We start from the raw sequence: 144,179 nt of genomic DNA, 5'->3' as shown, positions 1-144,179 counted from the left end.
ACCTGTATACACCTCTGTCACTTAAATGTTTTACATTGTTCTGTGATTATTACAGTAGATGTGATCTGTCACTTTAGTTTTGAAGTGTCGGAGTTACCTTTCGCTGCTCCAGCTAGGTAGCGACCGACCGTTTTGGTTCTATGCAGGAATTTGATGGAAATAGATAACAAATAGACTCAGACCAAAATATAACAATTGAAACATACTAGCTCCCCATGATAATTGTTCCAAGGTTATAATGATTAAGACCTATGTTCAGTGTTTAAAAATACCACAAGCGTGTTTTTCTTTCACACACCAGGTTGTGTGTTAATATGCACTGGTCCTGATTTAAACTGCAGCAGGACAAATTAACACCCTATTTAAATGATAAAAAGGACACCCACTGTTTTGGTTAACCCTATTGCTGGTGTAACAGTATTCGCTCCACCCAGTGAAAGTGTTAATCAACAACGTAACTTCTCCGGAATTCCCTCAAAGATAACAAGGTTCATTTTGGAGAAGAAAAAAAAAAAAAAAACCCAACCAAAATCGGCAACTTGGCACAGCTAGGCTATAACCCTGTGCTCCCTCGACTGCATGACACCCTGCACACCACGTGGTTGAGCTTTTAGAGGTGAGCCACTCTGGGACCCCTTGATACCATTTAGTGATTAGTACTGAGTTTTAAAACTATTTTACAACCTAATTTTTATTTTGCTCCTTTTACAAACCAAATGTTACACTTTTTAAATATAATTGTGTTTCCTTTAATTAAGTGTTTTTTTTAAAGCACAGAGTGTATTTAGGAAGTTGAAGATCAACTCATCTTGTTAGGAATTATTTTGTCAAGCTCATTCATATTAACATTTATTAGGTACATTTCTAGATTTACTTTTTCCTTATTTTTAAACATTTACATATACACTTTAGGCTCATTTAACCAAATAAAACTATTTTACAACAAAGATAGGAATCAACATTCACCAACATTTTTGTTTTGGTTGTAATGCATAATATATATTTATTATTTAAGTTTGTTATGGAGACATGATGACATTAAAATAATACGTAGTGCATAGTAAGACCATGTTTTCACATCCATTATCTTACCTCACGCAGTTCAACTTCTGCACATGTAAAAACCAGGGCCAGCCTCTGTCTTGTCTACCCTTTAACAGAGAAAGGATTAAATAAAAGGTTGCACCTGCTGCACAGCCACAAGCTGTCAGTGGTAGAGAAGCAGAAACAGCTGTTAGGAGAGCATGGTGCTACCTGCACCTCCCTTAGGCTCCACACTCCCCAGGATTTCCTCCTTAGTTCTCTTGGGTCACTTTTACTCTTTCACTCCTTTCTCCTTTGTGAAAGTGTGGAATTTTTTTCCTGTCATAATGGCAACTCCAGAGCAGCAGGGAGAGAGTACCATGCAATATATTTACATTAGGCCGGCATGCAATACAAACAGTCCTTTACAGCAGAGGAACGTTTTGAGCATTACCCTGTCGGTTGGTTCCAGCTAAATGCTCAGATAGCATGACTCCAGGCAGCAAAAATGTCTATAGCTCCAATCAGCTAAGAGTGACATAGCCAACTTGGACCGGAGGCAGCTAATAACTATGAAATGATGCAGCTTACCAGAATGAGGCTCCCTGTTACATCACTGGGTACAGAATAAGATTTGCAATGCAATACTGTCTGGTAACATAGTAAACAGAAACAAACCAAGCAGTAAAAAAATGAATCTGTTATTTTAATAACTTTCTTAGAACTTGTAGAATTGAATTTTCAGAAAATCCCTTAACTACTGTCTTCAAATTTCTAGAGTGTGCTTCAAGATGGGATACTGATGCCAGTGACAATCAACCCCTGCCAAGGCTGGTAAGTCAAATTTAGAGCCATCAGTAACATGAAAAAGTAATGCTTGGACCAGGTCTTGATGTGTTCTGATTTGTACTGTACAATAGGGGGAGTTAGTTATACTTCACGATGTGTTATAAGAACTTTGCAACATGCAAGATAATTCTAATGAAAGAGGATTGATGGGAACAGATGAAATGGGTTTTTCTTGTCTGTTTAGGATTCTTACGCTACAAACAGCACTATTAGGTTTTAGAATGGTGTTTGCATCTTTTTGAAGATGTTAAGAGCTATGCTCAATTATGCTCATTTGCAATTTATTAACACCTATTTAATTGGGTTTTCTGGTGAAATTTGGCTGCAACGTTAAGTTAACAAGTTAAAGGGTACATTAATTTTATTTTATTGTATTACATGTTCCCATTTGTTGCTACAACTGTTTACGTAAGGTGTGTGTATTGTTTTAATTTTTTTTTTTTTACATTTTGACCACTTTTTAAAAACTTTTAAATTGCATTCCCTGCCTCAAGATGGCTTCACATGTACCTGCATGGACCTCTCAGAACTACATTTCCCATCATCCTACTGCTCACATATGTAACTCAGATGGATTTAACAGTGAGCAGGAGGATGATGGGAAATGTAGTTCTGAGAGGTCCATGCAGGTACATGTGAAACCATCTTGAGGCAGGAAATGCAATTTAAAAGTTTAAAAAAGTGGTCAAAATAAAAAGAGGTCCTTATGTACCCTTTAAGTCTAGCACCAGCAAGACACAGATGTTATTTAATTTTAAAATGATGAGCTCAATTTTTATCACAGCGCAAGACAATAAGGCTAAAGCAATGGTTGGGTACAATCAGAATATGCATTGTGAAGTGATTTTGGTACCAGGTTTTGTGTTCTTCCATACTAGCACTAGATGTTCAAGTTATAAATGCTAACTACTGAACATGCAATAAAATATATCGTTTTATACTTTAAACTAATAAGCTAAAAATGAACTTAAGTTAAAACTATTTATTGTTCTTAAATTAAAAAATATTTGTAAATTGTATGGTGAAAAAAAGTTTTCCACCTTTTATAGCTGAATGTAGTGCGTGTATGTGTAAAATAATAACACTATGTAACACAACTTTTGTTCCTGGGTAGTAAGTGTTATTTCCTAATTGCTTATGCCTCAAAAGTATAGAAAATGGCTATTATTCCCTACAAACTTTGCTTTTGTCACCAGGACAGTGATATTTCAAAATATCACTATTTCCAATGGGAAAACGGGCAAATTTGTGTCTTTTCGTTCACATAAAGTCAGAAAAAAACAACATATGAATCCAAATTAACATGTATTTATACTAAAGTAATACAAAAATGACTACAAAAGATGTAGAAGTGAATAGTTTTTCGAGATTTACAATTATACTGTAAATTTGCAAAGTTTGTGGGGAATAATAGCCATTTTCTATACTTTTGAGGCATAAGCAATTAGGAAAAGACTTACTACCCAGGAAAAAAAAAAAAAAAAAAAAAATATTGTTACACGGTATAATATAACATTTCACTGCAATATCGTTCTTCAAAGATTTACAGTACAGCAGTACAGTATTCAGTTTATATTGCTTTCAAGAGGTGTTAGGCACACGGCAATACACAAAGTAAACCAAGCCATCAGGAAAATTAATTTTAAAAAAGGGAGCTAACAGTTAAAGTGATTACTCACAGGCGCCCCTTGTAGGGGCTTACCAATAAATGACATGGTAATATTAAGTAGGACATGAAGATTCTGTACTTCACAATGTAGGCTTCCATGGTGGAGATGTTTACTGTAATGGAAATATTGAATGCTTGGTATATTATTATTAATATGTCAATGTCTATATAATGTATTGTAACAGTAGTAGTGCTATCACCCTGTGGCAAAGTGCCCTGCTCCTGTGTGTATTTTGTGTTGTATGTTGTGTGTTCAGTGAGTGGATAACGGGATTGGAGACAGAGGTTATAATAACAAAAATATCAGCTAACCGTGTTTGTCTGTATAGTCCGTTTTGTTTGTCTCTTTAATTTGGCGAAAGTGCCGTGTCCAGTGTTTTTTGTTTGTTACAACCTTTTTATTTACTGTTCTTTTCATTCAACTGAGTTAAACCAATCGCTCAGCTCCACCTCTCTGATGTTTATTTCCTAGTTCCTGTTTCTGGTCTGACGTCACCCACTACAGCCGTCTTTGTGACACGTGGTGGAAGCGGTGGGACTACCAACGTCTCCTAGACGCAGACCAGAGCAGGAACCACAGTTTCTTGTTTAAAAAAAAAAAAAAAAAAAAAAAACAACAACAAAAAAAAAACTGTCAGAAGACGCCGTCAGGCTGAGGGACTGGATCCAGGACAATGCTGGAGGCCCAGTCCATGCCCATAGCCACCCAGGTCCTGTGGCTGATGGACAGAGAGCAATGGGAGGAGTATGAGAGGGAACACACCCCAAACTCCCTGGAGGAAGGTGTGGAGTTGATCCCCTGCTACATGGAGGCAGCTATAAACAGAACAGCAGCCCAGGTAGCAGGGTCTCCAGCGCCCAGGCGGGGGGACCGCGAGAGTCCAGCGCCCAGACAGGGGGACCACGAGAGACCAGCGCCCAGACGGGGGGACCCCGGGAATCCAAAGCCAGAGAGGGAGCTGTTCCCACTTCCAACAGCAGAGGAAGAATGCCTGCTGACCCCATCTCCACCAGCAGAGGGTGAGTGCCTGCTGGTATCACTTTCCCCACCGTCACCACTTGGAGGAGAGGAGCAAGTGCTGCCTCTGCCTCTATCATCTTCCCCTGCCAGTGAGGGAGAGCCGCACCAGTCCCCTGCCAGTGAGGGAGAGCCGCACCAGTCCCCTGTAATAAGGGGATTTTCCCATCTGATGTTTCCCCACCTCCGCCGCCAGGAGACTACATGCCCAAGGATGCCTGCCTGGCATGGCCTGGGGTTGCCTGTTGCTCCGCATCGCCTGGGGCTGTCTGTTGCTCCGCATCACCTGGGGTCGCTGGAACTGCTTTGCCAGGGGTCAGCCTCAGCTCTGCTTGCTTGCAGGGGTCAGCGTGGCCACAGCCCCACCAGAGGGAGCTGCCAGCTATGAAAAAGAGGGGAGAGGTCAGGAGACCACCTTTCCCGCAGCAATTTCGCTGCAGGAGTTCTGGGGGCTGAAGTCCCCCCAGAGGGAGCTGCCGGCTATGAAGGGGGGAGAGGTCAGGAGACCCCCCCCCCCAGCAGTTTCGCTGCCGGAGATTTTGGAGGAGGTCTGGAGACCACCAACCCCAGCAGCTTTTCTGCACATCTGCTGACAGCCACACCATTGGCAGAATTTCCACTGCCAGTGGTACAGCGGGAGGAGACAGCATGGCCAGTAGCAGCCTGGCTGCTGGCAACATTGCCGTCCATCAACCCCTTAAAGTCCCTGTTCTTGGCCAAGGACTTTGAACGAGACTTTTGGGATTTTAAGGGGGGAGGTGGCCATTGAGGCCATGTGTATTTTGCACAAGGGGGGTATATGTGGCAAAGTGCCCTGCCCCTGTGTGTATTTTGTGTTGTATGTTGTGTGTTCGGTGAGTGGAGAACGCGACTGGAGACAGTTAATAATAATAATAATAATAATAATAATAATAATAATAATAATAATAGTCAATAGTTAAAATATCAGCTCACCGTGTTTGTCTGTGTAGATCGTTTTGTTTGTATCTTTAACTTGGCGAAAGTGCCGTGTCCTGTGTTTTTTGTTTGTTACAACCTTTTTATTTACTGTTCTGTTCATTCATTAAATGCTGAGCGAAACCAATTGCTCAGCTCTACCCAACTCCACCTCTCTGTTGTTTATTTCCTGGTTCCTGTTTCTGGTCTGACGTCACCCACTACAGCCGTCTTTGTGACACACCCCCATTTTTTCGCCAGTTTTGTCTGGGCTGTGATAGTCATTCCTCCTGAGCACCCGAGGCAACACGACAGCATTATCAGTATAATGTATAGTTATATTATTTTTCCTTAAAAATGTCCTTAAAAATCACAGAAAATGCATGCAAGCTAAGAAATTCAAACAGTTTCTGTACTTCTCAATATAAGATTCCATGGTAGGATTTTTACTGTACTGGAAGTAATAAATGCTTATAATATTATAAGTGAATGAATGTCAGTATATAGTGTATATTTATATTTGTTCTGCCCATGGGAGTGATGGCATGATGCCATGCAAGCACTCTTGAGTTTGAGTATTGCATTATATTTTTTTATGGGGTACTGTGATAGAAATATAATGAACCTTGGTTGCAAATCTCCCTCTCGACCTGTACTAAGCGAGGACATAGTTTTTTTGATAGGCTAGCTTGACAATTCTTTCCCCGGGTCGAGAAGTATGTCAGTCTGGAAAAAGGCGATACTCCGGTGCAAGAACATATTGACCTGGAAGGGAAACAATGTAGCAGCCGCAGATTGTAAAGGCAGCTGCATTCGTTTACCAAGGGGTCATGTGTGACAGCATATAAGGGGATGGAGAATTGTAATCTGTTCCTTCACATTTGGTTTGTAGTCAATAAAAGCCTGGAGGACAGTAAAAGTGTATTGTTGCTAGAAATCGAGAGTGTTGTGTTTTTGTTTGTTTGTAATTGTTTCATCTTGTACGTTACCAGACAGTTAACACAGTTCCGGAGCTGTCACCAGGGGCCAGCACGAAACCAGACAACACTGCACCTCTGTCACAAATAAAACTGTATTTGCACCACTAGCACTAATTCATGCACTAACAGACTTGTGAATGTGTTTTGGGTTTTGTGTGGGTGTATAATAGCAGGATTATTATTTGCGGGGTAACAGAGGGATTACAAATTAAGTAATACATATGTATTACTTACCGTCATTATTATTTACTGTTTGTTTTGCCTCCAGGCACTGGATTTTTTCACCTGGATTACAATTGTCTGTCTGTTCATAGGTTTTCTTGTATGGACATTGAGATATTATATATATATATATATATATATATATATATATATATATATATATATATATATATATATATATACTAGCTTATATATACTCTTCTTTATATGGCTTTGAATAAATCTGGAGATTTGTATATAGCATTTTTATTGGTGGGGAAAAATCTGAAACTGTAGCAGGTTTTTATAACAACACACCCACTAGTTGTTAATTTGGTGTATCCAGACACAAAAAATGTAGATTTTAGTAGTGCACGTACTATACAACACATTCAAAAATTATCTGGTGAGAAAGATTAGATTTTAACCTCAAAGACAATGACTTATAGTGGGAAAGTCCTTCTCAGCGTTCCAAAAATTTGGAATATGTTAGTGGAAATATGTGTTTATGTCCAGTGACCTACTTATTGTTTTAATTTAGAATCACCTTTCACAAAGGCCATTAGATATTGATATCTGAGATAAAAGTATTGTGTTTATAAATATGTACTGTGAAAAAGTATTTTGGTGCATTGGAGCAATAAAACTTGGTATGCAGCAACAGCAGGCCATTCTTGCAGAGCCAGCAAGATAACACATTTGGAGGTTCTCTGTTCATAAACGATTTGCACTGAGTCATAGTTTTCCATGGAGGCATGGGTTTAAATCCTACTTCTGTTCTAACAAGCACTATTTTATTCTTAAACTATTCTTTATACAAACAAGTACATATTAACATACTTATAAATCCTCTGAATGATTATTCAGTCGCGTTGCTCTGTTCACCAAAATTCTAATATATAATGTGTGTTTTATGTTTAGTTTGCAAGGTAATTTTAATCTTTTCCAGTTGTCTTTTAAAATGTTTTGTTTGTGCAGTAGACAAAGGGGACATGCTGCCTCATCAAGGCTATGCTTACTCTCAAAAAAAGATTCTTACCCTTGGGCAGGTGAAGAGGCAGCCAATACCCAGGTCGGCACTTGCAGGGTTAAGGAGGATCGCGTGATGTTTCCAAGGCAGGATGGTCTAGTGCAAGATGACTGTTTTGCCTTTCATAGACTGCTTTGCTTGTCATATATTGTTTTGTTTTTGTTACTGTTATGTTATTGCTCAAAATGTTCTAGTGCGGGTGACAATGAGTTCAAAGCTGCTGTATTTGTGTGAGAGAGTTAAACTGTTTTCCTGAGCTTTGAGCGAAAACAACTCCTTATAGGGAGGACTTTGAGACTGTTCCATGATATTGTTGACGTATTAATCTGCTTAATATTGCTATGCTAAACATCTACAAGTACTGAGCCACCTCGTCTTAAAACTAAGAGAGAGCGTGTTCGTGTTCTGCTTCTCTTCCCTTGCGCGCATTGTAACTTATTGAACTGCTGCCGCTCGGAGTCATCAGTCATCATCATTTCATACAACAGGATAGATTTCCCCCTACTACAGAGGAAATCGTTAACATACACCTGTGGTACTCGACTCGTACGCCCTGGCCATTGCGGTATATCTTTCAGTCAGGTTCTAAATTAGTGAATTGACCACTTAAAATAATCAAAGGTCTTAAATGTGCAGTTTTGAGAAAACTCATGTTATAGCACACATATTTTCATTTTAAAACATGATATCTGGTACTACTTAAAGTTAAAGGAAGCTCTCAGTTTATAAATCTTATTCTTTGGTTATGTTTGCACACTCACTTCCTGGGTCAAAGCATTACTAACTGAATGCATGTAAGTCAGTAAGGGAAGAAACTGATCTGATTGGTTATTGATAGGAAAAAAAAGTCAGTGAAATTGCACATTAGAAATATATATATATATATATATATATATATATATATATATATATATATATATATATATATATATATATTTCTAATAGATGTAGGGAACTTGTTCGTAAGCTAGTTAGTTTCAGGTTTAGTTTACAAAACATAATATAGGTAAAATTACACAATTAAACAATAAAGCACAACAGAGTAAAACAAACCAAAAAAAAAAAAAAAATTATACAGCCAATTTATGTTGCGTGCTACTGAAACGTTGAAAACATTAATTGCCTGAATTTTAGGCCGGTGATCAACTATCTCTCCTGTTGTGGTGCAATGATTCGGTGGTTGATTAATTCAGCCTGTCTTTTCTTTGCTCTGTACTCGATTGATTGCTGGTTTCCTTTTCCTCGCCACACCGGGTTGCAGAAACAGCGCAGATATGGCTCTTCACGTACCTAAGGCACCGGGCTTTGCCCAAATGTTAAAGGATGGCGCTAAGGTAAGAACTAGAATTATGTTTTTGCAATGATAAACTGGTACTCGACACCTGAGAAGATTCTGATTTAGCTTGAAAGAAACACCAAATTATTACCAAGACGCTGTGTCATGTGGGAAGCTTCTAGAATAAAGCCGGCTGATACAGGCCACAAATCAGAATTAACTCAGTCGTGATCATTTACTTCGTAACTCACTTCATAGTTGAGTACGCTTGTTATCTGCAACTGGAATCACAGTTTCGTATCCAGTAAAGCCAAGGTCATATAGGTGTATATTTTCACTTTGCCCTTATTGCGGTAATACCCATGTGCTGTCAATTGTTGATTCATTTTAACCGTTGCTTTCCATATATGGGGATATTAGACCATGTGTTATATGTATATATGTAAAATTTTGGCAATCGGGAATATACGCAAGTCTTCTCTAGTAAAAAATACATTTATACTGATTGTGATTATGAAATTTAAGATGGAACAGTATTTATTGTAGGTTTTTTTTAACCTTGTGAAAACACCAAAATGAACAAAATATCAGTGTGTAATTTTCACCTTTTCTTATAAAACTCAGATTCATTGCATTAGTATGTTTTTGTTCTCTTAGTGCCCAGGATACTGTGTGTAGTGAAGGTGTAATGTTTACAGCCACAGGGCGGGGATTCTTGCGGTCAGTTTGATCACTGAAACGGAGGTTGTCCGCCAGGCATGGACTTGTATATGCACCTATGATTATATTAATATGTCAATTAAGTAATAAAGTATTCTCATACTATTAACTGTTCTGCATTGATTCATTAAAATGCATAATTGCTGCAGATTCCAGCAAGTATTTTAAAATGCTTTAAATACTTTTTTCTTTTTTAATTTTTTGACTAGATGCCTAAATACAAGCATAAGGGTTGCATTCCCTTTTTTATTTTTCTGATTTGTCGAAAATGTGCTTAGTTGGCAGCACAAAACCATTATGACAGTTACATAAACAAATAAATCTACAGATCTAGGTAGGATTTATGCTTGAAGGCTATGGCTGTCACTGAGCTGGTCTAATGCTGTAGCCGTTGCACTTGTGATGGTAAAGGGGTCAGCTGTATCTAAAGATCAAGATTAATTCACGTAACGTTTCAGTTAGTGCATGCTCAGAATGGATTTAACATTTTTGTTCTTGGCTCCAAGTAAATTTACAAAATACTGTATAGCTAATGGTAAAGTCATATGTACATAGAATATTTAGAATGAGAAGAGATGATGTTCTGATTTAAATTGCTTTGCTTTATGACATCCACCTGACACAACATTTTACTCTAGTGCTTATATACGGGAAGGGAATGTGTATCTGGATTAATACAAGTATGGTGATTCAGTTTCAGTGACTGTCATGTTTTTTAATTCTGTTTTTCACTTTTATTCTAGCATTACTCTGGACTTGAAGAGGCAGTCTTCAGAAATATCCAAGCCTGTAAAGAACTTGCCCAGACCACACGCACAGCCTATGGTCCAAATGGTATGTGTGTTTTTTAGATCAGTGATTATTTAAAAAGCTAAAAGCTCCATAAAGTAAAATATTTTGTTATATTGCAAAGCAATGATTCCAGATAAATGATTCTAGATGATTACAATGATTATGATAAAAAAATGTGCTTCTCGTTTTGGTGAGTTTATTCACTATTCTGTTAAATAATTGTGTGTGTGTCTTGAATATAGCTTCTGTACTATGTATTCGTAATTATAGAGCTGCAGTTGCATTTTGTAACGTGTGGAGGGGTACTGTGTTAATTTAGTTTGACAGTTGTTTGCCACGTGTTTCATAATTTAGGGTAAGCAAGTTCAGCTGGTTTTTTTTTTATATGACAAGTTGTTTGCAGGTAAAGCGAACGTTTAATCAGTATTTTTAAATGCTAAAAATATTCTTTCAGAAATTGAGATTTCACAGAGAATTGGAGATTATTACACGGCACTGCTATTAGTTCATGGAAGTCGTGAAGTCCGTGCTCGCCATGAAAAAATACAGCATACAACAGCACAAATAAGCAATGCCTGTGAAGGGAAATGTACTCTTTCCATTTCATATGTTGATGCACAATGTCATGACTAGTAATTAATAAATATTCATTTATTGATTGATTCACATTGTCTTTCGCCAAGTCTTAGGGAACACTGCTTGCTTCCTGAGGGTTGTTCCCTTGGCTTGTAGTCCTACATGTTAAACGAAAGTGGTCACTCAAAATGTGGTCTGATTTTATGTTCTGAAGGACTCCATTGTTTGTGCTAAAGGGATTTATGATCTTATTTGTTTTTTCAGGTATGAATAAAATGGTCATCAACCACTTGGAAAAACTCTTTGTCACAAATGATGCAGCCACTATTCTGCGAGAATTGGAGGTGAGATATGTTTTAAGTTTAACACAGAGATTTAAAACCATTACACTGGTGTAGCACTACGGATTTCCTGTGAAGTGTCTTAAATCTTAAACCAAAAGTAAATCAATGTTTTATATACAAATAATTCTGTTATAAAATGGCTGTTTGTAAAAATAATTCTAACTACATTAACTTACTGTGTACAGTGCCTCCTCAAATGCGTACACTACACATGATTAATCTACAGTTGCAGGCAAAAGTATTGGTACCCTGCATTTATTATTCCTGAATTCAAGGTAACAGATTAAGGACAAGCATTTAGTAAACATTTTACCACTTTAATGAAACAAAAAGTGAAATACACCTTCTTGGAATTGAACAAATAATCTTTATCAAGAAAAAGATTTATTATTTAGTGTCTCCTCCTTTTGCTTTTATTACATCTTTGACTTTATGATAATTCTTAACCAGTATGTTGAATCCTGTTGGTGAAATATGGTCCAATTCTGTCATGCATATTTCCGTCCGCTCAGACTGATTGGCTACACAATACTTGTCTACAGCTTTTCCAGATCAGTGTAAAGCACTTCTATTGGATTGTGAGCTGGTGATGTCGAAACCCATTCCAGAACTTTTATCTGGGTTTTCTTCCAAGAATTTCAGAGTTGACTTTGCTGTATGCTTTTGGTCGTTGTCGTGTTGGAAGATACATTTTGTTGAATGCTTCAGATTCCTGTTCATGCTTCTTGAAAAATTTTAGATGGTTTGTTTTATGAATTTTCTTAGTGGTTTGCATACAGCTCTTCTGTGTACAGGTGACTTTGTACAGTTCTTTTGTGCTCTATTAAGCCTCATGCTTCTAAATCCTTGGCTGTTAGTCCTTTCTTTCTTTTTTCCTGCTCGGATGTTTCTTCTGCCTGCTGTACCCATAATTTTCTTTGGATGTCAACTTTTTTTAAGCGTTTCAGTGGAATATGTTTTGTGGTACTTATTGATCTGATTGGAGCTTTTCATATTCCACATTCCTTTTGATGCTGTTCTGTAACCATTTCCCTTGTAATTTGCTACAAGTGCTTTGTCTTGACCATCATCTGCTGTATTGCTAAAACATTCTTCAACAGATGTTATAAATAATGGCTGCTTTATAATTAGGACTTTTTTTTTGGTTTTTATTAATTTCATTTTTTGGTGCTTATTTTTTTAGCTTTTTCTATACTGTTTGAAATTATTGTTTTTGGTTACTTTCCAAAGTTTGTAAGCATTTTTATTTTTTCTGTGACAATATTAACTTGACAGTAATTGCACACTTAAATTGTACTTTCTTTACTTTGCTATCTTCCACAACAAAGTCCTTATGGTCACGGGCATATTATTCTGGGTTTTCTGTGTGTGTAGGCATTTTTTTACATTTCACCACAATTTGCAATACTGTTTTAAACGCCAGAAGTGTGTAAATACTATTGAACTGTAATATAGTTTTAAATCTCGCGAGCAAGCACCGCCCCTGCTTCAAGTAATTGTAATCTCGTTTTAAATCTCGCACGCGTGTTGCAGTCCTCCAGTAGAAATGTAGGAATGTGCTGCCACTCAGTAGTTGGGGGTGTGTTTAAAGTATTCAGAACGAATCAATGTGAAATACAAGTCAGGAAGGAGGGACGTTGCTGCTACTGCACTGGGAAATTATTCTTTTTTTTTGTAGGTTACTGTATTTTATTAATTTTTTCCAATCAATTGGTATATTTAACTTGTTTTATTACATTTTTGCAGACTTTTAATGTAAGGGTGCCAACACGTGTCATGAACAAATTTGAAATTGCTTAAGTGCTTTTGTTTTTTTACAAAGATTGTTTGTTAAACTATCAGTAGTTGTGTATTTTAATCTGTCAAATGAATTAGTGGCTATTGTTCACTAAATGCTTGTATTTAACTTGTTTTCTTGAATTATCTTAAGTGTAGAGTGCCAGTACATTGTGTCTGCGACTGTAGTACAGTGTTGCCCATAGAAATCGCTGACTGCTCACTGTTTTAGCCACATGCACTAATTTTAGTAGAAAATGCATCCCTTACACTTAGATAATATAGGTAAATGTACACTGTTTAAAAAAAATATATATGTGTGTTATATATATATATATATATATATATATATATATATATATATATATATATATATATATATATAATATATGTGTGTATATATATATATATATATATATATATATATATATATATATATATATATATATATATATATATATTAGATAGATATATATATATATAGATATACATGATCACACCCACACATATATATTTTATATATATATATATATATATAGATTTATATATATTATATATATATATATATATGTTTTTTTGTGTTTTGGACCACAAATTGTGTTTAAATTGGATCAACACCATTTGAATTGTTGTAAAAAAACAACAACACTTTTTTTTTTTGTTTTGTTTTTTTTAGACCCCAACACAAGTCTGTTTACCTGTATATTTACTTTAAAAAAAAAAAAAAAAAAAAAAAAAAAAAAAAAAAATCCAACATCTACCAGTATCTCATTGTAACAGTGTTGACATTGAAATACGTGCTATAGAATTTATTTTTTTGCCTCGTCGTCCACCTTTTATACGCCATTTTAGCAGATACAACCAAGGTGTCTCTACAATACTCGCTGTCACTTTTGGGGAAAACATTGGGAAATATGTCATAGTGATGTTGGTGTATCACAGATTAAACAAAACTCATTGTACCAAGTCACTTCAGAACAGGGGTTTTCAATCTTTAAGCTGCATACCCCTTTCCAAAAAATCTAGTCCACTGCATATCCCCACCTGTGTGTGATGGATGCAATTATAAAAGTTTCTGTTAAAATAAACGGGTTGCTAGTTGTTGCAAACATTAACACAATTTTATTGTAATTACTAATTAATTAAATCAACTAAACCTCCGTGCTAGCCTCAATCACTCAGAAATGACATAGGACTATTCCTTGATAGCAAATTGCATCATGTATTTTTATTGATTATACAATTACAGAAAAACAGGCAAAGAAAAGTTCACTATCCACACATCTCTACAGCTGACCTGACGAAAACGTGTTATTGGCATTTTTAAATTCTTGGTGACTAAAACATACAGTACTGATGCAAATTTAAAAAAATCATAATAAAACACTTACCTAGTATCAATGTGATGGATGTCCCTGCTTGTTACCACACAAATCACTGATGATGGCAGGGAAATTTATGACGGCTTCATTCGCAAGACATTTTTGGCGTTTTTAATCTGACGGTATTTCATCTTGATCGCTCTTTGCTGGTAATGTGCTAGTATTGAGCCAACAATCCATATTTATTCACTGGATTGAAAGCTAAAAACTCTTACTCTCACACGAGACGTTACAGCTTGTAAAATTAGACCGCATGGCAATACTTTGGTTTCTGATTGGCCATACATTCTGTATTTTGAAATTAACCAATAATACTTAAGTTACAATAAGCTTTAATTGTGTCATTGAAAAAAATTTATATTGATTTGCACGCACACAGGAAATAAAACACACAGTCTCGTTAAGAGAAATTCAGTGGGACAGTTTATTTCAAGGGGTCATTGGTACAATGGCGCCACCTAGTGAGAACACTGCATGTGGTTAACATATTGGACAACCCTGATCTAGTAGGATCCTAGATTGAGAATTTTAGAAAATTTGCAGCATTGGTTAGTCAGAACAGAAACCTGTCTAAAAGATTAATTTCCGTTAACTGTGTTACATTTGTTTTATTTTTATTTGGCTTTTGTATTTATATCCAAATAATCGGATGCAGTGTATTTATTTAAAAATGGGTAGCTATTGTTATACAGTAAAAAGTAATTCAATATAAATATTTATTTGTGTTACAGGTTCAGCACCCTGCGGCTAGAATGATCGTTATGGCATCACACATGCAAGAACAAGAGGTTGGGGATGGAACAAACTTTGTTCTGGTGTTTGCAGGAGCCCTCCTTGAACTGGCAGAAGAGCTTCTCAGAATGGGTCTTTCTGTCTCAGAGGTGAGGAGTGAAAGAATATTGTAGCAGTATATTCTTTAGTTTTTCATAGCATTGTATTCCTTGTTATATGGAGGTGGCCTATGTGGCCAACAGTCTTTGTAGGTACAGTACTGTGCAAAAGTTTTAGGCAGGTCAATTAACAAAATGCAAAGTGAGTGAACGGAAGAAAAATCTAAATCAAATCCATATTTATATTGGGTGTGACCACCCTTTGCCTTCAAAACAGCATCAGTTCTTCTAGGTACACTTGCACGCAGTTTTTAAAGGAACTCTGCAGGTAGGTTGGCCCAAACACCTTGGAGAACTAACCACAGTTCTTCTGTGGATTTAGGCAGCCTCAGTTGCTTCTCTCTCTTCATGTAATCCCAGACAGACTCTGATGTTGAGAACAGGGCTCTGTGGGGGCCATACCATCCCTTCCAGGACTCCTTGTTCTTCTTTACACTGAAGATAGTTCTTAATGACTTTCGCTGTAAGTTTGGGGTCATTGTCATGCTGCAGAATAAATTTGGGGCCAATCAGATGCCTCCCTGATGGTATTGCATGATGGATAAGTATCTGCCTGTACTTCTCAGCATTGAGGAGACTATTAATTCTGACCAAATCCCCAACTCCATTTGCAGAAATGCAGCCCCAAACTTGCAGGGAACCTCCACCATGCTTCACTGTTGCCTGCAGACACTCATTCGTGTACCGCTCTCCAGCCCTTCGGTGAACAAACGGCCTTCTGCTACAGCCAGATATTTCAAATTTTGACTCATCGGTCCAGAGCATCTGATGCCATTTTTCTGTACCCCAGTTCCTGTGTTTTCATGCATAGTTGAGTCGCTTGGCCTTGTTTCCACATCGGGAAGGGAAGGGAAGTTAGCATGATGTGTCTTTCATCTGCTGCAGTAAGTTTCTTTGGCCGACCACTGCGTCTATGGTCCTCAACGTTGCCCGTTTCTTTGTGCTTCTTCAAAAGAGCCTGGACAGCACATCTGGAAACCCCTGTCTGCCTTGAAATTTCTGCCTGGGAGAGACCTTGCTGATGCAGTATAACTACCTTGTGTCTTGTTGCTGTGCTCAGTCTTGCCATGGTGTATGACTTTTGACAGTAAACTGTCTTCAGCAACCTCACCTTGTTAGCTGAGTTTGGCTGTTCCTCACCCAGTTTTATTCCTCCTACACAGTTGTTTCTGTTTCAGTTAATGATTGTGTTTCAACCTACATATTGAATTGATGATCATTAGCACCTGTTTGGTATAATTGTTTAATCATACACCTCACTATATGCCTACAAAATCCCTGACTTTGTGCAAGTGTTGTTGTTAATTGATAAATACAATCTATTAACATGTCTATTTTTGAAAGCATTCTTACTTAACAGCATTTTTTCACACCTGCCTAAAACTTTTGCACAGTACTGTATGTCGCATGCGTTTTGCATTCATTAAACTTGATTAGGACATTCTTTAGCCCAGGGTATTGAGTTAAAATTAGAATGCAATTAATTTCTTCTAGGTGATTGAAGGTTATGAAATGGCTTGCAAAAAAGCTCTGGAGATTCTCCCAGACTGTGTGTGTTCTTCTGCAAAGAACCTTTCTGATATTGAAGAGGTGTCTTCTCTGATCCGTACTGCAGTAATGAGCAAACAATATGGCAATGAAGACTTTCTGTCAAAGCTCATTGCACAGGCCTGTGGTAAGTTTGTTTGTTTGTTTGATTTAAGCATAAGCGAAGTGTAATGTTAAGTGTAGCTTGAACTGCTAACGTATTCTTTCTTTTTGCGGTTCTTGTTAAAAGCAATCCATCACTTTTACACATATTAAACAGTCATATGCATTTTCAGCAGGAATAAAGAATGATGTGTTTTATTTAAAATGGTTCATTTTGGTATTTACATCGGTATGATGATGGTGGATGGTGTTAAGTTTTGCTCAGTAGTTAATGTACGAATGCCTGCATATTCTACCTGGACTTTTATTTTATGAGTTTTTTTGTTAACCTGTGCTTTTCCTTTTTAGTGTCTATTTTTCCTGAATCTGGTAATTTCAATGTGGATGGAGTCCGAGTGTGTAAGATTGTGGTATGTATTTTTGAATCACAGAAGGTAATTGTTGTTTTTTTGTAAAGCCATGTATAATAACTTGTATTGTGCTTCCTGGAAGGGCTCTGGACTGACTGCTTCCTCAGTGTTGCATGGAATGGTATTTAAAAGAGAAACTGAAGGAGATGTCACGTCCGTCAAAGATGCAAAAATCGCTGTGTTTTCCTGTCCATTTGACTGCATGGTAACAGAGACCAAGGTAAAGATGCTACACTACCACTGTTCTGAAAACAAAAATGATGATATATATCACTATAAGGATGCTGCACATTCTTTTCTGGGTATCAGTTCTGTTTTTACTGACATTTTCAATTTAATGGGTAATAAAAAGAGATATTGTATATACTATAGGGGTGTGAAATTCATATCGCCTGATGTCCGAGACAAGAAGATTTGCTGTTATACTTTGCCTATTGGACAAATATTTTTTTTAAGCATTTTGTCTCTTGGACAAGAAGTTTTTCTCAAATCTCACACCCCTGTATTATTTCCGTTAGGTTCCTTGGCCTATGGCAATCAGTCTAGCAGTATAACATGTACTTTTCTTAGAGGAAATCCGTACTTTGCATTTGGTGGCCGGTAGTAGAGTGTGGACTGAATAGTACGTTTTTGCTGGTTGTCTAACATTTTGTTGAGCTAAACATGCCTTTCTCAAGAGAGATTGTAGCCACGTTCTGAGGACGCTCTTGTTGAAAATTGGTAAAAGTGGGAAGTTGGCTACAGTAGTTTAAGTCTACCCTCATTTGTTATTGATGGTTTTCACTGAAAACAATTTTATTTTTTGTATCTCATAGGGGACAGTATTGATAAATAATGCAGAGGAACTGATGAGCTTCAGCAGGGGAGAGGAAGATATGATGGAATCTCAAGTAAAAGCCATTGCAGATGCTGGTGCCACTGTGGTGGTAACAGGGGGCAAAGTGGCTGATATGGCTCTTCACTATGCCAATAAGTACCAACTTATGGTAGTCAGGTAAAAAATAACAGTTTAAAAAACCCACTTTATTTAAGTATTGAAGTATCTAATATCACCAGTTGTCACTGCCAATGAGAACTTAACCTGGGGCTATTAGGCCATCCTAGCTGTTGTAATAGAAGTTAATGAATTGTGCAGTATCTACCTTGTAAACCTGATTAGCATTTGGTTGTCTTTGCTACAGAATGAACTCCAAATGGGATTTAAGAAGGTTATGCAAAACAGTGGGTGCCGTGGCGCTTCCCAGACTGGTAAGCTGTAGCATTTGTTCAAGACTTTTTGTATATTCTGTAGTTTTGGGGTGGTGCTTTTGTATTTGTGTATAAACTTAACAAATAAAGTACTAACATTGAGACATTTAACAATGCATGATTGTACCGTTAACACCATTTTGTTTATTTAGACACCACCTACTCCAGAAGAGATGGGACATTGTGATAGTGTTTACCTGACAGAAGTTGGTGACACGCAAGTGGTGGTCTTCAAGCATGGTAAGTTCCAAATGGTTACTGGAATAGACTGGCTAACAACCGTTTGAGGTAAACTTCTGTGTATAAGCTATAAATGCCTTTTAGAAGATATATACAGTTGACCTGTTCTCTTCCCTGGGTCAGCGGGAGCACTGTAAAGCAGAATTCTGAGCAAGCAGAATGTCTTGCATAAAATAATCTTGCAGGAAATGCATGTTTTATTATGGTTGAATCTTCCAAATATTATATATTATATATATATATATATATATATATATATATATATATATATATATATATATATATACATACATACATACATACATACATACGTACATACTGTATGGGTTGGTCCTTTCTTAGAATTTGTCAGTTGATTATTTTCCATTCATGTGACTCAATGGGGGACATGTACTTAACACTGGCACCGCCATAGCCGCTTTTTGAACGGCTTTTGCAATTCAAATTTAAATCTCTGCGTGTGTGAATCTCGTGCATGTCCGATCTTAAATGTTACTAAATATTTGAATTAAATACCCATATGTTGTTTCAGCTGCAGAATCGTAACCATTAATAAGCTATAAGCACTTGCTTCTGCAACCGCCAGACCTGTGGTTTCTGAAGCATATTGAAATCAATACAATATAGCCAACAATTTAGTCTGGGCTTTGTAATAAAATCAAAGTCATTGTGTAAGAGCGTATTATATACTCCTGTCGAGTGCTGAAACACTAATGAAAGCCATTCTACACAGCGTATATTATTTATTGTATTAGTAGTTGTCACAAAATATACACATTGATCATTGAAATATATCAAAATACAGTGTGATATAGCTACGCGACTTTATCGACTGCCTGTCCTCTGAATAGAGTTACCACTAACAGTTCAAGCCGTGCGAGCCCCCCTGCACTCCAGTACACTTCCCAGGCAGAATGACTGTGCCACCCTGAGTGTGTACAGATGTAAAATAAATACATAAATAAAAAAAGTGCTTATTCTTTTCTGCACAAATCGGTGACCTAAACGAAAGCTAGAGACTGTTGCATTTTACAACGCAATGAAGTAAGGTGTGGATATAACGCTTTCGTTTTGTACAAGGAGTGAACTGGCAATACAATCACTCTGAGGGACTTCATTTTGCAGCTAGCCCTGGAGCTACGGCAGAAACATTTTGATAAGACACGAAAGCTGGCTGGCAAATGCCCCTCAACCTTTAGCCAGCGCTGCGCCCACTGGCACATGGAATAAAAGACAATGCCAGGTTGCTAAATGCAATCAAAACAGAACTTTTGATGTCTGCACCCGTGGTGAAAAGGCAGTCTGTGGCAAATGCACTGGTACAGTTAAAAAGCGTGTTTTCTTCATAGATTGTACTGAGAAATCTGTAACAGAACTCTGAAGTCGGAGCCTTTGAACTCTGATTCAATCATAGTGCTTTCACGCTGCATAAGTTATATTTTTGTTTTATGCTCATTTTATAACTAGTTAATTATGTTTTATAATTTTATATGTGCATACAGATTTCTACACTTGTTTATTGCAGTTTTTGATGTTTGTGTGTGCTCTTTTTGAAAAAAAAAAAAAGGGTAACATTTTCAATGTACAGACGGAGTTTCTGCTCTGAAAACGTTATGTATGATGTTCATAAATAAAAAATATTAAGTTGTATCCGATTTCTTGTTTTTCATTTTTGTATTGAAGCAGTTTCAAAATGGAGCCGCACATTTTGCGGGTGCGGTTGGTCGTATGTAGTCTGAAATCTCGGCGGTTCTAGTGTTAAAGGGGAGTCCTATGCATTGATTGGCTAAGAGGGACTTCATTATTAACACTTGTAATTTCATTGTAATTCATGCATGATTAGAAGTTGTAGGATTTTGTAGGGATTTGATGGTAAATGGAATTGAATGTATTTATAAATGCACTATATACAACATCATAAATCTAAGTGGTTTTTGTTTTTTTTGGTCTTAGAAAAAGAGGAAGGTGCAATTTCCACACTTGTAATCCGTGGGTCTACAAATAATTTAATGGACGACATTGAAAGGGCAGTTGATGATGGAGTAAACACATTCAAAGTTCTTGTAAGGGTAAGGATATGCAAGGATTTCCATGTCTTCCAGGGGTTTTCAACCGGGGGTACACGTACCCCTGGGGGTACTTCTAAGGGTTATAGGAGGTACACAGGATGAGTTAAAGAAAATAATGATCTTATAGATTTTTAAAATGTTTTTATTTAATGGTATTATGTCTAAACTACTGTGCATAAATATTTCATTTTTGTTTAGTAGCTCAGTTTAGTCTGACTGTAGTTTCAAAATTATCATCCACCTGTACACATTTGTGATTTCGATTGAGCAGGTTTCAACTCTGATATTAGGCGCAGCTGCATTTTAGTCACAATAGTGGCTGGTTGAATTTGTTTTCAGTGTTTGATAGAGTAAATCTAGATTTATTATGTGTTGTTTCTCAAGCCAAACATGAATATTTTTAGTGAAATGTGTCAAACTAGGCTACTTTGGAAATAAAATAAAACGTTAATGCGGTAATAAATACATTGCAAGCCTATTGCAACAAAAATCTATCAAACTGGCTTCTGGTAAAGTGAGTTGTCTGCATTGCGATGGGGTCTTTCCCAAGACAAGCCGAACACGAAGAGAGAGAGGGTTTTTTAATTTGTCCGTTAACCCCAAGCCGACGGGGTTGACCTGATCCCGAAGGGGTTGTATTTTGACTTGGTCCCCAAGATACATTTCGCACTTGCAAAATAAAAATTAAGCAAAAGTCCTTTTGTATCATTTTTGTGTTGGCTTTACTCAAAAGTATATCATTGTTGGTTACTAATTAGTGTAAAATATATAATATATACAGTCTATATAAAAATCACTACACAACATTTTCAGCAAGTTGGGAACTGTTTAAGCGAGACATTTCAGAATGACAGGCTTGCCATTTTTCTATGAGATTGTGACTTGCTCTAAAGCAGCACAACACTTTTTTTTTTAACCCAGGTGGCTTTCCACAAAGAACTATGTGTGGTTCTGGTTTGTTTACTTTTTGCTGTCTAAAACTTTTAAATAGGCCCGAGCTGCTGTGTTGATCCTGTTTGCTTTTTTTTTTTTTTTTTTAAATAAAAAAAAACAAGGACAAGCGTCTTGTTCCTGGAGCTGGTGCAACTGAGATTGAACTGGCTAAGCACATTACTTCTTATGGAGAGGTAAGCCATACAAACCTTGAATTCTAAAATTCTACCTTCATTTTGTAGCATTGAAATGTATCATTTTGTCTTGTTTTGCTTTAGTCTTGCCCAGGTCTTGAACAGTATGCTATCAAGAAGTTTGCAGAGGCTTTTGAAGCCATTCCGCGTGCTCTTGCAGAGAACTCTGGTGTCAAGGGCAATGAACTTATCTCCAAACTATATGCTGTCCATCAAGAAGGGAACAAAAATATTGGATTTGATATTGAGGTAGGCATTGGCACAACACACTTCCACAATTTTAACAAGGAAACTGCATGTGCCCCCTGAAACCTAAATAAATCCTGACTAACTTCCACAGTAGTGAGAATGAGGAAAGAAATGTACATGTATTTGTTTAAAAAAACAAACCAATGTGTAATTTACTTTTAACTTAGAAGTGGTTGAGTTGTCAGTATCTGGTTAGAGTAAATTTATTTTGTGGTCTAGTAGTTCCTAATTTTGTTGAAGCTTTGTAATCTGTATAATTTTTGCTTTGGTTACAGGGTGAAGGTGCAGCTGTGATAGACATGCTGGATGCTGGTATCTTAGACCCATACCTTGTGAAACACTGGGGAATCAAACTGGCCACAAATTCTGCTGTCACTGTCCTTCGAGTTGATCAGGTAAGTAAGAAGGGATGCATCTTATTGACTCCAACCTTTTTCTTTTTTTTTGCAGCAAAAGCAGCATGAAGTATAAAAATGTACCCTTGCTAAATGTAGAGCTACAACATTTTATAATGTGAATTAAATGTACTAGTAAATATACACTACTGGTGAAGGCATTGTCTTTTACTGCTTGTTCATGATTTTACACTTTCCCTGTCAGATTATTATGGCTAAGCCAGCAGGTGGACCCAAAGCCCCTAAACAACAAGGACACTGGGATAAAGACAGTTGGGAGGATGAACCTGATAAATTTGACAGCCATTATTAATTTATTAAGGTGCCATAATGAACAGGAGTTCTGTTGAATAATAAAACTGCATGAAAATAACCAGCACCAGCTTTGGTTGTTTACCACAGTTTGCAGATAGATACTAACATTGAGACAGAGTAGAACAAGTTTACAGTCATTTCTGAAAATAGTCTGGGTGTGTGTGTGTTGATAGAAATCAGATAGCTCATACAGCTAATCCACAGCCACTGGCTTATGACAGCATGTGTTGTGTATAATCAACGTGTCAACTTTTTGCTGCAAAACGGTAGCTGCTGCCACACATCAGTTCTTTTTTTTTTTTTGCAATTTAGTTGAAGTTGTATTCTTTTATAATGATCGAAAATATTTGCCCTTGTTTTCATTGACAGTTGAGTGCATGGGGAAAAATAAAGCAGAACATGTTTGCAAACTGCAGTGTCTTTATTCTGTTAAGTTGACTAGTTTATTGTTTACCTAAATGAATAAAATACATGTGCACAAGGTGTTTGCATGGAGGTGTATTGTCCCAGATATGAACTATTGTATGATTTTTTTTTTTTTTTTACAGATAATTATGGCAAAACCAGCAGGAGGACCCAAAGCACCACAAGCTAAGAAAGACTGGGATGAAGACCAAGAGTGAACTTCTTAACCCTTTTGTTTTGGCACAATATATAGTCTGTTTTCTCATGTATTTAAATGTAATCATTTAAAACTGCTATTTTGTATTTGTAGAAAAAAAAAATCATCTTTAAAAGCAAGCTTGAGAAACTAGCAGTTTAACTTTTTTCGTTCAATAAAAATGCACTTGAGCCCACAAGTTTTTGCTGCAAATATTTTATTTATTAGATATTCCAGAGCCATGCTTCTTTATTTGAATGTCATGTTAAATGCTCTTACATCCCCCTAGCTTATGGTGTATTCAGCCTTTGGGTGGTTCTGAGTTCTGTTACTCCAATATTGGTTAAAAGAGATGATAGAGAAATTGTAATTTGGTGTTAAATCATTATGATCCAGAACCAGTAATCACACATGTTTAACACACCATAAAATAGTAATGGAAATTAACATATGAAACGACTTGCTGTTAAAGGTTTAAGGGTTGGAAAAAACATTAGAATGACCCGTGATTTGAAATTTGCACAAAGACCTGTGACTCCTACCCATATTTGCAATTGCAATGGAGCAAGTCAGTTCTTTTTAAATTAGTAAAAGACTGATTTTATTATTTTACATGGTCATAGCCTTAGGTTGAAAAAAATGAGCAATGTCTTCATATGTACTTGAACTGAACATTTTATCAGCTAGTTCTAGAACATACTAGGATTATGCATGGCTCTATACTAATAGTCATCCAGACTAGAAGAAACAAAATCCTGCCAAGACTTCTGTTAAACAAAAAAAAAAAAAAAAAAAAAAAAAATTTGCTCATGACAACTGGTTGTGTAATTCTAAAACTAGGCATATATAAAACAATTGTCTACCAAGACAGGTCTGTTCTTTAGACACCATAGGAACACTCCTCTAAAAACAATTTGCTGGTACAGCCACCACCACTTAGAACGGGTGCCGTTTGTGTTAACATGATTCACCTGCAGAAAGTGATGGACGGTATAAACTCCCACACAATAACCAGACATTCAAAATGTCCCCCAATCACCAGTACAGTGATCAGAACAAACAAGCGTGCATGCCGTTAAATCTTTTAGTAAGACGCTCATTACACTGAAAATTTATTAAAACCTATGAATGCAATAAAGTGCAAACCAGTACAGTACAGGTAAGCTGCATTACTGCAAATTGTTTCCAATATGGAACTCTGGGTGGTCTTTTTTTGCAAGTATGGATGGCAAACTGTCAGTGTTTTCAGTTGAGATATTTTGCACTTCATATATTACCTCCTGGTAGGTGCAATGCCGTGGAAAGAAGGCACAACAATACAGCTGCACCTGTGTGGGACATTTGTGACAAGATTGCTGAGTGGATACAGGTGCAGAGGTGATGCAGTGCAGGAATAACAGACAGAAACTAATCCGGTTAGGAGAAGGTGCTTTATTTTTAATCCAGGTCTGGTGACCAAACAATAAACCCCAGCAATACACAACAATGTGTAGTGCACAGAGGTAATAATAAGGGGTTACAGCCCAAATAAACAACACACTTTATCCATCCCACAATAATACTGAACATGGTCAGTCCTGGGTGCCTGCAGTAGTGCTCGACGGGGGTTATAACAGGTTATTTTGCGACAGTGGTGAAGTGTTGTTCCGGCTTTGTGCTGGCCCAAGGCGACAGCTCCGGATATGTGTTAGCCGTCTGGTGGTTTACAAACAAGACAATTACTAACAGCACTCGCAAACAAAACACTCAAAAATGAGATTTTAGTTTTCACTGAGGTCTCTCACATTCCTCCTAGTTTTTAATTGCAAAACCAAGCAAAGGAACAGATTGCAATTCTCCATCCCCTTTTATGCTGTCACGCATGACCCCTTGGTAAACAATCTGTAGCTGCTACGCTGTTTCCCTTCCGGGTCAATATGTTCTTGCAACAGAGTCTTGCCACCTTCCAGACTGACCGACTTCCTCACCCTGGGAAAGAACTGTCAGGCCAGCTCGTCCAAAGAACTCTGTTCTCGCTGCTTAGCGCCCTAACAGGTCGGGAGGGAGATTTACAACCAAGATTCATTGTATTACTGTCACAGACATAACCAAGACTTTAAACTTTAAACTTTAGACTTTAAATTTAGTTTAGCAGACATCATTTTACATTTAAAATAAGGTGAAGCCAATTTATCCTGCCATAACACTGTGGATTCACTGCCTTTGTCTTGGTTATTACCATTTACACTGCAAGGGGTATAATATATTAGAGCAGATGATGAGTTGGCATTTAGATAGTGGATCTTTGCATAATGACGGTATTATTGTTGCACAGATATATCAATACCAGTGGCAATTCCCAGGAGTGTGTGAGGATGTTCTATCCCAATGCACAGAAGTCTGAGCATTAAAATATCTTGGGTTCAAGTAACCTGATACTGATGACTTATCCAGTAGCACACACTTTCATAAAATGACCATTTAGGTACATTTCTTTACCATGCAATAATCTTGACAACAACGATGATTTTCATGATTAAAATCTTCTTCATTGTATTTCTATATTTAACCCAGCATTTGCTGCTTGGTTTGTCTTAAACAGAATTAAATAAAATATTTCTGCTGAAGCAAACTACAAAATGCAGATCATAAAACGGGACAGTGGAAAAACAAATATATTTCCATCTCATTTTGGCAAAAATGTTATCATTTTTTAAAATGTTTATAAATGAATTTCCACTTTCACTTACAATACAGATGTAAAGTCATAAAAGATGTAGAGAAATACATTTCATAAAAAGAAAAAAATAAGCTTTAAAAAAACACCCTTAATTTATTATTTGAAGAACCTTATTAAACTAATTGATAAAAAAAAGTCTTTACACAAAATAATAACACAAAGGCTTTATTCCTAAGTTTTAATGTAGTAGTATTCCATATCTAATGACACAGAGACCCTGCCAAGTAAGATACTTTTCAATCCTGCATAATTGCTCATGGTTTTCAAATATTTTGTTGAAATGTTTTATAAAAAAAAAAAAAAATTGCTAGTGGAGTATTGCTCATTTGTAATTTCTATACTGTGAAATGTAATGTAATGCTTTTCTGTTTATCATTTTTCCTACACATTATCAAAAATATCCATGTTAAATAGATGTCAGCTTTAGTTTTATACAGTAGTATGTGTATCGCATAAGGCAACTTATGCAATATTTGAAATATTTTCCATGTACACAAGTACTGTACACATCATATACATGAATCTCATATATATTAATGTTGTAGAATATATTACATAATAGTAACAGCACTCTAATGAGCTACTCATATTGTCCTTTGATTAGTTACAAAGATTAAAAATGTTCAAGTTTAAACATTTAGAAAATTAAACAGATTTTTTTCATTTGAAAAAATAAAAACAAATTTATTAGATCAAGTTTAACATTTCATTCTTTTATGGAGAACTATAGTTTTAAACATCATTGTTTTTTTGGTACCTTAATATTCTTTCTGTCCTGTAATTCAGTGTGTAAACAAACAGCATAACGTTCTGTCACGCATATTCTTGCCTTTTCTTTCTGTAGCAATCCCAGCAGCTCAAAAGTTTGGTTCAGTGTTTGTCTGTGTGTGTCTGGTGGAGAATCCTCTCATAGAACAAGAGGTAGGCTTGTGAGTTTTGTACTTTACTTTCAGGCACAGCTTGAACTCTTGAGTCACTTATATGGAACCAAGATCCTTTCAATGATTCTGCTTCTGACACTGTCAATACAAAAACAAGTGTAGTTTCTTAATTAACTTCCTCTTTATGAAGACAAACACACACCCTGTTCAATTTCTGACTGGATTGGTGTTTATATAAAGATGAACAGTCTGCATTTCAAAACACACCTGCGATATGAGATATTGGAAGTGCACCACTGGGACTATGAAACAGCAACCCAACTACCTGTTTTTTTACTAAAACAAAGATGCAATGACTGAATTCTCTTAACGCAATGTGTTTACTACTCTTTTAGTATTAATGTGTATATTCAGATACATACCTTGTGGGGTCATGCCATTAAGATGCTCTGAAAGGTGGCAGTTAGATTTGACTTTAACATAGGCAGTATAATGACCAGACCTCATAGTACCACTGTGTTCCACAATTCCGTACAGACTGTACAGTACCCCTTTGTCACCTGCTACATTCTGTGGAGCAGACATAACTTACGGTTAACAGAATGCTCAAAACTACAAACACTGGGGCACAGCTTATCTGTAAATCCTTTTTCACATTTTTGTCTACACAATACTTGTAACAATGTCTGCAAATGCTTTTACCTTGCAGTTCACCGTGCAGAAAGGGGCCAAATCAAGAATCTGAGGAAACCGCACCTGTTTGTTTACTTTGCATGCGCTGGACCCAACCTAAAGTGAGACACAAAAAAACAAAAAAGTTAACTTTTTTTTTTTTTTTCTCCCCTCCCCACCACAAACTAATAAAAAGTATTTTTTGTTAGTTATCTTGCGTAATAAAATATGTCTGTGTGTATGCCTGGATGGCATTAAATATGTTTTGACACAAACCTACAACCCACAGGACCGTAGTACAGTATGCATTCAAGGTTCCAGATTTATACTTTTAAAATTTATGGATAGAACGGTCTCCATCAACAACATTTGAGTTTGAATAAGATAGAGAGGTAAGTAGGCTTGCAGCCCTTCAAAACAGCAGAATTAGAAACTCCATAAAATGACCCTTGTTTAAGATCTAATCAGAAAAATACAGGCATTGGTTAAACTAAAGCCCAGGGAACCTCATAAGGCACAATTAACACAACTAGCTAGTGTTAGATTCAGTTTAATTTTATAATGTTTAAATTTAGGAATGCAACATTTTGTTTTGTATTGTTACACTGCACTGGGTCACAATGAAGTTGACAAGCATCTTCTCTACATAACCATCTACTTAAAGAGTAAGTAACAGGGTTCAGAAAATAGTATTACACATCACCACATGTTGCAACTGTTTAAATAGTGTGCCTGTATTTTTTTCTTTTCATTGTTAACATCCTGACAACTTTTTACAAAATTTTAAAGTCTGTTTCAAAGCTCTCTCCAAAATGTCCACTTTAGTGTACTGCAAGGATTATTGCCCACATTGTTAAACAGGTAACACATCAATAACGATCCATGAAGTGGTAAGGGAACAGAAAAGCCAGAGCACTTGTTAAGTTTTTGTTTTGTTTTTTAAAAATTCCTTCAGTGTTTTTTAGAGGACAGATCTCAAACCCCAGTGCACTAGAGTGGTATCCCGTCAATTTGTCACACACTTTTCATCACCAACAATTCAATCACAAACTTTTCATCACCAACAATTCAATCACAAACTTTTCATCACCAACAATTAATCACTAGTGACAATTCATCATGGACAATAATTCACCGATTAAGACCACAATATATCATAAAAGCTGTGCTAAAAACTAATAGAGCTATAATAAATCATAAATGACAGTACAGTACAATACAGTACGTATTCTCTTACAAATTACATAAAACCCTTAATGTACTAACTTTTACAAAACAAAAATAACAAGTTTACTTTTCAAACCTTTATTTTAACACTAGAAGCGCCAACATTTCAAACTACCTACAAGCCTGTAGCGTTTTAAACAGCTGTGATATGATAATGCACCCTCCGTGATGAATTGTACCTGGTGATGAAATGCTGGTGGTGAATTGTTGGAGACAAATTGTTATAGACCCCACTACAGTGGCAATTTTGAAAAGACCTTTGAAACAGCCTTTAAAAGTTAAGTGTAAAAAGTTGTCAGTATGTCAACAATGAAAAAAAAAATACAGGTACTTTAAACAACAAGTTCTAGCAACATGTGGGGATGTATAAAGCTATATTTTTAAGAACCCCACTACTTACTTCAAGATGTGCAAAACATGATCTGGAAATACTAAAACCAGACACCTTACAAAAGTCAATAACCTAACCTAAACACATAACATATTACCTGTTGGAATCTCTTTAAATGAAGAGTAAGAACAGGAGGGGCCATAGAAATTAACATCTGTTTTTGGGCATCAGTGTACACACTCTTCTTGTCACCTTCAAATAAACATTCTTTATTTAAGCAAATGTCATGTAATGCATGTTTTTCACATAGTCTCATCAAATGTTAAGAAAGCATTCCCCCCACATTATAAAATACTATAACAGAATGGATGGTGACGTTGTATTAGTAAGTCACATAAAATACACAACCATACTGCTGCTTTTCAACATACTTTACTCACAGCAGAGTGCTTGTTCCAAACAGAAGCATTTTTTAAATACTGTTTTTCCCATCTATCACATACTACATTTTTTTTTAATATTATAAAACACTAGCTTGAAGTCCATTGAATAATACCAGCCATACAATATTACCAGATTCTGTTGTGGAGAAACATCCCAATTTTACGGTGAGAGTCAAATTTTCAAATTATTTTTTTTTTTAAATGTGAAATTTAATTATGTTTAACACATTTTGATGTGCACAAATTGTCCCAATTGCCTTTGGATAACATCTACTGGACGTGGCTGCAGTATAAAAGCACAAGTTCCACTGAAAACTGAATTGGCAACAAACATCAGTATTATTTATCTTAAATTTTGGACACTGATTTACCAACTCAACAAACAAGTTTTCAAATTCACAGTTCAAAAAAACATAGGAAGCCACATGCTATGGAGTGTGCTTTTTCTCAAAAAATATAATAAAATATATAAAAAGTTAATTTACCTATACTGGATTTTGGTTCCTTGTACTTTCTTTGTGAGCAAGTATTACACCGAAGCCTGTTTGTTCCTGTGAGTTTCTCTTTTTGTGTAAACTGATACAGGCAGGACTGGGTTGAACTTTCTTGCTTTCCTGGAGTTTCTCGGTTGGCGAGAGTACAAAATGCCACCACTGGGTCTTGGTTAGCCACTGTGTATTCCTTGGCATCAAAAGGACCGTCACAGTTACCAATTTCTAACTCTATATCGTCATGGGAAACAATATTACCGTTCAGGCTTATTTTGCTTAAATCTTGAACAAGGTTTTCATCAGGAGTAAGTACACTGAACTGTTTAAAGTGTACTGTAGTGGTATTAGATGGTTCTGGTAAATTCTCTAGAGGGTCTAACTGGTGACCGTCTGTGTTGTTCTTTTCAGCTTCTGTGTGTTCATTTGCATTGTCATGCCCAGAACTGCTGGTGTCTTCACAAAGCTCTGTATCGCTTACTTCTTTTTCATTCTGCAACACTGGTTCACTGCTGTCAGTACATCCATTTAGTTCTTTTAGGTTCTCTGTGTCTGGCTGGCTCAGGTTGCCCTGAGATGAGGACTCTTCACCGTTCTGATGTTCCTCCGAATTCTGCTCAGTTGCATGGGCAAGTAACACCTTTCCTTCATGCTTTTGTTGCCTTCGCTGGTTCTAAAAAAGAGAACAAGTAGAATTGTTAAATATTATAGTTCTATTAAAGTTGTATTAACCACTTCAGTTCCAGGATGTGTGCAGGCACGTCAAAAGACAAAGCACTTCCAGAACTATGCCATACCTGCATACGTCAAGGTTTGCCATCTATTCAGGGGTTTCATTCAGCCTGGTCTGTTGGCAGGATGCATACTGTATAGGCACTGTTTTTCCAGTGACGATGCATTTTGCTCAAACATTCCTTGCATCTGTGACTGCATTAATAAGAATGGAAGATACAGCAAGAAACCACCAGCGATCTAAATGTGTATATATAGTATTGACTTTCATTTCGGCATAGTTTATTTGCAGTACTACTGGTTTACTTCTTTTTGTATAACTTGCTTGACATTATTTTAAAACTAATTATGTCAACATTTAAGACTGATTCAGACTTCAGAAGTAAAGAAGTTTGATTAGTGATCAGGGATTTTGGAAACAATTGAAAACTTTGAAAGATTTTATTTTGTGAAAACGATGACGAAAAACACAGAGCCAAAACCATGCTTTGATTTTGCACCAAAGTGTACAGCAATAGATACACCCACCGTTCAACTGTACAGGCTTTCATGCTTACCTGAAAGGTACAAAATACAGTAAAAAGGAACTGAAATAGCTTGATGTGATGTATGTTTTACTAGGTCAGAGCAAAAACAAAATAATAATGTGCATGCTACTGTTTACAGAAGTTATTTTTATTTCTTATTTTTATTTTATATTTTCTACAGAAACCTTGCATTTCGTATGCATGATACAGTTTACAAATAAAACATTAATTTTTATATCTGGAGTTGAAGGGGTTAAACATATTTAACAATAACTTATTTTCCAAAATACAGTTCCCTCAACTCATCCCTTTGCTACTTAAATATATCTTTACATAAACATGTAGCATGTGCAATAAAAAGTAAAGTGAAAAGAAGATATTTCTAGTATTGGACCCTGATCTATAAAATTCTTTCTCCTCCATATATGTATATTTAATATACAGATAGATATTTAAATACGATAGGTATTAACATTAGGGATGTATGCATTCATTGTGTATTGATGAATCATGATACTTTCTTTGCATAACATAACGTATTGCAATAGAGGTATGTTGCCTTTTTTTATAAATCATACAAGAATCCCACATGTACTGTAATACACATTATATTGTGACCTGCATATGGGGTTGCCATCTGGCCACATTTTCTATGGACTTGCCGGTTGCCAGTGAAACAATTTTATGTGCCTTTTTTTGTGTGTGAGGAAAGGTTTACATTGTTATCACACTACACAGGGATATCTAATGTTAGACATTTCTATGTCCAGCAAAAGATCATTGCTGCGGTATTGCCACTTGCCCAGTTTAAGTGATAACAGATCAAAACTGCTGAAAATACAGACGCTGTCTGTCCACCAACACACAAGCTCACCGCGTGTGTGAGAATCTCAAGAAAAGTTAAGAGATGTGCGAGAAAAGTATAAGCGGTTTGAAACTGAAATGTGTGACAAAAATAAAATTCAAAGAATGGAAGGTTTGGGCGATTGTGGCAGAGCAAAGCTCTGCCCTTTTTAAATTGGTTAATTAGGTTAACCTAATCAACCCCAGCCACCTGACCATAATAAACCCAGGCAGGTAGGGGAAATTAACCCCATCCCTGCCAATTTAAAAAGGGCAGAGCTTTGCTCTGCCACAGCGATGCTGCACCAAGTGATCCAACTACACCCCCGAAAAAGAAATCTCGTATTTGAAACTGCACATTCAATGACAACTGTCTAAAATGAGTTCAAAGACTGTCTGGCAAAATGTGCTGATAAAACAAACGCCTGTTGTACAAACTGTCAGTGCGTCTTTACTGTAAAATACGATGGAGTCGATGCTGTTCAGAAGCATTCTACTGGAACAAAAACATGACCGACGGTAAAAAAAACGGTAAAACAAAACATTATTACCCCAGGATTATTGTTGTCTGTTTATTGATCACTGCTGCATTCCTGCACCTGCACAATGTTAACCACTTTGCCAGTGTGCCATCATTTGATGGCTTTATGAAGCTGCATGACCTTCTGAAACTGAGTGTGGACAGGGATGACTTGTACAGGGAGTTCTGTCTCTTGAGGACTGCTGCCAAAGCTATAATGGAAGATAAGTCTCACTGGACCTGCTGATGAGTGGCATGCATTTTTCAGGGCAGCTGAAGCCCCAAATATCTTGAAAATTATTCATCATGTGTTTTCTGTGCCATGCAGTAATGCATTTGTGGAGCGAGTTTTCAGTTTGATGGGAAACCTTTGGACTGACGAGAGGAATCGCATAGGTGTTGGACCGGTCAAAGTGAACTTTGCATTACATGTTACCTCAGCTATTACTGTCTGGAATTCTATGATGCCACCGTTAAATAAGAAAATTGTTGGAACAGGCAAAATCAAATGAGAGTACAAATTCCAAAAATAGAATAAAACAATATTATGTACAAGGTTCTAAAAATCTGTCACCTCAGTTATCATAAAAAATGCATGACTTCTGGAGCAATTGGGTTGCGCAACTGATTGCTCAGGTGTGTACCCAGCTTTAGATATGATGCAATATGCACCTCAACTACCCATAATTCCACAATTAAGGCATTAAAAGAAAATTACCTTTGCTTGTTTTTTGGCATGCTTCTTGTCCTTCTTTAGCTGGTATTTGCTACTGGTGGCAGTGGGGATTCCATTATCTGCATTACTTGCAGGAGAAACACCATAATCTTCATCTTCATTTATGCTAGGTTTTCTTTCACTTTTCTTCAGCGACTTCTTTCTGTAAGCCTAAGAGAAAATACACCCCATAAACCAATGGCCTGAAAACCCAGTTAAGCCAAGAAATAAAACTGAAGTATTATGTCTAAAGACTTGGTACTTAAGTAAATTTGTAATAGCAGGGCATTTAAATTCTGCATAGAAGTATGGTTTTTAATGCCATCAGGGAAATTAGGACACACATCACCATTTTACACTCAATGTAGTATTAGCAGTAGTGTTGGAGAAGTTTTAAAAAGTAATCTGTTAGTTAAGTTATTTAAACAAAACTAATTACAGATACAAATAGTTACTTTTCAGGCACAGTTTACATTTTACAGAGTTTTTTTTTTCTCTGGTTTGGTCAGGCTGCAGCTTCAAACATTCTTTGAAAATACAGCTATCAAGTTACCTCTTCTGACACCATTTTCAAGCAAGACCATATGTAAAGCACGTCCAGTGACATGTAAAGTTTAACTTGCACTGAAGAGCTTTCTGATTTCCACGTTAAGCATTAGTCACATACAATGTAATTTGTTACCACATTACCTGTCTGATAAAGGAACCATTACAGTTACAAGTTGAAAAATATAATCAGATTACAGTAATGGTGTTACATGTACTGTTTTACTCCCAAACACTGATTAGGAGCCACTAGGAATTTAAAACCCATTAAACATGTATTTTTCAAATAAATGAACAAGGAATACAATTACACAAATATATATATATATATATATATATATATATATAATATATATATATATATATATATATATATATATATATTCAGGAAGTCAAGCTGAAAGTAATGCAAACTATCACTTTGAAGATTAATAACATTTTTGTACCTCATCTGAAACAGGTAGAGACAAATCCAGGAACATCTCTGTTACCAAAGATATCTGAAGGACAACAAATAGAAGAGTATCTATTTTTTGTAATTTGTACTTATTTTGTAATAACCTTACATTCTGTACACAGTTAAGTTTAGTTTAGGATAAGTTAGGGGTTTTGCTTTCTAAACATTGAGGAGACTTTATTATAACATCAATAACAGCCAAAAATATACTAACACCTGTTGCATTACAAAATGTTAGGCAACACTGATATTTTACTCAGGATAAAATATTACGTGCGTGAAGGAAATTAGCTAATTACAATTTTTATGAAAGTTCAATATACATTAGTGAACTTGATCCAAATTATTTTCAGTTTCCTGGTACTAAATAATTAAAAGATGTATAATTTAAGAAATGGACACTTTCAAAACCAGGAGAAAATGAAAAATGGGAACATATTTACTTACAGTTTTGCATTCCTCACACATAATGGTGCTTGTTAACTCTCCTCCAAAAACCTGGTCTACAAAGTTCTGAAGCTCCCCCTTCTTTTCATATTCTATTTAAAGAGACAATTTATTGTTTATATTCTGATGGGTGACATGCGGATTCATAAAAATAACTGCTATTACTTATGGTTGAAACACATGTTAACTGAAAGTATTACTATTTTTTTCAAAAATTCTTCTGAAATCACATTCTTGTGTAACCCTCCCCACGGAATTAAACCAGTACTGTAGCTAAAATAGCACAATACAATAAGAACTAAAAATACAATCATGTGAATTGTGTGCTTACCTTTTATCAACTTCTTTGATTCTTCTGCATCTTCTTGTTTTCCAGAATCATTCAATGTCTTAAAGATGCCTGCACTTTTTCGCTAGGAATGACAAATATAAAGTTTCTGTATGTGAACTTAACTATTTCAGCTCTAAGTAACTTTACAGAAGCACAGTTTATCCTTAACACAGGTGTCATACACCAACAGTCCAAAGCACCTTTGACCATTGTTCCATGGTCCAATTTCTGTGTTCTTGTGCACATTTTAGCCTTTTAGTCTTGTTACCCTTTCTTAACAGAAGTATTCTTAATGTAACACATCCTTTAAGTCCTGATTTCAAGAGTGACCTTCGTAACGTTAATTTGATGGACAACAATACCTGTGCCTCCTGCCAGTTCTGTTGTCAATTCAACACTTTCTTCTTTCTATTCCTTAAGGATATTATCTTCAAGTATTTCTCATCCTTGTTAGACAGCTTTTTGGAGTTTGTCAATTACATATGTTTCTCTGTACTTGTTGATTACACTGTGTAACAAATATATATATTTTTTTTTTGTTCCTGGGTAGTAAGTGTTATTTCCTAATTGCTTATGCCTCAAAAGTATAGAAAATGGCTATTATTCCCCACAAACTTTGCTTTTGTGACCAGGACAGTGATATTTTGAAATTTACCTATTTCCAATGAGAAAACAAGAGCTTTGCATATAATCGTAATAATCGTAAATCTCAAAAAACTACTCACTTCTAAATCTTTTGTAGTCATTTTAGTATTACTTTAGTATAAATACATGTTAATTTGGATTCATATGTTGTTTTTTTCTGACTTTATGTGAACGAAAAGACACAAAAGCTCCCGTTTTCTCATTGGAAATAGTGATATTTCAAAATATCACTGTCCTGGTCACAAAAGCAAAGTTTGTGGGGAATAATAGCCATTTTCTATACTTTTGAGGCATAAGCAATTAGGAAATAACACTTACTACCCAGGAACAAAAATTGTGCTACATAGTGTTATGCTTTGGACACCACACCTTGAAAATCGAGTGATGTGAGCTATTTCACTCAATGTTTTTCCTTCTTTATGCAAGTCAAGATTGCTATAATAGTAGAAAAACTAGTGGAGGTTTTGAGTAAATTGTTGATGCTGAATGCATCAGAGTAGAAAAATGCAACATGTCTAAGACTTTTGCACAGCAGTGTATATATTTATTATTATAAAATACAAATCCTCACTATCATTTGTTTTCAACTTGAAATCGGGAATTCTGATTCAATAATAAAAAAGTCCAACAAAAATCACCCATTACTTTGTTCATACCTAGGGCTTACCTTGATTTCTTCAGACCTCATTCCATCCAGCAGATAGCGAAGGAGTTCATGACTATCCTGCTGCTGAAATCCTCTAAACCGGGCAGCCCTGAGAAACAAACAACATAATTTCAATCCCAGCATGTCTTACACTGAGCGACAGTGGGGGAGTCTGCTAGTGCATGCTCAATTAAATAGGGAAATAGGGATTCATAATGGGCAGGTGAACAGATACTACTGTTGATACTCACTTTTTACAGACCTGGGAGAACAGTTCTTTGGGAGTAACAACACTCTTCTTGGTTTCCTGAATTTTAGTGAGAAATTGACACATGGCCAATGTCAGAGACCCTGGTTTGTCAACATTTATTATGATTGGCCCCTAAAAGCATAAAGAATTAATAACACGTTACTCACGTCCTACCAGCAAAGAAATACAAAACAAAAACAAAGCCAATTCTACTGACTTACCAGCTCAGAAGACAGATGTGGTGTAATCTTGATGGTGGTTTCATTGTCTTTCAGGTCTCTGAGAAGCTCCTTTAGAAGTTCAGTATGCGATAGAATCTTGTGTGAAAAAAGGAAACAGTTAATGTATTCTGATTACCAGATGTACAGTAAAACATACAAAGTTGATAAAATATCATCCATAACTATTAGACAGTCAGTAGTGCTGAATTTATAAATACTACTAGAGCTTGTTTCTACCAATCTCAAGGGCAGTAAAGACTGGCTGTTACATTTTGAGGGAGAACCAGCTCAATAAAGGACAATGCCAAACTATAAGGTATTCAAATTATATACATCAGCTTTCTTTAGCAGATAAGTGAACCTTTCATCATCATATTATTTGTTTAATGTTTGATTTCATTAAAAATTGTGATAATAAATTATTTCTGTCTGATACGAATTACATTTTTCTAAATAGGCTGTAATAATTAGATTATCATTACTGTTAGGTGACATGCATGTGGGAGAACCAGCTCAATAAAGGACAATGCCAAACTATAAGGTATTCAAATTATATACATCAGCTTTCTTTAGCAGATAAGTGAACCTTTCATCATCATATTATTTGTTTAATGTTTGATTTCATTAAAAATTGTGATAATAAATTATTTCTGTCTGATACGAATTACATTTTTCTAAATAGGCTGTAATAATTAGATTATCATTACTGTTAGGTGACATGCATGTTTTGTGATGAACTTGGTGCATGGTAATAGACAAAAAAAATACTCTCAGAAGATACAAGAGCTGCACCTAGTGGAGTCAAAGCTACACTGCAACATTTTTCAATGTATCAATACAGCTTTGGAAAACTACAAAGCTGTATGTAATTCAATATGTTAACGTAACATTATTTAGCAGGTTTCATTTGACTATGACACACAATTAGTTAATTCTACAGGGTGATGCTAAACTTTTGGACATAGCTGTATACTGACTGATTTGTTTTCTGATTAATCTTTAAAAATGTCAAATAATGTAATTATAAATAATACATACATCTATACAATTATACGGTTTTTGAAAATACATATGTTTTTTGTTAGCAGTTTCGCAAAAAAATATAAATTTGATGGGTTAAATAAAAACGCAGAGTTCTCTAAATGGGGATTCATTTTAATCCAAACATTGTGGGTGAATGCTACCCTCTTTGGCTTCTGCATGGCCTCTTGTTTTACATGCCAGTGTAATTCAGGAATACCGGCAGCTGTTCCAGTAATAAAAGGAGTGTGTACCTTATGAAGTCGTTTTCGGCTATACTGCAGGGACGCAAATGAAATGCACTAGGGACTGAAGATAGTTTGATTGGATGTTTCCAGTGTAAGTTATACAACAGTAAGCATTATAGGTTATACAGTAGTATGCAAGTAGTAGATGTTATCATTCCTGCATTCGCTGACAGATCTGACGCTGCCTTCCTCAACTGTGATGGCGATTATGATCCAAAAAAAGGAGATGTGTTGTATTCCCAGAGTACCGATACTTCATTCTTAACTCATAGTTTAGACACAATGTGACTCTTACCAAGAACTTACGGTATGTCCTTGATGCTAAATAAATCCAGTCGGGCCACACTGCTGGTACACAGGTCAGATTCTGCAGTGTTGCCTTCCATCATTAAACGAACTGTGATGAACAGCAATAAAACCTGCCACCGCTTAGCTCTCCGGTTTGCTTACAGCAGGCTTGACAAAAACATTCTTTACACACAGGGATTGAAAAGCTGGGGTGAGGCTGCTAGAGTACATACTAATATTTTATTCTTGGATTTTCAGTACAGGCACTGAAGATAAATCTATGAAAGAAGATCATTGTTTGCAGACTACTACTTTTTTTTTTTTTTACTATGCAGTCTCACGTTTTAACCGATAGAGGTCACTGATTTAAACACTCGTATTGTCAAGAAAAACATCACGGTTCACTGTGCATATCAATGAATCGGCACCCACCTATAAAAGTACGATCAAACTTAGGCGAACCGTAACCAAAATATGGTCAGTATTTTATTGTTCAACTACACATGCAAAATTACTATGAAATGCATTATCCCAAAGTGTGAGTGCTATACATTCCCGGTACCTAATCACTTAAGTATGTCACATTGTCCAAGTGCAGTTAGACCACTGGAATACAGGAAGTGATTAGATACAAGAAGCAACAGCAACTTTTGCAGACTGACCTGCACTAAAGTAAATTTAACTGGCATTGAACCAAAGCTTGTTTATTTTTCTGCAAAATAATTCAATGTTGCTAGTTCTAACTAGCTAACACTATCATGAAAAAGTAGAGACCATGCCAAAATTAACAGGATGTCCATGTGAATTGCAAAGTAATGTGCCAAGTTTCATCATAAGCAGTTCTCTTGTTATATGTAAAAATATGCAGAAGTGTGACAAAAGCATATACAAAATGCCTCCATACATTACTAGCTTATACTACTATCAATAATTTGTGCTACTACATTTGTACATGCACATAAACTGTATCCGTCACTCCTCTAAAGAAGAAAAAAAAGTTTAACTCAAACCTTCTCCACTTATTACCAACCTGCATGACCGCATTAAAGAAACATGTATTCCCAAGATTGTTGAATCCTTTCACAGTTAAACTAGTGTTTTTCTGAGGTATTTCTTTGTGAGGCTTTTCTTTTTCTTCCGTTCTAGTTCCACCTTTCTTACTGTCCTTCTGTTGTTCATTCTTATTTTCTAGTTTATGTATCTGGTTTTCATGTTCTTTAACAGCTGTAAAATTAAGAAAAAGAAAATCAATGCAGCTAATGAAGGTAGTTTTATTTAAAAAAAATACCAAAAACAAAAAAAAACACTTTATATGTACGATCAACACGTGATTGACATTTACAATTAAAACAATCTAGATTAAACAAGAGGAATGCAAGGGTCCATGAATGCAGATTGACGTCTCTCGTGTGTCTGTGAACTGCATATGTATCAATTTAAAGTCTCATATGTTCTTATTTTGTAAATATTCCATTTAAAATTAAAATGTATAAACCAAAATACCTCTAACTTTAGTATTACAAATACAGTATTTTTTAAATTTTATTCTATGTTTATACCTGGCTTATAGCCGTAACTTTCCAATACGTCGTGCCTTCAAAAGGAAAAAAATACATAAATGCCACCCTGGTTCATTAAGCAAGTCAGACAATGCTGGTGTTAGAGAACACTGCCATCCAGCTTTCTCTTGTTACCTCCACACAACTGCACTCAGGGATGATTTCATGCAGGGTTAAAGACCTTTTATCAATAGCTCAGTCAGGTGACTTCTTCCACAGTGGAATCACATCTAATTGCAATAAATGCCTACATGCAGTATCATCATATTCATGTGCGCAGTTCTGACCAAGTTATCCTGGTATTCAGTTGACAAAGTACTGTACAAGCTAAAAAAAATTGACCAACATCTAATTAATGTCCCCTGGTAATTACTTTTCAGCAAGTAATGACATTTGCATACACGATTATCAATACTGAAAGTTAAAGCTTACTTTTATTTGTAGTTTTCCTGGTTGGTTCTGAAAGAAGAGCTTGCTTTTGAATATAAGTTACAAACTGTGACAACCACCCGGTGCTGGAATACGGCACATCATCATCACAAAGGTAACACCTGGGCCAAAACACAGACACATAAACAAAATCAAAATAAAATAAAAGCCTTCATTTGTAAATTTTCTGATCATTACTGGCTATTCCAAATGCACGGGGGGGGGGGGGGGGGGGGGGGGGGGGGGGGGGCGGAGGAGGAGTAGAAGCCAATTACCAACTGCCATATAAATCATGTATATAATAGCTTTGTGGTAGTTTTGTATTCCTGTTTAACGTAATATCTCTTCATAACCGTCATTTACTACATCTAACACAGTGCCTCTTATTAGAAGGCGGCTTTCTTCCTGTCGCTCTCTTCAGTGTGTAATGTAGACATGCACAGATTCAGTAGCATTTCAGGACAAAATAAATCAGTCCCGCAATAGCAGATCTGTCCATCAGAACGGTCTTGTACCAACCATCAACTGTGACATACACGTTTTATGCCATCACTGACTATGTAGAATGTCTTAAATTCTAATGGTTCTTCATTTTCAGATTCTGTTGTTTAACTGAAGATAACTAATTAATGCAGAACACTTAACAGGTAAGCTGTCCTCTGTAAATGAAAGAGTCATGATAGCCTTTCAGAACCTCAAAATGCAAAAGCACCCTGTTTCTTTTTTTGGTCTCGTACATCATTTAGTCTTTCAGAGAGCACCAAGTAAACAAAAAGGTTACAAAAACTCACTCTGTCGTTACTTTAGGAAAAGAAAATGAGGTACAGCGATTCATGGTTTGCTTTGAATGTAATGTTACTTTTGCTTTAAGGTGCTACAAGGTGCATTCAACTCACCAAATGTTCCAGTTTTCCAAACTAACTACCAAGCAGTGTGGGTCCGAGTGTGATTTTTCAAAGTGCTTAATGGCATGTTGTTGATCAGAATCTCTTCCACAACCCTTGAACAAAATACAGTCAAGACATATTTACTGTACATCAACCGAATCAAAATGTGGAGACTTCCCCATACATCACTACTGTGACAACTGCTTAGTACGAAGAGCTTTACCAGTGCTTGTAGGCTACAGGTAAGGATGATCTAATAAAAAGGAGTTATGATAAACAAATGTGTCTCTAATTTTTTTTTTAATATTATATATAAATCGGGTACAAAAACTTTAAGAACTACATTTGTACAACACCAGTTTTGTTCTTTGGACAAATATTATACCCATTGCACCATGCACATGTTGACAGCTATGTAAGAACATATAAATAGATCTTGATTAATAATATTACTCCTGCTGTTTGTCAGGATGATGCAGCTTTGGTGTATTGTAGAATACACGCCAGGGCTTCCAACTGCATTACAATAAATCAGTCACATTTCCATTAAACAACAAAAAACTTATGTTTATGCACTTCATAGATATGTACCCGATGACCACATTTCAGACAAACCCAAATCAATGGGCTCTCAGTGTTCTCGATTTCAATGCTGTCCCCTTCTTTTTCATCACCCTTACAGTCTTGGCACGCATTCAACATTCCATCCTGTACTGCCTTTTTAATCAGGCTCAAATCTAATACTTTGCGAGTGTGTGGGCACCGAGAATCTGCAACAACAAAACAAAAGAAAATTTACAAATTACTGAAAATAACTCAGATCCATGCGCTGTACCTGACCTGAAAGCAAGCACACATCCGTTACAAAAACGTGGCTACTTGTTACTACTAAGACGCTGCAAGTACACACTATATATATATATATATATATATATATATATATATATATATATATATATATATAATATATATATCCTATATAGTCAGTAATATTACCTTTTCTCATCTAAATAATGGCTTTCTCACAAAGAAAATGTTTAGAAAGATTTTTAAAAAAAGGAAAATATGGTGATTTTTTTCTCTACCTGTAAACTCGGGAGGAGCATCATCTTTATAGTCTTTTTCTTGTCCCCTCTTCTTCCCCATTACCCTTTATGTTTTCTATGGAATGAAATCTAGGATAAAACCATAAAAATAAAACAGTGTTCACTAATACTTACAACTCCGTTTTTGATATTTTTTTTTTTTTTTTTTTATTGTTACTTTCGAACTTTATTTGATGTATTCTCGTACAAGTGTACAAGAAAAACCCGAGATTGTACCTGTTATTAACTTCAGTTCAACCCCTAAATGTAGTATTTACAAATCACTTCAAATACTTTGCCCAAAACTTGTCACTGCGGGTGCAACAGTAGGTTACTGTCCGTGGGGAAATAAAAGAGATTCTTTCCTAACCTGCAGTAGTGCACTACATTTAATAATAATAATAATAATAATAATAATTAATAATAATATAATAATAATAATAATAATAATAATAATAATAATTGTGCCGTCACATTGAAATAAATTATACTAACTGACCTCGTTTTCTGATTCTAGATAATGGCTCCTTCTGTTCTTTTAATATTATCCTGAGTATGACAAACGTGCTCCTTTATTATCCGGGGTCTTACGAATACACAATTTACTTCCTTATGACCCGGTGTCGTGACACATTTCGAACCTTGCTGAATATGCTGAATATGGTATGCGCATGCGTCAGTGTTTCGTTGAATTTTGTCCGTGTGCTTACTTACACTCTTAATTTATTCCACGATCTGGTTCAACTGTGAAGTTTCGGTATTACAACCAAATATATATATATATATAGCGCTCTCTAGAACATTTAATTTGTATACCGAAAGTTCACAGTAAACCAGACCGATGAATAAGTAATTATACGGACAAAATTCAACGAAACACTGACGCATGCGCGTAATGGAAAGTGATGGCTAACACGGTATAAAATAGAATATATTATAAAGAACTTTTGTTTTAACATTGTAGATGCTAACAGGGAGGTAATCTAAGGATCTTTGATTCGAATTACTGTTTTTATTTAACATTTAAAATTCACTTGATGGGTGTGATACACGGTAAGTTTAGCATTTTGATTTATAAACTAAGGTGAGGTACATCTACAGAGATATACACTGCTGATAGTAAAGTCCATACTGCGATATCTTTGGTATGTCATACTGGGACAAAGCGTTCATATGGAAATGACAGCCCATTAAACCACCATATACACTGGGTGACGTTATTTAAAACAAACAAAAAAGTATGTTAATAAAATGGCCCTAAATCTTTGACTATTATATCTAATATATGTTAATTGTCACTATGTGGAAAATATGAAATTATCTTGGGGTGGCAATGCGTTCTTCGTATATTAATGACTGCGGTAATGAACCACTGTAGCTGTGGGTGACGTCATTTCAATACTTTATGAAAGTTTGTAAGTCCTATTGCCCCAAACTTTTAAGGGGCATTCTGTGTCAGATCACCAAAATCCAGTAAAATCCCCACCTCAAGACTTTTATTTTGCTTACATTGTGTAGTGGAAGATACAGGTCAGGAATGAAACCAGGTCAAATATGTAAGCTCAGTGATGAAGATTTGCTGAGATGTAGCCCCTTTGGGAGGGGAAGGGGGTCCCTTCTGTAGAATATTGAAAAATTGCCCAGTTGTCTAATTTCTGAGTGATTTTTAAGTGCATGTTCCTTTTGCAGCAGAAGAGATATCACTTTCAAATTGCTTAAGTGTGCTCATAATTGAACTGACTTTGTGTATGCAGCTCTGCTACTGCCTACCTACTTTACTGTCTGAAACCAAAAAGTTTCAGGATGAAAGTACCAAAAATGGCCCCATCTTTGAAGGGCTGTGACAGAGAGCGAATGAATCCTAGTCAACAATCTCCCTCCCAATCGCGGGAGCACGTTTTAATGGGGGGACAACCTGCATAATATCTTACATTTCACCATTTTTCACCTTGCTTACAAGAGCATCTTTGTGAATGCAATGAAACTTTTTTCTTTTTCATTTGACCCAGCAATCGTCTTTCTTTGCCTCGCATACTTGGTGCACCGTCAGTACACCCAGATAGGAGTTTCTTCTGAGAGAGGCCAGTCTGATTAAAAAAAAAAAAATTGAAGTGCATTCGTAATATCTTCACCCCTTGTTTGTGTTTTCAGTGGAATCAAACCCATTTGTCTTTGGGGAAACAAAACATAATTGTGATATATCGCATATGTCAGTGCTGTCATCAAGAACAAGACTTTAACAAGGAGCTGTCCAAACGTCTGAAATGACATTCTGACATTGACATTCTGCAACCGAGCTGGCAGTTTTTAGCACTTTCTGTTGTTTTTTCAATGAGCTGACAAGCTCGTTGGTTTTGCTTTTCCAACTGGAACTACCAGGTGGGTATTTTTCATTAGGTTCCCCATGCACAGTCAAATAATGTCACTCCAAATTGCTGGTTTTTAATACAGAGACAGTTTTCTGGCACATCAAGCAAACTCACATTTCAGATTCCTTGTTAAATATAAAGAAAAAGTCATTTGTCCATGTGGCAAAGTGGTTAGCAGTGTGCAGGTGCAGGTGATCCCTAATCAGACCGACAACAATATCCAGGTGCAATGATGATTCAGTTATACAATCCAAATGCCTGATGGTGAACAATAACAATGTTATTGAGAAGCAATACAAAAGTGTAATCCGCGGGTTGGCCCCGAAATAGTAAGTCCCGTAACACATACACAAACACCAGTCCACAGTGCATGCTCTAGTGCTTGTAGTGAAAATATAGTTCAATGGTGATACAAAGTGCAGTGATTTCCAGCTTCAGTTCTGTTCACAGACCCCTCATTTTCAGCAACCGGTGCACTTGTAGTGAGTTTATTATGCAGTTCATGGTTGCTTTCACGGTTTTGATTTAATTCTTGCTTTTTTTTCATCAACAGGACAAGATACCAATCCATTCTCTCTTACTGAAAGCACTCGTGCCTTGCGACGCTGAGCGAGAAACAGAAATTTATTTTGTATTTTACTTATAACACTTAAGTGGGAGGTGAGTAAAATACAACTCCAGTAGTTCATTTCGGTTTCTATTTCTAGCTGAACTATGCAAGGTTATGAATCCCCTTTTTTATTTCTAATTTAAACAAATCTTTATGAACAAAGGATAATTTGAAGGGAAAAATTTAGGGTTATGGGGGGCTGCCAGTGGCCTACAGGCCGCGCTGTAAAGACCACTGGTATAACTGGAACAGTGTGCCCCGGACAGGATGGCTTGGCAGTTCATTCCAGGGTCAGTTGGAAGTCGGCCATCCAGAAAGGGGGCGGAGTCACAGTACCAGTAGTCACAGTTGGATTGAATACCAGCAGACACAGTGGCTCCCCATGACCAGGGTTGAGAACCAGAGGATACTGTACTAAAACACAATACTAAGTTAGTCCAGCAATTTTTGTAGACTGAAGACTTGTATCCTGCTAACTGGATCAAATATGAAAAATCTGCATATGTATTGACAACTTCTATGAAACTGAACTGTCCATAACCACCCCCCCCCCCCCCACCCCCCCCCCCCCCCCCCCCCCCCCCCCCCCCCCCCCCAAAACACCCCCCCCCCCCCCCCCCCCCCCCCCCCCCCCCCACCCCCCCCCCCCCCCCCCCCCCCCCCCCCCCCCCCCCCCCCCCCCCCCACCCCCCCCCCCCCCCCCCCCACCGCCCCCCCCCCCCCAAAAACAAAAAAAAAAAAAAACCCCCCCCCCCCCCCCCCCCCAAAAAAAAAAAAACAAAACACGTATGAAAACATTTGCAACAAAACCACTTTCATCCTTTAACTTATTCAGCTTAACATAGGCCTGTTTTATATATAAAAGAAAAATAAATAATAATTCAAGTACAACTTTCCAGTGTCTCTACTTGAGCCTCTTCCACAGGGAAGGCAGCATTAAATCTGCTTACAAGTGAATTCTGTGCTGTTGTACGCTGCAGAATTACTGTGGAATCCTTTTGGCCATCGTCCACAGTTTCGATAACATCTTTTATACACTCTATGAAATGCAGTTTTTGCTCCATTGTATAATTTTGCACTACTGGCCATGATTGCCTTCGTATGGATGTACTGAGAAATTAAGCTTTTATAGGCAGTACCTGAAATATGTATTTAGCATTTCTGATTCGATTTACACCTTGTAAGTTGTCAGTTGTTCCCAATATCTGGAGTTGCTCCACCTTTTTTTAATGTGAATTATATTATTTAACTACATTTGTGTGCATTGTTTAGAATGGACCATATGCTCAAATCAGCTGGTATTAGTAAATCTGATGTATCCAATGGTCAAGTAATTTACACATAACAATATAACCGGTACAACTGTAGCCGATAGTCCTTACTTTAAACATGGATGGTACAAGTCACTGCCAGTTTTGAATGCTGGGTGTTATCTGAAAGTATGCCCCCTTCTAATAACACGTGTAATTCTTCTAACAGACTAATTTGAAATGAATGAGATTGAAGAGGCCGGAATACAGCTGTCAGAAATTGAGATGTGGCTAACCGTGTTTCCCGGTAAGGAAGAGCTCATCATAAATGACCAGCTGGCATTTGCAGAACTTTGAGACTACGTTGAAGGAAGGGCAACTGACCCTCCTTCTTCCAGGGCACAATTTACAATACAGCAAAGGTTAGAATCTGCTAATGATAACATTGCAAGTACTAGTAGCCTTTATTGAGCGTAATATACATTTAGTGGTTTCATTATTTTATTCATAAAAAATCATTCTGTGAATACGGCACATTTGGAAATTGTAGAAATAGACAAGTTCATGTCTGCAATATTTCATTTTTGGACATCACTTAAAGGCAAATCCCATCTTATCAACCTGTGTCCTTTTAACAGTGAAAAGTCTGCCTACACTGTATACTAATGATTAAAGTAATCATCCTCATATAGTTACCATATTACTTTGTTTCCATCCCAGTACTGTTTTCATTTGTCAAAGTACAATTTTGAATTCACATATTGGTGTTGTTTGCCTTTATATAACATAACAGATTTCTTTTTAAACTGAAAAATGGTAAACAGTAAAAAAGTCAGAAGATGAAAGAAAACAGGATTTCATATGACCCTGTTTTTTGTCTTGTTCCAGGTGATGTTTTCACTGTCCTGCACCTATCCTTTGAAATACCCAGCTGTTTTACCAGAAATTGTTGTAAAGTAAGTTTCACCATGGAAAGAACATAAACACATTTTGTTTTTACTGTACATTGTATTTCAACAAACTTCACCATGTAAAATGACCTAATAAAAGTAAAACATACAAACAGAGAGCCTTCTTTAACATAGCTTTTTTAGTTATAAATGAAATGCTAATAGATACCTGCAAAGCAAATGGAGGTGTTGTTTAATAATTTCATTACCTTTATCCACTCTACACTATTGGTTATATTTTAATGACACAGTCTCACACTTTGAATGTACATAAATTCTGCTGGTGTGTTTCGCCATGGGTGTACATCACCCCCTAATTAACATTACTAAATGCAGTAAAGCACAGCAGAAATAGTCTTACAGTATGAGTTTAAAAATGGATCTGCTGCTGTTTAGCTCTTTAAGGAAGCCTTCCTAGTAGTTTGTTTTTAATATAATAGCTATTGCAATAATAACACATTTTAGTATTTTTAAAATATATTTTTGTTTTCTAGGTCTTCAGAATTAAGCAGATCAACTCAAGCACAGCTACACACAGATTTAAATGCTTACTTGAATGAGAACTGTTGTGGAGATGTGTGTGTTCTGACTGCTATAGAGTGGCTCAAAGAACATGCATCTGTTTTCTTTAGTAAAGACCCTTCTCCAGCTGTAAAAAAACAAGCAGGCACACCATTGAAAGATAGTATTTTTACAAGGCTCTGGATCTACAGCCACTACATTTATAACAAGCAGAAAAGGAAAAATGTACTGGATTGGTCCAAGGAACTTAAGCTAACCGGAATTTAGAATGCCTGGGAAACCGGGCATTGTGTGTGTGGAAGGGTCTCAAATAATCTGTGACGAGTTCTGGGCAAGGTACAGTATGCTGTTTTCAAGTGCAGCGCCGTAGTGACAAAGCTTTACCTTGTGAGTTAGTTAACAATGTTTTTTTCATGTTTGTCTTTAAGTAAAATAAACCTGCCATATTCTTAGCCATTAACAGTTAAGACAACAGTGTAGATCAGTTTCATGAATATACAACTATTTCATTATACTGTAAAAATTACATCTGAAAAAAGTATGCAGGTGTTTAGTCTCCTTTCATTTCTAAAAAGAAAAGAAATACAACATTTCGCTCAATAAAGTTTTAAAAGCACACAGCTGGTTTTACATACCCCGATAAGCACATATCTCAGCCACCTAATGTTCTGCAGCTGCTGTACTTATTTTACTTTTTTAAGTGTCCTTTGCTTTTGTTCCATTTTGATCTGTTAAAAATCATATGAATAAGTATGTTGTGTTTTTTGTAACAAACTGCTTCAGACAAGGTAGTTTGTTCCAAAACAATTTAACAATGCATTTTAAAAGAAAAAGCTTGAAACATTGTAGATGTACATTGTACATTGTATTTGTGTAAACTTCATAAGCACTGTTTCCAGAAACAAATGTTAATGAGGATAACATCACATAGAAAATAGGCTTTAGCGTCCTACTGCTATATTAATAGTGTTATGCCAAAACACAGTAGCAAGTTTGTTACAAGGGACAAAAGCTAAACCTGGAATTCAAAAACACGTAGTAAAACAGACACAATTTAGTTTGTTGTTGGGTACTTCAGCTTTTACATATACAGTATGCAGCTAATAATATTGAACAAATACACAAAAAAAAGATTTGTTACAGAAAAATAAAAACATTATGTTTCTCATTACAGGCTCCAACGGCTAACTTGGCAGAGAATCTTAATTCACCATAGAGAAGACATTCCTTTGGATAATAACTGTGTAAATATTCATGCAGAGCTAGAAAAACAAAGTAGCTGTATTTTGGAATTGAAGGAAGGTAGCCTCAGATGGTGATTACATCATACACACTCTGCCTGTTGAGAGCACTTTAGGTAATTGGAATGGAAACACCGGAAGCAACCATTCACAAGTTTATCTGATTGTAGTGTGGTTAGTTTCAGCAATAATACATGGAAAATCTGACATTTATTAAAAAGTGCTTTCTAACAATCTGGTAGAGGGTGAAAAAAAAATCTCATCCAAGTTATAAAACATTACAAAGAAATAAAATAAACGTATTCCATGTTAGTCTTTAGATTATTTTTGGTATGTTTCCAATTTATGAAAATTAATGTGATTTGAAGAAGTAAAATTTTATGATAAAAATATCTCTGATTTTAACATTCTGAAGACTTACAAGATGTCAAATATTCAACCAAGATAGATTTTTAATAAATAGTAAAATATTGTGCTGTTAAGCCTATTACTTGCCCATGTCCTTTGGATAAAATAAGCACAAATAACAGACGATAACAGCAACCGGTTAAGTGGCGAGTATATCCCTTCCCTTCCTGTAGTCACTGTGGGTATTTATACCTCCCTTTTTTAAAATCTCCAATTTTTCTGAGAAAGTTCTTCTTGAAAATTGATGCTTAACCAAATCATCTACTATGTCTCCATTGTCTCATGATTTTTTTAAAATTATTTGTAAAAAGCTATTTGAAATAAATTACTTCGAAGTTCTCAATATAATTCTCAATAATGATCTCTATAATAAGCAATATCGTGCAAAATTCAACTATTCTTACACTGTTTACCCTAGCGTATTTATGTTCCGGCTCTGCTCACTAATGATTGGACAGCTGCAAAACCAGGGCATATTTTTGACTTTCCCATTGGTTAAACTCCCAACTCAACCGAAGCAGAAAATACCTTCAACTGTTTATGTCCCGCCTCTGCTCACTTATGATTGGACTTCCATAGAGAAAATGCAGATCTTCTATTGGCTGATTTCATTTTCTATAAAAACATAAAATTCTGCATGATTAAATTGTTAAAAAAAGAAAAATTATCTGCAATCAACTCTTTAGTTGATTAATTGGTCCAATTAATCTATTAATTGGAACAGCCCTAGTTTTAAGTGATAGAAATATGTATATTTGACACTATTTCAGAAATAGGGATTTTCACGGCAAACTACATATTCACAGCAATGGGTACATTTCACGGAAATCGTGAAATCTGTGATAACCGTGAAAAACATACAGCCTCATGGATGATCGTAGGCATGTTTTCAGTCGAAGGCATGAAAAGCTGCACTCAGCAGTAGTATTTGATGTCAGGAGAGTAAGATAGGTTCTTATATGATAAAATTAGCGCCTTGCTTTTATGTAGGATGCAGAGTATAAACACAACTAAACACTGTGTTATACAAGTGACTTTTCTCCACTGTGCACTGTGTTCTTTTGTCAAAAAGTGAGTGGGCATGGCCCTCCCACTTTTAAAAGTGATGTGGCCATGCCCCCCTGGCTCTGGCACCCCTGCTTTCAGATCATTGTAATCTGCAGCCTCAATCCTGGATGAAACCTGAAAATGTGGGAAACGTTGCAATTTCCATCTAATAATCGAAAGGCCCAAATGTCCAGTTTTTGAACAAAAGCTGTTACCTTGTCTGTAAGGAGGATATTTGCATCCTTCCCTTGCATAGACAGATTCAATGATTTCACACGTATCAACCAAGTAAGCAAGCAGAGCCAGCCAAGAACATCTCAACGGTGGTTAACTAAATTCTATTTTCATCAATTAAGAAGATTTAAGTCTCCTCGCATAGCTCAAAAAGCAGAACTCTCCCACATGATAACCACCTTACTTCGGTGTAAATAGCAGGTGCTGATGGTCAGATCCCATTTTCTGGCACAGACATTAAATAAACATGTATTAAATATTAGATATTGTCTTCCAGTATTGCTCATCTTTGTTAGACAGCTTTTTGGGTCTTCCAGTCCTGAGTTTGTCAATTACAGATGATGTTTCTCTGTACTTGTTGATTATACTTCAGACACCACACATTGAAAACCAAGTGATGCAAGCTATTTCACTCAGTGTTTTTCCTTCTTTAGGCAAGTCAAGGTTGTTATAATAGTAGAAAACACTAGTGGAGGCGTTGAGTAAATTGTTGATGCTCTTAATGCACCACAGTAGAAAAATACAATATGTCTAAAACTTTTGCATAACAGTGTGTTTAATGTAAACATCTACATTTTTAGTCACTCCTTGACAAACGCTTAGTTTTTGCTTAGAAAATGTTGTTTCTATCATACTGTAAGCAAGTGTTTATGTAGGCTCCCTTAAACTAAACGTTCTACAGGAAATGTGCAGTTCATTTTTGCAGTTTTCCAGTAGCAATTCTGTGCATTTACAATGTTTTGTACCATGCTGTACCATACCATGCTTCAATATGCATGTTTGTTTTAAATCCACGACAACAATAAGCTAATTTGAGTGTCATGGAATACATGAAATAGATATACTGTATTAACGAAAATAATTAAAACGATTTCAATATTGATATATAGACTATATTACAACTATATTACAAAAAATAAGATAATTTCCACTCAACTATATTGACAGGAGGGACATACAAATTCCTGTTCAATTTTTATAAAATGATTACACGTTTTAACAAATATAATTGCACATAAAAATAAACCACACAATAAATTAATGATTACTCACATATATAAAATAATTAATTTATTAATTTTATTTTAATATTTGTAACACAAACAATAATATACAGTTTTCAGTGTTTACAAATATAAATTCACCTTGCCACTCTTTGTAGACAGCATAGTAAAGTTAATTACTATGATTAAATGATAATAATAGATAATAATAAAAAATACAGTCTGTTATATTAATTAATTTAATGGTATGTCATACTAAAAGTGTTCTTATTAAAATTATGTGATGTCTGTAGTACATTAGCAAAATATTTTTTTTTTATCATAAAATGTATTGTAATGTAGGCATAGTCAGGAATGCAGTTTAACCCAACAAGCTCTTTATTTACATTCCTTTCTGGAAACGATGACAGACAACAACACAACCAGGTACCGCGCTACCTAAATAAAGTCCTAGCGGTTGGCACACGATACAACACACACATGCACAGTTCAGAAGCCACCCCCCTGTCCCGGTTGGGGACTGGACAGCTGGTGTTGGTGGAGTACCACCCTCCGACCCCTAGATGGCAAATTGACTCAGTACACCACCTCCCCCACACGCTCCAGGCCCTGGCAGGACCTATCCAGTTTTGGGCAGAGGTCCCACTTCCGACGAGGGCTGTACACCCAGACCAGCTCTCCTATACAAAAATGCTTACCTCTCACCTAAACATTATTGTTCCGCTTTTGACAGACGCCTGCAGCCTGGGGCTGGTCACAGAAAAATTTAGTTTTTTTTTTTTTTTAAATAGTTAATTTTGACCATCTGTTAGTTAAGATGTAATCTTGTGAGGTGGACAGACTCCGACACGTTCAGCTTGCTCGATGTCAAATATATAAACACATCTCACTATACAGTACAGACCATCGTAAATGGAGGCTATGCTTTTACAGTAATATTAGAATTAGCAGCACAGCTATGGCCAACAGTTTTGCATCTCCCTATATAATTATATAATTTTGCTTCAGTCTAATAAAGACTGCAATAATGTTATGTAACATATTTAATTACATACTGCTTTGTAGTTTTCCATATACTGAATGAACACTAAAAAAAAAAAAGTGGCATTTCAAAATCCAACACCCTGTACAGTACTATTATGGCTTCCAGCAGTCTTTTGCCATATCATTCTGTAATTTATTTGATTACATGACGTTAAATAAAACATCTCCATTATGTTAATCTATTTTTTTTTTTGTTTTAATTATGTCTCAATCCAAAAGAAAAACGTAAGTGATGCAACCGAACAAGCAGAACACCATTCCACAGCAGGAAGGTGAAACAGTTTCGCCAAATCAGATTGCCTGGTTCTGTTCAGTTTCACGAAATTACGCCTTTAGTATCACATCTCCCAGCAGAGCAATCACATGACCTTAACACTACCCTATTGATAGAGCACCCGCTCTGCGTCCCGCCTCAGTAGACAATCTGTCAACTGTGATTTGCGAATTTGTGTTTTGATTGACCTTCCGCCAATACTACCTTGCTACGTGTTTTTTCTCTAATCCCAGTGGAGCAGACGGCACCTCTATATTTTCTACCTCTAGCTATTAAAGTGGCAAAGAAATAAAAAAAAGAAATGGACCCGGGGCTGGGCCAATGGCTGGGCCTGGGTGGAGTTGTCTCCCTTGCACCCAAGAGTGTATAACTGCAGGCTCTGTCTCATGGTGTCCTGTGGCAGCTTAGCTGTGGTGGCCTATGCTATGACACACATGGTTTTGCTGTTGTGCATTTTTGTAAACACACACACACACACACACACAGTTTTGCTGTTGTGCATTTTTAAAATACACTTAGGTTCAATTTTTATTACTAAATTATATTTTTGGTTGTGCATGAATAAAAAAAACGATTTACATATGATTGTTTGTCCTTACATTAAACGTTTCTCAAATTAGGCCTTTAAGGTCATTCACATCTATTTTCTTAATTAATAATGTGCATTATTCGACACATGGGATGAATTTAAACTGACCTCATTCATCACCCTTCTCTTCTCCAGTTGGTCTGAATAACATCGCGTGCTGCTGTTATTTCCGTCTCAAATGTCACCCCTATTGAGAGCCACAACCCTGTGCGCACATAGGCCACCACAGCTAAGCTACTACAAGCTACCACGAGCAAGGTCTCCGAGCCTGCAGTTATACCCATCTCCCACAAGCCACCACAAGCAAGGTCTCCGAGCCTGCAGTTATACCCATCTCCCACTGGCCACCACAAGCAAGGTCTCCGAGCCTGCAGTTATACCCATTTCTCACAGACCACCATGAGCAAGGTCTCCGAGCCTGCAGTTATACCCATCTCCCACAGGGCAACACGAGCAAGGTCTCCGAGCCTGCAGTTATACCCATCTCCCACAGGCCAACATGAGCAAGGTCTCCGAGCCTGCAGTTATACCCCTGAACCCTCCCTTTCATTTAAGAAATGTAATTTAAGGCAATATCTATTTTTTTCATGAGAACAGTAAAACCCATTTTATAACCCATTTGGTCCCTATATATATTTATAATATATAAATATATAATAATATATATAACATGTATTAATTATATATTTGTATCATATTTATATATATCATAAATATATATAATCATTTTGTTATTTGATGTTATTTTGTAACTAGATTATCATTAATACAACCATACAACGTATGTTGGGCACAATTTCGTGTTCTACCCTTGTTGTGAAAAACAAAAATTGTTTAAAATAACACATTTTATTGTGTTATTAATAACGTTTTAATAATGCACTATATATATATATATATATATATATATATATATATATATATATATATATATATATATATATATATATAAGTGGCACACCGCGATTGCTCGAAGACAATCATTGTCAGCACCTAGTCACTGTAAGGTAGTAAGTCATTAGGACGGATATCCCACCTATTTGGTGTATAACGTGGGAAAACATATTGCACATTGAAATAATGTAAATGCAAGCTTTATATAATACAATACTGTATCCCCTATTACATATTATTATTATTATTATTATTATATTATTATTATTATTATTATTATTATTATTATTATTATTTATTGTAATGCACAGTTCACAGCCTACCTCTGTAAAGAGCTTTGTGATGGTGGTCGACTATTAAAGGTGCTATATAAAGAACGTATTATATTACTGTCTACTTAGTTAAAGATTTGTAAATAGAGCCCTGTAATAAACTACTATATCGAACATTAAGGTTACCAATACCGCACCAGCTGCGTTTCGCATTTTGCACGGGTTCATCCTGTCTCACTGCAGACCGGCCCGAAATTTTTTTTTTTTTTTTTTTTTTTTTTTTTCCTTTCCCCGGAGTAAAGATGGCTTCTTTTGATTTCACCCTTACCACTACTGTGATACGTCTTTCCGTGTGCGTTCAGCTCAACCTTCCTGAGTCTGACTCGAACTGGGCTATATACGCACAAGTAGTGAAATTTATATTTAAAATAGGTCGATTTGTTTTTACGTGAAGTGTAGACATTTGTATTTTTTCTAAAAACAGCTACAAGTATGGGCGGAAAAAATAAACAGAGAACCAAAGGAAATGTCCGGGTAAGATTTTTATTTTAAAACAAGAACAATTGGACACTTTCGCGTAATTACACAGGCACCAGAAAACCACGCATTTAGTTATCTTGCTCATTCAAATGCATAACAACTATTATTTAATACATCTTTGACATTCAGATTCAGTAAATAAGAAAACCATAATGACGTTCTTTTTAAAATCCCATTTAATACTTTGTTCAAGTGAACTGAACTCCTGTGTAACTACACTATGTAACACAATTTTTGTTCCTGGGTAGTAAGTGTTATTTCCTAATTGCTTATGCCTCAAAAGTATAGAAAATGGCTATTATTCCCCACAAACTTTGCTTTTGTGACCAGGACAGTGATATTTAAAAATATCACTATTTCCAATGGGAAAACGGGCAATTGTGTGTCTTTTCGTTCACATAAAGTCAGAAAAAAACAACATATGAATCCAAATTAACATTTATTTATACTAAATACAGAAATGACTACAAAAGATTTACGATTATACTATAAGTATAATCGTAAATCTCGAAAAACTACTCACTTCTAAATCTTTTGTAGTCATTTTTGTATTACTTTAGTATAAATACATGTTAATTTGGATTCATATGTTGTTTTTTTTCTGACTTTATGTGAACGAAAAGACACACAATTGCCCATTTTCCCATTGGAAATAGTGATATTTTAAAAAATCACTGTCCTGGTCACAAAAGCCAAGTTTGTGGGGAATAATAGCCATTTTCTATACTTTTGAAGCATAAGCAATTAGGAAATAACACTTACTACCCAGGAACAAAAAAAAAAAAAAAAAAAAAAAAAAAAAAGTTGTTACAGGGTGCTATCATGTGGGGCTAAACCCATCACTATAGGCTAGGCTAGCCCAGAGTCTGTTTTAAGATGTAGAAATGATATGTCAAATTGAATACATTGTTGAGGTTTTACAAAATTTTACATACCCAAAAGTCGTCTTAAAGTAATGAAGCCTACATATTAGGAAACACTGTATGCACGTCTCGTTATAACCTTACCAGTAGGATGTGTAGTATTCTCTACTTTTGACTTTGGACTTAGTTGACACAACCAAATAAATAAATAAAAAAAAAACATAGAGTATGTATGGCCAGGCTAATTCACATTAGAAAAAAACGACCTCGATATGCCAAATGAAGAGTGTTTGTCAAAGGCTGAAAGCTTTGTGACTGTATAGCATAGTCACCAATAATCAAGTTTGTGTACACTGTAAGTCCATGTAACACTGGCTAATTAATGTAGGGGACATTTTAAAGCAGTTCGCTGAAGTTGATGAAATGCCCCCATCAATAAGTTGACAGAAAATGTTGATTGGAAGTTGTCTGGTGTCTCATTTTCTTAATCAATGCTGTGATTTTAACTTTCTTTCTAATTCTGTGTAAAGCCTTCCAGCAGTGGCAGAGCTGCAGAGCTGCTTGCAAGAGAACGGGGTGCAGTGCCTGGGTTTGTTGGATTTGGCTCATCATCACATGACCTGGGATATGTTCCTGCAGTCTACGGGACAGATGAAATGGACAATCTTGTAGATGCAGATTTCCGTATGGTTTTACGGAAACTTTCTAAAAGAGACACAATTACAAAATTAAAGGTTTGTTACTTTTGCCTCAGACATTGTATGGGATTTTGACTTTGGGGCAACTTGGAGAGTGACACACTAAAATATTTTCAGAATAAAGCCGAGGGGACAATACTCAACATGTTTTTTTAGAAAGTGACATGCAAACTACAAGTTTTGAGCAACTTTATCAAAGGAGAGTTGATTTTGTAGAAGCAACATTACAGCATAGAATTAGTCAACCAATGAAAAGTCATGTGACTGGCTATCTCACTGGCAAAAGGCTGAGAACAAATGGCAGCGGTGTTCCATTAAAGTAGGATCAACATTGTAGAAGCAACAGATTTTGTTCTACATTTTCCCCCTACATTTTATAGTGTCCCCTCGCCTTAAAACAGAGGCAGTTACTAAAGCCAATGGGGCACTAGTGTGTGTGTGTGTGTGTGTGTATGTATATATATATATATATATATATATATATATATATATATATATATATATATATATATATATATATATATATATATATATAATGAGGCCCTTAAAACGCCATAGTACCTAGAATTGAAACAGCTTGCCATAAAAAACAGCTCACTTAATCTATTTACTACCACTAGAAGAAAAAAAGAAAAAATGGTTTTATTTATCAAACGGAAGCCTTTAATAATTTAACTAGTTGTAGTTATGACGCAGCATGTAAATCTGCAGATAACCTTATTTTCCATCTGTGTTAGTGTTTACTGATTTCTGCTGTTGTACTTTAATGTTTTGCCATATCCTTTGAGACATGTTGACTTGTCTTAACAGGTTTTTTTTATTTACCTTTAGTTATTTGAACCGCGGTGCATTTGCCGTTAAATTATCATGGCTTTACAGAGGTTGAGTTAATGCAAAATTGTGTGTCCTAGACACAAAATAAATCCATTGGGTGGAAAAAAAAAAAAATAATTGCATTCACGGGATGCACAGAATGGGAAAGGGACACAGACATGCATATTCGCGGTAATCTATTACACTGCAGCAAAATGACCGTAAAATACTTGCTTGTTTAAAAAAAACTGTCTGCAATATAACAGTATTGATGAAGGTACACTACAGTCCTGTAGGTGGCAGCAATAAGCCTCATACTTGGCTTACGCAGCTATATTAAGGATATTTACTTTTAGGCCCTGTACACACTACATAACCGATCACGAGAAGCATGCTCAAAGAATGTTTTAATTAATCCAGCTCAAAGTATCCACACTGAAGTACCGTTTCATGTTTAGTCAGACGTAATGCATGCACACTATTAAAATAGTTTGGTTACAGATCCTAGCAGTGCAGTGAACAGTGGAAATGAATACGATTGTATCCCACCATGCACTTATCTTATTTTAAAATAATTTGTTATGCCCCTGTGGAAGGGTGGTGGGTAATTCACTGACACAGGAGACAGACAGGTGGATTTGGCAACACCGCACAGGTGCCCAGTTTTATTTTCGGGGTGCTGTTTTTAAGTTTATCCTGCAGATGGCGCTGTGGGTCAGTGGTCTGATTTACCAACGATGGTAAACAGAACCACGGGCATACCAAGCGATGGTACACAATACCGGCGCCTTGCAGGTGCTCAAAGAAATAATAATGAAAACAGAAGGCAAAAATAACAAGGGAAAAATAACACAATAATAAAACTACAAATAAAAGGTGCTGCACTCTGCAGCAATATCCCGGTCGCCGCTGCCCGTGCGACCCGGATCTCCGTCCTACGCTGCCGGCTATCTAGCCTGCTCTGTTATATTTTTAAGGGGTCTGCCCAAGGGTTCCCCGCTCTTACTGTCTCACTGTGACACTTTCGTGTCTTTTTCTCTCTCGGCTGGTTCTCGGTCCGCGACCAGCGTTTCCACAGTCTCAGCGCGTCTATAAGGGCAGACCTGAGGAAACAGCAGAGCGTTATTTTATAGGATCAACAATCTCCCAAGACTCGCCTCTCAGCCATTCAGAGAGGGGGGAAAAGTCCACACACCCACTTTCCCACCTCCCCGTGTCACTGCCATGACTCACAGGCGGTTGTTGGAAGGCTGCCGCCCTCTTCCTGCAGTACTGTGAACACGCCAGCAGAGTCAGCACAGATCTCTCCCTGCTACAGCCCCATATTAACAGAGGTCCATATTGCTAAGAAATGGAAAACAAGGATTTTGGAAAAAGTAAATGCAAACACACACAAGTAGGGCTTAAAGTTTTCATTTTTTTTGTTTTTAATCAGGTGATGTCCCTTTAAACGGGTTGAGCTGATTCTATGTCATAATTAAACTCAGAAAAACTGTTAATTGCAAAACAATCTTTGCTTTTACCTTCATATCTTGCCTGAGCCTAATTCTTGTCCCTTTTTAATTTTATTTCAGAGCTGATAAATTACGTGAATTGCTCATCCCCAATCCTACTGTTAACTTACATTTCATTTTTGCAGTTGCCTAATTTAACACTGTGCTATTGTTATTTTTCCCACTAGTTTAACAGGGATGTTCTGACAGATTACTTTAAGCATAACAATTAATACCTAGTGTGGAGTGCACACTGATAGCAAGTCAGTTGTCAGTCGGAAGTTTTTTTGTTTTTTTCTAAGCAGTCAGCATCACCAAGGGATTCTCATGAAGATCACTTATCTGCATCTCAGCCATCTACTTCTTACTGTACTACAGTGACCGAAGCAGTTACAATCAGTAGTAATGCAGAAAATCTCTTGCTATAATTTTGAATGGGAGATAAAGTATCCGTGGCTTGTTTATCGAGACTGCAAGATGTATTATAGTATGTGTGAAAGCTGCTGGGCAAAAAAAAATAAATTAAAAAAAGTATACGCATGGATGTACAGATTTTCAAGAATCTTCACTTAAGACACGCTGTTGCTGTTATTGGAATGCAGACAAATGTTAAAACACACGTAGATGAAGTCAACAAACAGTGCTTAGAGTCCTGTCTCATTGTCATGCGAACGGTCTACTGTTAGTATATAACCAAGTAAAAAGTGTGTCTGTTTTCATATATATATATATATATATATATATATATATATATATATATATATATATATATATATATATATATATATATATATATATATATCTATACACAGACAGATTGTTTAAACTACTACAGTGCACTCCTTTTATAAGAATCACTGATATAAGAATCAACCACATATAGTGATCAAAATCACTGGGACAGAAACATTCCTATACCAACCAATGTAAAATAATCTGCTTGTAGAATCAAGCAATCCGCTTAGAAGAATCATTCTGGGGAAAACTGACTACTTGTAATATGGTACTTGATCAAGTGCAATGACGTGTACAGCCAATAAAAGCGTGTTTTGATTTTGATCACATCTTGCATGATTAGGCACGTATGGAGCGCGGATAGTGCAATGATGCATGAAATGCTGCATTGTTTGTAATCAAACGTGTCTGCGTCACTGCATTGTGCAGGTATGTTTTTTTGTGTTCTCTGTTAGTGAAAGTGTGTTTCCCATAAAGTCAATACACGTTCATTGAATATATACTGAGTAGAGCAGTGTTATTGTGTGATATGCATGTAGACAGAACGGGGAGGGGATTGCAGCGCTTTGCATCTCTGTTTAATGAAAAACTGAGATTTGCATCACAACAGAAAACAAGTAAGCCATAGATGTTTACATGTAGTGGTAGTCTTGACAGTACAATACTGTACTGTAATGTCATCTTAATTCAAAGGCCATTACATGTAACACCACACTGCAGTTAAACTAGGCAGCCTCACGATCGCTTCTCAAGTATACTGTAGTAAAATAGGATTCTGCAGACTTGAGTAAACATAAGTCATAATACCTGTGATCATATAACAAGCTGCTTACCCACAAGGACTTGTTTTGATGTATTGTCAGTGATTGAGCACCATTGACATCTGTATGTATACTGTATTTAAACTGCTGATGGCACGTTTTTGCTAATTGTAATTTGACAGAGTGGCCAAGTACAGTGTTATCAGGCTGGAGTCTTGACTTACAGTTTTAAACCGGTGTTGGTTTTATTTTTCTTACACTGCGATGGCAAAACAACCGCTAATAAAACAAACAAAATAAACCTAGCTCTCAGCTGGACCACTAACTAACAGTACTTGTGTGGAACAAACACTAGATCTCTACTCAAGTTTTGGTTTCTTTTTGTTACTTCTACTTCCTTACACCTCAATACCCCCATCACAAAGCTTTTGGCTAAGCCGTTTCTGTTAAGATGTCATTAACTTTAACTAGCAGTTAACCAATTGACTATTATCCATAATTTGTTATGGAAAGCAGCTGTGGATTTTTCGTGGGCTTGCATGCATACAGGAACTAGTGACATCGAGTGGTCAACCCATTACACTGCAGCCAGGAAACAAGCTCTTATTCTCATACTGAGTTTGATTCTGCACCGCAGTAATCATATCGTTCCGCTTTAAAAAATCATCCGCTTATAAGAATCAAAACACCCGGGACGGATGGGATTCTTATAAACGGACTGCACTGTATATGACATAAAGTTTATGCGTTCATAAAAATTTACCAAAATGCACATCCCTGGAGTTTATTAGCCTTTGTGTTAACAATAGTTTAGTATTTGATGGATGGGATGCAAAATGGATTGGGCATGTGCATTTTAGGAACAAATGAACAGAAAAGCTAGTGTTATTGTCATGACCAGCAGTGTAAACAAGATAACTAACTTTTATATCCGTAAATATATACACTATCCACCATGGAAAAAAATCAATTGTGAGTCATTCCCTGATGACATCCCACACTGGCTTCGCCGCCATTTTTTCTCAGTCTTTCGCGGGTGAGAGAGCCAGTTACACAACTTTTCATTGGTTGACTAATCTTATGATGTAATGTTTCTTCTAAAAAATAAATTCTCCTTTGATAAAGTTGCTTGCAACAAAGTTGCCCGAAACTTAATTTTCTACAAAAAAAATCTCCTTTTCTACAGTTTTCTGGCAAAGTGTAGATTAGTGTCCCCTCTGTTTCAGTTTTGTTTGAAACAATATATCAAATAGCTTGCTGTTCACACTTATCTGTGAGCAAAGGGCCCAAGATTGCTTGTTTGCAAGTTAAAGCTTGTTTTTTTGGTCCTTTTCCAACTTTTTTCAGGACCGAGTTTGTTTCTGTTCACAACGTAGGTTGCAAGTGCACTTGGCTCGTTTATATGGTTTGTGAACCGAATATTTACAATGTCCTGCAAGGTGTCTTGAAAGATGGCAGCTATTTAGTATTTCTTCAGTTTTTAAATAGCATGTTTTAGATTCTTACATGTTGCTGTGGAAGAAGCACTTCACTAATTTAATTAATGCATTTGTTGAATGGCTACAGTAGCAGAATAGTGCAGTAGTCAGTTACACAATACTGCACTATTTTCTCTTGTAGGCATTAAACAATGTAATTTGAGAAATGACTGCATATATTTAGCTAGTTTTGTGAGTTAAGACAAGCTCGGCTTGGTGTATAACTAAATTTCTATCAGAGTTTCAGTTTGTAGTTTAGGGTTACCAGATTTGAAAAACTGCTGGGATGGGTTTTTTTTTTTTTTTTTTTCCTTCAATTCACAGACCCCATAGCAACTCTGAAGGGATCAGATATTAATAGTATCTGTAAATTGAGATATGACACAGGCCCGGTTTTTGAGATGGAACAGCATAAGTCTCGTGTTTTGATTGGTCTTTGTCTGTCACAGGAATATGTCAACAGGTTAGAATGCCACAGGTTAAATGTGTCAACCTGTGCCACTTAATAAATGTCTGGATTGATACTTTGTTGCGGTACATACTTCTAATAGTCCACAGATGGAAATGCCTGACTTTTTGAACAGCTTGACATTTTAAATAGGCTTGGTGGTTGTTGATGTACATTCTTAACAAAACTACTTGCCTTCAAATGTAATTTAAAAAAAAAATCTAATCGATTAGCAAGATTGACTTAATGAGCCTTTATTTTCTGTCCAACAAATGATGCACAGCACAAAAAGCGGTGTGCTAATTGACTAGTCCGGCACTCTAACAGGTTTATTCCTTCGTATTGCCAGATTTACATAGCACCCTTTTTAATTCAAACACGTAATTATTCCCCTATATTGTTCCTTTGCTAGCTTAAAAACAGTGTATCTCCGGTCAAAATGTGTTTATTTTTTAAACAAGCGGTGTGTAACATCATGACTACCTTCTGCAGTCCAGACCAGCCTTGCTCAGCGTTTGATCCAGTGGAAACACAGGGAGAAACGCTCCGCAGATTTATGATTTGAAACATTAACAGCTTCTCTGGGAGGGAAATAAGACTCCTATTGCATATCAGTTTCTCTCCAGTCCAGGTTTTAATTCAAGTTTGATTAGTCACTGTGTACAGCTGAGGCCAGAAGTGTTGCATCACTCTATAGAATGAACTCATGTTGCTTCATAAAGTTGAATGAAACCTGCTGAATAATGTCAGTGTATTAATTTTTTTCCATTGTATTTGCGTAGTCCAACTGTTTAAACATTGTATATAGCCTACAGTTTAAACTATCAGGAATAGATAAGGACTATTTGACGAATACAACAATATTCATGTTAAGTTGTTGAAGGGCACTGGTTTCTTAAAACCTATAAGTTTGTTTTGAGTGTGAAAGGTGAATAAAATATTTTTATATATATATATTTTTTTTTTTTGGAATATCATGTTCCTTCCTAAATGTGTTTTAATATTAAACTTTAGTAAAGGAAAACACCTGCATGTTGATGTATCTATTTCAGTGCAATGCCATTTTTTCATTGTAATAAAGAAATAAGCTTTTTTAAAAACATTTAAATTTGATTTAAAAAAAAAACAACAAAACACATACTGAGGAGAGTCACAAAATACATTAACTTTGGTTCATGTACTAAGGGTTACTATAATAATAATAATAATAATCCATAAATATTACAAAGCGCTTAACAAAAGTGAAAACAGAAAAATAAAAATAAATAAAACATACAAAAACAGTTGGATTTAAAAATGCAATGACAGTAAAAGTCAGAAGAATGCCAATTTAAACAAATGAGTTTTGAGGCGGGATTTAAAAATAGACAGAGACTCAGAATCATGGATCGCAGAAGGAAGTGTGTTCCACAGCATAGGAGCATAGGAGGAAAAAGCCCTGGCACCCACTGTACGCAGTTTAGTCAGGGGAACATCCGGCATCGGAGGACCGCAAAGCACTACTAGGAGTGCAGGTGGTAAATAACTCAGAAATGTAAGAGGGAGAGGTACCTCTATTGGCTTTAAAAGTCAGCAGCAGTACTTTGTAGTCAATGCGGTATTTGACCGGTAACCAGTGTAATGATTTCAGTATGGGGGTTATGTGACCACCAGAGCGAGACCAGGTCAGCACCCTAGCAGCAGAATCCTGAACATAAAGGAGCATTTAATGGGTATTCTTTGACACACCAGTAAGTAAGGCATTACAATAGTCAAGCCTGGAGTATACAAACGCATGAACAAGCTTTTCTGCAGCAGACGGCGACAAGACAGGACGCAGCCGAGCAATGTTCTTTAGATGGAGAAAGGACAACTTGGTAATTTTCCTAACATGCGGCTCAAAGGTTAAGCTAGGGTAAAAAATTACCCCCAATTTTCTCATTTTAGAATAAAACTACATTAGCACCCCGTCAATGGTTTCAAATGTTTTGACAACTGGATTTCCGCAGTTGATGTGGGGTTCCTAATAGTTCAGGTCACTTCAGTCTTGTCGCTGTTGAGCTGCATAAAATTCTGTTTCATCCAGAGCTTAATGTCAGCAAAACAGTTGTGTTCGCAAAATATCCGGTGTGGTTCGCAGATAAATCTGAGTATCGTCAGCATAAATATGGAAATTTACACCGTGATTTCTAAAAATGACTCTTAAATGAATTCACAATCCAGTTCTGGTGTACATTTTTATGGTAAAATGAACATGACCTAGAAACTGTCGTGTCATCTGTAAGAGCAGAACATCCCAAAAACTTGGCTGAATTCGGAACAGCAGAGCGGCCCAGAATTTGGGATGTTGTCTGAAAACCAAAGGCCCAGAATTTGAGACGTAGCCTGAGAAAAGGAACATTCTATAAAACTGTTAATACATTACAGATAAACTAATGAATCCTGTAACAAAACTGTAATAGCAGGCAGGACTTAGATATCCAATTAAAGTAAATCACGCAAACGATTATAGATATATGCGATTTGAAAGAAAAAAGTAGATGAGCACAGAAAGACAATTCTTACATTCATGCATAACATGAGAATTTATATAAAGTACTAGTCACTTGTAGTTTGTTATATTAGTACAGCAAAATACCGCATTATATTTAAATTGAAAGGTTCTGGAAAGCAGATCTCTCTTTCTCTGATCAAAATGTTAAAAATGCCTCCAAGCTTTCCCACTCATGTTGATGTCATATTCCTGTGAAAGACAAGGACCAATCAAAACACGAGAATGTTATATGGTTCCATCCCAAAAACCACGCCTGTGTCATACCTCTGGAAAGTGCTGGAGTGTATGTCATTATCATGTTGGCTCTGTGGAAGCTTTTCTCCAGTTGATCAATGTCACTTGCTACTTTTTGTCAATAATATTTCATTAAAAAAATTATCCTTCATTTGCTGTCCTCCAGGTCATTGTGATTGATATGAGGCAAAAAACAGATTAAATATTTATCCTTTTTAACTAAAATCTTTGTTTTTATGTTTCCTTAAGGCAGTACAAGAATTTGGTACAATGTGTACAGAAAGAGAGTCAGAGATTGTTAAAGGGGTTCTTCCTTACTGGCCAAGAATATACTGTAAAATCTCAATGGTAAGTTTATTTTTATTATTATTAATGTTTAACAAACATGAGTATTAAGATTCTTACTTGGTTTCCTCTTTTTGTCTCAGCAGTGACCAACTGCCTGAAAATATGAATGTCTTTGAGTCTGAAGATACTCCACTACTAACAATAAATAATAATAATAATAATAATAATAATAATAATAATAATAATAATAATAATAATAATAATAATAATAATAATGATGGTTTCTTTTCACAGCGGAGCAGTGTACCTAATAGGGTTGGATCAATAATCAACAATAGCGAAAATTCTGAAAACATTTTTGCTGCAAGAAATTTCTCATTGGAAAATTATCGATAATCATAATTATCGTCTGTGACCCAATGAAGCAGTAAGCGGCACTGAACGGCTGACTCAAACAGGCTTTCCCTTAAGGATTTGCCTGTACTTTGCACCATCCATTCTCCCCATTATCCTGAAAAGATTCCCAGTCCCTGCTGAAGAGAAGCACCCCTGTAACATGAAGCTGCTACTACTACGCTTGACAGTTGGGATTGTGTTGACTGGATGATGTGCAGTACCGAGCTTGCGCCAGACATAATGCTTAGAATTTAGAACGAAAAGTTAAATGTTTGTCTCATCTGACCACAAAACCACCTCCCACATGTCAGCAGTAACATCTACATGCTTTATCGCACACTCCATACATGCTTTAAGTTGAGGCTTTTTAAGTAATGGCTTCTTTCTTGACACCCGTCCATACAGACCAGCTTTCTGTAGGGACCGGCTTATTGCTGATGGGTGAACACTGACTCCCAACTCGGACACAGAACTTTGCAGATCTCTCAAGGTCATTGTTGGCTTCAGAGTGACATCCCGAACCAGTTTCCTGCTTGCCTGGCTACTCAGTTTGGGAGGGCGACCTGATCTGGGTAGTGTCTGGGTGGTATGATGCATCTTCCACTTTTTAATGATTTACTCACTATGCTGAGCGGGATAATCAGACCCTTTTGAATTTTCTTAAACCCTTCTCCTGCTCTGTGCCTCTCTACAACTTTATCCCTGAATTGTTTTGAAAGCTCCTTGGTCTTCATGGTTGCTTTGTTGGATCACTATGTGAGTTGCAGCTTGAAAGTCTTTATATACCTGAAGGAAATTATCTACAAGTTAATCCACACACAGGTTGAAACTATTTCACTAATTCACTAATTTTGTGACATAACATAAGAAAGAACATAAGAAAGTTTACAAACAAGAGGAGGCCTTTCGGCCTATTTTGCTCATTTGTGTTGGTAGCTTATTGATCCCGGAATTTCATCAAGCAGCTTGAATCAGGTCGCCGCATATTCTTCTTTGTTCAAGACTGAATAGATTAAATTCTTTTAGCTTGTCTGCATATGACATGCCTTTTAACCATTTGCAGTCCTATGTCTGACATTGCAGTTTTTCCCTTTCCAGTCCAATGTCGGACCCTGTCTGACATCATCAAAAAGACGTAAAGCACAGGTCTGTAGTTGTTTTTTCTCTGGAAAAAGCAAAGAAAACCTTTCAATGGCTGAGTGAGACCGATAGGAGCCGAATGGAACCAATTTTTTTTTTTATATCGTTGTAAGAATGAGCATTCTGTTGATTCAGGGCCAAATTCGATATTTATTACTCTAATAAATGATCAAAGACAATTTGCCAATTGTTAACAATTAACATGTCGCTGTGGTCCACGAAAGGAATCTCAGGGTAGAACTATTCTGTCTCTGTTTATTCGCTTCTCTCTGCTTCACAACAACAAACACCCCCCCCCCCCCCCCCGTCACTGGTCTTTAGTGTCAATCAGGCCCGGGTAGTGTCCCGGCCGGCCAATCGCGAGCAGCTCCTGTGGTCCATGCCTGTCCCCATAGGCTGTTCGACCGATGTGACACATTTGGGGTCCAGGGGTCAGGTTTGTTGTAATGAAGGCCGTTCTAGCGAGGGTGTACTGTATTTCAAAATATTCAATAACTGATAGCTAGCTACAACGCATTCATGTTAAATTAGTTAAAACAGCCATTAAATTGGCCTGTTTTTAACATTGATGTTCAAGTGATACAAATTACAAATTATTTCAAACTGTACAAAAAAAAAGAAAAAGTAAAAAAGTCTTACAGCTGGCAACCGACAGAGAATATAGCAAAAGGAATCCAAGAATCTTTAAATAAGTTACATACTTACGTGTTATCATTTTACTAACTTTAAAAAAAAAAAAAAACTCTGCATCTGAGAAATTACAGTACCTTTGTGCCCTGTCTGAAAAATAACGCATTTACCGTTGATATTACGATAAACATTAGAGATTTAAATAGAATAGAAATTATGCAAACAATTGTCGTCAGTTCATTTTATTTCGCTTTCTTTTTCTTTTTAGGCAGAGGTGTTGAAAAAGCTCTTCTAGGGTTTAACCTGTTGTGGAAAGACAGGCCTCCATTTACAGACCTCAATTTAATTTAACTGATGGCCTATATATCATTTGGAAGCCTAGTGAAGAAAAGCCTGTGAAGCTATAGCTCCCTGCTCCGAAAGCATTGGCTTTTACTGCTACACCGTGGAGCCATTTTGATACATTTTAATAGCATATATTTTCCAAAATTTAACATAAGCTAAACTCAGAACTATCGTTCCCACATGTAACATACAAGAGGCACTGTGTTGCATTTATGGGTGAACTGAAAAAACATAAACTTACCTTCATCATAAGATGGACAAACAATGATAATAAACAATAATGCAATGTAGAAAAGTGTTCCCTACTGTTTTCTTAAGTTTGCAAGTACAGTATAATTAGGGCTTCTGATTTTCGGTTTTAACCAATAAAACCCAATAAAACAGCCCCTGTGTAATTGGTGTATATCCGATAAACACTGGAAAATGGTTATTCAGTTCATGTTGATTTCAACCCTTTCCCCGTGAAAAAAATAAATCAAATAACCTACAAAAAATGTATATATAATTCCCAGTGCAGTGACAAAGTCCCTCCTTCGACGTGTATTTCACATTGATTCATTATGAATACTTAACACACCCCAACTACTGAGTGGCAGCCCATTCCTACATTTCTATTGGAAGTTAAAACAGTACAATTAGAAGCTGAGCATTGTTCTTGCTTGTGAGATTTGAAGCTATATTACAGTTTGATGGAATTTAAAGCAAATTGTTGCGAAATGTAAAGAAATGCCAAAACACACCAAAAGAAAATCAGAATAATATGCCCGTGACCATAAGGATTTTGGTGTGGAAGACAGCAAAGGAAAGAAGATACAAATGTGCAAGTACTGTCTATAGCTATTGTGACAAAAAAAATTGCCCAAGAATTTTGGAAAGTAACCAAAAACAGTAATTTCATGCAGTATATAAAAAGCAAATACCCCGGTTTTGATGTATCTAGATAAAACTTGAGAAATAGATACAAATAAACACAGAAAATAAAATTAAGATAAACACACAAGCCCTAAATCTAATGAAGCCTTAAGGCTTGAAAGATGATGGGTGGGGGACATTATATAACCGTACGAGAAGCAGAGTGCCTTTAACCCTTAAGTGTGTGGTTATATCATGTCAACGCTCCCCCTGGAGGGCCTTAAATGCTATTATAAAATGATCATAAAATGATAGATTGATTTACTTCTTAAATTTGCACAGCAAACAAAAAAAATTCCAAAAACAGTAAATATCACTACATACACGAATAGTTCCAGAGAAAAGTAAATATTTCTTAGTGTTTTATTTAAGAAATTATGAGTTTATTCATAAATATAATAAATGTTGATTAGAATGTGTATTAAGCACATAATGTATGTATATTAACCTGTTGCATTAATTAAACTTGATAAATTGTGGGAATAATTTTTTTTTTTCCCCCCAATAAATGTTCACTTGAACATTGCCAGATGGTGTGAGAGCTCTCTCTTTGTGCCTGCGGGAACTTTTTTTAATTTTTTTTTTATTAGCTTCTCCAGGTCTGCTGCTGTTGTTGGGGGATAGTGTGTTTTGTTTTTTCCACTTCGTCATCTTTTTAATTGCTGCTACGAATAAATTGTTAGCATTGTTAAATGGTGCATCTTTCGCCAAGTTCACTTTTCTGCTGTACGGTGAGTCATTCTAAAAGTGATTGATCCAGCTGGCAGAATTATAAAGCTTGATGTGCTGTACTGCTCTCCTGCTTTGTCCCTTACAATTCCCTGAGGAGACTGTGTTCAACTCAAAAGTAAAGTAAATGTAAGAGGCCTACCTTTTTCTTGGAGCCGGGTTTGTAGGATATTCACAGCCATTTACAACCCTTTGTTTCTTTTTGTTTTAGTTTTAGTCAAGTTCGAGTTGATTCAGTTCTTGTTCTGTTATTTCACTGTGTCGTTTTTCTATAAAAGAAAGTTGATTTACTGGTACTTTGTCCGGTTCAGAATATACTATTCTTCAACAGTGTTTCCATTAAAAATAACAGCATTTCATCTGGGTCTGATAGTTTTTGGAATTAAGTGGTTACTTACATATATTAAATGTTATAAAATTAGGACAGGGAAGTGGAAAGGAATTTTAATCAATGGTGATGTGTCTGTTAAAAGGTTGTGTGGGATTAACATATGGCTACTAGAATGCAACTAACCAATCAGAGAGCAGGATTTTTCCCAAGCAGATTTATAATACTTTTTTGTAGTTTGTATTTGTGACATTTTAAATGCATTTACTGTTGATAGCTTTTTTTTTTTTTTTTTTTTAATAAAATATGAAAAATAATGTGTAGCACTTCAAAACAACATTTAGGTATATTCAATACTGTCTAAATATAAGTTGTTGTTTTGCTTTAAATTATATGTTGACCATGTTTATGCACAGTGTCATATTGCCACTGACAGGGTTTAATCACTGTATGGTCACTTTCTGAGTGGAAATCAGAGCCAGAGAGGCATTTTAACGTGGCTTCTGTAGCCCCACCCACCTCTGGTGATGTCATCATAGTAAATTCAAGTACGAGTCTTTAACTCAGAGTAGGAGTAGTGGGTTCTTTGCACACTGCTAATATTTATGACAATGTTAAAGGTGCCATCACTCCTAACACAGGATCTATAAGTCAAAGACTAAAAACCTTGCTAACATACTGTGTAAATGGACAGTGTGTATACTGTGCAAGCCTGTGGCAGAATAGAGTATTGAAATCCAATCTACAGTGTGGGTAGAGGTCATTTAGCTTGTTCTTTCCTCTGCTTGTGGAATATGTTAGGGTACCGAGCAGTTTAGTTTAATCATTTCTGTTCATTTCAACAGGACCATGACCGTCGTGTTCGTGAGGCAACTGGACAGGCCTTTGAGCAGCTTATTCTTAAAGTAAAGAGGAATCTGGCGCCTTACTTAAAAAGCATTATGGGATACTGGCTGATAGCTCAGTGTGACACTTACTCACCTGTAGCATCAGCTGCAAATGTAGCATTTCAAGCTGCTTTTCCTACAAGTAAACAGCCAGAGGCTCTTGCATTTTGCAAGGAAGAGATTCTCAATGTAAGTACAAAAAAAGTTTGTTAAAATATGTTAATGTATTAATGGTTAAGCAGCCAGTAAATATGAAAGGCAGTTCAAGCACTGACCTATATGTGTCTGTTTATAGCTGAGGAACATAGGTCCCTATTCGTAACACTTTTTTCCTCCCTATTTAACAAATATTTAGTTTAAAAAAAAAAAAAAAAAAAAAAAAAAAAAAAAAAAAAAAAACTTTTAATTAACAATCCCATTACCTAATGGACCTGTGTTCAATTATTAATAGTTTGGTTAACCCAATCAAGTTTATTCAAATGCATTAAAGCACTGTTCCTCTTAGCCAATGTTTTATAAGCACACTATATTTAAGGATTTTTGGAGTTTTTTTTAAATGGATTCAGACTGTAATATGCCTTTTAATTTTACTGTATTTCTACAGATTCTTCAAGATAATCTTTTAAAGGAAACTCCAGAGACACTCAGTGACCCTCAGTAAGTTTAGTTGACTGGACCATCATACATTTCCTATAAATTGCAGTAGAGGAAATGGGTATCGTATACTTGTTCCACATTGCCTGTAAAGCATAGCATGTGCTAAGTGGCCTCCTACAAACATGTCTGCCTTTATTGATGTACAAATTGTATTCTTTAGTAAGGAAACCGATTTAATTGTTTTGCCTTTTAGTTTGTAATGGAATAGGACTTTTAATTGCAGTTTCTTAGTAATTAAGTACAAAACATAGTTTTCTCGGTGCTTGCTATTCTGATAAGTGTTTATTTTTACACGAAACATGAGTAAAACGTTAATGAAAAAGAACTTCCACATAATTCGCTTTTTAGATGAGATCTTTGTAAACCGACTGAGAAATTGCAACAAGAAACAGTTTGTTATTATTATAACTGCCTAATGAAAAAATACATTTGACCCCCTATGTTATACAGCATGTATTGATTACATGTATACATGTGAGCTAACTGATATAAACAATCTGTGTGCATGTACAGACTTATTGCCTTATGGATCTTTTTGTTTTAAAGTCACGTTTTGTTTCTATGTGCAGAAGTGTCCCAGAGGAAGAGAGAGAAGCCAAATATGTGAGGGTTGTTACTTGCTCCCTGCTGGCTTTGAAGAAGCTACTGACATTGCTGCCTGGGCCTGAGATTGACACACTGGAAGAAAACCTTACACAGCTCATATCCCAAAATAAATTTTGGAAATACAGTAAACACACAACTCCACAGGTAATGAATCTACCTAAGCAGCCAATGAGAGTGTTCTTTTTCCCCACCAGTTTTATCATTCCTTTTACTCAGGACATTTTCCAAGGAGATAAAAAAAAAAAAACAGAGTAATAGTCATACAATCACTGAGATCTATTATAAAGTTGTGTGTGTAATGAAGAATAATCCAAATCAATGTGTTTTTGTTTACTGAGCAGTTATTATTGATAGTACACTATGTAAGTCTATTGTATGTTTGATGTATATTGCATGTGCAATACGTTCTTAAAATAACAGCACCTAAATAATCCAGTGAGTATAAAATACTATATAAAAAAAGAAACACAACTAGGACAGCAAAATAGTTTCATAGTACTGAGAATAATTGAAATAATGCTGAAATGATTACCTGTTTAACGGGATGGAGAAATAGGAATCTATATATACATAATGCTAATATTTTATTTTTATTAATATATATATCTTTAAGGAGTGTGTATTATGACAAATAACAGATGTAATTGTTTTTATTTTTTATTATAGATCCGTGGAGCTTTATTTGAAGAAGTGGCCACATTTTGCCAGCGCACACCTGAGCTAATACAGACTCAAGCTACACGAGCATGCTCAGCTGTGTTGTTAAACATTGATGACACTGACCCTGTGGTCTGCCCAGCTCTGTGGGAAGCAGTTCTTTACATCCTTACCAACATTAAGGTATGAGTTTGCTTCTTCAAGGCACTGAGACTGGTATGTGGAGAATCGCTTAGTGAACTACATTAATATGACTTATTTGTCATGGAAAATCCAGTGGCACTAAATAATAATATGCAGATTTAGTCACCTCCAAAATAAAAATGTACTCTTTTTTTTTTTTTTTTTTTTGTGTGTGTGTGTCAGTGAAATAAAATGCAAATAATGTTTCAAAACTAGAAATGAACAACTCAGAGTGTTTGTAGTGAGCTACCTCCTGGGTTCTTAATAATTTTAAAGAAATATTTCTTTATTGCTAAATTTTTTAGCAAGCTTAGGAAATAGATCTTAAAGTATGATAAAATTTGTTAAACATATGTCTGAAATATTTTTGTAAAATATAGGGCCATATTTATCAAAATTATCACGTTTCATTTTGAGAAACTGCGCATGTCAAGGAGACTTAGGAAATTTGGTATGAAATCAGTTATGTTTACATTCTTATTGTTTAGATTTACTTTGACATTTCATTTTTTAGTTACCACAACAATGGTAACTATTTTATTTAAGTGCATGGTTTATGTAACCCTTAATATGCTATTATATTTTCCAGTTTATCATTCGGCTCAGGACTGGTTTTATTAATTTGGATATTTATATGTTTATCACAGTATGTACAGTTGCAGACAAAAGTATTAGGACCTTACACTTATTATACCGTAATTTAAGGTAAGATTAAGGACAAGCATTTAAACCTTTAACCACTTTTAAATAAAACAAAGCAAAATACACAATTTCTAGTAATGAACAAATCTATTAAAAAAAACTAAAAACTTCGATCATGACAAGCACTACTGCTTTAGTATTTCATGTGTCCTTTTTTTGCTTTTGTTTCGGCTTACAGGACAGATTTTTTTTTTAGATCAGTCCAAAGCCATTCAATAACTTATCTTAGTCATATCTCATTCGTCCAATCACCAATCTATTTTATATCTTTTGAATTACGAGGATGAGCTAGACTAGCCGGATTACAGTCTGGTACGGTTTGGTATGATATGTTTTAATTGTCATTCGCTCCAAAAATGGGTGGGCCCAAGCGTGGCTCCGCCCTTGGCTTACAAAACGGTTTACATTTACAGCAGAAATACTTTATATAGAGGTTTAGTCAGAACAAAGACTCGGACAACCTTGTTTTTTCATGCATCTGACATGAAGCTAATTTTATCCTGCTATATCCAGGATGCTAAACAAATCCCACTTGTTTTTGAATTCAGCTACTATATTGTGACTCGATGGAAAAAATTGGGTAGGAAACAAAGATACTGCATTTATCAAGATCAATCACCCAATATATTTTTATTTTATATAGCGCCTTTCATAGTGGACCACCATCACAAAGATGCAACAAGTGAGGTTCAACAACAATATCCTGACAGATACCATTTGAGGAATTTAACAGTACTGAAGTCTTTTGTGTTTATTCTTACCAGGCTGTCAAGTGAGCGTGCTGTGTCTGTGAAAAGATACAGACTTCCTGGTTAATATGCTGTACAGCGTTCTTCACTGTTGTGATAGCAACGAGGAGAAGAGACGCATTTTGGATCACATTTCCAAGGTGCGTCAGCTTATTTAAAAATAAATAAATAAATACATTTAAAAAATCCAATTCTAACAGAATGAAATATCTTTAAAAAGATCACAGTAGAGTTTTGTAATAGAAAGATGCTAACCATATACTGTAGGACAGGGATCTTCAACTCCGGTCCTGGAAAGCTCCTGGGTCTTCTGGTTTTCGCTTCAACTGAGTTCTCGGTTACATAATTGCACCAATTATTGGCTTAATTAGTCAAGATTAACAGGTGTTCCAGATCTTTAGCCACTGATGATGTAAAGACACCTATAAAACCTGCAGGATAGGGGCTCATCAGGACCAGGGTTGGAGACCCCTGCTGTAGGATAGCAAATATATCCTGGATAGTAGGAAATGCAGTCATTTATTCAGTCATGGACACGAACCATCCCTTGATATCCAAGGCCTTTAATTCTTTTCAACAAAGTAGACCTGTATACCTCGTAATTCCACTCCAAACTACAGACATCTGTTGCAGTATAGGAAATATATAGAAAGTGCAGCTATGGCCAAAGGTTTTGCATCGTCTGTAATTTTAAGACTGAGACATAATTTAAAAAATAATAATAATCTGGAAATAATTTATTTATGTAATTCATTATGTAATCAAAGCAACTTCAAAATAATGCTGCAAAATTCTACCCGAAGCCATACTAGTAATACAGTATTTCTTGTTAGATTTCAAAATGTCATATTTTTGAATTTGTCTGTTTTTCATTAAGTATATGGGAAACTACAAAGCAGTATGTAATTCAATATGTTAACTATTCTAATTATTCAGGAGGTTTCATTCATCTTTATGTAGCAAACTGTGTTAATTATATAGGGTGATGCAAAACGTCTGGCTACGACTGTACATGTGTACTCATTTGTCACTAGATATAAGAAATGTAAGGGCAAATATATTCTGTTTGTATAGCATGGTTATTGTTATGACTTTGCAGTTTTAAAATCAAATTACCGTTTTCATTTTGCCTTTATACTAAGGCACATGTTTGTTTTTTTTCCCCCAACTTAACATGTTCTTTTATATTTGCTGGATAGATGGACCTAAAATGGAGTACCTTGCTTCAAATCATACATAAGGTACAGTGTGGTTCTATAATTGAAGTCTGCTTTTTATTTTAATTCATTACAAAAAACATAGTTATGGTTTAAGCTTGAAGCCACAAGGCAGGACATTCTTTACAGAAAATAACACATTAATTTGAATTGAGAAGTACGAAGCCACAAAAGTCAGGAAATGTGATACCACCCGTAACTCAGATGCATTCAGGTTAGGCTTTTATCAAAGACACTGTGATGTGATGGGATGTGATGGGCAGGTACTATTCAGTAATAAGGGGAACAGTGAAAATGGCAGAGGTGAGAACATTTCTTTTAAAACCTTAGCAACAACACCAAGGAAAACTTCAACTAAACAATAAGGGAAGCAGAGAAAATCCATTTTTAGTTACATTTTCTCTGCTCTTCTGATCTTTGCTGTTGAAATTTGTTAATATATTTTAAGGGTGGTTTTAAAATTAATTTTGCTACCTCATTAGGACATGATTATTATGATATATTCTACATGCTATGGATGTAGGTCATAATGATTACTTATTCTGATATCTGCAGTGTGTTATTTATTGAGGGATACTTGCTCATTGTTGTTTTAGTTGAAGTTTTCTTGTGTTGCTAAACATTTCAAAAACATTTTCACTACTCCCCTTATCATTAACTGGAACTTTTCCTTGTTAAAGGTGTTGGTGCTAATGTTTATATTTTAAATATTTAGCAAGTGTTATGTATTGAGCCAGCTTCCTCACTGTCCTATACACTCAGTCTATCTATTTAAATGTAGTATAGCAAGAACAAAACAATCGAGAATAGTGTTTGCTGACAGCAGCAATACAGTAACCACAATACCAACTAGTCTCTGGTTTGAATGACGAGTTAAAGAAATCAAAGACCTGGATGAAGTCTGATTACTTTAAGCAATTTTTTATTTCATAATAATAATAATAATAATAATAATAATAATAATAATAATAATAATAATAATACAAAGGCACGGTGCTCTCTTCTCTAGCAATATACTGTGAAGTTACTGAACAAACAGCACGATATCAGCATTAACACATAGACTACTAGATATTTGAAATAAGAAAACAAAAATAATAAATTATAGAACCTAACGGTAGCTTAAATACTGAAATTTACACAACTACACGAACCTGCACTCAAATCCTAATTTACAAAAAAAAAAAAACAGTTCACAAACCATGATAGCTTTTGTGTATGAGGCGTCTGAACTGAAGAACAGTTCCTTGTATGTAGAAGATTTATTTATTGATTTATTTTTTTAGTATTGAGGTATTATGTAGGCTATTGGAAATAACCAGGAGGCGACATATAGTCTACCTCTGGGATATTTAGAAGCCTGAAGAGCATACATGGAATTCTGAGCAAACCGCATTACTCACAGAATAATGGGGAAAACATTTGTATTCATTACCAACATAAACTAGTGTTGCATAAAATCACTGACTACCAAACAGAAAAAAGTTTGTCTTTTTTTTTTTCTTTTACGTATTCATTTTCAATTTAACGACACGAGGCGGGCCTTTCTGGACGGTTAAGCTTTCAGGTTCTCTTGCTTAATTGGTGACCGCACCTTTAATTGTGTAGAGTTGTAATATGTGAGAGTGCATGCTGCAGCTCCCATGCTCGGTGTTAGTAAAGTCCTGATCTGAGAGCATGTAACAGACAGCTCTTCTGTTTACATGTTAGTTTATTTTTTCAGTAAAAACAAGTTTACGATTCAGTGGGCTTGTTACGTTTTTTACGATATGAAACACACCACAGCAAGCACATTATCACATATATTAGATATGTTTCTATACACTTTGGTATGTAAATGTGATATTTACCATAGTGATGCTCGGCACCTTTACATTTTAAATACCAAGCCTTCATTTTGTTGTCCTCCAGCTAGGCAGGCTTGGTTACCTGCTCAACACAAACAATGCTTTTTACTTAAATTTAATTCACCTGATGTCTGCAGCTATTGTACTTTTATTTACTTTATTACTTATTGAACTGATTTTAAAACCGGAAAATAACTTTTTTATTTTTTATTTTTTGGTATTGTTTCAAACATGCTGTACCCCGGCTGGGTCTATGACAATTTATCACCAACAATTCATCACCAGCGACAATTCATCATGGAGTGTACATTATCATATCACAGCTGTTTAAAACGCTACAGGTGAAAATGACCGGTGCGGTGCTTGTAACCCTAACCCTAATTGGTGAGTTATTGTCTGTGATGAATTGTTGCTGTTGATTAATTATTGTTGATAAATTGTTGGTGATGAAAAAGTGCATGACAAATTGACTGCTATAAAAACTGTTGATCGGCTGCATTCGGCACTAAAAACCTGAGCACTCAAAGTCATTCTCGCCAGAGCCGACCAAATTGAAATCAAAGGAAATTGAGTAACATGTTTAGTTTACTTTCTGACAGTGTTACTCTAATGTATAATAATTATGCAAATGGACTGTAGTTCTATGGCCATCTTCAAAGATGTCGGAGGAGCTAGGAGCATACAGCAATGAGACTGTCTGTGTGGCAGGCAGGCAGAGATAGAGAGACAGGTGCCTAAAAGCTGTTTCACTGAATAGGGAGGGAATTTACATGGGACGAAAAAAAAACAAACAAAAATACCTACAAATCCAATCTAATTATAAACACTGGAGAAAATGAAGTCTCCAGACCCCTGCCTTGGCGTCAAATACTATAGCTGTAGCTGTTAGGTTTTTTTTTTCCAGGTCTGCAGAAAAATGACATTGTAGTTCGTATTGTACACAGGGGAAGTGTTAACATTGTGACCCCCTTTTATCTTTGAAAATACGAGTCCTATTGAAAGACCAAGATCTGTCTTAAAGTGTTTATATTCTGAAGGACATCCAGTTTAACTGGAAAATAAGTTGAAACCATAACTATATACAGCACGAATACAAGCAGTTTAAGGTCTGTGTTTAGTATGTGGATGTCTAGATAAAATGCAATGCTTTAAAAAAGTGTTGTTTTTATAAATGTGGCCTTTGCTGTTCTATTTAAAAATGCATGTGGTACATCATACCGTATGCATTCAGTCAGTAATGGAGTTTTGCACTTGATTAAAATAAAGTGTATTTTCTTTCATGCCCATATGTTTGTTTTTAACAAATTGTAATTATTTATTTTTTTTAACAGGCATGTGCAGATGAAGCTAAGTTTGAGGCAACATCAGATTGGTTGAAAGGAGAAGTGTTGGGAGAGAAGCTTGTAAAGCTGGCAGAGGACCTTTGTGCCATTGGGCTAAATAGGATCTCCACCTTGGAATCCTCCCATTCAGACAGCTGGGCACTTATCAGCCTAGAGTTGTCTCAGCATGTTCAGAAGCGTAAGTGGATTTTATTGCATCCATACTGAACAAATACACTTGGGGGTTTAAAAAAAAAAAAAAAAAAATTCCAAGCAGTTGCTTTACATTGAATATCTTGAGAAATAATAGTTAGATTGTGATGAAACTTGCAAAGGACCTTCTTTTTAACAAATTATTAAGGAACCAATCTTATGTGTCTCTCAGTGGCACTATGTTATATGTAAGCCGTAGTGCATCGAGGGGGGGGGGGGGGGGGGCTGAGCAGGCTATAGCGCCCCCCCCCCCTCCCCCCCATGCGAACCAAAAAAGAGCTCAGCTTGCTATAACGATTCTTTCAGCAGGTTACACAGCGTCTGTGTTGTTTGCTGCGCACCAGACTGAAAGCTCACTTGATCAAAACTGTAGCGTGAGCAGGGGGGCGTGGCTACCAGACTGCGTGTTCTGTGATTCGTTGTTTATGTTCCGTTAATGTGTTGGGCACACTGTACTTGCAGGCCAAAGGACAGAACTGCCAGGGGGTGGGGGGAAGTTTGCACTATATGTGGCTGTTTCCGCGGATTTTATTCGTATTTTCTGTGGTTGCTAAATAATGAGCTTGGCAACGAAAGCATATATGTCATTGCTTAACCATTGCCAGAAAATTGAGGGGGGTAAATATTTTGTGTCGTGGAAAACTGACATTGATAATAGAAGAAAAAGGAGAAGAAAAAAAAAAAAAAACACAATAAAACTTAACCCTACAGAAACATTGGTTTGACCCAAGTCCGCACTGCACTTTTTACAGCAAACGTTAGCAGCAGCGTGTCTGCAACAAGATTCTGGGCAGTTTTGGTTTGGAGACTACAAAACAAATGTATTAAATAATAGAGAGTGGTAGTTGTTAGTTTAGTTTGTTTTTATTATGTATTAACACTAGAACTACCGGAGCGGTCTTTGGCGCATCACGTTTTTAAAATGCATTTTTCTCCACTGATTTGGCAGCTAGCCACGTGTGTGTGTGTTTTTTCAATTTTGTTTTGTTTTTTTACTTTTCCTAAATATATATATTAAACACCTCAAACCATCAGTAGACCCAGGGTTGCAGAAACAGTGGATTTGGTTTAGTGCTGCTGAACTTGAGAGCTTCGCGCTTGTTTTGAGTATATACAGGAGACATTTTCAGACGTGATTTAGCTATCAACAGTTGGAAAAATACTTATTTTCTAGTTAAATAAGTACAACGCAGGACTGCACAGCAAGTCTTAGGCATGATTATATTGAAGAAAAAAAAAGTTACTGAATAAGTGTACCAAACGAGCTACTGCAAGACTGGAGACGGAAATTACCATTGAATAGCTAACAGTCGAACTCAGCCAGAAAATACGTGTAAACAGAAAACACTTGTACAAAACAGTCAAACAAACACATCTTGAGCACTATTCGCTATTGCTTTACAGAGTTTCATAAGCTCCCGCTGCATGTCAAAAGTCGTCTCTGAGCAGCTAAAACCACTCTGTTTTATAGCCCAGCATTTGCAATCATAAGTCCCCTTCCAACACCACCCCCAAGTCTTGTGTCAGTGCTCGTGTTGTAACAGGTTTCCCTCATGTGTAACAAGCAGGCTGCAAAAACTGTCAGACAATATTCTGAAGGAAAACACAATAACAACAAAACGTCTGATTAACAAAGAAATTATTATGTAAGGAAAACAGAGTTAAAGGTAAGTACTATGTTTGGTATGTTAAAATAAACACGAGGTTTTGACTACATTTAACACAGAACAGTTTCGTAGCGCGTGCGACACTGCAGTAATTTTGTGCGCATTTTAATATAATGTAAAAAAGACAGCTGCGGTAGTTCTAGGTATGTATGCACGCCCGGTAGTTCTAGGTATGCATGCACGACCAGTAGTTCTAGGTAAGTATGCACGCCGAGTAGTTCTGGGGAGAAAGTATGCACGCCCGGTAGTTCCAGGTTTGTATTCACGCCCGGTAGTTCTAGTTATGTATGCACGCCCGGTAGTTCTAGGTATGTGTGCACGCCCGGTAGTTCTAGGTATGTATGTACGCCCGGTAGTTCTAGTGTTAATTCAGTTATATTCATTAAAAAAGATGAGAGAACCAATCGTTTTTTTTTTTTTTTTTTTGGGTGTGTTTTTTTTATTATTATAAAAAGGAAACAGGTTTGTGTTCCTGCGGGGCCATGAACAGATTTAAGTTCAGCACCAACTCTAAATAAAACATTATTACTGTTATTAAGCACTAGTAATACTCTGAAGCAGTGGTATATCAAAATAACAAAATCATGGTTTCACTTTAGTGAAGTACGCTACAATGGTTTTATTATTAAAAACGTGTAGTTTTTCAATCAACGTGCTCATTCAATCAAAGTAGGAATTTACTTTCATCAGTAATCAGTGGCATTCAATCCGTTTTCATTTTGTCAGTTTGCAAAAGTAAAATAACTTTATTATTACATTGAACATATTGCGTGTACACGACATTTGGACTAAGGTTATTTTATTTATTTTCAGTTACGTTTCAGACAGACTTGCCTAGCCAAACCCCCCCCCCCCCCCCCCCCCCCCCCCAAAAAAAAAATGTAAATGCTGGTTGTGCCACTGTAGCAGTGTGTAGAATTTGTAAACAAATGATGATATATATATATATATATATATATATATATATATATATATATATATATATATATATATATATATATATATATATATATATGTCAACAGAGACTCTCATTGGTGAGGTTTACCTGGAAAAAATAATTGATAAACTACATGCAACTCTATTGAAAGCCAAAAATCTGTCTGATGCTGGTGACATTGAGCCTTTGGTGTCCTTCATCTGTGATGTGGCTTCCAATTTCTTTTGCTCAGTTAAAAACTGTCTGCTGCTATGGTCAGCTGAAGATCTTTTGTTAACAGTTTTCCAACTGTGTGCTCAGAGCCAGGAAATTACTAACTTGTCAGGTAAGTTGTTGTTTTGTACCCTGATTTTTTAAAAGTAAAATTGGGACCTGTATTTTAAACATTAATACAAGTGCTTATATTTCGGTTGTTAATGTAGTAAATACCAATGAGGACGTTATTATTGTGATTATATGTCAATGAAGACCTAGAATTTGCATCTTTGTTGTTATCCCTGTGTAGCTTAAAGTAAAACAACTAAGGTTGTTCTTTACATTGAGGTGGGTAGGTATGTAACGTCGTACTGCAGGAGGTGAGGTCTCAGGAGGGCTACCAGGGATTACCTATATATTAAACAGTTAATATGTACAGCTGGCCCTGGCTCTTATGGTATACATAAGTTGTCTTTGGGCACTTTGGGTGGGCAAGAGGATTGCATACTATATGTAAAAAACAATATGGGGAAATTTGGTGATCACTCATTCATGTCATATTCTTTCTGGAAGACTCACTGCTGCAGAAACTGAACAATGCATGTTTTGCTGGTATACAGTCACTGGTTGGACAGATTGGAACTGATTTTGGGGAAGGGACCTTCTTGCATAGTTCTGCACTATGGGTGAAGAACCAAATTCTAAATTCAACTGTGGGTGTAAAAAGGTAAATTGCTTTTCTTGTTTTCCGTTTACAAATATATAGGTTCAAAGAGATTAAAGTGATTAACTCCCATTTATAAGAAAAGCTCAAGCAGGCTTCTATCAGATGGTGGAGGCCGGCTGCTACATCACAGCATCAGCTGTGAATCAAATTTAAAATCAATCCGCACAAGTACTGGCTTTTTGGTCAATAAATACTAAACAAAGACACAAAGAAACAGTTTAGTAATATTGCTCAATACAGATATCTAGCACTATCCAGCTAAACTATAAGCAACTCTGACAAGTAAAAAAGAATGTGTTTAATAAAGTTGTTTGTTTTTTCTCATTTATTTTTTTGTAATCAATTGTTTTTTTTTATTTTTGATAACAGAAACAAAGAATACAAAATTAATAATAAAATAAACTATTTACAACATTGCCAATGCTTGCACATTAAAATAATAATAAAATAACTAAGAAAAAGTTACTACAATATTGTTATCTAAAAATAAAATTACATACCAAACACAGAAGCTAGTATGAAGGTAACGGAACGGAGCCCATGCCATTTAAACATCAGCGTAGCCAAATCGGCAGCAGTTGCACTCCATGCCTGTATAGCTGTCAGACTTGCCTTATTAATCCTGGCTGTGGAGCATTCCAAAAAAACAATGCTTCTAAAGCCCGAGAGCCAGGTAGCAATCATAGGAGTAGGGTCCGTCCAAAGCCGTACAATGGATTTCTTGGCTGCAGTTAACCCTGCCAGAAGTATCCTGCTCTTGTGTAGACAAAGGCCCAGGGTGGAGTCATCATTCAATAGAAATACAACCAGATTTTTTATGATCTGAACCTCCGTCAGCTCAATAATAGTTTGAGCTTCACTGTCCCAGAACGCAGCCACAATCGGACAATCCCAAAACATGTGTAGGTATGAGCCCACTGCACCAGTCTGACAAACTGCACAGAGCGGACTAGGGGACCTTTTCATTTTAAAAAGTATGTATGGAGTAGCATATGCTTTATGGATAAGTTTAAAGTGTATTAATTGGTGAGCTGGGTTCTTGGAAGCCAAAAATGTATTGTTTAATACATTGTCCCAATCAGGAGAAAAGCCCAGCTTTTCCATTTCACGCTCCCACATTTTTGTAACACTATTACATGCTTGTTTTAGCAAGTGTCCATAGATATTTGTGACTGTCCCTCGTGAACAGCTTTCTGTCACCAGCTAGTCTATCACAGGATGAGGACGTACACCTGAGTAGGAACCAAGGAACCCCATAGGCACGTAAAGTAGACCTTAGTCTTAAATATAGAAAATAAGAGAAACCGGGGAGAGAGAAGTCTTCCTTGAGTCACTGGAACGTTCGAAGGCCTTCACTGTTAAAAATATCTTTAAAACTATGCACACCGCTATTTGACCTTTGTGCATTGCAGTACTGTCAGATGAATGCAGGGACATTTTTCATTCCAAATAAATTTTGATATAATAGAATTGGCTTCCTTAAAAAAAAAGTAGGATATGGGGATAGGGGTAACATAGAAAATAAAAAATTAACTCTTGGTAATATGTTCATTTTAATCGTGTCTATCCTGCCTCGTAAAGATAAATGCAAGGGAGACCATCTCTGCAGGTCTTGTTTAATTTTGTCAGATAAAGAAGTGTAATTAACTTTGTTTAAAAGTTGCAGAGTGGGGTGAATCTGTATTCCCAAATATGTAAATTTATTATCCGTTGGGATTGTAATAGGGAGTACTGCATTCTTTGCAGCTAGATTTAGAGGCATTAAAATTGATTTAGCCCAATTAATTTTATAACCAGATATACTGCCAAATTTAGTAAATAGTGCTAGACAATGAGGAGTTGATTCTGAAATATTTGAAAGATATAAAAGAATGTCATCGGCGTAAAGAGAAATGTATTGTTTTGAGCCTGCGGTTGTTATTGGAGAGATAGCTGTACTTTGTCTGACAGCTTGAGCTAGCGGTTCCAACGATAGAGCAAATAGCAATGGGGAGAGAGGGCATCCTTGGCGTGTTCCCCGTTGAAGTTTAAAAGGGGAGGATTGACAGTTACCATTCATCACAGATGCTAAAGAATTGTTATATAGTACTTGCACCATATGAATAAGTTTTTTCTCTCAATTTATATGTGATCCTTTATGAATATTTGAATACCATCTCAATTCATAAATTCAGCTTTTAGGAGTTTTTTGCAGAATATATATATATATATATATATATATATATATATATATATATATATATATATATATATATATATATATATATATATATACACACACACACACACACACACACACACACACATATACAGTAGCAGTCAAAAGTTTGAGTACATCTGCTTGAAACCAGGTTTTTCATGATTATCTATTGTTTTAATTGTATAAACTTGTCTATTTCATTATACGATATGTGTACTTATATAACCTGATAATCATAAGTGAATTGCATTCAAAAATTTAATTTTAAAATGAAAATGTAAATCTTGTCAATTTCAATGAAATGGTCACCCAAAGCAAGCACCCAAGTCAGTTAAAAGTCTGAAATGTGTACAAGATGGAACACTGGCCTAAGTATAAAAGTGTCTTTGTTAGATGCTCTCTGAGTTAACTAGCATGTTACCTAATTAACCTTTTGTCACCAATTATTGTTAACAGGTGAGGGTCCATGATTACTGTAAATATAGGTAGCATAGGCACAAGTTTGTAATTCCTGAATGTAAGGGAGCAGAAAATCCACTCAGTTAGGCAAAGAAAAAAGACAGCCTGTAATTACTTTAAGATAAGGTGGTCAATCTTTAAGACAAATCGCAAGAACTTTGCAAGTGTCTGTAACTGCTGTGGCCAAGACCATCAAACGATTTGAAGAAACTGGCACTCATAGGACCGAACGAGGTCAGGCAGGCCAAGGGTGACCTCAGAATCAGAGAACAAGTTCATTCGAGTCACAAGTCTGCGAAACCGGCGATTAACTGCCCCTGAAATACAAGCTCAGCTAAATGCTACTAGAAGTACAGATGTTTCAACATCAACTGTTCAGAGGAGATTTTGTGAAGCTGGCATAACTGAAAAAATTGCTGCAAAGAAACCATTGTTAAGAGTGCAGAATAAGAGGAAGAGACTTGCCTGGGCCAAAAAACACAAAAACTGGAGGTTTGAGGAGTGGAAGTCGGTCTTATGGACCGATGAGTCAAAATTTGAAATATTTGGGTCAAACGCCGAGTATTTGAAAGACGCAGAGACGGTGAGCGCATGAGTTCTGCATGTGTGGTTCTCACTGTCAAGCATGGAGGAGGCAGTGTCATGCTCTGGGGTTGCTTTGCTGGTGACAGAGTTGGTGGTCTTTACCAAGTCCATGGCAAGCTCAACCAGCATGGCTATCATAGCATACTTCAGAGGCATGCCATTCCGTCAGATTACAGCTAGTTGGGCAGTCCTTCATTCTTCAGCAAGATAATGACCCGAAACACACCTCAGAGTTGTGCAAGAACTATCTGGCGAAGAAGGAAAGTGAAGGACAACTCAATCTAATGACCTGGCCTGCACAGTGTCCAGACCTCAATCCCATAGAACTTGTATGGGAGAAACTGGACAGAAGAGTCAAAGAAAAGCTACCCACAAGTGCCCTACATCTGGGAATTGCTGCAGAAGAGCTGGGAAGAGATGTCAGGTGATTTCCTGCTGAAACTTGTTAACCGAATGCCTCGTGTGTGTGAGGCTGTTATTAAGGCAAAGGGTGGCTATTTTGAGGAATCCAAGATTTAGAGCCAATTTTCAGTTTTCTTGAACATTGCTTTGATACTCCTTATGTTTTGTTTTGTATATTGTAACGTGTTTTCATTTTCAAGTATTTACAGAAACGTATACGACGTAAAACATTGTCAATTATGAAAAAAACCTAGTTTCCAGCAAATGTACTCAAACTTTTGACTGGTACTCTGTGTGTGTGTGTGTGTGTGTGTGTGTATATATATATATATATATATATATATATATATATATATATATATATATATATATATATATATATATATATATATATTCACTTATGATTATCAGCTTATATAAGTACACGTATCATATAATGAAATATTAAGTGTTTATAGACACGTTTATACAGTTAAAAGCATAGATAATCATGAAAAACCTGGTTTCAAGCAGGTGTACTCAAACTTTTGACTGGTACTGTATATGGTGTTTTTTTGTTTTGTTTTGTTAGCTTGCAGGTACTCATTTCATCTGTATGCAGTTTAGTGGAAAATCTGATCAAGACTAATCCACCCAGCTCTCACATTATGGAAAAATTTGTTGAGTGTTTAACACCTAGTGATTCAGAATGGAAGATGATGAGACAGGCACTTCCTCCACAGGTTGTACAAATACATTTCCATTGGTTCTTACCTGGTACATGGTTGTGTTAAGTTTTTGCATATTTAGAAAAGTATTATACAGTGGCGTGTGATTGTTAATAATTATTAGGTGGATATTAAGTTTATATTTCAATAATTAATCAACCCATTAGTCCTAAATTAACGTAATTTTGACTTTTATAGAGTATGTGTGTGTGTGTGTGTGTGTGTGTGTGTGTGTATATATATAATATATATATTTCAGTAGAAGACACTTTGATGTCCTAGTAGAGTGTGTATGCACAGAGTGTCTGTGTATAATTTGTGCTCATTTGTATTTCAGTTTTGTTTCTGTTATTGTCAGCTCTGGATGAAACCCAAATAAAATATGTTTTTTTTTGTTACCTAATTGCAGTGGCTGAAGCGACCTCTGTTAAATGGAAGACTGAGTTTGAATTGTCAGTACCACTGTATGGATGTATGGAGATTCCGCTCCTCTGTCAAGATTCCAAGTCATCTGTGTGCTGCAGCATTATTGGGTCAAGTGATTTTAATTATGTTGGAGTCTGAAAGTATTAATGAAGTAGACAAACTCAATCTTGTTGGAGCTGAATGCACAGGTAAGTGAAGATCTTTTTTTTTAATGTGTTGTTTTTCATCCCTGGAGGGACACCTGTTTTTTGTGCTTATCACATTATAATTCAGCTTTATATACAGACTTTTAGATTATGTTTCTGAAAGAAAAGCAATATTTGAATAATAAAATCTGTCAGCTCTGTAGCAGGGCTTCAAACACACTTTTTTGCCTTGGGAGAGGTAAAGTCTGAATTGTCATGCCTGCTTTTTTATTGGTTTATTGGGGTTCATGAAGAGAACTTTTTTCAGCTTGGTACTGTAAGCTTTTCACTTCTGTTTGTTATAAATATTGACACACACTTTTAAAGGCAGAGGCAGCATTTTGGGGTTCACAGGCACCTTCAGTTGCCAAAAACAGTTTAAGTCGCAGTCTGGAGCCCTGTGTAGTTTTGGTTAACGGCTACACTGTGCTTGCTGCAACACTTTTGTCATCATTTCTCCTTTATCTTTGTGGAATTCACTGATGCGCCACTTAATTGGGCTGGAAATAACCCTGTTATGTGTGCTTTTAATTAGTTGTAGAAGTACTCTACTCGCTGCAGTGGTGTGAAGAAATTGAAGTTCTTCCAGCTGTGGTGTCAGAATTTTTTGGGATGCTTCAAGAAATGAACATTACAAATGAAAGAATAAGCAAAGAAAGTGGAAAATTGTTTAATGTTCTCGAAACCTTGTTTTCCAGGTAAAGTGTTTCATCTTTATTTAAACAAACAAACAAAAAAGGTTAATAAGGTTACAGCCAATGTATCAGAACAAAAGTAGCACCATAATGTTTTATTCCCCAAACAGGTCTATGCAGAGTGGGTCATTGTGGACCCTGACTCTAGCAAAATATCCAGAAACAAAAGCAGTCAGTAGTTCTGATCTAAAGAAGCTTTATGGAACTATTGAAAGGTAAGTTCATACAAATTCATCACATTTATTCATAATATAAAGGCTGTCCAGTGTAGTCAGAAATGATCCCATCTTTGGGGGAATATGATAAAAGCTGTCCACAACTAATGTTACAAGAAATGTCACTTAACAGCATATCCCTATAAGCTGAACTCCCTCCATATATAGTCTAATTTTAATACAACAGAGTTGTAATTTACGTATTCTTAATCCTCGATATAAATGACCAAATTAGAATTTTGAATTGAAGAACGGCTAATAAACAAAAGCAAGTAATGTGTATAATATAAAATACTCAACTGCTTTTATCTATTTAAAAAAATACAGTTGGCCCATAGTTTTTAAACAATACCATTTTAAAGACTGGTTAAAATAAACAGGTATTATATAATACAAAATATTTGTATAAGAGACCTTTTTCAAACAAGTACTATCTGTTAACGAAGGTAAAAGTGCAGCCAGCTTGTCATTCTAGAATTATAAAGTGAATTTGCTGCTTACTGTTTTATTGACTGTAATAGGCTGAGGTTTTTAAGTCACAAATGTGTATGAAATTCAGTAATGCCAAGCATTAGAGTGCAAAGTCTTTTGAAGTATCACTGAGACACTTGAAAATGTCCCTGGGGTTCCGCATACTATTTTACAAGGCCTGGAAAGTCTTTTGGTGTATGTGTGGGCAGAGAGAAAGAGGATTATTAAGAGACGCTGGTGTACTAGCAATTAGTTTTTAATGGGATTTTTGTGTTTTGCTTCTTTTATAAGTGCTGGGTTACATGCGTCCTGCTGTGATCCCTATGAAAAAAGTCATCTGTAAAGAACGAGATTACTAATTATTTTCTTTTTTGTCAGCTTTTTCCCTTTGACAGAACAAAACCTCTGCACCATACAAGGTCTCTCACCCTTTTTGTTTAAAGAAGAAAAGGAATTGTTAATGAACTACTGTACTGCAGAACTTTTGAAGTGGGAAGACACTGATATTACCAGTATCCATGGTGATTAATGATTATTGCTTTATCAGTTATAGGTAACACTAACCAGAGTCCTGCGTCAACTGACTCTCATGCTCTTACATTCATAGATACACTACCATTCTCCACAGACTGAGTTTGTACAATAGGCTATACAGTGTGGTAGCTTTCTCTAATGGTCTGGATATATTTGAACATTAACTATCTTTACTATAAAATACCTGTTTATTCCTCTCGTGCCACCAGTTAAAAGGGAGCTATACCTGTGCTTTCGCAGAAATGATGTACCAGTTTTGTGGCTGTCGTACATAAAAACATTACCTGTTTTACAAGCAACTAATCCAGTCACATGTTCATTATTTTCATTCACTATGATTCCAAAAGAATTCCAGACTTCTGCTTTACCGCTCTAACTATTGTCCACTATATGATATAAACTATACGCTGTCTTTTGTTTCGCCTCTTCCACATACATTTTTAATATCACCGAGCAGACCGAACCGCAAGCCGCGAAAAAGTTCACATTCCGACCCAAAACTGACCCACTTTGTGGGTCACCTGCGGGTACCTGACCTGATGCAGGTCAGTCACTAGCAATTAGCAAATTCCTGATACATTATTCATGTTACAGGAAAATGACTACCGGGCTATTTACTAAATGAAGACAACAAGATCAAAATCGAATTTGTAGGTGCATTCAGGTGGCTTAGCAAGTCAGTGTAGCACGTTATTATTATTTAAAGCACCTGACGAAACGAGAAATATTACATTTTTCACCTTTTAAAATATCACTGCCCTTTTGTGATACTTGTCAGATATGATTGATCCCTGCTGCAGCCCCCTAATGCACTGAGGAAACAGAATAAAAAGGGTGGATACAGAAATAGAGGAACATAGAATGAAAAAGATGTTAAAAGATAAAATAAAAAAAACCTCAAGAAAAATGTGACTCCCCTTAACATACTGTTTTGTTAAACACAGTTCAAGATACTAACTTAAATAATCTTTGTTTCCCTTGTACTGGTAGCCTGGAAATGAGCATATTGTATTATATAGAGCATTACAAGAAATATATATTGTAGATTAAGCTATATTCTGTTGTAGGAGGATATGGGCACCTTGCTGTTATTCACTGTTGTTTAAAAAGTGGAGCTACTGGAGATCAAGAAATGCTAATGGAGGTTCTGAGAACAGTCATGGAATGGAGAAACCTCAAGGAAGATGTGTTCCTCTTTAACTTGTAAGTCCTTTAGAATATACACACACACACATACAGTACTGGCACAGTTTATGGCAACAACAAATGATTTACAGCAAGACAAGTGGCGATTGTATTGCCCTTTTTTCCTCACTCACCTTTACTAAATATCTTGGTATCCCTGAATTGATAATAGTCTCCTCTTTAAAAAAAATATGCTAAATATTTTAATGAGCAAGACATCTCACAAGTAGAATTGGGAATGGGGAATTTGTTGCCAGATAATTTAACTGGCTACTTGCTCACTAAATATCTTGGGATCCCTGAAATAAATAATTGTCTCCTCTTTAAAATGCTGTTAATGGTCTGTTTAGACCATTTATATTTACTCTAAATCATATACAGGTCACGCTATTTCTATTGCTGCTGAAGCTGTGTGGTAGTTCATGAATGTTGATTTTTTTTTTCCTTTACAGCAATCTGAAAGAAGCTTCTCCCAGCCTCCTGGTTTTTAATGTACAAATTATTCGGTTCATTTGCTGGTTGATCAGACGGTCCCCACCTTTTATGACCGACAGTCAATGGGATTTCATCTTGTGCTCCATGTTAGCCTGGCTGGAGGTAAAATAGTTTTGTAATTTGAGATGTTCTTTTTTTCAATTTCTTGTAACTTTTTGTACTTTGGACATATACGTCAACTTTTTCTGCAGTTATCTAAATATTAAGACTGAGTATTAAATGCGTTTAAACACACAGTAATCCTAACATGCAGCAAGCAGCATTCACCTTGGGGAAATCCTTGGGACTTTACCTTGATGCAATTGAACTGAGCTCAACCAGAATCCTCCTTTCCGAACCAGCAAAGTTGAGCTAACACTGAGCAGACCTCACTGAATATTGCTTTGACAAGTACATTATAAAGTATACTTGTGGGTTAACCCTTTAAGGACCGGGATCGTGTTAACACGATCATACTGAAGTGGGCTTCTAGGACTGCGATCGTGTAAACACGATTAAAAAAGCACTTTGTTTTGATTACTTACGGGGCCACCGTACTTTGCAGTACAGGCTTGAAACACACACACGGATAGGGGATAGGATGCTATTTCATGAACTAAAGGTATGTTTTTTTTTCCCTTATTACTGATAATACTGAAAAGAGTAACTTATTTTATTTATAACATAAAATAATGGACACTTCTCTCGATTTATTTGAGAAAATAAATCGAGTAGAGTCCATTATTGCTTATAAAGACCCCGAGAATAAACGTGTATTATGTCATTGCAGTCAGTTAGGTGAAACAATCTCTTGTGATTTGCCCAAACTTCAGTATTTTTCAGCAAAACTTTTAGGAAGTATTGTAAGGTCCCTCGGTTCATAGAAGAACACATTTTTATACATGTATCTCTAAGCGGAATACATAGTAAAAATTACTTTAAAAAAATGTTGAAAAAAAAAGCAAAAAGTGTATGGTTTCTGAAGTACTGTATAATGTTCCCCAGAGTGTTCTGAAAAAAAGACACCATTTGCAAGATGCTAGTGTAAAAAGATTATTTTTATTGAATTTTTATAGGAAGAGTCAACTACAGCCAAAAGCCGCCTGGTCCTGGGCGAGCATTGCACTGAAAAATGCTTGGTCCTGAAAAGGTTAATGGACTAAGCTGTAATAGGTTTTTCAAGTAGAATACTATTATTATTATTATTATTATTATTATTATTATTTATATAAACATGCACTGGAAATCATTATGAATATCTTGCTAGATACTCAGTATTCTGAACTAATCCACGTGTCAATTAGATATTCCCTGTTGTCAGCTCTGTTAATGTTCTTTTGATATGGTTTTTGTTTTGATTGATAAGTGAAGTTAGTTTGACAACTGTTACAGGGTTATCAGCAAAATAAATGTATGCAGACACTTTGTTTTCTAAATGTAGGCTTTACTTTCTTTCAGAGTGCAAGTGAGAATACCACCTCTTACTGGAATCCATGGGCCCAGGTTTTTGTCTGTCAGACTTGTAACTTAGTTACAGCTTTGAGTGAATTTTTCACAGGACCTGCACCCGATTTACTGGAGAAGCTCCCAGTAAACCTGATGAGCGAATGGAAAGAGTTCTTTACAGAAGGGGTGCACAGTCTGCTTTTGCCACTCTTTGTAAAAATCACAGGTGAGCCTGATAGATTATCACACAATAATTATGTTTGCAACAGTTAACAGCTCTACCATGAATTATCTGTACCAGTGGTCCTCAAAGTAATTTGGGCACAGGCATAAATTGATCTTACTTGGCTGTTTGCGGGCATGCTGACTTTTGCACTGCCTTCTCGAGACATACAGAGTGTGTGTGTATGTGTGTGTATATATATATATATACATACACATACACACACACACACACATAAAGTGCCTTGCAAAAGTATTCATACCAGCTTTGCACACAGTGTTGCTGTGATTTTGGCCCATTCTTCTTGGCAGATTTGCTCCAGGTTGTTCAGGTTGGTTGGACGACGCTTGTGGACCGCAATTTTCAAATAGTGCCACAGATTCTCAATGGGATTGAGATCAGGACTTTGACTGGGCCACTGTAGGACATTCACCTTTTGTTCTTGAGCCACTCCAATGTTGCTTTGGCCTTGTGCTTGGGATCATTGTCCTGCTGAAAGGTGAATTTCCTCCCAAGCTTCAGTTTTTTAGCGGACTGAAGCAGATTTTCTTGCAGTATTTTCCTGTATTTTGCTCCATCCATTCTTCCTTCAAATGTAACAAGATGCCCAGTCCCTGCTGATGAGAAGCATCCCCACAGCATGATGCCGCCACCACCATACTTTACTGTAGGGATGATGTGTCTTGAGGCATGGGCAGTGTTAGGTTTGCGCCACACATAGCGCTTTGAGTTTTGGCCAAAAAGCTCTGTCTTGGTCTCATCTGACCACAAAACCTTTTCCCACATCGCAGCTGGGTCACTCTCATGCTTTCTGACAAACTCCAGACGTGCTTTCAGATGGTACTTTTTGAGTAACGGCTTCTTTCTTGCCACCCTCCCATACAGGCCAGTGTTATGCAGAGCTCTTGAGATGGTTGACTGGTGCACCATTACTCCACTCCCAGCCACTGAACTCTGTAGCTCCTTCAAAGTGATTGTTGGCCTCTCTGTGGCTTCTCTCACAAGTCTCCTTCTTGTTTGAGTGCTGAGTTTTGAGGGATGGTCTTTTCTTGGCAGTGCCTGGGTGGTGTGATGCAGCTTCCACTTCCTGATTATTGATCCAACTGTGCTCACTGGGATATCCAAAAACTTGGATATATATTTTGTACCCTTTCCCTTTCCCTAATCTATGCATTTGTATTACTTTATCTCTAACTTCTGTAGAATGCTCTTTGGTCTTCATTTTCCTTCAGATTCACATCCTTACCAATGATCCTTCACAGGTGGAGGCCAATGGTAAGGTAATTATGTCCTCATTAGGGCAATTTCTTTCATCTGTGCAAACTGGGAGCTTCCACAGCACGGGTTTATTACTTATGCAAGCAAGATATTTCAGTTTTTTATTTTTCTTAAATATTTCCCAACATAAAACCAATGTCACCTTACAATAATTGATTCTGAGTTTCAGTGTTTAAAAATAAAATATCAAACAGAACGATTTTTCAATGTACCATTTGTAATTCGGTAATATGAGAGAATTGGTCAGGGGTCTGAATACTTTTGCAAGCCACTGTATGTATGTGTGTGTGTGTATGTATGTATGTATGTATGTGTGTATATATATATATATATATATATATATATATATATATATATATATATATATATATATATATATATATATATATATATAATTTTTTTTCTTTTAATATTTCACAAATTAAAAGGATAAATCCCATGATAGACTAATTAAACTTGCTGAGCTTTAATTTAGAAAAAATATATTTAAAAAGGGATACAAAAGCACTCCAGTAGCACTGAAGCTAGACAGTATGTAGGTTTTAAAAAATACTTCAGGACTTGCATGCTCTATACCAAAAGTGAAAGGAATATATTAGTGTTAGATTAGTTAAAAACATTTCGCTCTTTGCAATAATTGTTACACGGGTAAGATACATTTTCTTCTTCTGCTCAGTAGTGTTTTGCATGTGTTTTAGTAGGGATATTCAAAGTACAATTAGTATTAGGCTTGTGCATTTTAACTATATTGATGATTTTATTTAGACTAAAACAACTGGGATTTCATTTTGTGAAGTATAGGAGGTTAAACAGTTGTGGTGTGATGTGCTCTTTATGAAATGTTTTCGCGTTACCATTTTTTTGATAACTCTATTTTTAAACAGCTCGATTATTGAACCGAAATATATTTTTGCTACCGTTTATTGAGTTACTGAAATACCGACCCATCCCTAATGGCAGGATACAATAACAGCAGCATACAAATCCCAGAGGTGCCGTTTGTTTAGTAGCTATCTGGGGCATTGGAGGTCAAAAAGGATACAAAAGGAATGTAGAACCCGCTACTGGCAGCTGCTCTACTGAGAGTGGAAGGAATCAATGCTTGCTACCTGATCCACTGCTGTTACACTTTCAAGCACGGCAAAGCTTTGTGTGGTTTGGAACAAACACATACGATGTCAATTGTGCATCCTCTGTGCACAAATTTCTCAGTGAAATTATATTAATGGGTAATTTCCTGTGGTTGTATGAACACTAATTTTGTTTGTTGTTTATTTGTACAGAAGAATTCTCTGAAACAGACGATCCCCTTTTCCCTCTTCCTGTGTTGAAGGCAGTAGGTGATGCACTGACCTACATTCCTGTTCAGCAATTGACCCAAAATAATCTGCAGCCTAAATTTGTGGCGGGCCAAAAAACAAATTTACCTGACAAACTGCAGACGCTGCTGAACACCATAACACCACTGCTTTTGTTTAAGGCTAGGCATGTCCAGATCTCAGTCTACTATATTTTACACAAGTAAGTAAACTGGTTTAAATAATCCACCTGATTCATATGTGGTAAAATAAGTTTTGAACTGTGAGTGTGCTTTAATGTTGTGGTCTCTCCCCCCGCCTCCCCAGCAAGAACTTATCTAGTGCCTGCTGTGAAAATACTTTAAAGTTTATAAGCATATAGCAGTTTCCTAAAATGCCATTTAGTTATTTATATTTAGTTAGTTACATGGCCATTTAGTTATTTGTAATTGAAAACTGCAGAAATGTCCTAATTGGTTTTAGTGTTGGTTTAAGGAACCTTTTTTTTTGTTTATTTTTTGTTTTGCAAGTTTCTTTTTCAGTAACTGCATGAATCAATTAGGAATTTACAAATGTCCCATTGATGTTCATCTGTTAAAGTGGAGTCTGTTATAAGCCCATGTTTTGCACCAAATATAAAGTACTTTGGCAAAAAGCGTACTCTTGTCTTTTGTTTTGCATTTTAATTGAGTTCATGAATTTAAATGAACTTTGTAATAACTCACTTTACCCCGTACTGGGTTTCTTTCTAGTTCTGTCTGTGTTCTGTATCCAATTATATGTTCTGCCTGAATGCTGTGCATTTACTAAAATAATGTGCACCTCTTTTGCTTTTGAAAATGACTCAAACGATGGTGCTCCCAATTTGCAAATACAATGTTAATTGACTTTCGTTTAAATTTAAATGTTCTCATAGTTTTTTGTTGATTTTTTTTGTCAGGGTAATGCCCCAGCTCCCTGAGTTCGATAATGAAAATGACAACACAAAATCTGATGATGAAGAGGAGGAAGAACCATGTTTGTAAGTGCTTTTTCGTGCACATTTTAGATGCAAGTTGAAGATATTACCTATCTTTCAACAGTCTGTAACTAGAGCAGAGTAGGTTTAAAGATGAATGGATGAAATACTCCAGAAAACTGAACATATAACCAAAGTTGTAATTTATGTAGTTAGGGTTGAAAATGCTCAGGATTTAATTCCTTTTAACTTTGAACCATAAGTGCAGGTCTGAATCACAACCTTGCGTATTTATGGGAGCTGCCACATTGTCAAAACCTCATATCTCACTAGCCATTTGAGATACAGTGGCTCTCAAAAGTATTCACCCCCCCGTGGACTTTTCCACATTTTATTGTGTTACAACATGGAATCAAAATTGATTTAATTAGGAGTTTTTTGCCACTGATCAACACAAAAAAAGTCCATAATGTCAAAGTGAAAAATAAAATCTACAAATTGTTCTAAATTAATTATAAATATAAAACAGAAAATAATTTGATTGCATAAGTATTCACCCCCTTGAGTCAATTATTGGTAGAGGCACCTTTGGCAGCAATTACAGCCATGAGTCTATTTGGATAAGTCTCTACCAGCTTTGCACATCTGGACACTGCAATTTTTGCCCATTCTTCTTTGCAGAATTGCTCAAGCTCTGTCAAGTTGGATGGGGACCTATGGTGAACAGCAATTTTCAACTCTTTCCACATATTCTCAATTGGATTGAGGTCCGGGCTTTAACCGGGCCACTCCAGTGTGGCTTTGGCTGTATGTTTGGGGTCATTGTCCTGCTAGAGATTAATCTTCTCCCAAGTCCCAGGTCTCTTGCAGACTGCAGGTTTTCCTACAGGATTTCTCTGTACTTTGCTGCATCCATTTTGCCCTCTATCTTCATGAGCTTTCCAGGCCCTGACGCAGAGAAGTATCCACATAGCATGATGCTGCCACCACCATGCTTCACGGTAGGGATGCTGTTCTCAGGATGCTGTGCGGTGTTAGGCTTGCGCCAAACATAGCGCTTAGCGTTGAGGCCAAAAAGCTCTATTTTGGTCTCATCAGACCATAGAATCTTCTTCCACTTGGTCTCAGAGTCTCCCACATGCTTTCTGGCAAACTAGCCGAGACTTGATGTGAGTTTTTTTCAACAATAGCTTTCTTTTTGCCACTCTCCCATAAAGGCCAGTTTTGTGAAGTACCCGGGCTTTTGTTTCTGTATGCACAGTGTCTCCCAGCTCAGCCGTGGAAGACTGTAACTCCTTTATAGTTGCCATAGGCCTCTTGGTGGCTTCCCTGACTAGTGCCCTTCTTGCTCAGATACTCAGTTTTTGAGGACAGCCTGTTCTAGACAGATTCACAGTTGTACCATATTCTCTCTATTTCTTAATAATGGACTTTACTGTGGTCTGGGGGATATTCAATCCCTTGGAAATGTTCTTATGTCCTTCCGCTGATTGGTGCTTTCAAAGAACCTTATTCCGGATTTGCTTTGAATGTTCCTTCATCTTCATGATGTAGTTTTTTTTAGGTAATGTACTAACCAACTGTGGGACCTCCCAGAGACAGGTGTGTTTAACCTGAAATCATGTGAAACACCTTAATTGCACACAGGTGGACTCCATTCACTAATTATGTGATTTCTAAAGACAATTGGTTGCACCAGAGCTTATTTAGGTGTGTCATAGCAAAGGGGGTGAATACTTATGCAATCCGTTATTTTCAGTTTTATATTATTGACTTTTTTTTTTGTGTTGATCAATGGCAAAAACTCCTAATTATATCCATTTTGATTCCATGTTGTAACACAATAAAATGTGAAAAAGTCCAAAAGTCCAATACTTTTGAGAGCCACTGTAGCGACTTCATATTTACAAGGTTATAGAAATGTGTTGGTAGCCATGATATTGGCATCTGACCTCATATGGAGGCTATTTTGAGGTCATGTGACTTGTCTTGTTTTCATTTAGCACATTTAGATTTTCTTTAAGTTCCCTTACCAATTAGCCTGTTAAAAAATTAACCCTTTCACTGACACATGGTTCTACCCTTAATGTTATTGTTACAGACCACATGCTTTAAAGTTGTATCTTGTGGTACACATCTGTATTATACGATTCTCACAAAGTTCTATTAAAGGTAGTGGTAACTGAACATTATCTGTTTCAGTGCCCCACTGTTTTAACCTCTGCCAGTATTAATGGTACAGACCACTCACTTTCAGACAATACCCACTAACTTTTTTTAACTCTACATTTTAGGTCCCCCCCTGCAGCACTGATGGCTATACTTGGTGCAACAGAGGAATTACTTGATGATATTCTGGGGAGTGTTCAGGTTGGAGAGTTTGCAGTTGTACAGCCATTAAGTGAAGAATATTGTTGCATACTAGGATATCTACTTACTTGGAAATTAATTCTTACTTTCTTCAAGGCGTCCTCATCTCATGTAAGTTTAATATACTTGTAAATAGCGTATAATCATAAGTTGTGGTAAGGGTACATTTATCATAAGTTTTCAAACAGAATCATGATTTAGATCTTAGTTCTGTTTAATCAAGATTGTACTAGCTCTTCAATGCCTTATTACCATTAACATTCCCTTAACCATTCTCTCATGGTACTGCAGAAATAAGCTGGATGGTTACAGTAATGTACACTATTGATGATGGTTTATTTAATAGCTTTATATATGGAATGTGTTCAAATTTCAACATAAATCATTCATCTTTTCTAATTATATAATGTATTAATTAGCTCCATGTTAAATACAAAAATACACAAAATATTCAGACTTGGGCCTCTGAGAATCTGCTAGCAACTGCTGGTTTGTAATGGTCTAGCTGACTGTGACCTTTTGTTTGCTGCAGTTAAGGGTCCAGTATTCACACTACCTCCGGAAAACCAAATGCCTGCACAAGCTGCTTTTCCATCTCTTTCGGCTAATGCCTGACAATCCAGTGTATCCTGGACAGACAGCGGAGCCTGGGAGCAAGGAAACCAGAACGTTTTTTACAGAGGACCTTCACCTTTCAGTTCTCAGTAAGTGTGAGATTTAGACATGTTTCTATTCAGCACAAACTGTTTCTTATTTTTAGTTTGTTTAATTCAGCTTGTTTACTTTTTGTATACTTAAGTTAACAGTAACAATGTATATACATTTGAATGATTTATTTGTAAACTTAATTGATCACGTCATCCGCATTTACGTTATGAAATGTTTATTTGCAGTGTTTATTGTTGTCCACAAATATTACATCATCTTCATATTCTGTTTGTGAGTAAAAAGATATGACCCAGTAATACTATTTCAGGGGTAGATTAAGGTATTTGCTGATTGTCCCACTCTGTACTGCAGTAAAACTCGTAGGCCATTTAAAAAAGGTAATGTTTTATGTACAATATATCAAAATATAATCTTTAAATGTATGAGGGCCCCGATGATCCTAACTGCCCCATCAACTCACTGGAGAAATATATAATGAAATGCCTGAAGAATCCAGCTTTCTTCTTACCTACAAACTGGACTAGATACAACCATGACCGATAATAATGTCTGGTATACTTGCAAACCATTAAGACACAATTAAATCGGTGACATAATGGCAAAAAATGAGTTTAAAAATGATGTCTTGTACACTAATTTTATAGAGAAACTCAGTCAATATTTTTATAATGAAGGACTATATTTTGTAATGGAGGACTCTAATTTTAGAGTGCTTATGTGGAAGGATATATATATATATATATATATATATATATATATATATATATATATATATATATATATATATATATATATATATAAATCTCAAAAGTATTCACTCCCTTAGACTTTTCCACATTTTATTGTGTTACAACATTTAATCAAAATTGATTTAATTAGGAGTTTTTGCCACTGATCTCCACAAAAAAGTCCATAATATCAAAGTGAAAACTTAAATCTACAAATTGTTCTAAATTAATTACAAATACAAAACAGAAAATAATTGATTGCATAAGTATTCACCCCCTTGAGTCAGTATTTGGTAGAGGCACCTTTGGCAGTAATTACAGCCATGAGTCTATTTGAATAAGTGTCTACCAGCTTTGCACATCTGGACACTGCAATTATTGCCCATTCTTTTTGGCAAAGTTGCTCAAGCTCCATCAAGTTGAATGGGGACCTTTGGTGAACAGCAATTTTCAACTCTTTCCACATATTCTCAATTGGATTGAGGTCCGGGCTTTGACTGGGCCACTCCAGGACATTGACCTTTTTGTTTTTAAGACACTCCAGTGTGGCTTTGGCTGTATGTTTGGGGTCATTGTCCTGCTGGAAGGTGAATCTTCTCCCAAGTCCCAGGTCTCTTGCAGACTTTAGTAGGTTTTCCTCCAGGATTTTTCTCTACTTTGAAGCATCCATTTTGCCCTCTATCTTCACGAGCTTTCCAGGCACTGATGCAGAGAAGCATCCCCATAGCATGATGCTGCCACCACCATACTTCACTGTAGGGATGATGTGTCTTGAGGCATGGGCAGTGTTAGGCTTGTGCCAAACATAGCGCTTAATGTTGAGGCCAAAAAAGCTGTATGGTCTCAGAGTCTCCCACATGCCTTCTGGCAAACTCTAGCCAAGATTTGATGTGAGTTTTTTTCAACAATGGCTTTCTTTTTGCCACTCTCCCATAAAGGCCAGTTTTGTGAAGCACCCAGGCTATTGTTGCCGTGTGCACAGTGTCTCCCAGCTCAGCCGTGGAAGACTGTAACGCCTTTAGAGTTGCCATAGGCCTCTTGGTGGCTTCCCTGACTAGTGCCCTTGTCGCCCAGATACTCAGTTTTTGAGGATGGCCTGTTCTAGACAGATTCACAGTTGTGCCATATTCTCTCCATTTCTTAATAATGGACTTTACTGTGCTCCGGTCGGCCAGGGTGTCCTCGGCTCACCACCCACCAGCAACCCCTGTAGTCTGGCCTGGCGCCTGTGGTCCTGTTAGCTGCCCGGGAGCTGCGTTGTCCTCTTGGGCGGCTGCATGGTGAATCCGCAGTGTGTAAAGAAGCGGTCGCTTCGGAGGACAGTGTGTGTTCGTCTTCGCCACTCCCGAGTCAGCACAGGGGTGGTAGCGGTGAACCAAGCATAAATAAATAATAATTGACCATTTCAAATTGGGAGAAAATAAAAAAAAATAATAATTGGCAACGACTAAATTTAAAAAAAAAAAAAATTATTTTATATATATATATATATAATATAATCGCTCGAATACCTAGATATCGGAAATATATAGTAATATAATGTGAATATAATATCTAATATATATATATATAATAAAATTTTATTTTTAGGAAAATTTTTAAAAACTCCTATTAAAAACATGTTGGTATTTGTGAATGCACTGTATGTCAGTCTGTAAAGAAAAAGATTACATATATATTATATTGACCACCAGATAGTAGGTCATGCTCACAAGATATTATCTTGTGAGCACGATTTTATATATATATATTTTTCATGTCCCTTCCTGGGCTCTGTACTTAAGTGTCTTTGGTATATAATAATTATTTTTTTTGGCAACTTACTTTCAGAAACAGAATATTTGCCCTCAGAGATTGCACATTTGGCTTGTTCCGTGTACTACATTACATTGAAGGATTTACCAGCAATGGTCCGTCTTTGGTGGAAAGGCCAGGAAAAGCGTGTGTTTAACACTGTTGATAAATTTACCAGCAAATATGTCAGTAATGTGCTGTCATGCCAGGAAATTTCATCAGTACAAACAAGCACACAAACTTTTGAGAACATGACAGTAAGTATGTGCTCTCCTTTGTAATTTATTATTATTATTGATGATGATGGTGATTAAATATAATTGTAAACATCTGTGAACTCACTTGCAAGTCTTCCAGTCCAGTCTTGTGCGTAAAGTTGTTCCGGACAGGTTCAATAAATAATGAAGGACTTGTTTGGAATAAAGTCCAGGACTAATGGAGAATCTGAGTTGTGAAGCTGTAAAGAATACTTTATGAGCACTCAGCTACTCACAAGAGCAAACACAAACTTGAATATGCATTCAAATAGTGTTCGGTAGAATTTCATTTGCAATCCAAAAGGAATGCAATTAATTAAATGTCTCTTCGAGAAGTGTGTGAGAGAGGTGAATTTTAGAACCAAACTGCTTTAAACAGCTGTGTCTGTGGGAAGTTATAATACAAAAATATTTTTCTGAGACACGTCAAATGAATGCTTTTTTTTAACCATGTTTCTGAAATGCCAGACATCTTTATTTAATATTGCAACCTGACAGATCATATATCAAGACCCTTTTTTGTGTCCCCTGCTAGGTAAAGGCGCGCTCTACAACACGAGAAGTAATTGCTACGTACTCCGTGGAAGATATATTTATTGAGCTAGTAGTGCAGCTGCCTCAGAATTACCCTCTGGGGTCAATATCTGTGGAAAGTGGAAGGCGTGTTGGCATTGCTGTTCAGCAGTGGCGCAACTGGATGCTTCAGCTTAGTACTTACCTCACCCATCAGGTAAAGTTCATTTTAGATGTTTATACTTTGTTGACAAAAATTCTCAACTCAATTTCAGACCACCTATACTGATCAAGGAGGAATACCTAAATTCAGTTCAGAATTGGTCAGAAATGCCAATTTGCTGAACCAATAAGACCTTTTCTATGCCTTGGAACAAGAATATAATCTAGTAGAGGTTTATACTGATAGGTAACATAAAGGTTACCAATCCTTTTTGTGTGTGTGTGTGTGTGTCCCCGTCCAACAAAAACTGTTTGAAGTGCAAGATTAACAATAAGCATTTTGTGATGTTTCTGTTTCAGAATGGTAGTATTATGGAAGGCCTGGCATTGTGGAAGAACAATGTAGACAAGCGCTTTGAGGGGGTTGAAGACTGCATGATCTGTTACTCTGTTATTCATGGTTCCAATTATTCACTTCCAAAGTTCTCAGATTTTATCCTGACTACGGTAATTTCACAGTGCAGAGCCAGTGGGCTTTCTCTCAACCTCTGGCTCTCACTTGCTCCCAGGGTCTACAGGCCTTTCTCCTTTATCCTGCAGTTTGCAAGATGACTCATGGATCGCAGGACTATATGAACTCGCTTGGTGTCTACAGGAACTGAAGTGAATACGGCTCCATTCATCTGGACTGTTCTTTCGGCTATCAGCTGGCCTTGACATCGAGGATTTGCTCTCTTGGACATGACTGTTTCTACTTGACTACCTGCGTCTGGTGATTTTACTGCCCTTCGTGGAATTGAACTAAGTGACCGAACATCGAAGTCAACATTGGGGATTCACCCTTCCAAATCAGACTAGCCTTTTTATTTTACATTTTTTTATTTTAATAGTTTAAAATAAAAAAAATGTGTTTTCAGATTTGAATTTATGAACAGCTTCTGTGTGTCCCGGACATTTGTATATACGGTGGGCGATTTTTGACTTGTATAGTTCTGTGTGTGTTAGGTATGGCTGGGGGTGGGGGGGGAGGTTGGGACTCTATTTAAAGAGAGATTTTGTTTGCCCAGAGATAAATGTACGCAATTGCTTCAAAAACTTAATTTGCCATGCCTCTCAGCAGATGAGTCAGCTGCTCTTAGCACTCCATTTTCCTTGGATGAACTGAAGGAGGCTTTACATGATATGAGCAAAGGTAAATCCCCAGGGTTTGATGGTATTCCACCTGAATTTTTTCTCTCTTTTTGGAATCAGTTGGGTCCCCTTCTATTGGAAATGATATAAACTGCTATTGATAAGGATTATTTTGACAGATATATTAATTCAGCTATTATATCCTTATTACTGAAGAAAGATAAAGACCCTACTATATGTGCGAGCTACCAGCCTCTTTCATTGATAAACTCAGATGTCAGGCTATATGCCAAGGTGCAATCACGCCACCTTGAATTCCATATGACTAAACTTATTCATCTCAATCAAACAGGTTTTATTAAAACCCACCTAGCCTCCGATAATGTTCGCTGCTGTCTTCATATCATCTACATGGCTATGGATATCGATACCCCGTGCGCTGTTCTTTCTTTAAATGCTGAAAAGGCTTCCAATTGCCTGGAATGGCAATGGTGCTCACAGGCAGTAAATGCTCATCCCAGTTCACTATCTCTAGATGCACTCGTCAAGGCTGTCCGCTCTCCCCTCTATTATTTGCTCTGTCGATTGAACCACTTGTCTATCACTCATTCCCCTGTTATTCTCAATAACATGCAGCATCATTTTTCACTCTATGCCGATGACATATTATTATTTGTTAATAATGTTCCCCAACTGCTTTCTCAGCTATTATCTATTTTAGAAAATTTTAGTTTATTGTCAGCATACAAAATTAATGAGTCTAGGTCCATTCTAATGCCCCTGAATACTGCAATGAGGGACATAGTTTTGAACATACCAATGGTTAACCGTTTGCAGTCCATTTATTCAGCGCTTGTTAGGCGCGTCAGGTCCAATTTATTTTCACACGTGATGTTTAGTTTACACACACTGTTTAATGTATTTATTTTTTCCTCAGAGTAAAACAGGTTTAAAAGGCATTGAATCGCAAAATGACACTCAGTACTGTATCTCCAGCTAAGCCCCACCTCTTATTCGCTGTATTTTTCACATACCTCTTTATAAACGTGCACACTGATTAAATCCTCTTCTGGTCACTCATTTTATCACCAAACTTCTCAATAATGCAATCCAAGCCATTATTTTATTACTGTAACATCTCAAAAAGCTCTGCAAATTTCTGTGATATTCTTTGAGCGCTGCATCTCATTTCAAGACTGCATCTCCAGAATAAAAATGAATGTACTTCCATGCATTAATTTTTTTAGCTCTATGTTTCCACTTTCTCCTCCTACTAGATATTGCGATAAATTGCACTCCATGATCTCTAAATTTACATAGCGACGAAAGCGGCCATGTGTACCCTGCAGCACAAGAAATCCACCGGGGGAACTGTCCTTACTAAACTTTAAATACTATTTTCAGTCATTTATGCTGTACCCAATTACAGTCTGGCTTGATTCTAATGCTCCAGTCTCATGGTGATTGTTAGAGGAACACCTAGGATCTCCACGAAGACTTCAAGACCTGGTTTATTCCGGTGTTCCTCTCAAACAGCTCGGTTTTGGCTATATAATCTCTCATTTAGTTATGATTTGGTGCTTAGTGGAAAAACATACAAAACTTCAAATAAATTGGAATTCTTATTCATCTATTTGTCATAATTTTGCACTCCTATCAGTCAGTCATCTCTTTTCATTTCCTCTGTGGAGAGATAAGGGAATACATACTCCTGTGGATATTTGTAGAAATAAATGCCTTCACACATTCCAAGATCTACAATCACAATATAATTTACCAGGTATATCATTCTTTTCTTCTACCTCTGTCTTCGCTCTGCAATGCATGTCTATGATATGTAGACACAAGGAACAAAACTAAAGGGTTGGTTTTCACACTTTATATTCACCTACTAAAGGTCTCATATAAACCTTTGGTGGTCAATACTATTTGGAACAGGGATTTATCTTCTGAAAATGAAGGAATTTATTGGGAAACTCTCTGGGATAATTCCTTTTTACAAATGTTCTGAGTGTCCCCGGATGTAGGCTTGTTCTGGGAGTCAGTTTCTTCAGCTTTGTCAAAATTTACGTTTATACCCTCATATGTAAATGGCAAAGGGCTCTTTGGGGATCGATGGTAAGAATGACAAGGTCCTGAAAAAACTATGCTATAAGGGAGCGGTCTCCAGGGGATTCAGATTTATCTAGTGGAATAAAATAGTCTGAATTGGTTGATCTCCTATTGATCTACAGAAGTTGTACCAGACGGAATATGAATTTGAGTAATTAAATGGGAGGGGGCAGACTGTCTTAGCTGATGCGCTAGAATTTTACTGGTTGACAGGAGAAATGAAAGAGTACTGTCTTGAAGATGGAAATTGAAAGCGGCAAGCGTCAGAGATCCCATACTGTTCAAGGAAGGTGCTAATAGCTTAAGAGGTCTTTGAAGGTGAGACAGGTTTTGAGGAAATGTGTAAAATTACCCCCCCCCTCCCCGATACAATGACATAGTGACCATTTGGGTCTTTGCTCACCTGAGAGGCAGCAAAAGGAGTGTCTTTATGAATAAGAATAACAGTACCCCTGGCCCTGCCGTGGAAGCCAGAATGAAACAACTGCCTCACTCATACCTTACGTATGCTGAAATGATTGGCTGTGCAAAGATGGGTCTATTGGAGAAAGGCAATGTTCACCTTAATTTGTTGGAGATGGGATAGGACCTTATTGCGCTTCACCTAAAATTCCAGCTTGCAAAGTTGCATTGCAACCTGCTCTGCAGGCCCCACTACTTGAGTGTGCCATCATAAGAGAAGGAACAAAATACACAATCAGTGAGAACTGCCCAGACCATTGCAAAACAGAAGTGAAGCAGCATTCTCCACCACTGATTATACAATTTTATGTGACACAACAAAAAGGACATAAGCCCCAAATAGAGAAAGAGAAAAAGACACATCACCCCCCCCAAATGGAGTGACATTTTCCTATTCTGTAACTGTCACTTCCCATACACTTACCTTGCATTATCATTATCTCTTGCACTCATTGCCATTATTGGTCTTGTTCATCATCTTCATTGTTAGAAATATATTGCTTCATGCTCTTTCATGTATTCTTTTATGTATGGGCTAAATGTCTGTCCATGTGTGCCCTAATCTACTTGTGCCTTACCTGCAGGTTCTCCATGTGTCTTCCCAAAGAATACTTGTCTGCACCTGTGATGACGCTTCTCCCATTCCCTGTCTGTCTCTCTCTGTAGTAGTACTTGTAAGGATAGCCAAAAACACTTCAGTCTGTGTTGAGCACTTTCCTTGGCACATGTGTCTCAGCATCTGTATTCTGGTTACAACCCAGCTGATAAAGGAATGAGCGTTTCAGTGTAAAATGGAGCGATCAAAAAAAGAAGCCAAGTTAGAAGCAACAATTGTGTGAATGTTGGGCCCCAACACCTTTCCAATTGTGCCTATTTGCTTGATGTTTGACAAGGTTGCCCCAATTGCTTCTCCTAACTTGGGCTTTTGTGTTTGATATCACCACTTTAAAAGGCTGTTGCATTTTTCTAACTTTGTTTTTTTACATTGACAATGTTTTTGTTATAGAAATCACTTCTTTTTTTACTTCATCAAATAATGAATAAAGCGAGGGAAAGATATTCGAGAATGTGTATGGTAAATAGACAGACAGAAAAGACGAGAGTAATAAGTAGAGTAATATAACAGAAATGAGAAAATTTTTTAAAGTAAATTAAGGGTAGAAGGGACTTTTGGACAGTATTGAAAGTGTAAACATTGTATGCTTTTAGTTGCAAATGTACATCCATGAGTGGTGAAAACAATGTCTATTTTGGTAGGTACTGATATATTGATATTTATGTAGGTATAAAACTACAATGTTATGAATGGTTAAAAAGGTACATATGCATGTCAGTGCTAAAGGGTAGTATACTAACACATTTTAATGCTGAAAAAAAAAAAAAAAAAAAAAAAAAAATATATATATATATATATATATATATATATATATATATATATATATATATATATATATATATATATATTCTCCTTGTTATATAGATGTGTCACAAAGATAGCTGTAGTGGGTGACGTCAGACCAAAACCAGGAACCAACAAATAAACAACAGAGAGGTGGAGTTTGGTGAAAATCTGCAACATCTTGCTGCTCACCTCTATTGAAGGGTTCTCCTAAGAAGTGACAAATATCCACAGCAGTTAGAGATGCAGTGGGTGGCAAATGATCATAGTTGTAAACAAAACTACTTGTAGCCTCTTGTTGACTGTTTTAATGAATCCTTCAGAGGCTGCAAGTGAAGAAGGAACTGCAATGTTGCATTTGCATAGCATGAGGTGAAATTGGGGTTGCTCAAGCCTCTGAATGGATATGTAACTGCAAGTGTTCTCTTAGAAGATTGAGGCTTTTGCTGTTCCTGAACATTAGTGATGTCTCGGTGAATGAAAATCACTCAATCTTTTATCTTGTGTCCCTTTTGCTTGTTGGTCTCCTTCAAGCTTATCAACTTAAGGCACTAAATCCCCTGAGCCTATTGTACTCTGCAACTGCAGCTGAGGTGCCTTAATGCGGGTGGGGTCAAAAAGTTGATAAGGTGGACACAGCTTAAGGATGTCACTCTGGAAATAGCAATGAAACTTTGCCCATAGGGGGAAATAGAGTTACTAAGATCCATCATAACTGTTTTTAGAGTCATACCCTGGCATTTGTGGATGGTGATTGCATGAGTACCAATCACTGGGAACTGCCCTGTCCATGATTTCAGTATTTGAGGTGACTCCATTATTAAATTTGATGGTTATGGTTTTGACCATATTTGTGTTTTCCAGATAGTAGGAAAAAGCTTGAATCTTCCCTATGGCCCCATTGATGAAATCAGTGGCAATGTCAATGTTCTTGTGAAGCACCAGTTTAAAGCCTATTTTGACTTGTATGGTAGTTTCCAGTCCAGCTGTATGACTGCAGTCAGCCTTTTAAGCATTCATTTTTTTCAGCACTTTTCTCTAGAAGTTACAAGGGCAGTCCACAGCCCATAAGATGAATGTCCTCTCCAGGCATATGATCAAGCACGGCAGTCTGGATCTGGTTACAGGCATCTACAGCAGGCATGACGCAGGTTGAGCTTGCATCTTTGTCATCTAAGTCTTTCATATGTTTGAGAATTTGTTTTTTTGTAGCTGGAAATCTTTCCGTAGGTATCAAGCATCAAGTCAGCAATCTTCGATCAGCTTGATTGGTGGCTCCGAGTTGAGCACGGTTAAGAAGATTACCAAAATTTCTGTCCTGTTTCTCGTGCATATTAAGTGTTGATCATAGGCAAACAAATTCCACAGATTCCATGGAGCCAGTCAGTTTGTGCAATTCCTCTAGAGTAACTGGCACATAAGGTGGATTCTGATGCACAGGTGGAAGCTGTAGCAAATCCCCCAGAAGTAAGATGTTGGTTTTTCCAAACCAGCCATCACTTGTGTTAGCAGTCTGGAAAATCTCACACAAAGATGGATGTACAATAAGGTGACATTGGAAATCATGGAAACCTCATTAATAATGAGGAGAGTCACATCTCTCATGTTTGTATGAAGGCATTGCAGTACCTCATCAGAGAGGTTATGATACACCTGTGTTTTTCCATGTTCCACTGGAACCATTAGTATTCTGTGAATGGCCATCCCATCGATATTGTAAGCTGCAACTCCAGTGGGTGCTGTGATTGCCACTTCTTTTCTCTGGCTTTGTTTCACCCATGCTGTGACAGTTTGAATAAGAAAAGTCTTCCCTGTGCCTCCAGTGCCCCTTGCAAAGATATGGAGGATGGGGGCATTTGTTTCAGTTTGTTGTTGCAAAGTTTTGGCAATGTGGTCAAACACTCTCTGCTGATCTTTATTAAGGCGCTTGAGCACGTCTTCTAAATTTTGTAGAAGAGTTTCTGCCTCTACATCTCTGAATTCAGCCATTGCCTCTGCAGCCCGCCGAGGAGCAAACGGAACTTGATTTTCAGGTCCTTCTGTTTCAAGCTCATTATCCTCTTTAGCCTCTATTCCCTTTTTTGTTTCTGCTCTACTAGTTGGGTTAACGCCTCATCAGCTGCAGCTATTTGTTGTAGTTGGTCATGATAGGCCATAGCTTTTTGAAGGCTATCCCTACAAGCATAGAAGGCTTCCACATAGGAATGGCACCCTTCAGGAAGAAGGTCTGTTCTGTCTTTCCATGGCTTGCAAAGTAGGAGGATAGCATAGAAGTAGTTCTCTGGTTAGTATTGTACACTGTAATGGTAATGATTGATTAAGGGTGTGCTTCACTTTTTAATGCATCTCAAGGGAAACATTTTAGGCTTCTCTGTCACCACATCATACCATGCAATTAAATCATAGAAGCTTATGTCTTGCAGAGCCTCTGGGCATTTTGGGGAGTATGAGTCAATCCAGGAAGGAAAGTAGATGTCAGTTGAGTCAGGATTTTCATTTGCTAGCATGTCAATGTGTTCCTTGGATTTCAGCTGGCGGCTAGAAACCTTTGATACATCAATCCACTTGATGGTTGTCTGCAGATCTGTGTAATAAAGAGGTAAGCCTAGGAGAATGTCTCCTGCTTCAAGTGCACCACATTCTCTGTTGGACAAGCTGTGGAATGCAACATTTCACAGTCTGCTGGCCAGAGACTTGTTTCAGTTGATGTCATTCATGATGTCAAGGGCAAAACAGGTTTTGAAAGGTATTTTGAAATGTAACAGTTGAGGGCTGTAGATGAACTGAATATCCATATTGCCTTCCAAAGCTAGCAAAATGGTTGGATTGTAGTCATTGATTCTGACTTCTGCAATACTCCGTGGTAGATCATAGAGTCTGCCATGAGGTTTGAGTGCTTTCCAACCAGCAATGGCCTCAGCCACATCTCAGATTACCACAACTGTTTTTTTCTGGGAAATCCCAAGCGACAAACTATCACCTATTTTACAAATCCAACAAAACAATCCGGGCATTGCAGGTAATGGTGTTATCAAGAATAGTTTGGCCAAATGAGAGTATACTGATTCCTTTGGGGCCAAGACTAATTAAAACAACTATATTACCACTAAGATATACACTGTATAAGCCTATTCTCATAACAGCACGGCTAAATATTTAAAAGTTAATATTCAAAATAAGTAGGCAACTATTACTATTACTTATTCATTATTTTTTTTCAAAAGAGCCACCTTCACAATATTAGGAATCTATCACCTACTTAACATAGCCTACCTTATATAACAAATGTGTCTGTTTCATTAATTTTTTTAACCAACGGTTGATAAGCATTGCCGAGTTTGTTGCGCTTACGTATCAGTTAGTGTCTGGAATGATCCAAATGCAATTAAGACAGCAGGTGGAGGCGTGAAATAAATATATTTATAACTTCTCTTATGCAATTATTTAAATAGCGATTAATAAAATCAGTCGTAACAGTGCGTCTCAGGTGCCTTATAGAAAAGTGAAAGAGCAGCACGCTGCACTGGCATGGTGTAATGGAATCAGAGATGAAAAGTTCTGCTAGGAGAGAATAGTAGTGAGTCGCTGGCGAGCGCAGCGACCAGGGAATTTTTTTTAAGGTGAGCGAAGCAAGCTGGGAATTATTTTAGACAAGCGAAGCCAGTTGGGAATTTAAGGCGACCAAAGCTGCTGGCATCAATAAATTAAAAGTAAATGAGCTCATGTTTGCTGTTTAATCTACTACTTTTGACTGTAAACCAGTGGTGTAGTGGTAAATCAAAATAGTGGGTAAATGCCCCTGTTTGACAGAGTTGAAGAAATAGATTGAACAGATAAACATGAACAGACACATTGTTATTGTCCCTCAGTCAACAAGAGAGCCCCCCCCCCCCCCCCCCCTCCAGATGGTGCGCTTTAAGGGAACAATTCTGTGAGCGTTGTTTTACGGGCTAGGATGAAGGCTACTATCGCACCGCCATGCAGGTCTTACGTGCCTAACAACAAACATAAACAACCAATCACACACAAAGAACACACAGTCCATCATGCCTGTGCATGGTAACCACCATTTTCCAGTTTCAAACCACAATTAGGCACTTTCATGTTTTGCAGACTTAAGAATTGCATTTAAAAAAAAAAAAAAAAAAAAAAAAAAAGCTTGATTGATGTGGCACTTTATTAATTACACACACATATATATGTAATATAGTAAGTGTTATTGTTTATAAATAAGAACTCAACTTTATTATGAATATTGTGCTATGTTTTTAGTAACACACTAAGATAGTGTTCATTATGCTAATTGTTTTTTTTTTTATTAGTTTTAAAATGTTTAGTAAAACGTGACCTGTTGTTTAACGTCATTATTACAATCGGCCTCTTTTGCTAATGACATCTTCAGTCAGGTTTGTAACCAATTATAAATCTCCACATTTGTGTAAAATGACTTTACACTTACTTCTAAAGATGCAAAGCATTCAGTAAATTCAAACGATAAACTTCACATCCAGCAGAGTGTGAACACAAACGTAAACTGAACAAAAATATAAACACAACATGCAACAATTTCAAAGATTTTACTGAGTTACAGTTCATATAAGGAAATCAGTCAATTGAAATAAATTCATTAGGCCCTAATCTATGGATTTCACATGACTGGGATTACAGATATCAGATATGTCACAGGTAATGGCGTGGATCAGAAAACCAGTCAGTATCTGGTGTGACCACCATTTGCCTCATGCAGCACGACACATCTCCTTTGCATAGAGTTGATCAGGTTGTTGATTGTGGCCTGTGGAATGTTGTCCCACTCCTCTTCAATGGCTGTGTGAAGTTGCTGGACATGTCTGGTGAGATTGCAGGCCATGGAAGAACTGGGACATTTTCAGCTTCCAGGAATTGTGTACAGATCCTTGCAACATGGGGTCGTGCATTATCATGCTGAAACATGAAGTAATGGCGGCAGATGAATGGCACGACAAAGGATCTCGTCATGGTATCTCTGTGCATTCAAATTGCCATCGATAAAATGCAATTGTGTTCGTTGTCCGTAGCTTATGCCTGCCCATACCATAACCCCACCGCCACTATGGGGCACTCTGTTCACAACGTTGACATCAGCAAATTGCTTGCCCACACGACACCATACATGCTGTCTGCCATCTGCCCGGTGAAGTTGAAACCGGCATTCATCCATGAAGAGCACACTTCTCCAGCATGCCAGTGGCCATCGAAAGTGTGCTTTTGCCCACTGAAGTCGGTTACGATGCCGAACTGCAGTCAGGTTAAGACCCTGGTGAGGACGACCAGCACGCAGATGAGCTTCCCTGAGATAGTTTCTGACAGTTTGTGCAGAAATTCTTTGGTTGTGCAAACCCACAGTTTCATCAGCTGTCCGAGTGGCTGGTCGCAGACGATCCTGCAGGTGAAGAAGCCGGATGTGGAGGTCCTGGGCTGGCATGGTTACACGTGGTCTGCGGTTATAACGCGGGTTGAACGTACTGCCAAATTCTCTAAAACGACGTTGAAGATGGCTTATGGTAGAGAAATGAACTTTCAATTCTCTTGGACAGCTCTGGTGGACATTCCTGCAGTCAGCATGCCAATTGCACGCTCCCTCGAAACTTGAGACATCTGTGGCATTGTGTTGTGTGCCAAAACTGCACATTTTAGAGTGGCCTTTTTATTGTCCCCAGCACTTGTGTAATGATCATGCTGTTTAATCAGCTTCTTGATATGCCACACCTGTCAGGTGGATGGATTATCTTGGCAAAGGAGAAATGCTCACTAACAGGGATGTAAACCAATTTGTGCACAACATTTGCGAGACAAGCTTTTTGTGCATATGGAAAATTTCTGGGATCTTTTATTTCAGCTCATGAAACATGGAACCAATACTTGACATGTTCCGTTCATATTTTTGTGCAGTGTAAAACATCATTAAGTGGAGTTGGCGTTGCAAGGGAGATGAAGGGAGGTTTCACAGTTCTGATCGACTGACTGTTTTCTAAGCATTATTTCATTATTTGTGAATGCTTATTCACCATTGATACACCCTGTTAGAAAATTGACTTCCCTGCACTTAAGAAAAAATTCATCATTTAATCATAAAATCACAATTTACAAGATTAAATATGCTATACTCCTCCTATGCTCTACCATAATAGGGTCACACGACTGTGATACTGCACATTGATTGACTCCGTGGATATGTCAGATTTTGCTAATTTAGAAGCCTGGCATATGGCGAGTTATGGAAAGAAACAATCATTTAAGTTGTTTAAGGTGGTGTACATAGTGTTTTGATGACAAAGGACACAGAACATCAGAAAGTGTGAGATGAATGCTCCTGCTTTTCGCTCAGTTTTTGTGCGAATAGCTGCATTTGTGCCATATAAAAATGTGAGAAACGTCATCCGTGTGTGTGTGTGTGTGTGTCTGTCTGCGGTTCCTGTTCTTATACAGTTCTACGGTTAAGCACCATACAGCACTGTGAACACGGTTTATATTTTCTGCACTCTTCAATTAAGGATAGTTCATACACTAGTGTAGCGCCCCCCAAAACACTAAAAAGACTAACCCCCCTCAGCCATCACTATAATTAAATTGACTATTTTAAATGACCAATTAAGTAGAGCTAAAAACTACGCCAATTTCGAGCTAAAATAACTCCAAATAAATAACAGGTTCTTTAAAAATCAAGAAAGCTCAGTGTGTAAAGTAAGGACAACAAAGAATAAAAACAGCAAGGATTTTATTCAGACAAAATGTTACAGCTTTTACCTATAGCAGCAGATTCCATAGCAGCAACCATTAACTATACAGCAGGTTTTTAACCAAGAGGGATCCCATCAGACCCTAAGTATTAGGATACTTTAAACTAGATAACGTCACACCAACACTTTTAAGTAAGAAAAAGATAATGATTTTCACAGCACAATTCCAAAAGTAAAAGCTTAAACATCCTTCAGAACAAGTAGTGATTTCCACAAACACAATTCCAAACAGTAAAATATAACACTTAATAAAATACTTTAATAAATACACTGAAATTCACATGATCGCAATTACAAACTCGGGATACAGGCAGTGCACTTTCTCTTTCGTAATCAAACCCATACAATTGCTACCGAAGTCTGAGAGCACGAGGAATACTTCACTGAAACCACTCTAATATAGAGTGGACCAAACTATTCAATATGCATAGTAGTAGTTTACCATTAACTTCTAGTGCTTCAGCCAATTCACAGAGCATCAGTATTACACTTCAAAAGTTAGAATCCTTACCAAACAGTAATTCCCTGGCCCGCTCTCAGCTCACAAATCTCTCAATACCGTTTGATTAACCCCACCTGTTTTTGTACAGCTGGCCCCATTAGAAATTAGCACTGCAGTTACCATGGTGACCATTAGTTTCCCCGGGGTTTAAAGGGAGCTCCCTATGAGATATTCGGATACAAATAAGCCCAGTATAAAGCTAATTTGATACGAATCATATGCAAAGTTTCAAATGTACCCATGTTTTCACTACCAAACAATAATAATGAGAAAGCCTCTTCAATTAGGTAACTTTTCTAACCACTTTATGTCGGCTTTTTTTCTTTGCTGGACATAGCTGGGGATTATTATTATTATTTTTTTTTTTAATACATGAAATGTACTTTTTGTACAGGTATACAAATGTCAATTTTCTGGCTTGCTATTTATTAATTTATTTATACATTTATAATATAAACATTCATTTCTACATTTATTTATTTAAAAATATGTATTTATAAATATATTTATTCATCAATACATTTTTTAGATCATTTATTTATTTTCTCCAATAAATTATTCCTCTATTTTTAATCAAAGATCAAAGATTTAGACAAAGACGCTACATGCCACTCATCTGTGTAATTCCATACTATGGCATCTACCAAACAGGAAACTGGATATTGTCAAACACAAAATAGAGCAGTTCTAGAATTGAGCAGAACCTTCGTTTTCAGCAAAAGCTGGTCAGGCATGGATGTAAGTTTAAATAAATAATGCATTTCAACAACAGCGCAGTGGTGCAGTGGGCTACGGCTGTGTGCTCTTCAAGGACATCATGTTGTAAGTTCAAACAATGGTATTTATTTTTTTTATTATTTTTTTTGTGTGATATGTGCTTTTTTAAAACAAAAATACACTGTTTAACAGAAATGGTGTGGATATCAAACTGCTTGCGATCCCTGGTTTATTTTGACGTTGACCAACATGTGGAACATGTGGTTGGTAGAGTTGTTTAGCTTTTCTGTTTTTAAAGTCGCTACACACTCTTAAAAAAACTAAAAAGAAACGGAAGAGGAAGAAGGAGAAAAACAATTTTACCTAGGTTTGACGACTTATATCTCACTGTGTATAAGAGGTATTAAGTTTTTTTTTTTTTTTTTTTTCACATTTGATGTAAGACTTCTTTCAGACTTTTGGTACTGATACAGATGGTAATTCTAAGTGATTTAGTTTTGCAGCTGCAACATGGTGAAAACAGCTAAACTCTTGGAGCTGTATAGAGACACATGGTAGTTTCCAACAAGTTTTTCTAACTTTAAAACTAGTTTTAAAACTCGTAATTGTTTTTTGGTTGTTCCTTAACAATTGCAAGCAGAATTAATACATCATTGTTGTATTTTTGTTTGCAACTGCATATAAGAAGGCATATCACTCTTGCAGTGCTTACTTGGAATTATGTTAAGCTTGTACAGTATTTCACTTTATAACATTGTGTTTGTACTACATGTCACAGAAGAAAGGTGAATGGAAAGGTGAAGAGACCGCACTGACCTATTTGCTTGCCTTTGAAGTTTGCATTTGGGAATTGTTACTGAATGAAAAGAGATTAAAAACTATTGCAGTGAATACATATGGGTCCCAAAGTAATAAGACAACAATTTAATTACACATTTTCCAATTGCCAGGAATATATTTAAAACTGCTTTGGGATAATAAAGAGCTCTGCCACTGTTTTCATATCTGCCTTGGCTATACATGCTTGAACACACTTCACAACCATTGAAAATTGTTGTAAAGACCACATACATGTATAAAATTGTGTATTCAAATCTGCTAAAAGTGTTACTATGCTGCCCAGCATTGGATTGAAATAGCAAACAGAGAATGAATGCAAGTTTTTTTTTTCACACTTCTTCATTGAAACCCTACTTCTTCTTTTGGTTACACAGGCCTCTCCAATACAGCATTGTTTAGTCTGGTTAAAACAAAACAAAACAAAAAAAATAAAAAATAAACACGACTTAGTTAATGACCAAGATACCCTTCAGCCAGTACGACCTCCTTTTATTTCCTCTCTTGGTGCACTGGGACAGACAGCTTCTGTAGAGCAATTGGTTTCCTATTTTTATGTCCTCTTTATAGGCAATTTTAAAAGCCTATTTTCTTGATGTCTGTTTATCTGTTAGAGAGTCAGCCTCTTGTGTATCAAAATCAGCCCCCACCAGTTCCCCTTTTTCTTCATAACCTACAGGATTGGTTGGTTAGGTAACATGCTAGCTCTGTTTCCTTCAACTGGGTAGTTTTATTAACCACCAGGGAGAGCATCTCCCTTTTCCCCTGAATAGCATATTCAAGTCTAATGATACATATTACAATATATATATATATATATGAGTTCCCATTCAATTTGAAGACAACCACCAACCAATACTTTTGGGATCTGCCTGCCACAGGTCAGGCATTTGCTGGTCATTTTATGTCAAAGTAACTCAGAAGTAACAAACTTAGGATTTGCCACCCAATCCATATATAAGTATAATACATTTTATATTTAATAGCTGCTACTATACTATTTTTAATGGAGTGTCCCAATTCCAACATTTCTCAAAAACACCCACTGGATTCTATCTAAAAAAGATTACCAATCCTATTCAATGTTGTCATGTTCAAGCTAACTCTTCTTTAAATACTAGAAAACATTAGGTTACGGATATGCCTGCCACAGGTCAGGTATTCGCTGAGCATTTTATATCAGAGCTGCCGATAGGCCCCTCCGCGGAGTGATAATCCTCGGTCCCGCCGCCTTTGTATAAAAATAACTGACATATAGACAAAATTTATAGCATCAGTTTTTTCCATAAAGATATTTAATTTCTGCAAAACACACTTACCAAGTGCACCAAGTATGTGGAGTCTTTGTTCAGTTTTCTCAGAATAGGATGGTCTGAATATTCACTATCGCTGCCTGACAAAGTTAAACTGGGGTAGTGCAACCTCAATGGTTCATATAAGTAACCTTCTATTTGACTTTTTCATACTTAATAATAGGACAAATGTAGTCACAAATTGTTTTGTAAGCTGCATATATAGACCAGCAGTGTTTGGAAATAGGGAAATCAATGACCCTGCGTCATATCCTATGTGCCATATGAGAGACCCAATGCATAGACGCTTAACATTGTTTTAATTTATTTATATATCATACAAAGGCTGAGCAGGGGCTTTAAAATGTGTCAAAAGTTTTCAGCCACATGTTTTCTATTAAAATTATTCTAAATTCACTATCACTACAGGTACCCTTTAACTACATCAAGAGTAGCAACTTCCCAGTATAATGTAGTGAATTTCTTTTCCAGATTCCTGAATCGCGTGTTGTTGGCTGCAGTGTCTGGAGCTGTGAGTTTTCCCCTCCTCTCCACTGCTTGGGATTAGATAAGTTGTCATTGCTTGCATTTGTCTTTCCTGGTGTGAATTCTATTTTATTATTTGTTATTTTCCTGTAGTATTTTATTTGTGGTTGACGATGATTTTTTTTTTTATTATTCTTTATTGTTACAGGTTTCCAGTGACAACCACTGTTTTCCTTCCATTTCTTTTCCTGTATTTCTTTTTTTATTCGATTGTGTATATGTTTTGTATACAAAACTGTTGTTAATATACAGTGTCCTGATTCAAGCTAAGTGCATCTGTAGCAGGGGGAGATCTGTGCTGACTCTGCTGGCGTGTTCACAGTACTGCAGGAAGAGGGCGGCAGCCTTCCAACAACCGCCTGTGAGTCATGGCAGTGACACGGGGAGGTGGGAAGGTAGGTGTGTGGACTTCCCCCCTCTCTGAATGGCTGAGAGGTGAGTCTTGGCAGATTGCTAGCCCTATATAAAAAATGCTCTGCTGTTTCCTCAGGTCTGCCTTTGTAGACGCGCTGTGTGTGTGCGGAAGCGTTGGTCGAGGACGGAGAGACCAGTTGAGAACAGCGAACAAGTCAGAGAGTGACAGCGGGGACCCCTTGGGCAGACCCCGAACTATTGTGTAGAGCAGGCAGGGAGCCGACAGAGTCGGACGGTGATCCGGGTCGTGCGGGTAGCGACAACCGGGATAACGCTGCCGAGTGCAGCACCTTTTATTTGTAGTTTTATTACTGTTTTATTTTCCCTTGTTCTTTTCGCCTTCTGTTTTCATTATTATTTCTTTGAGCACCTGTGAGTGCACTTGCTGTTCGCTTACCAGCTGTGGTATTTCCGTGGTGCTGTCTATCATCGTTGATAGGCAGCCCACGGCCAACAGTGCCCTCTGCTGGAAAAAAATAAGAACTGGTCTAAAAATAAAACTGGGCACCTGTGTGGTGTTTTCAATTACACCTGTCTGTCTCCTAGTCAGTGAATTACCCACACCCCTTCCACAGCATCATTTTCTTGAAGGGTTTTATATACAAAACTGTTGTTAGTATTGTAACGAGACAGGGGTAATGGACAGCCCTTACAGGGACTCCCTGGAAGCGATCACAATGATTTGCTTGGCAACAAAGAAAGGAAAGACAACTGACACAGTCAGTGAGTGCTCAGGCAGTTTATTATTGCAGTCCAAAGGGTGTCTGCTTAAACACAGTAAAAGCAGAGGGGGTCATTACAGGGAAGCGCCCCCCCATGCCCCCTTTTACCCCTTTTCCCAGTTACAGGTTACCCACAATCCCATGCGCTGTGCAATTAGTTTGCATAGCGCCCCATGCACATCACAGTGTATTGTGATTCAAACTAAGTGCATACTTTTCTTGTCAATTACAACTTCAGGAATAGTCCTGATTGTGGAGGTTGTGTACAAAACTGTTTCTAGTATACAGTGCTGTGATTCAAACTAAGTGCATAGTTTTATTATAAACTACCACTTTGGGAATAGTCTCAATTGTTTGTGCACTTGGTTTGTTTTTGTGTTTTATTGATCTTTTTTTTTTTTTGTTTTGTCTTTGAAGAGCCCATTAGTTTCAATCGCCGGGATGCTTGGGGATATTGTTTAACCTGGCTGTGTTAAAATTCTCCCACTTTGTTGATCCTTTTGTGGTACCCAGTGGTATTGTACTTGTGAACTGATCATTCATGGTTTGTTTTAGTTTTTTTGTAAACTTTTTCTTTATTCTGCTGGTGCCCAAGGTTGGAACTGGAGCACTTAAAATATGACTTGGGTTTGAGCAACTGTACAGGGAAACATGGATTCTTTCATTGAAATTTGTTAGCGCACAAGGAATAACACAGCAGTAAAAGATAAAAACTTGTCCATGTTTTCAGGGAACACAAAGATACAATGTCAAAAATACATAGGTGAAAGGGCTGGGTTTTAAAATAAGCAGACTTCCATTTAGATGGATAGTTTATAGTTTGGATAAAAGTGGCTGCTAAATCAATGGTTCCCAACCCTGGTCCTGGGGACCCCCTGTGTCTGCTGGTCTTGGGGACCCCCTGTGGCTGCTGGTCCTGGGGACCCCCTGTGTTTGCTGGTCTCGGGGACCCCCTGTGGCTGCTGTACCTGGGGACCCCCTGTGGCTGCTGGTCTTGGGGACCCCCTGTGGCTGCTGGTCCTGGGGACCCCCTGTGGCTGCTGGTTTTCATTCCAACTGAGCTCTCAGTTACTTAACTAGACACTTAATTGAACTGATGATTTGCTTAATTAGATATTTTTACTTGTTTTCAGCTCTTAAACAGTTGCAGATTAAAAGTTCGCTATAACATTTTATAAGTAACTTGAACTCTGCAACTGTTTAAGAGCTGAAAACAAGTAAAAAAAAGTCTAATTAAGCAAATCATCAAAACACAGGGGGTCCCATGGACCAGAGTTGGGAACCACTGTGCTAAATATCTAAATAATAATAATAATACAGTGTGCCTATAGAAATAAAAGCAACTCTCCTTTATTTAAATATAACAATGTATTCTCTGGTACAATATTAATAATTCATATCCTTTACATGCACTATCTGAATGTTTCTGTATGTTTGTGAAAAATCATAATAAAAATGTTAAATATTAATATGCATTTGTTGTTTTAGAAGGGTCATATATTAATTTAATATATTCTACAATTAGTCAGCCTCCACTTAGAAGCCCCTGTTAGAATTTTTTGCACAGTTAAAGAATGATGTTTTTTGTTTTGGAAAGCCATTTCATTCCTTGAATCTGGGGATATTGCAGCATGTGTGCAATCTATTACACTGAGCATGTTTGGGAAGCCAGACGATGGACAATATTTGTGTTTGGTTCTATTTTGTTCCACATCCCCAACTGGAAGTAGTTTATACCCTTGCCCTAGGGAAAATTGCATTGGTGACACCAGTCAGTATCTTTGACATAGAAGAATGGCAGATGCCTGATCTGTCCCCAGCTGTTGTCTGGATGGCACATGTTGCATGAAAATGAAGGGCTGCTGTAACCTTTACTGGTACAGGTAGGCATGACTGCGGGCTGTTTGTATTTCTAAATCAAATTTAAGCAGATTACACAGCTATGTTATAGTGCTTATATCGAATCTGTATCTACACAGAACTTGTATTAGCGTTAGATCTAGAAATATCTGACGGGGAAGAAATATTCTGGGTTTAGTGTAGGGTCGTTTTCTCCTCCTCCCTCCCCTCTCATGCTTTAGTTGAATTGGAAGCGCTTCGATATCCTCCATTGTCGATTACAGCTCAAGAGCCATGTCAAAGGCCATAGGTTACATAAGACCTGAGAGGGGTCATGTCTTAATTTGCATCTCTATTTCTTTGTACTTAGTGATCAAATTAGTGTTTTTAGCACTTTGAAAATAAGTTAATTGCAAAATAGAACCAATTATGGATTTCAATTACATAAAACTGTAATATGTTTCATAAAACTAATTTACAGAATAGAATAAAACAAAATTATGCATATGCTTTGGGTTATTATTAACTATATGAGATTAGTTGGCTGCTCTAAATTGTCATTTTAATTTAAAAGGGTAGTATTGTAAACCCATGAAGATAATATTTTTTACACAATTTAATTTTCGAAACCATGTTTAATGCCATTAATTTGAGCTTGTTTTGCTATGTACTGTATACTATGCAACTCATTTTTACTGCTTGTCCTCTGTCCCTAAATGGTATCTAACTTTGAGTATTTAAAATTGAAATAAAAATAGTTATTTAGGAGTATAAAGTACTGTATTAGTTTTGGCAACTATTGACCCATTACCAAGACACCTTCTAGGTTATGCTTTTTATTCAGAATTAGTTTTCATGGAATTAGTCCCTTTCCACACTAAGCCTTTTAAACAATATTAGTTGCCTTTAAACTGACTTGAAAGTGTTAAATATGGTTAGTGTTTACACTATGCAGCGCTTAATACCAGACTCGAGACCACCTCAGGGGTTAATGTCTCGTCGGTTCTAAATAAGATCGCATCAGGTAAGTGCCAAAAATGTCAAAAATGTGGATACTGCAGTGCTGACTACATTTCTTGTGTATCCTCCAATATCCCAAAATGATTTCTGATATGTTTTGTTGACCATACAAATACAGTACTCAGAACAGGCACCTGAAGGAGTTTAGAACGACTATCAATACTGCTGTACCGTGTACAATTTCTGAGTCTTGTAAAATGGTGGATCATGGAGCGACGTGCTCAGATGCCAAAATCAAGGCACGCTGATATCTGGAGCTATGAAATCAGTCAAGAATTTCAGAATTCAAAATGAAATGCACACATTATTATAAAATGTACCTTGTGTTTTTAAGAAACAAAGCAGTAAGATGTGCTATGTCTTCTGTGGGCACAGGTTCCATATTTTTCAGGTTGTAAACTTGAAATACAGTGCATGGTGGGATATTAAGTCCCACAGTCCACTGCTCTGCTAGGATCTGTAACCAAGCTAATTTAATAGTTTTTGTATGCATTAAGTCAGACTAAACATGAAACAGTATTTTAGTCTGGACGCTTTGAGCTGGATTAATTAAAACATTTTTGAGTATGGCTCTCGAGATCAGCTATGTAGTGTGGACAGGGCCTTGATTTCTGCTGTATTATAGAAAGTAGGGCACAGAGAATTCTGTATTTGAGCTTCTGCAAATCGTTACTAACTGCTTTACATGCTCCATTTACATGATGTATAGCCTTATGGATGCAATTAAATATACCAGAATAATACATTCACCTGAAGCGTATCTCATGGCCCTTAATTTTAGTAAACACTCACTTTTAATTTCACAGAATGTTCTGTCCTAAGTTTATACTTAGTTACATATTCCACTTTGACCATAATTTGCAAATAATATACTGAATAATGTATGTTGCTCTCAGTAATAAGCATTGTGAATTCATTATTCTGAGCATGATAGACAGCCTGACATTGCTGAATTCAAGGTATGCAGTATATTATTTCAAACAGTAGAGGGCACCCCTCTCTCACACTTTAGCCCGCACATTATTTCACTGCTAATACAAGCATTGTTTACATTTTCTTATTTATTGTTCTGTTACTTGAGAATACAATTATACATCGCAGTGCTTCTTAAAAGCATATATATATATATATATATATATATATATATATATATTATATATATATATATATATATATGTATGAAGGTACATTTTTGCATTTCATGTTAAAAATCAACCTCCCTTATTCTTTTGTCTGGCCGTCTGATGAAAAATATGTTCTCTCTTTTTTTTAGTCTTTCAGCTGCTGGTTCAGTTTTTCCAGGTTTTATTTTTTCTCAGACCATCTTCTGTTCAAATTATCAGCTTGAAATTTAATTTGTAAAATTAGTCTGATATATGTTTTACTATATCAGAGCACTACCCCACCAAGCTGGAGCAATTGCTCCAACGTGCTTGATTTAGTTTTTTCGGCTTAGTAGACCACCGTATTGATTGAAATCCATCCATTGATCCAAGTATACCTGACTTTTTTCAAAGCATACATTCTTATCAATATCTCAATTTCAGAGTGTGATTATGGTCATATAGCATCACAGCTTGGGGTTTAAACAGAGGCAGAACATGCTTATTGTGAATTGGTACTGCCTGCAGGCTATTCTACAGATCTGCAAGACATGCTGCTGGTCAGGTTCATTCATCTATTAGTCATGAATCATCTTACTCACTATAGCAATATAAATAGGGTACACTTTGGTTCTATCTTGTTTGCGTACTGCAGTGCATGCTGCTACATGTAGTGAGTTAGGTATACAATTTATAAAAAAATAAATAAGTCTCTAATCGCCCACCCAGGGATGCCAAAATATAAGAAATGATATATATATACCTTATGAGTTCCACATCATTAGAACCAGAATTCCCTTGATAATAATCCACAGTCACACATGTCAGAAATATAAAACAAGAAGAATATATTATTTTATTTTAGAATAATATAGATTTATTTTAGAATAAAAAGGGTGCACAACTAATCTAACATTACAGAAAGGAAAGGCGATTGGTTAGAGATCTTCGTGAAGAGTATACAGTTCATTGTTTTCTATGATCAAACGATTACCACGGCCAGAACATTATTAGCATACATGACTAATATTAATTATGGCTAATCACACAAAGTGTCATATCAAAATGAATGAGAATTAATTCAACTTCCCATTTAGAACGCAATCCAACATTACAATAACTAATTGATCGAATTAGTTTTACCGTGTTAATTTAGTTTAGCCGTGATCTACCAAACTGACAATATGTTATCAATCTCAATTGATTCTATATTCAAATTAACTCAGATATGGGAAAATGGTCAAATTCCCTTAATTTATTAGGCAACTTATTTGAATCTCAGCAAACAAAATACATTTCTTACACACTCCACAACAGGAAGGTATATTCTATTCCTAGAACAATGTCCTGCCCTCCTTGTACATGTCTGTGTACAATTTTGACAGGCAGCTAAACGCATTCCTACATCAACACGCTGGAGACTGGTGTCAGTTTTGACTCCAATTTATTGACAGAGAAAAGGTGAAACTGAGAAGTAAAAGACAATAATCACTAAGATTGTCTTAATATAGCATAAGCTTGCTTATATTAATTACACAAAGAAATACAGCCTTGATACAGCTACAGCACATTGTAACTAGCATGTAAATAGCATTGCATATTAACAGCAATATGCATAAAGCAAAACTGCATGTAGTAATATAAATGTAAATTACAAAGTTAATTGCTCAATAATGCAACCATGAGCAACTATATATTCACCAAAGCTAGCACTGACTTAATTAGAAATATAACAAAATCAACATACTAGCATGTATTGTTTATCTGCTTATCTACAGCAATGCTAACATATTAACACAGTAATACTTCTCAATCTAAGTCATACTTTTAGAAAATAATCATTGATACTGCAAGTTAAATACTTAAGGAATACATACCAACAATGCTACCAAAGTACTGAACTGTGCAGACAATGAAAAACGTGTCTAACCTTCAATGAACGTCCAGATTTGTCACATGACTACTAAGATCACATGATATGACTAGATAGACTGGTCAGCAGGGGGAGACAAAAACAACAGAAAGGTAAGTATAATAACATGTAGAACAGAACAACATGTATAACATAACTATATATATCTATAGTATATACTATATATATATATATATTAGTAGTCGACAATTGTGTCCAATTATTTTTAAGCTCAGATTACTGTTATCACCCCTGCGTTGACTCGGGAGCGGCCAAGACGAACACACATTGTCCTTCGAAGCATGTGCCATCAGCTGACCACTTCTTTTTCTCACCGCAGACTCACCGTGCAGCCACCTCAGAGCATCAGAGGACAACGCAGTTCTGGGCAGCTTACAGGCAAGCCAGCAGACCAGAGCGGTCACTGGTCCTTGGTGAGCAGAGGATACCCTGGCCGACCTGCCCTCAATCCTTTGGCGTCGTTCTGGGCATAGAGGGGATATGGCGTATCAATTTTTGATAGCTGAATAAACTGACCTTGCCGAAGCTGATCTGTTTTGGAAATGAGCAGGAAGAGGATAAAGTGGGAATCTAACATGAGCGTGAGATCACTGCAGCAAATACACAGCATAGGAAAGCTGGCAATAGAAGGAACTGCATATACAGAGCATCTTAATAAAAATTCAATTAGGCATATAGTTTGAATTGTTAGGTCATCAAATGTAGAGAAGCAGCCTTGAAGGAAAATTGAAATCAAATTGCCTAGAATATCTATAGAGATAGGCAGACGAGAAGGAGTAGCAGTCAGAGAGTTCTTAGAGATCCCATGCGGGAGGAGACGGACAGCTGGTATTGATAGAAGAGTCAGGGAGGTAATGGACATCAAGGAAAATTGATATTGTATTCCTGACAGTTAGGATTTGATTGTAGCTAGTGCAAGATGCAAAGTTTTTGTTTTGTGTGCACTATGGAAGCCATAACCTACTCCTGGTTGAATGGGGCCGGATCAATCCTGCTTTGGGAGCAGAAAGTCAAATAGGTATCAATATGCTTGTGCTGCACTGAGTAGTCCACTGATAGTTGGGTTCATTTGAAAATTAGCTGATTGAACTGGGATGACACTGCTGGAGTTGGCAGAGCTGTAGGGACCAGATGGTGAAATTGGTAAACGAGAAAGAGAATCAGCTGCATTATTATAAATACCCGGTAGATGACGTGCTTGGATTAGAAAATTATTAGATACTGAAGTCCATATTAATTGCTGCAGAATTGCATAATAAGAAGTGAACTGGAAGACCTTTATTGATAAAGGTTTCTTTAACCAAAGATGACCCCATAGATGTGCTTCGACAACTATTGGGTATATTTCAAGAAGAGCTGTAGATTTTAGATGCAGTGATCAATTTTCAAGTTCTAGTGGCCATGCACTAAAAAAACAATGATTGTTTAAAAGACCCCCGAATCCTGTAACCAGGCCGTTCCAATGCTGTATGAGTGCAGATCACATTTTAATATCCTTCCTAGCTTCTGAAATATTAATGTAGGATTGTAAGCAGGAAGTAATGTAGGAAGTAAGCAAGCAAATATTTTCAGGCTGCTTCTCCAGCCAAAAGTTACCCGAGTAGAAAATATAATTTCTCATCCCAGCATATCCCAAACAGGTGGCAAAGAGAAGGATGGATTGACATTACTTTAAATGTGTCTGATATATCTGCTTTTTCTAACCAGGAGCCATGACCTGCCAATTTAATTGAATGAATTGCATCCAATATGGTATTGTAGCAAAAGTTGATCGTGAGGAATGAGCGAGTTGATGCTACTGGTGCTTGATCTCCGTGGTGCTGACAAATTTATGATGAGAAGCTTTTTTCCTGACATTTTCCAAGTGGCGATGCCAATGGGGTTAATCCTGAATATGAAATGTTTTATGTTTTATGTACTTTGATTATTTTGTAGCATATTATTCCTGTGTATCTGTAATAATAATAATTAAAAGACATGTATTGTATTTGATGCATAATTTGTTATTGATACATATGATATACATATATACATACAATATATTAGTTTCAATATTTGTTTGTATATTTCAAGTTACACATTTAAAATATATTTAATAAGAATGAACTTACCCCGATTTTCAATTGTTAAAGGTATCAATATTAACTTTCAAAGTGATTGGCAATGACCATGTTGCGTACATTTCTGGCACTTGCTGGAGCTGCTACTGGATCATTTGGAATATCAAAGTCAGCCTCCTGTTAAATAATGGCATTTAACCTGTTTTCACTAAAGTCTAGCAAACATCCATGACTAGTAGCTATGTTGTGTAGCACCCAACATGCTACAAATATGTCAGCAACCTTCTTTGGACTGTATTGCAATACACCCTGTAGCGGAATGTCCTGCCGCTTTATGTTTATTAGTGTTTTATGTTGTATGTAGTGTGTTAATGTTGGTGTATAGTCATTAGTACACATGATGTAATATGGCCTATGCACACAAGTGTTTAAAATGTATATTTGTATTTAGGCACAGGGATTGCACAGGGAATTTGGTGGCCAAAGCCCCACAAGAGGGAGCTGCCAGCTACAGAGAAGGTGGGGGCGGGGAGGTCAGGAGGCCACCCCCACAGACAGCCAGGCGGTTGCCAGGATTGCCTTGGCCACTACGGCAGTGGGTGGGAGGAAAAAAAAAACTTCATGTGCAGGTAAAATATAATAATATGTGACCACAGGGAATTGCACTTTTATTAATTCACGTGCAGTTGTACCGAGACTCCAATTGAATGATTGATTAGCAATCGAGTCTCGGTACAGCTGCATAAAAACAACATGTTTTCACTCACTCAGGGTTGTGTGTTCGGTGAGTGGAGAACAGGATTGGAGACGGAGGTAATAATAATTGTTAAAGTAAATCATAATATCAGCTCACCATGTTTGTGTGTGTAGTCTGGTTTGTTTGTCTCTTTGTTTTGACTATGAGTGCCGTGTCTTGTGTTTTGTTTGTCTTGCAACCTTTTATTTTCTGCTTGTGTAATCTTTAAATGCTGAGAGCAAGCAAGCGCTCAGCTTCAACAAAACTACAGCCGTCTTTGTGACACGTGGTGTCATCATAAGATTACCAGCGCCTTCTAGATGCAGACCAGAGTGGGAACCGCAGTATTTATTTATTTTTTTTTAAATAATTAATTTTAAAAAATGGAAGGCTGGAGAGATGGCTGCACAGCCTGGAGGAGATCCTCAGTGGTCTGGAGGAGCAAGGCTGGTGCCTTGCCTATGAGGTGTACGGGCACGTGATGGCTGTCTGCCCCTTTCAAGAAGAGGAAGAGGAGGAACCGGCCCAGGAGAGGAAGGTGAGGAGAAGGAGTGGGAGAAGAAAGCTGCAGCAGCAACAGCAGCAGGGAAAGGGGGAAAGGAGCAAGCAGGGCAGTGGTCACACCACCATGCACTGCTCCGTCCAGGTAGAGCTGCTGACATTGTCCCGAAAGATGGGATGGGGGAAGACACAGAGGAGTGGTTCCACCAGAGGGCTAGGAAGCCAGGACTCAACCGGCTGCCATCGCCATTGTGCCCCCTCTGCGAGGGCAAGCATTACTTTGCCTACTGTCCCTTCTGCAGTAATGAGGAGGAGGAGGATGAGAATCCCAGTCATCCTACACCACATGGGAGGATCCCGAATGTCCTACGCCTGAGTGGAAGGAGCCCGAACTACCTACGCCTGAGTGGGAGGAGCACGAACATCCTACGCCTAAGCGGGAGGAGCTTGAACGTCCTACGCCTGAGTGGGAGGAGCCCAAACGTCCTAAGCCTGAGTGAGAGAAGCCCGAAAGTCCTAAGCCCAAGAGGGGGGAGAGTTGGTGCCAGGAGAATGCCTGCTGGTTCCACCTCCACCAGCAGAGGGTGAATGCCTGCTGGTATCACTTACCCCACCGTCACCACCCGGAGGAGAGGAGCAGGAGCTGCCTCTGCCTCCATCACCTACCCCTGCAAGTGAGGGAGAGCCGCACCAGTCCCCCACAAGTGAGGGAGAGCTGCACCAGCTGCCTGCCTCACTCCTCCAAAGAATGCCTGCCTCACTCTGCCCAAGGATGCCTGCCTCGCTCTGCGCAAGGATGCCTGCTGCTCCGCATCACCTGGGGGGCTAACGGTTACAGGGTACGAGGGAGAAGTGGAGCTCCCACTGCCACCTCTATGGTCAGGGGCTCCCCTCCTGAGTTCGTCTCCTGGGGGTCAGCTTCTGCTGCCGTCGCCTCCCGAAGGTCCACTGCTGCTGCCATCGCCTCCCGAGGGTCTGCTGCTGCTTCCATCGCCTTCTGAGTGTCCGCTGCTGCTACCGTCGCCTGGGGTCGCCAAAACTGATTCGTCTGAGGTTGCTGTCAGCCCTGCTTTTCCGTAGGAAATACTGTGGCCGGAGGCCAACAAAGGGTAGCTGACAGCTTGTCTGAGAGTGATAGGGACGAATATAATATTTGTGGGTATACACTGTATAGGAAAGACAGGCAGGACAGAAGAGGAGGAGGGGTAGCGCTATACATAAGAAACAGTCTTGAAGCCCAGGTGTTAAACCTGGACAAAGAAAATAAAACCAAATCAATATGGGTCGGAACAACGGACAAAAATTCAAAGGGCATAATAATAGGAGCATGCTATAGACCGCCAGATTCAGATGGTGAGCACAATAATCTGTTATACAATGACATTAGAAATGCGTGTAGCAAAGGAGAAGCCATACTAATGGGGGATTTCAACTTCCCCCAAATAAAATGGGAAAACCCGGTGGGTAGCGCGAAGGATGAAATAGAAATGGTGGAAATGACAAATAACTGCTTCCTAACACAATTTGTCAAGGCACCGACTAGAGGGGAGCCATGCCTTGATTTAGTCTTTTCAAATAACGAAGACAGAATAACTAAAACAGAGGTCAGAGAACCACTGGCAAACTCAGACAACAACATGGTCTCATTTGAAGTGTTTTTTAAATCCCCAAAAGTAATGACTAAAGCTAAGGTTTACAATTTTAGAAAAGCAAACTATGAAGGTATGAAACAGTAGATGGAGTAAAATAGAGAAAACACCCACAGAAGAAGGATGGTTGTTCTTCAAAAATGTAGTACTAGAGGGGCAAAACAATTATATCCCTAAAGTAGACAAATCTAAATGTAAAACTAATTGCCAAAATGGTTTAATAGATCAATTTAAAAAAATATTCAGCGAAAAAAGACACTTTACAGAGCAAAAAAAAAGGACCAAAAAGAAAGTATGCAGAAAGAGTACACAGAACTGCAAACGCAAGTCAAAAAGAAAGTTAGGAAGGCCAAGAGAGAAATAGAAATGAACATTGCTAAGGGAGCTAAAACCAATTCCAAAATGTTTTTCCAATATTACAACAGCAAGCGAACATTCAAAGAGGAGATTAAATGTTTAAGAGATACAAATGGCAAAATCGTAGATGAAGAAAAACAAATAGCAAATATATTAAATGATTACTTTTCACAAGTTTTTACAAAGGAAGATACTGACAACATGCCCCACATGTCATCCAGTTCCTATCCAGTTTTAAATAACTTTAGCATAACTGAGGCAGAAGTGTTAAAGGGACTAGGAGCTCTTAAAATAAACAAATCCCCTGGGCCGGATGAGATCCTCCCAGTAGTACTCAAAGAAATGAAAGAAGTAATTTACAAACCGCTAACCAAGATCATGCAGCAGTCTCTTGACACAGGGGTGGTACCGACAGACTGGAAAATTGCAAAGGGAAACAAAACTGAACCAGGTAACTACAGACCAGTAAGCCTGACTTCTATTATATGCAAACTTATGGAAACTATAATAAGATCCAAAATGGAAAATTACATATATGGTAACAGGGTCCTGGGAGACAGTCAACATGGTTTTACGAAAGGGAGATTGTGTCTAACTAACTTGCTTGATTTTTTTTGAGGATGCAACATCGATAATGGATAATTGCAAAGCATATGACATGGTTTATTTAGATTTCCAGAAAGCTTTTGACAAAGTCCCACACAAAAGATTAATTCTCAAACTGAACGCAGTTGGGATTCAAGGAAATGCATGTACATGGATTAGGGAGTGGTTAACATGTAGAAAACAGAAAGTACTGATTAGAGGAAAAACCTCAGAATGGAGTGTGGTAACCAGTGGTGTACCACAGGGATCAGTATTAGGTCCTCTGCTATTCCTAATCTACATTAATGATTTAGATTCTGGTATAGTAAGCAAACTTGTTAAATTTGCAGACGACACAAAAGTAGGAGGAGTGGCAAACACTGTTGCAGCAGCAAAGGTCATTCAAAATGATCTAGACAAGATTCAGAACTGGGCAGACACATGGCAAATGACATTTAATAGAGAAAAGTGTAAGGTACTGCACGCAGGAAATAAAAATGTACATTATAAATATCATATGGGAGATATTGAAATTGGAGAAGGAATCTATGAAAAAGACCTAGGAGTTTTTGTTGACTCAGAAATGTTTTCATCTAGGCAATGTGGGGAAGCTATAAAAAAGGCTAACAAGATACTCGGATACATTGTGAAAAGTGTTGAATTTAAATCAAGGGAAGTAATGTTAAAACTGTACAATGCACTAGTAAGACCTCATCTTGAATATTGTGTGCAGTTCTGGTCACCTCGCTATAAAAAAGATATTGCTGCTCTAGAAAGAGTGCAAAGAAGAGCGACCAGAATTATTCCGGGTTTAAAAGGCATGTCATATGCAGACAGGCTAAAAGAATTGAATCTGTTCAGTCTTGAACAAAGAAGACTACGTGGCGACCTAATTCAAGCATTCAAAATTCTAAAAGGTATTGACAGTGTCGACCCAAGGGACTTTTTCAGCTTGAAAAAAGAAACAAGGACCAGGGGTCACAAATGGAGATTAGACAAAGGGGCATTCAGAACAGAAAATAGGAGGCACTTTTTTACACAGAGAATTGTGAGGGTCTGGAATCAACTCCCCAGTAATGTTGTTGAAGCTGACACCCTGGGATCCTTCAAGAAGCTGCTTGATGAGATTTTGGGATCAATAAGCTACTAACAACCAAACGAGCAAGATGGGCCGAATGGCCTCCTCTCGTTTGTAAACTTTCTTATGTTCTTATGTTCTTATATACAGTTTCACCCGCTGTTTGTAGACTAAGAACTGCTGTCATAAGCCATCTTTTCAGACCATATCCATTGTCAACTATCAGTAAACTATAATATAGGTCATCTCTTTCAAAGTACCATGTGATGGATGACTGAGAAAGGGTGAAAGATAATTTGCAAAAACATCTGTTATTATATTTTTAGCATCACACAGTACCTGGACATTTAAAGAATGAAAGCCTTTTACGATGAGTGTAGCGTGCTTAATTTTCATAAGGTGTACGTATTTGGATGAGAGTACAACCTATTGCACCCAATAGCCATAGAAAACCAACAATGTTTGCTCTTACTGGTATCTGGTTTTAGGGAAATGTATAATCACTGGTCACTTTTAACAATGCACCATTCACTTTATGTAAACATCTTGAAAAACATGACTGACTGTGATAGAGAAAGAGTGAATCTTGGTTATAAATCTCCCTCCTGACCTGTGAGACTGCTACGTAAAGGGAACTGAGTGCTCCGGACTGGATTGTCAGACAACAGGGTTAGGTGGAAGTCGGCCACCTAGAAAGTGGGTGGAGTTACAGTTCACCAAGTCATCTCTCCAGAGTGAAAGCAATGCGGCAGCTGCGGATTGGAGGAGAAACGGTTGCACTCGCTAACCAAGGGGGCGTGGCTAGGTGATCTGTTCCTTTGTGGTTAAGAGAAATGCAAAGGACCAAATATAAAATAGCTGTGAGTGCTTACTGTTTGTTTGTTTTGTCAAGTTACACCATTGCTCACAGATAAATTGTATACTCACCACTGGCACGTTAGCACTCACTGTGGACTTGTGATCGTGTGTGTGTCTTGTGCATGTTTAATACTGTGTCTAGTATTTTGGGACTGTAACCCATTGCCTGGGTTATTATTTGCTGTCACAAAGGACCTGGATTACAAACCCTCCCCCAAATAAAACACTGTTTGGATATTGAAATCACTTGGTTGCAATAGAAGTCAGGCTTATTGGTCTGTAGTTACCTGGTTTGGTTTTTTCTCCCTTTTTGTGGATCAGTATTACGTTTGCAATTATCCAGTCTGTCGGTACAACCCCTGTGTCAAGAGACTGTTGCATGATCTTGGTTAATGTTTTGTAAATAACTTCCTTAATTTCTTTGAGTACTATTGGGAGGATCTCATCCAGATCAGGGGATTTCTTTATTTTAAGGGCTCCTAGTCCCTTTAACCTTCAGTGTCCTAGCCATAGCCTCATTGGTTTTACATGTCGTGTTTTGAAAAGTATATGATTTAAATTACTAATGTAAAAATAAAATAAACCCCTTTTCATTTGAATTTCCAAATTTAAAAGCATGCTGATGGACTGCAACTTACTAAAATAATTTTATCTAAATGAATAAATTAGAAAAATGCCGTGACAAATTAGTCTTAATTGTAGTGAATATATAATTACTACAAACCTGCTGCACTCTCCGCGGTTCGTTACCATTTACTAACAGATCCAGGACACACAAGAATTGAGTTTTACAGCGCTTATGCGCTAGTTATTTTTAAATAATACAAAATAAAAATAAACGAAAACAAGGACAGCTAAGCTGTTTACCTGTTAAACAAAAATACGCACACGCACAGTCGGGCTTATTCATACAGCAGCCCAGAACAGATTGGCTGCACGCCTTTTAAACCCCGCACCTGGCACTAATTTACAATAATTACAAGGTGCAGGTAATAATTAACCAAATACATTATAATTAACTAAGAAAATAATTAACAGATTAGGGCTTCTCAGTCCGTGTCCTTCTGGGAGGTGTAGTCCCATGTTCCTCCCTCGGACTACACTTTCTCACATTATATAGGGCTCTATATAACCCATCATCCCAAGTTCCAGGGGAAAAAAAAAAAAAAAAAAAGTTTGTTAGCACTGCCCCCATTAACTCAATATGAAAGGTATATAATATTTAAATATAGACCTCATGGGAACTTGTGTTTCTGGTGCAATAAAATCATAAAAACATTTTTGTTTTTTTAGTTCATTATTTTTATTGTAAAGTTGAAAAAAATTGTCAGTTTGTCTGTCATTTGCCATCGTAATTATTCAACAAAGTTGAAAAAGCCAGTCATACTTTACATATTTATATCGAGTAATATATCTTACTTTAATGTTAGTCAATGTATTTTTGAGTGGGGGATAGAGGGGGATGATGCTGGGACATCAGAATCACTGTCGAGCCCTCTTGACGTGTCATGGGCTAGTCAACGAAACACCAAGGATGGAAGGTGCCCACTTGAAGACCCCAGAGATGTACCCCACTTAGCTCAATCCAGACGGTTGACAAGCTGATGCACTGGGGAGACCGCACTGGGTTGATCCCCAGAGCCAGCATCGCAGCCGTTGTGTGTGCTGATGCGCTGGGGAGGCAAAATAAGCTGATCCTTGGAGCCAGCATTACACTTCAGCAATCAACACCAGACAGAAGGATATCTACATCATCAGATGGAAAGAAACGCAAATGGATGGAGATGCAGATGGATCACATTAGTTTACTGTAATGCTATGTCTTAGTTGGTGCTTGTCTTAGTGAGAGCCGAGTTCAAATCAACATGAAGTTTAACATCTACTCTCATGTAATGGAAATCATTTAGTGGGTTTTGGCTTTCTTAACACTCAAATTAACTCTGCTTGTCTTGCAATAATTAAGAACTGTTAACCAATTAAAATGGAGATTGCATTTTATGAAATGTAAAAATAGCAATCTAAGAACACAAGTAGCTCTTATATAAAAGAAGATGTATTTTCTTAGAACAGCTAATCTTTGAAAGTGTACTGTGCATTATAGATAATTTACCGTAACACAAGATTTATGTATTTTACTCTAATCCTTACCTGGTTGACTTAAAGCCCTAGTTTCGATAACTGTTAAAATGCATTTAATGTCTGTGACACATATGCGTGCCTTTGTGGTAGCAGTTGGGACGCGCAACGGGAGACGCTTTGCCAGGCAACCAATTGAGCAGGAAGGCTCGCCCGAGTCTGAATTGATCGGGAGGTCCTGATTGGCTAGGGGGCATGCCCAGGGAGTCTGCGTGCAGCTCAAAAAGCTGCTGAACCGTAGCTCACAGCTGTTTCAAAGTTGAGGTCCCGAGCATCCGCTTCTGGGGGTAAGAATCAGAGGATTACTACAAGGAACTCTGCAGCTTCCATTGTTGGTACCATAGTGACCTGTTGTTATTAAATATGTACGCCTATGTGGTGTGTCAACACTCAGTGTTCTGTGTCTGACTCATTATTATGAGTGACGACCCACACAGGTAACCCTCCCCCTATTAAAGTGGCATAATCAATTAAAAGTGTTAGCGGCACTCAAAACAGTAAATTATTCTTACTGATTCAACACTTATCATTGTTTATCCTGTGCGTGTAGTGGGCCTCCCTGGACTATTGTTATAAATGTGGAACACAGTTAATCAGCCAATGAGTAAGCTGGAAATATGTGATTGGTAAGAAGCTGACATTATTGGAGCAATACAGAAGGAGTAGTGCTGATTATTAAAAGCTCAGTAGTCAACAAAAAAAGGAAATTAGCCCTATGTGACAGGGAACTCCCCGTCTATATGAACATGCTTGGAACTGGCAGGGAGGGGGTTAAATTTCTCCCTGCCAGAAAAAAATGTGAGAATGTGGCTGGAGTCCTAATTGAATAATTATTGATTACCTGGGCTCCAGCCACAGGGGATAAAAGCCAGGGGAGAGACCCTGGCTGGAGGGAGTAGTAGTAGGGTGTGTGTTTTCTGTTTGGGGTGTGTTTGTGTTTGAGTTTGCTTTTGTGTTGGAGAGTTTTGTATTTTAAAAGAAAGGAATATCTTGTTTAAAAACCTGGAACCTGACTGTTTTGTGAGTTCATTTTGATTATTTCTGTTTGAACCTCATTCTGTTGGCCCTTGTGACTGTTTATTTGATTATTTTTTGTTTAATAAAGAACTTTATTTTGCCTTTACTCTGTCTCTGAGCCTCAATCCACTCGCCAGCCTCTCACACCCTACTATTGAAAAAAGCACCTTTAGTCAATGCACAATGAATCCCCGTTTTAATCAACCATATTTTGAAGTTAAAGGTCCAAAACAAAAAATGTATTGCATTTTACCTTTCAGTACATGGTATATAAGAAAACACAAACAGAGGTATCCCTCGATTTTACAGTGAAAAACAAATTGACAGTTTATTAAAAACTGAATAACTTCTAAAGTATGTGTGACAGGGTACCCCTGCCCCTGGGTGTATTTTGTATTGTCTATTGTTGTTTTATGTATGTATTGGTGCATGGGGTATAGCTTGGGTTATGTAGCATGGTTGATTTAAAATGTAATTTGTATTTAGGTACAGAGATTGCACAATTACTTCACGTGCAGATTAAAGTGGTTATCTGTATAGGGGCACTGGGATTGCACACAATAGCTCACATGCAGACTGTGCCGGGATTCAAGTGAACGATTGATTAAGCAAGTGAGTCCCGGTACAGCTGCATAAAAAAAAAAGTTTTCATGCACACAGGCTTGGTGTATTCGCAGTGGAGAACGGGAGAGAGAGGAGAAATAAAACTAAAAAGAAATAACAATTGCTACTTGTGCTGGAAGAACCAGCACAATATTTGTTTTAGGATTGTCCACTGTTTGGTTTGTCTATTTATTTTAGCCAAAGTAATGTTTTGTTTAAGCTTTTTATTTATAATTAAAGTTGTGCACCAGGGCATTCAACACCAATACAGTTATCTGTCTGACTTCCTCGTCTGACGTCTACCCCATACTGCACAATCTGCACTATACCCCTAAGGTAATTGTGCATTGCAGCCATGGACAGGGTAGATGTTACTGTCTTGTTAGGTCACAGAAAAGGTCAAAACTCAGTTTCTGAGAGATTAGTATGTATTAATTTTCTTTCGAGAGTCCTGAAACCACAGGGTTACATTAAAAGCAGTTACGGTGTGACACACACACAGCTTGATATTAAGATAAACCTGTGAAAGTAGCTACTTTTAAATTATGGCAGCATGAGGGAAAGGAAGGAACTAGCAGATATTTTCACCCAGTGCCACTGACAACAGATGGGGAGCATTGACCACAGAAGGCATGGAGAGAAAATCAGGTCCAAGATTACTATTCACTGCACAGGAAGAAAATTAAAAAGGTCAACTAGATGGGAAAAGTCAATATAAAGTATTGTCAAAAAATTGTTGTGTTGCATCATTTAACATTATATATATATATATATATATATATATATATATATATATATATATATATATATATATATATATATATATATATATATATATATATATATCATTAAATACAAGTTGTCCAGCATCTACGACTTGTGCAAGTCAGATGCTGGACAGAGGTAAACAAAGTATAGTTAGTTGACTATTATAGTAATTGAGTTATCAGTTGGACTTAGAGGTAAGACATATTTGAGAGCTCTACATGTTACAACTCACCAGGATGAACTCACAATGAATATTAGTTAAGATAACTAATATATGTTTGAAACATACCTAGACTTTCTTTAATGCTGCTTGTAAAGTGAAAATGAAACGAATTCGAACAGCCTGGATTATTCAGTGGGTTGAGTTGCTAGCTGCTCTTGCACAAGAACAAGGTTTGATTCTTGCAGAATATGTTCTTGTGGCAGGCTGGCGAGTGGACAGAGGCCCAGAGACAGTCTGTAGTTCAAAAAAAAAAAAAAAAAATTATTATAAATACACAGAAATAAAAGTGCACAAGGGCAAAATTAAGGGATTTAAACAAAAAAAAAAACAGTACAAAAAATAAACTTACAAAAATAAAGGTTTCCAGGCTGGGCAATGCCTTCACTGGATGTAGAATTCACAAACCACAAAACTCCACAAACACCAACCTGCTTCCTCAGCTCCCTCCTCCTAAATGAGAAGCAGAGGCCTCCTTTTATGTCAGGTGGCTGGGCGCTGATTGATCGTTAATTAACCTAATCAACCCCAGCCACCTGAACATAATAAACCCAGGCAGGTAGGGGAAATTAACCCCATCCCTGCCAATTTAAAAAGGGCAGAGCTTTGCTCTGCCACAGTTTTTTACTTATTTTTTAATAGTATAAAGTAAAGATAATAAAAATGATATTAAAAAAACCCCTCATGCTGCCATTTCCACTTTAAAAGTCTCCCAGATCTAGCTTATATTTACTCTTAAAAGTAGATTTATTCATTTAAAATGGGAATATATACATTTTAAGTTGAGTATTTAATTTCTGTTTTGAAATGTTTAGAAGAATATTTGTATTAAAAATGTTACTTATTATTCACAAGGATATCATTAATCTTTCATAGAGGCTGTAGATTGGGTTCTTAAGCATTGTGTTTAAAAGGCTTTGTTCTAGTTATCGGCTACTTGTCATTACTCACCAATTGGTAAATTTATCCCTTCGTCTTGTAAATGAATATGCTGACAAACAATTCTGAACTGTGTGGTATACGAGATTAATGGCCTAAGGAACTGCATCTGGTGGACTGAGATAACAATAACATTAATGGGAAACATTGCTGTTAAGCAAGCATTTTAAGATACACCCTGCTCTAGAACTGGATTTCAGGCAGCTATTAAAAATGGTCAAAAGTGCAGACTAACATGATGGGGAAGAACATTGTTACATAAATAGCATCAGAAAATGGAAACATCCTTCGTTTCCACTGGACAGTTTTAGGTATTGCTATCTGGGAATGATTTCATTTTAGATGGGTTTCTCTTTTTCCATATTGTAGCTTCTCAAGTGCACCTGACACAGATGGTAATTGTTTAGATTTTCTCACCTAATCTCTAACATTATTACATACATTTGAAAACACAGCTGAGCAATATCCAGCAGCAGACTATCACAAGTGACTCTAAACCCATTTTCTCCTGTACAAAGTGCTAGCTCCTTTTGAATGGAAGGCTTATGCTGCAGTATATGGTCCTTCGATGGTACCAACTTTATTTCTTTGGGGGTTCCCCACTGATGATGGACATGATAATGAGGCATGGGAACCCCTTAATTCTGACCAACTTAGATATTGTGGATGGAAGGAATACTTAATAAAATAGCCCTCTGATTAGAATGAAATGCATAAATGAAGTTTTTAACTAAAGTTCGGGAAGAGGGATATGCACCAATATTCACATCACCAAATGAATCTTTCCACGTCAGCATTAATACCCTGTAGCACTATAAATACCCCGTTCTCTTACCCCTTGTATGGGTTTCGATTCATTTGTACTTGCACAAGCCATGATGGAGAACATTCTGGATTACTGTGTTTCGTCAGGTGATTAATTGTTTGCTGTTTCCCCGGATAGGTAATCTCTTGCCCTGGCTCATCCCGCTCCGCCCGAGTCTCATGTAAGGCAGCAGCGATCTACAGTTCTTACTACCAAGGCCTTTTCTGCACAGATCCATCTCCATCTCCTTCATCGGATCCCTCGCCTGCCCTCCGCCGCAGCTGCAGATCAACACATTCCGGTAACTCTCCTGTTCGCCGTAGCTTCCGCCTGTCGACTGCATTAGCTCCATCTTCAGACATCAAAGGCTGGACAATCACAAAGCTTCAGCAGTTTCTCTGCAACCAAAACATTCCATTCAAATCTACAGCATGAAAGGAACACCGCATCCTCTGCAGCATCAGCCTCACCAAACCCCGCTTCCACTTCCCGAGGACACGGCGGGTGAAGCTACTGCAACAGCCATCAATCAAAGACTCTCTTGCCAGCTCCTGGGTAAGTGAGTTAAGACAACCTTTTTTCAGACATAGGTGGCTGCTGCCGCGATCGGTCCCGGGTTTCCAGTATCTGCCACGGGTGTTCCACAGACCTCCGCCCTGCCTTCAACTGTAACCTCCAGATTATTTACCTCAGTCCATAAGTCCAGCAAGCCCCACCACCTGCATCTAAGATCACTATAGGCATCCAGCAGGCCCCTCAGTGTTCTCTCTTTTGTCCAATTCAGGTATCCAGTAGACCCCTGCAGCTACTCTAGCCACGGTGAGCATCCAGCAGGCCTCCACAATAGCTCCTTCTCTGTCCAATACAGGCATCCAGCAAGCTCCTGCATTCTTTTCTTCTGCCTTCCCTCCTGTGGGCGTCCAGCAAGCCCCAACAGCTCCTTCCTATTCTTTGCCTCTTACGGGTGTCCAGCCGACCCCTGCCTTTCTGTCCAATTTTGCTTCTGTCTCAGCATGTCCTTCTGTCTTAGGCAGGCATCCAGCCAACCTCCTCTCAAACATCTCAGCTGGGCCCAGCTTTCTTTTCCTCTTCTTTCCCCCCAGCTATGGGCATCCAGCAGGCCCCCATATCTGCACTCTCCTCTCACCCTCCCTCAGCAGTTGGAGCTCAACAGTTTCCCCAGCTGTGCTCCCTCTGTTTTTTCATTAGAAAATGCTGTCGCCATGCCTCCTCCTGAAAACTCCCTTATCTTCAACCCTAAGCCTGTCTCACCAGATTCTAACAGGTGCAGATATTAATCTTGTTTTCCTCCTTACAAACACCATAGATATAGCCAGTACCATGGTGGTTCAGTATGCTGATCTCTCAATTCCACTCAAAACTTCTGACCGCCGTTTATTCAAAACTCTAACCATTTCTGAATTTATTCTAGCTTTCAGCCATTTCCGAGATATTATCTGTGAACTCTTTCCAGACTGCTGCCTTGAGCTGGATGATTACATGGTAATCATTCTGGACCTCTCTGTTAGATTCAAAGGATCGCCTTCTTCAAATACCAAAAGCCTTTTCTGCAAAAGCCACCGCTCGTCTACAGCAATCGAACCAAAGGATTTACTGGGAAGCCTTGGACCAATATTTATTTTCTTGTTTTTTCATAGGTCTCCGGGCATTAGCATGCTCCATATGCAGCTCCACTTCTCACTCCACCATTTCCTGCTCTCTTATAAAAACCAAACCTAACACTGCCAACGTTCCAACATGACTGCTAAAATCTCTTTCTACACCCATTAACACTCAAGCCTTGGCCACAGAGTTAATCAAGCACCCTGACCACTCTTTTGTTTCTTATCTTATTAATGGCCTAAGTAAAGTGTTTTCTACTGATCTCTTTTCCTTTACCACCTCCTCCATCTATTGTAATAATCTTCAATCTGTCATTTCTGACCCTGACACTTTTGATACCTTGCAAAAGAAAGAGTTAGAAAATCAATTCATGATCGGCCCCTTTGAAGCTCCTCCTTTCCCCTTATTTTGCAACCCAATTAGCATTGCAATAAGAAAATATTCCAGAAAAAACAGACTGATAATTGACCTTTCTGCTCCCCATAACTCTTTTACCCCCAATATCAATAGTTTAATTCCCCATGAAGATTTCTCCTTACAGTATGCAACAATTTACCATTCAATTTCATTGATCAAAATCGCTGGGAGAAATGCATGGTTGTCCAAGGCTGACAGTACCATGGTGGTTCAGTATGCTGATCAGTATGCTTTTAAGGTCATGCCCATAGACCCTGCGTGTGGCACCTCTTCGGAGTTCAGTGCCTTTCCAATTTTTTTTTCTTTTCATCTGACCGTTGGTTGTAGGAGCAGCCCCAAGATTGTTAACACTCTCTCAGAAGCCCTTTGCTGGATTACTCTAAATAACTACCGCATTCCCTTCTTGCTGCATCTCCTGGATGACTTTCTCCTCATTGATTTTCCTCATGCTCCTGCTGCCCAGAACATCACCATTCTTAAATCTGTATTTTCTAATTTAGGCGTCCCCCTACCACTTACTTCCATTGAGTTTTGGACTCTGAATCTTTTTCAGCATCACTACCTCAGGAAAAAATATTGTCATTTATTCATAACATATATATATATATAATATATATATATATATATATATATATATATATATATATATATATATATAATTATATTTGAACTTTCCGGACAGGTCCACCTACTACCAAACGTGATCTCCTGTCTCTAAATTATGCCATGAGGATAATTCCCCAAGGAAGGGCCTTCATATCCTATCTTCTCCAACTGATCCCATCTGTTGATTCTCTCAACAAAGTTATATGTTTAAATTCTTTCTGCCATGAGGATCTCCGCCTCTGGGAAATCCTGCTAAAAGAATGGAATGGAATCACCTTTTTTTACGATGACTGCCTCCTGCTTCCCGAAGACATTCAACTTTTTTAAGATGCAGCTCCTTCCTGTGGCTTCAGAGGATATTACAAAGGAAAATGGTTTTCGGCTACATGGCCTGAATAATTCAATGCCACCTTGTCTGAAGAGTCTCATCATTGTTTTCCTCATAGACTCTGATAATTCAGCTACAGTCCAAATCATAAATGAAGATCGCTCAACTTCTTCCCCCTTAATGAAAATATTCAGAAGAATTACCTGGTTATCCATTTGTCACCAATTCATTCTCAGAGCCCAGCATATTTCTGGTCACCTAAACCAACTTTGGTTCCTCCCTATTCTGA

General features: G+C 37.1%; 3 protein-coding genes, 1 long non-coding RNA gene and 1 pseudogene across 8 annotated transcripts in view; 3 read left to right on the top strand and 2 right to left on the bottom strand.

Annotated features, from left to right (window-relative positions):
• Window positions 1-1,496, bottom strand: part of LOC121320458 — a 1,896-nt gene extending 400 nt beyond the window's left edge. Inside the window, exons 1-2 of one of the 2 annotated variants that reach the window (XR_005950854.1) lie at window positions 1,478-1,496; window positions 1,093-1,151 (exon numbers count right to left, since the gene is read on the bottom strand). This is a non-coding gene — a long non-coding RNA (uncharacterized LOC121320458). The other variant, XR_005950853.1, reaches the window with a different exon arrangement.
• Window positions 1,497-8,926: 7,430 nt separating this feature from the next.
• On the top strand, window positions 8,927-23,965 carry LOC121320407 (T-complex protein 1 subunit theta-like). 2 transcript variants are annotated; one of them, XM_041258701.1, is made up of 16 exons: window positions 8,927-9,040; window positions 10,446-10,536; window positions 11,335-11,414; window positions 15,304-15,453; window positions 16,957-17,137; window positions 17,461-17,522; window positions 17,605-17,742; window positions 18,338-18,516; window positions 18,704-18,770; window positions 18,923-19,010; window positions 20,964-21,079; window positions 22,135-22,206; window positions 22,291-22,455; window positions 22,731-22,850; window positions 23,056-23,172; window positions 23,714-23,793. In XM_041258701.1, exons 1-15 carry the CDS (start codon window positions 8,981-8,983, stop codon window positions 23,161-23,163), a joined length of 1,677 nt encoding a protein of 558 aa, XP_041114635.1. In that variant the 5' UTR covers window positions 8,927-8,980; the 3' UTR covers window positions 23,164-23,172; window positions 23,714-23,793. The 2 variants fall into 2 exon arrangements, with proteins under 2 accessions (XP_041114635.1, XP_041114637.1); XM_041258703.1 differs by lacking the exon at window positions 23,056-23,172 and having other exon boundaries at window positions 8,928-9,040; window positions 23,714-23,965.
• A 2,669-nt stretch (window positions 23,966-26,634) lies between these two features.
• Window positions 26,635-43,533, bottom strand: LOC121320406 (ubiquitin carboxyl-terminal hydrolase 16-like). 3 transcript variants are annotated; one of them, XM_041258698.1, is made up of 18 exons: window positions 43,423-43,533; window positions 42,924-43,013; window positions 42,430-42,608; window positions 41,848-41,951; window positions 40,955-41,073; window positions 39,994-40,187; window positions 37,408-37,503; window positions 37,188-37,318; window positions 36,958-37,045; window positions 35,646-35,727; window positions 35,315-35,406; window positions 34,857-34,910; window positions 33,868-34,035; window positions 30,525-31,200; window positions 29,754-29,848; window positions 28,069-28,155; window positions 27,789-27,936; window positions 26,635-27,504 (listed from the first exon to the last, which is right to left on the bottom strand). In XM_041258698.1, the coding sequence occupies exons 2-18, from the start codon at window positions 42,982-42,984 to the stop codon at window positions 27,356-27,358; spliced, it is 2,523 nt and encodes an 840-aa protein (XP_041114632.1). In that variant the 5' UTR covers window positions 42,985-43,013; window positions 43,423-43,533; the 3' UTR covers window positions 26,635-27,355. The 3 variants fall into 3 exon arrangements, with proteins under 3 accessions (XP_041114632.1, XP_041114634.1, XP_041114633.1); XM_041258700.1 differs by having other exon boundaries at window positions 37,188-37,243; XM_041258699.1 differs by lacking the exon at window positions 43,423-43,533 and adding an exon at window positions 43,161-43,257.
• Window positions 43,534-43,623: 90 nt separating this feature from the next.
• On the top strand, window positions 43,624-50,779 carry LOC121320760 (annotated as a pseudogene).
• Window positions 50,780-55,933: 5,154 nt separating this feature from the next.
• On the top strand, window positions 55,934-105,830 carry LOC121321043 (E3 ubiquitin-protein ligase listerin-like). Its single transcript, XM_041259954.1, has 26 exons — window positions 55,934-56,165; window positions 57,565-57,768; window positions 66,477-66,575; window positions 71,841-72,071; window positions 72,487-72,539; window positions 73,109-73,289; window positions 73,812-73,985; window positions 75,481-75,576; window positions 76,636-76,677; window positions 79,832-80,021; window positions 83,409-83,562; window positions 87,780-87,930; window positions 88,325-88,529; window positions 89,062-89,224; window positions 89,332-89,436; window positions 90,286-90,428; window positions 91,509-91,644; window positions 92,079-92,223; window positions 93,559-93,772; window positions 96,331-96,568; window positions 97,286-97,366; window positions 99,598-99,784; window positions 100,206-100,377; window positions 102,901-103,121; window positions 103,657-103,851; window positions 104,157-105,830. The coding sequence occupies exons 1-26, from the start codon at window positions 56,124-56,126 to the stop codon at window positions 104,406-104,408; spliced, it is 4,074 nt and encodes a 1,357-aa protein (XP_041115888.1). The 5' UTR covers window positions 55,934-56,123; the 3' UTR covers window positions 104,409-105,830.
• Window positions 105,831-144,179: the final 38,349 nt, after the last annotated feature.

The sequence above is a fragment of the Polyodon spathula genome, chromosome 9 (genome assembly GCF_017654505.1).
Source record: "Polyodon spathula isolate WHYD16114869_AA chromosome 9, ASM1765450v1, whole genome shotgun sequence".
Classification (NCBI taxonomy): Eukaryota; Metazoa; Chordata; class Actinopteri; order Acipenseriformes; family Polyodontidae; genus Polyodon; species Polyodon spathula.
This window is presented reverse-complemented; position numbering and strand designations above follow the sequence as displayed.

What these genes read in the sequence shown, in the direction of transcription:
- LOC121320406 (XM_041258698.1), bottom strand. Translation starts at nt 42,984, where the DNA reads ATGGGGAAGAAGAGGGGACAAGAAAAAGACTATAAAGATGATGCTCCT. An exon ending in GTCTGAAATGTGGTCATCGG is followed by an intron (nt 41,952 to 42,429) that starts GTACATATCTAT and finishes ATTTTGTTCAAG; the next exon opens with GGTTGTGGAAGAGATTCTGA. An exon ending in ATCAAAGAAGTTGATAAAAG is followed by an intron (nt 35,407 to 35,645) that starts GTAAGCACACAA and finishes CTCTTTAAATAG; the next exon opens with AATATGAAAAGAAGGGGGAG.
- LOC121321043 (XM_041259954.1), top strand. Translation starts at nt 56,124, where the DNA reads ATGGGCGGAAAAAATAAACAGAGAACCAAAGGAAATGTCCGG. An exon ending in TATACTGTAAAATCTCAATG is followed by an intron (nt 66,576 to 71,840) that starts GTAAGTTTATTT and finishes TCATTTCAACAG; the next exon opens with GACCATGACCGTCGTGTTCG. An exon ending in AAACTTTTGAGAACATGACA is followed by an intron (nt 103,122 to 103,656) that starts GTAAGTATGTGC and finishes GTCCCCTGCTAG; the next exon opens with GTAAAGGCGCGCTCTACAAC.
- LOC121320407 (XM_041258701.1), top strand. Translation starts at nt 8,981, where the DNA reads ATGGCTCTTCACGTACCTAAGGCACCGGGCTTTGCCCAAATGTTAAAG. An exon ending in TGTTAAAGGATGGCGCTAAG is followed by an intron (nt 9,041 to 10,445) that starts GTAAGAACTAGA and finishes CTTTTATTCTAG; the next exon opens with CATTACTCTGGACTTGAAGA. An exon ending in TACCAACTTATGGTAGTCAG is followed by an intron (nt 18,517 to 18,703) that starts GTAAAAAATAAC and finishes TCTTTGCTACAG; the next exon opens with AATGAACTCCAAATGGGATT.